Source organism: Artibeus jamaicensis, unplaced genomic scaffold, assembly GCF_021234435.1.
Source record: "Artibeus jamaicensis isolate MK-2021 breed Jamaican fruit bat unplaced genomic scaffold, CSHL_Jam_final contig_700, whole genome shotgun sequence".
In the NCBI taxonomy this organism is placed as follows: domain Eukaryota; kingdom Metazoa; phylum Chordata; class Mammalia; order Chiroptera; family Phyllostomidae; genus Artibeus; species Artibeus jamaicensis.
Window position 1 is genome coordinate 10979298 of NW_026521930.1, and position 114197 is coordinate 11093494.

At 44.9% G+C, this 114197-nt stretch overlaps 2 protein-coding genes, 2 non-coding genes and 3 pseudogenes across 5 annotated transcripts; 1 reads left to right on the forward strand and 6 right to left on the reverse strand.

Annotated features, from left to right (window-relative positions):
• Positions 1–11516: 11516 nt before the first annotated feature.
• Positions 11517–11589, reverse strand: LOC128628358 (small nucleolar RNA SNORD78). The gene has a single exon (XR_008392742.1). It is a non-coding gene; the product is annotated as a small nucleolar RNA SNORD78 (small nucleolar RNA).
• Positions 11590–36297: 24708 nt separating this feature from the next.
• On the reverse strand, positions 36298–40429 carry LOC119056245 (GRAM domain-containing protein 2B-like; annotated as a pseudogene).
• Positions 39214–39810, reverse strand: LOC119056246 (myosin regulatory light polypeptide 9-like; annotated as a pseudogene).
• Positions 40430–60984: 20555 nt separating the features above from the next.
• On the reverse strand, positions 60985–75204 carry ZNF200 (zinc finger protein 200). The gene is made up of 5 exons (XM_037154673.2): positions 75088–75204; positions 74056–74380; positions 73348–73439; positions 72896–73019; positions 60985–63050 (listed from the first exon to the last, which is right to left on the reverse strand). The coding sequence occupies exons 2-5, from the start codon at positions 74300–74302 to the stop codon at positions 62359–62361; spliced, it is 1155 nt and encodes a 384-aa protein (XP_037010568.2). The 5' UTR covers positions 74303–74380; positions 75088–75204; the 3' UTR covers positions 60985–62358.
• Positions 65056–67825, reverse strand: LOC128628347 (ras-related protein Rab-11B-like; annotated as a pseudogene).
• Positions 75205–80860: 5656 nt separating the features above from the next.
• Positions 80861–93700, reverse strand: MEFV (MEFV innate immunity regulator, pyrin). Of its 2 annotated transcripts, XM_053671807.1 has the most exons (10): positions 93399–93700; positions 89330–90145; positions 87295–87674; positions 86776–86871; positions 84227–84457; positions 83801–83823; positions 81693–81808; positions 81484–81516; positions 81089–81139; positions 80861–80946 (listed from the first exon to the last, which is right to left on the reverse strand). In XM_053671807.1, the coding sequence occupies exons 1-10, from the start codon at positions 93673–93675 to the stop codon at positions 80861–80863; spliced, it is 2109 nt and encodes a 702-aa protein (XP_053527782.1). In that variant the 5' UTR covers positions 93676–93700. The 2 variants fall into 2 exon arrangements, with proteins under 2 accessions (XP_053527782.1, XP_053527781.1); XM_053671806.1 differs by having other exon boundaries at positions 80943–81139.
• LOC119056287 (U2 spliceosomal RNA) lies at positions 90911–91101 on the forward strand. Its single transcript, XR_005083855.2, has one exon. It is a non-coding gene; the product is annotated as a U2 spliceosomal RNA (small nuclear RNA).
• Positions 93701–114197: the final 20497 nt, after the last annotated feature.

Consider the following 114197-nt stretch of genomic DNA (forward strand, 5'->3'; position numbering starts at 1 on the left):
AACTTGCAATTCTTTTGGTGTGTAACCTATTTTCTCTTGGGTTAGCATTTGTACTCACTGCCTGCTGCACACTGATCTGACCGTTATGAGGGAAGTGGGAACTGGGGTGGTTGGTGTGGGCTTTCAGGAGAACTGAAAGGTATTCCCTTGCAAGACACCTGCTCCAGGTGAGATTATTGTAGGATATGCAAACACGGGAAAGCTACTCTCTTCAGATGGCAGAGGACGGGCTGCTTTAGAAGTTTAAAACCATGATTAAAGATTCTCAACTTTGTCTGAGCTCACCCAGCTGTCCCCAAGACTTTGGCTCTACGCCTCCATAATCTGTGTCATTTCTTCCACATGAAAGCCTTCCTGAGGCTGTGCACTCCACTTACATTGTCATTCTGTAACATGCATCATTCAATTCTGTATTGAATATTTAACAATATTAGCCCTGCAGCTTACGGATTAGCCCTCATAGCTATAAGATTATTATATGACTGCCATAAAATGTCCCTGTATCTGAACGTGACTTAGGCTGGAAGTTTAAAGACCTGGTCTTGTCATTTTCTTTCTGTAAGCAAGCCAGTACACTCAGAAAACTTTCTGTGCCAGTCCTTGTAGTCACCTTTACTGCCGTACCGGTCAAGTGCGGCAGCCACGTGGTCCCCCAGGGTACTCGTTTCCGTCAGACTTCATCATCATCTGCCAGGCGATAAATGGCTTGATCATGATGCCACTGTGCACCGTGACTGCCAGTGTCCCATTTCATGTTGGCAAGGAGCTCAGTACTACGTTCAAGTCCAAGTTCATTATTGAGCCAGAGTCCATCAGTAGCCAGAATACCATCCATTGGGGGGTGAGGGAAGTGGGGAAAGGTTGGTAAAAGGTATAAACTTTTAGTTACAAGTCGTGGGGATCTAATGTATAGAATGGCGACTACAGTTAGAATTACATATTGTGCACATGAGATTTTCTAAGAGAGGAGGTCTTGTGTTCTCAGCACACAGACAGTAACCATGTGAGGTGATGAATGTTTTGATCAGCTTGGTTGTCATAATTATTTCACAATGTATAGTTGTATCAAGTCATCATAGTGTGTATCTTCAATATATATGATTTTTGTTTGTCAGTTACATCTCAAGAAAGCTAGGGGAAAAAGAAAACCCACTCATTATTTTAACAGATTATTAATAAAAAATGATTAACTAGGTGTGAAGAGTTGTTAATGAGGCAGTTGAGGCAGAAAGGGGACTTAGAGAAAGCAGCTACCACCTACAGGGCTGGGGGACCAAGGGAAGAGGTAAGATTTTTTTCTTTAACTTTAGAGAGAGGCAAGGAGAGAGAGAGGCGTTAACCAGTTGCTTCCCCACCTATGCATCCATTGCCTCTTGCCTGTGCCCTGACCTGGGATCAAACCGCAACCTTGGCGCCTTGGGACCACACTCACCAACTGAACTACCTGGCCAGGGTGAGGTGAGATTATTAGAAGTTAGAAGTTTGGAGAGGATAGTCAAGTTAGGGAGCTTGAAAGCAGATCTCCAAAAAAGAGATGCCACTCGACTAGCATGGGTGTCTTTGGGCTCAGAAAGGAGCTGGAATGCAGACCTCCGAGGAGGGGACCTCCGTGAGCTTGCGCTGGTGTCAGCAATGAGCTGTGATGAGGCCGATTCTGTGAGTGCTGGGATAACCTTAAACTGGATTCAGCTGCGGTTTCTGGAATGCATTGTTGCTGCATGGGTAAAAAAAGCGGGGGCCAATGGGAACAGGAAAGAGGAGGTAGTGAGTCCTTTCTTCCTCCTCCAGCCTTTCAGTCTCTCTAGCTCCTCCCCTTGGAAAACCTACAAAGACCAGCTGGCGACGCAGAGTCTCCTAAAGAGAGTCTAGAAGGGTGAGTTTGAAGTGGAGAGGTCAGAGGGGAATGACCGGCGTACCTGCCCTATCCTGCTTCTCCCACATCCTTACAGGTGTGTCCTGTGTCCCCTTCATGCACTGACTACACAAAAGTCCCTATCGCAGGCTTGCTTCCAGGAAACTTGTCCTTAAACAGTTGGAGCCAGACTCTAAGAATGAGTTTCTGAAGCTGGATCACCTGCGGAGTGCCTGGCGCCGAGGACCACATCACTGACGGTGGGTAGAGTTTAGAGGGACCCTGGCATGCCGGAGCTGTGCAATTATTAAGGCCGTTGCCCGTGTCTGACTAGGATGGAGTGACGTTTCAGTGATACAGTAGAAATGGTAACTGTAAGGACTGGAATTGTGTGGCTGTTGGTGAGTGTCTTCAGTGAACTGAAACAAAGGAATAACAGGCTCAGGTTGACTAATCACCACCTCAAAGCAGTGTGAAAATCTGAGGCCACTTTGGCAGCATTAAAGTTCACCCACTTCCCTTATATCTGAAAGGCCAGTAAAGCCAAAAACCAGGCTCAATGCCTCAGCGTGAAAGTAGAACTCGAGAAGAAGTAGAATTCTCAACCTCAGTGAGTCTCTTACGCCCATGCTGGGGTGTCAGTAATGACCAAGTGACCCTCAGACTTGGAATGGGCCTATCTGGGGAAATGCGTCGAGAACCTTGAACTCTCGGGGCCTGCTAAAGTAGCCCAGGCCTCCAACCTCTTGTCTGAAGACTATGAAGAACCTCAAACAAGGCAGGCCTTACAGGACAATGCTGGCTTTCTTTGGGGCCTGCTCCTACTTCCCCTCCAGGTCACGGGACCAAATACTAGGGTCACGTCCCAGCATGACTCAGTTGGAAAAATCCTGGGCCTGCAAAAGATCTGGAGGATCTGGATAACATGTCAGAGACAATGAGGAGAGTTTGCCCGGAGTGGATCCTCGGGGTTCTGGATTGGGGTGGCGAGAACACAAAGCCGGAAAAGGGAGAGATTATCAGTATGAGACACTCTTCCATGGCACAAGACTTAACATCCTGCAAAGTCCCTCAAACTGGTTGCGATACATGGCTGGCATGGTTTTCAGAGAAGTGGAAAAAGCAAAGCCTACACTGCATGAAGGAGAGGGGTCAGAAATCCCACGGCAAACCGTGAAGGAAGGATTCAGAGGAGACAGCGCTACAGGCACCTAGAATGCCTACAGCGTCGGAGCACAAACCCACCCGCTGAGTGCGGGCATTGGCTGTGCCGGGAGGAAACGCCATTTACCAAGGTGAGAAATCATGCACAGGTGACGGGGGCCCCAGCATCTTTGAGGAGCTTTAGGAGTGACTGTTTTCTGGTCCGGCACATACTGGGACACGTCATAGTAGAAGGTATGCTTTCGTCCCTTGCATCTCCCATGATTAAGAAAGAAGCCCAGCACTCGACAGTACCCAGTGATAGTTCATTTTCTATGTCAATTTGGCCAGGCTGTGGTGCCCAGATGTTTAGTCAAACACCAGCCTAGATGTTGCTGTGAAGGTATTTTTTAGATGCGATTAACATTTAAATCAGTAGACTTGAGTGAAAAGCAGATTACCTTCCATTGGTGGGTAGGCCTTGTCCAATCAGTTGAGGGTCTTAAGAAAAAAGACTGAGGATCCCATGGAGATGAAGGAATTTTGCCTCCGACTACCTTCCAACTGGACATGGGAAGCAAGACTGCTGTGTGTGTCTAATCTCTATTCTCCTTCCTGAGAAATCAGATAAATACGGTCTATTTGGGGGACGTGTAGGATGCCTTAGACCAGACACCAAGGACCCGGCAGGGACCGCTCCACTCCCCAGCCCTCCCCTCCCCCCACCCCGTCGCATCCCCAGGATATGAAAGCCTCGTTTTTCTGGCATAGAGCCAGGACAGAGAGTTGGCGGGGTGCCAGAGGTGCAGGGGAAGTAGGAGGAATGGTCCTCTAGGAACCCAATACCCAGACGAAGACCTGACATCTGACTCACTGACTCGGAGCAGCAGGTCCAGCGCCGCTAACCCTGTAGCCCCCACCCCATCCTCAGAAAGGCGCCCACACTTTCCTCGCTGCTTGCTTCTCGCGGGAGCAGCGCCACCTAACTTCTGCTCCGAGTATCCCACGATGTCCCATTTTCTTTCTACTTTAGAAGGGAAGAGGGGCTGGGACAGGGCTATAGAAGCCTGTGAAGGACTGACTCCCTTCACAGCCGCATCTCTGTCCTGCAAGGGAAGAAAACCGAGGCAGCTGCGGGGGGAAGGGGGACAACACGCAGAATGGTGGAGGCGGCGAGAGTTCTGGGTCAGGGGGCACCTGTCGAGGGGGATGGCACCCCACTAGGTAACGGCTCAGGCCCCGAGTTAGTGAGGTTCTACCTTTAGCTGAAAGTTCACCCCCAAGTCCTTTAATGTCGTTCTCGCTCAGCTGTAGGGCTGAGACTCAACCTCATAAGTGAGCTCAAGTCCAAGTACTTGGGCAGTAATTCTTGGCCTGGTTAGCTCCTGCCAGGACAGTGGGAATTTCAAAGTTCCTCGAAGGAAAACCCTTCAGAGGGGCTCCCAGCCACTTTTGGGTCAAGTCCACTTTTTAAATTATAAAAAAATGCATAACAAAACATTAATGATTCAAAAGCAAGTTGTCCTGGTGAGAGTGGAGGTCGCTCCCACATGTGGGCCTCCAGGTTTTTCTTTGGAAGAAGTTTAGTTTCTAGACACCCAGTCATCTCTGCTCAGTTGTAAAACCATCAGGGCAAAAGTCACACCCAGTGCAGGGCTCAAACCCACACCCCGGAACTTAAGGTTCTCGTGCTTTACTAAGGAAGCTGGGCAGGTAGTTGTGAGGGTTCACCACCCGTAAGCTAGTTGAAGCTGCCTAGAACCTCGCTGTCCTAAGGATTCCGCGCACGCTGCACTGGGGCCTTGCAGCGCTGAATTTGCTGGGGCTTCCAGCAGGAAGCCAGGGACCTGTCAGGCCTGTCTGCTGTCCCCTGTGGGTCTTTGTGCCCCAGGACCTCCAGACAGCCAGAGAGTGGGGAAAGTGGAGGAGGGCAGGAAAGGGACCCGAGATGAGTGCCACTAAATATGGCCAGTAAGGAACGCTGGGGGGGGGGGGGTCTTCACTTACTCAGGGTGTGGGAACTACCTGATGCCAATCACCGACTCTCATTTTCACACTCTTGCCCTTTTTAGGGTGTGGAGGGTGGAGCAAATCAGGAAGGCTCAGGGCTTCTCCATGGGAAAAAGCCAGGAGGACCTTCCACCCTGGGTGGACACTGGGTCCCTTGCTAGTGCGAGAGGAAAGATAAGTTGGGGGCGATGGAGCAGCTGCCCTTGGGGGAAGCAGTGTGCCCCAACCTCATCTCTGACCCCTGCATGGGGGTCCCACACAGACTGCTGAGCCTCGAGGGTCTTCTGAGGCTGAGGCAAGGCCAAGAGGGGGTTCAGCTGAGGACAGGAGCCCTGGGGTCTGTGTGGGACCCCAAGATGATGATCGCCTGGGCAGACCATTTTGGGGGGCAACAGAGAATTATTTTCAGGGTCCTGACATTGTGTCCTATGTTGAATGAAATTTCTCGGCTGGGGTCCATCGTGAGAGACCCCCATGCTCACCCAGGCCACAGGACCTCCTTCATCACTTGCCCCCTCCTCTAGTTACTTGGAGCTGGTGGCCGTGGAGAGGTTCCCAGGGCAGTCAGGTCCGCGGGCCTGGGCGCAAGGATGTGCCTCAGGTCTCCATCCGGGCAGGTTCCGGTTCCGGCCCCAACGCACCTCCTCCTCCTCCTTGCTTCTGGAATGGAAACCGAGCCCTGGCCTGTCAGTTCCCGTTCCTCACTTCTGCAACTGGGAAACCAGGAGGGCGGAGCTCGGGGCTTAGGTTTCCAATAACAAGTGTCAGGACCACTTTTTCTTTTCTTTTTTACGTTGGGTTCTTGGTCTAGGGGGATGATTTTTTGCTTTGCATGTGAGAAATCCCAAGTTCAAATCTCAGAGAAACCCGTCTTACATTTTTTAATGTATTTTACTTTTAGAGAGAGGGGGACGGAGGGAGGAAAAGCAATGTGTAGGAGCTACATCAACTGGTTACGTCTTACACGCTCCAACTGGGACCTGACCTTTCGGTTCCTTTAGTTCTCTGCGGGAACTCAGTCCACTGAGCCACAAATCAGCCAGGGCTGATTTCTTTTCTCACCACCCCCCTCCCCCCACCGAGCGAGGGAAGGGAAACTTGGTCCCTGCCACCAGCGCCCTGGCCGGGCTTCCAACAGTTTCCTGCTCCTCTTGGGTCAGCTGCAGGACCCTGCTTCCAGGGACCAAGAGGCGGGCAAAGCCCTCGCAGCCACGCCTTTCTCCGCGAGAGGGAGACCCTGTCAGTGTCTCAGGATCCAGGGTGACCGAGGAACTTGGCCTGGGAATACGTTTGTGCTTTGGATGTGAAAGTGAGGCAGGAGACAACATGGGAAGGACTCTGAGACTGAAATACTGTTACTGGCCAGCATTTAGCACCCTGGTTACCAGGAAATGCCTTTTACCAATTAAGGTAGAATAAATAGTAAACGAAGGCAGGGAGGAGGAAGGAGACAGGTCTCATACGTGAACTGAGCAGTCCTGAGCCTGGCCTGATAATGTTGCCAGGTGTTCCAACATCACAAGAAACACTATGTTAGCAAGAAAGAAGGGAAGTCTTTGAAATTCTATGTAGCATTTCCACTGTCTGGGAAAGAAAGCCTTGAAACTGCGCTTTTATTCCAGGGCCTGGAATGTGGGAGAGGGTCCTGGTACCCAAAGAAGAGCCCATAAAACCACTTTGGTTAATTGCCTACCTCTGGTCACTATCTGTGTTATGAGGGAGTCCCTGATGCTTACAGAAAGAGCCCATAAATAACTTTAGAAAGTGCCCCAATTTTAATTAACTGCCTCCTGTCACATATTTGTTTTACAACAAGAAGAACAAATGGGATCTGGGGCAAGATAAAGATTCCGGCTAACACACCCCAACACATACCTAAGTTTGGGTAGTCACATTCCCCCAGGAAAGCTGGTGTTACAGAACACAGGGGCCAAGGGCCAAAAAACTGTTACACAACACCCCCCCACAGAACCAAGGGGGAACGATATATTATTACCAAAGGGACCCCCCACTAGGTTTGATTGTCTGTTGCCATAGGAAAGACGTCTCTCAATGCCAGAGATTTGTGAAAAGGAAAGGAAATGTTTATTTAATGCTATACAGACTTAAAGTAGTGACCTAATGTCTTCATTAAGATATCAATGATAGACAAAAGGAACATAATTATGTTTCTCTTCCTCTCTCCTTCCCTTCCCCTCTAAAGACAAATAAATAAATCTTAAAAAAAAAAAAAAGATATCAAAGTCCTTTTTGGATACCTAAAGACACCCACAGTGCTTCCTTCTCCCCCCACAGTGCTTCCTTCTCCCCCTGTCCTAATTCGGGGTACTGTATCTCAGGAAAAGAAGCACATGTCCTTGATTCAGGCTCCCGGCACCGTCAGCTGTGTCGCAGTCCAGTCAGGATCTCTGATTAATCCAAAGCCACGTGGCACCTTCTCATGGCCTACTGGCAAGAGCTCTTTCACCCTCTTCCAGGCAAAGTCTCTCCTGCTTCCAGGTCACGTGACCAAAGGGAGCACCCCAAAGCCATGTGGTCCTCTTCTACAAAAGCTGCAGGGGTCCCCACTCTGGCCCAAACCAGTCGCCACTCTGGGGGGCAGTTGCCACTTTGCCAAAGCTGAGTGGCAGTTTTCTGCTAAAGCTGCATGGTGATTCTCTCCACCCAAGCTGCGGGGGTCCCCACTCTGGCAAAGCCTCGTGGCTCTCTCCTCTCAGTGGCTGCTGTGTCTGGGTTTAAATCCCCACGCCAATCTTCCTCTCTACCCCCATTTCTGACTCTTCCTGCAATCAGTTACACCTGCCAGCATTCCTGTATGATTCCAAGTTTACTGGGCTGCCATCGTGAGTCTGTGGCAGGTGTGGCCCCATGTCATGAAGCCAATCTTGTCCAAGCTCTCACGTAGGTGCTGTCACCTGGGGGACTTGCCCCCAGTTACATCTCAGGGGCGGGGGAGTCCCTTTCCATCCCCCTGGCTCAGAGCATGGCCACAGCTATTTAACATATCTATGCAACCAGTTAAAGGTTATAGATATGTTAAATGACCAGGCCATGCATTAGCTGCAAAGCTGTGGCTGTACAAAACAGCTCTGCATGTTCCTGCTCCATGTGTCCCCTTACCCCACTCACACCTGAGGGGGGAAGGGGTGAGGACATCTTATATGTCTTTTTAATATTTCCTGGACACCTTTAGTTCTGGACCCCATTCCAAATCCCTATTTGGGGCCCCCCTCTTGGCTGTACCCTATATCATCACTGGTACTGCATTTACCCATTAGTCAATATGTAATTTTTTTTCCTCCTATCCCTCCAACTATATAAGTCCTCAGAACAAAGAACTCGCTCTCTCTCTTGGGGACTCTGGGTGCTCTCAGCTCCTGGGCCATCCTGAGGCTCCAGCCTCAGGCTGCCCAGGGGCTTGCCACCCTGGTCTTCAGCCTCTCTGTCTTTTCTCACCCTGCTTTGCCCTGAAACTTTGTCTTTTATCCCCTATTCTACCCAGTCCTGTTCTCATCCATGGGAACAGGCCACTAATAAACTGATTACATGCTATAGATTTGCCGATATGTAATTCTTTACATGAATCAGCAAGAAGAACCAGGTCTCCTTTGTCAGCAAAAGGTTATAAATTCAAATTCTGAAGGAGCCTATGTTTCCAAAAGTCTTTCTCCTTTTTGAGGGGCTGTCCGAAGGGCCTTCCACAACCAGGGGAAAGGAGAAAACTGCAGCAGGAGACTGGGCATGGGGGGGGGGGCTGTGCCTCAGTGTTGGGGCCACCAAGGGACTGGGGTCCCCACGATGCTCCTGAAGCTGCACTGCAGACACGGAGCTTTTCTTTGCACTGGAAGAACTGCAGCGCCTTGTCATTATCCAGGTGTGGTGAGACCGACAGTCCCAGCCATTGAAAAGATGGCTTGTTACTCTCGGGTCCCAGGAGGAGGGGAAGGATGGCCTCACCAGGGAGCCGCAGAAGCACCAACATTGGTCAAGGAGCAGAGGGAGTGAGGGGAAAACCTGGGCCAGAGCCTTTATTGTGGTTCCACAGAAGGCGAAATAGGTGAAGCAGGTTAAACAGGTTTAGATGGGCTAGTTTCATGATGTCCGCAGGCTGTGGGGCACAGATTTGTCCTGGGCTGAATGCTTCCCCACCTCCGGTTCTTCTGGAAGGTGCACAGTGGCCCCGAGTGTGAGAGCCAGCTAGAGGAGCTGGTTGGGGCTGTGGATTGGTTGGTTTGCATTCAAAATGCCTGCTCATGGAGGAGTTGTTTGCTATCTCCGAGAATTAGCTAACTCTGGGAATGGCAGTCAGAGCATCAGAGTGCAGAAAATAAAAGATATGGCTAATACAGGCGGGGACTGAGGAAATTTCTGGGGGTTTCCAATCTGGGAAGAATTTCCAGATCCCAATCACAGAGTTGAGCCTGGCCCAGGATCACCTCCAAGGCACCCAGCCCCCTGCCCTGCAGGCTGCTTCAGGGCCAGAGTTCCCCCACTCCCCTCCCTCCTGGAGCCTGTAGACTGGCAGTCAGGCCAGCGGGCCCATCTCTCTGATCTAAGCCTCCCTGGGCTTCTCTGCCTAGGCCTCAGGGTGTAGATCTGGGTGCCTCTTTCACGCCTTCTGACTGCTGTGTTCCTGAGTGAGTTCTCCCGCACAGAACCCAGGGCCCACGTGGGTGCGCAGGGAGGCCTCTCCCAACCCTGAGGTCCATGGCGTCAAGGGGAAAACCAGGCGCCCTGGCTAAGGCTTTCTTCTCTGGTGGCTAGAACCTTTTAAGCTTCGTAGTCCTGAAGGGGAAGTGACTGCCACCTCTGCAAGCAGGAGAGTTCCTCTCCAAAGTCCTCCTCTGTGTTGAGCCTCCCTCAGGGGCCCCTCTCACTTCTTCACTAGGGTCTGCTTCCCTCTACACCTAGCCTCAGTCCAGGGCCTGGCTTCAGCTGGGCTCAGCTGTCATTTGTCCAATGAATGGGGAGAGGACAGTCTAGGACAGCAAGTGCACGCTGCAAAGGAAGGTATCTGCACAGCAGGGATTCAGCTTCAAATTCCAGAGGAATCCATAGTTTGTTGTCGCTGGTTATTTTAGGGCATAAATGGAGCCCCTGGCAGACTGGAGTAGGGTCTGGGATTGTGGGGATAGATGGGAGACAGGCCGCGTGGTGGACGCAGATCCCAGCTGGACCCCAGTAGTCAGACTGGGCCTGGATATCTAGGTGTGCTCAGTGGACAAGGAGACACCTTGCCCCAGGTCAAGGGCACTGGTAATGTGGGATGTCTCCCCTGAGGGGTCTGTGAATTTCCTCAGCATCCTTGCTCATCCTTCTGCTCCCCACTTATACATCTCCCTGTCCTGTGTGCCTTCCTGGCTGTGGCTTGTGCTGGGAGGCTGGTCATGGACTCCAGAAGTCCGATTCCTGGTCAGGAGCAAGTGTGAATCTGGGGATCAGTGTGCAGTCCCTTCAGTGTCTGTGTCGTGGGAGGTGGTGTGGTGCTGGGAGCTTCTGGGAGCCTAGGGGTGTGGGTGTGGGGAGAGGGAGAAATTCGTTCCCAGCTTCACTCCACAGCCCATCCCTTAGTAGAACAAAGGAGGACCTCAGGCACTTTCCCAAACGGACAGTTTCAGTTTTCCATGGGTGGGGGGAGAACAGGGGAGCAGACTTGCCAACTTGGAGTCTCAGCCTGTGGCGATGCTGAACCTCGTTCGTTCCTCTCTTGTGCATGGGGACCTGAATCCGATCCTTCATGGACACCCACTGGAATGGAGAGGGGCAGTTTGTGGGCAAAGAAAGGAGTTTTAGATCTTCGAGGGCGCTGCTGGGTTGAGCTCACCAAGGAGGACGAGGATTAACCACAGGACCGTCTGTGGCTTATAACTCTAAGAATATGATTTTCACTTAGAGTGTGAGAGGCCCGGGGTTCAAAGCCCCACTTAGCCCCCCTTTGAAGAGTGGCTGGTGGTTGTTTGTTGGAACCTAGGGTCCCTGAGCTCTGCTGTTGGGTTTGTGTTTGCCACACGACATGCCCAGCCAGGGTGACCCCTTCATCCTTTCTGCTAGTGGTCTGCTCTGCCCTGAGGGGCCGCCCCATGTTGAGCAATGATTTAGTAAAAGTTAACGTTTTATAACTGTAGATGAGGAGATAATAGTAGTGGCTTGCTCTGTTGACTAAACTAAAGGAAAAACTGTGGGTGGCTTTTCTCTGGTAGCAAATTTCCAGTGGACTCGCTTTGCTCATAGAGGAAGTTGAGGAAGGAAGCAGGTTGTAGGAGACCTGGCACCGCCACCTGGGGCGTGGAGGGGCGGGGCGCAGCGGAGGGGCGGGGCGCAGCGGAGGGGCGGGGCGCACACTCCCTGCCTGCCTGACGACATGGGGTTGGTGCATTTAAGAGATTGTACCTAAACGCAGTATGCCAGGAATTACTCGGAGGTCCATGCAATTTGTGCGTTTTTTGCTGTCCAAAGGATATTACCCTCCCCCACCCCGCTATAATGTGCTGTATTTTGTTGGAATCTGAATTTGTTCAGTGAAAAATTTGTCTTCATGTTTGCTAATTGTTTCTTTTCACTGACATTTGAACACATTATTTTATAAATGATGGGATTCCGGGTAAGAATGGAATGCTTTTTTTCTTTGAATTTCATTTTTAAAAATTGTATCAGTTTAGAAAGTCCACCTAAATGTTGTGGTTCAGTGCACTGGTTTTGCTCCTGTGACTGGAGGAAAGAGTGTTAAATTTGGTATTTTATTTTATTTGTTTATCTTTTTAATCTTTTTTTAATTGTTGTTTGAATACAGTTGTCTCCATTTTCCCACCTCTTTCCCCCGTTCTACCCACCCCCACACCTCACCCAAATCTGGCATTTTATAACATGTTTCTCTAAGGTTAGATATGATTTCTAAATGTTACTTTTAGTTGTGTTTGCTTTTGGTACAGTAAAATATTGACCTTGTTTTTTTTTTTTCCAATAGTTCCTGATATTTATTTATTTGTTAATTAAATATTTTATTTATTTATTTAGAGAGATGGGAAAGGAGGGAGAAAGAGGAGAGAAACATCAATGTGTGATTGTCTCTCATTACTGGGGACCTAACCTGCAACCTAGGTGTGTTCCTTGACTGAGAATTGAACCCCCAACCTTTCGGTGTACAGGTCGACGTTCCAATCAACTGAGCCACACTGGCCAGGGCTGATAACAATTTATCTTTTAAAAAAATATATTATTTATTTATTTATTTTTAGAGAGAGGGGAAGGGAAGGAGAGTTAGAGAAACATCAATGTGTGGTTGCCTCCCATGTAGCCCCCACTGGGAACCTGGCCTGCAACCCAGGCATGTGCCCTGACTGGGAATCGAACCAGCGCGACTCTTTGGTTTGGAGCCTGAGCTCAATCCACTGAGCTACACCAGCCAGGGCTGATAACAATTTATCTTATTTAAAAAATTAAAAATTATTTTGCCCCAACTGTTCTTGGTCTGCCCTTTGGGTAGTTCTGAGCTGCTGGAACCTGCCACCTGGCCCTGACTGAGAGAAGGTTGGAGACTCCAGGGTGCCCACCAAGTTACCTGCCCCGGGGTCTCTGCCTTGGAATCTGTTTTTTTTGGGATACAGGGGCCAGAGTGAAGCAGCCCTGAGCAGCCCTGGAAGAAGCAGGTCGGTCCCTGCAGGGCAGGTGTGAGCAGCTGAAACTGGTACACAGACTGGGGATGAGAGAACACTCAAGTTAATGTTGCTGGATATGAGCATGGCATTGGGGATATTTAAAAACAGAAGGGCTTTAATTGTAGAGATATTTTTTTAAAAAAGCAAAATGCTTTGATGGGTAAAGCAATACTGTATGTTCTTTAAAATATGTTTAAAAATGTGAAGATGTGTTTTTTTAAAATTTATTGATTGTTGAGAGAGAGACAGATAGATAAACAGACATCGATTTGTTACTCCACTCACTCATACATTCATCTGTTGATTCCTACACGTGCCTGGGTGGGGGCATCTCACACACAACCCTGGCAAGCACTGGGACTCTGCTCCAGCTGAGTGCTACCCAGGCGGGGTAGACAGGGTTTCAGAATTTGCAGGTTCAGGGGAGGCTGTGCAGAGGGTTTATGAGAACTCTGTATTTATACTCAATTTTGCTGTGTACCTGCAAAACTTCTCTTAAAAAAAACAGAAAAAAATTTCAGCTACTATTTCTTCTAATACTATTAGCTCCATCTTTCTCCTCTCTTGGATCTCCAATGACTCAAACATGAGATACTTTGTTAAAGCCTCAAAATCCCTGAGGCTCTGCTTTTTAAAAGAAATCTATTTTCTTTTTTTCCCAGATCAGATAATTTCTATCGTTATATCTTTAAGCTCACTAATTCTTACTTCTTTGTTCATTCTTCTGTTGCCTATCCATTATTATTTTGTATTTTTGGTTATTGTATTTTTCGGTTCTAAGTTTTCCATTTGGTTATTCTTTATATCTAATATTTCTTTGAGACTTTCTATTTTTCAGTTTGTCTCAAGCCGCTTGTAATTGCTCATAGAAGCGTGTTTATGGTGGCTGCTTTACTGCCTGTCAGGCGGTTTCAGTTTCCGAGTTGATATTTCTTGATTATATTTTCTCCTTCGAGTTGATATTTTCCTGGTGCTTAGTATGACCAGTGATTTTTCATTGCATCTTGAATATTTTCAGCATTATGAAATAGATAATATTGTCTTCTGGTTTACCAGTCTCCTCTGACAAAGCGCCCTCTGGTGGGGAAAGAGGGAGCCGCCCCGTTGTTGCGGCCTCCTTCACTGCCGGCAACAAGGGAGTTGATGATCACTACTAGACCTCCACTGACACCTTCTGGCAGGAGAAGAGGATGATCGCTTCTTATTCTAAGCGGACAAACAGAAGGTTGGGTCAAGGACCACATTCATCATCAGAGGCCAGAGAAATGCGGGGCAGGATATGGAAGCTGCTGCCAGGACACTGGAAGCCCTGCAGCTTCTGCTCAGATCCTAGGAAGGGAAGGGGGAAAAGAGGAAAAACTGGGGACAGAGTGCAGGGGTGTATTTCGTGTAGTGTATGCTCAGGGCATCCTGACACCACACTGGTCATCGTTGACAAGAAGTAGTAGTGTAAGGCCACTGGCCAGAGCCTGGCTCACCGTGAACGTGGTTCAGGGCTTCCTGGACCAGGGCCCTGGCATTATCGGTCCAGTGTGGCTGGCTGGGTGCTCCCTCGGGGGGTTCAGGAGCTACAGAGGTATCCCAGATGGATACTTCGGGAAGGAGTAGAAAGGGTGAGGTGAGAACCTGAGACCTCTAGCACCTGAGGTTTGAATCACACACCTGAACTTGTCCTGCACCTGTCATTTCCTTGTCCCACCAAAACACTGGCCTTTCCTGCTCCCAAATGACCCCACAGGGGGTTGGGGTATGTTCATAGCCCTGAAGGGGAGGGTGGTTTAGTGTCTCCAGACCTGGTACCGACTGCAGCTCAGGGGGTCTGGAGCTCTGTTCTGCCTCCCCTAGTTCTGGGTTTGGTTGGCCTTTCCATGCCCAGCAAACCGAGACTTTCACCGCAGCTGAACTTGTGGGTCTTTTTCTCTCTCTATTGCCCAAGGTATAGGTTAGAGCCACGGTCCCCAGATCCTTCTGTCCAGAGGAGCCCTGTGCACTGCAGCTCCCACTCTGCTTGGCCTGGCAGCATATTTGGACGAGAAGTGTAGGTCTCTTTGAGGCTTAGGGGTAGGTGCACCGGTGACTCCAGAGTGGCCTGGGGCTTTCCTGGCCCTCCCTCAGGAGGCTCTGTTCCTGGGCTGATGTCCTCATCTGCCACCCCCACTTCTTTGGCCCTGAAGGTGGTGTCCCCCACAGAACTCTGGAGAGGGTCTCCCGCCTGCTCTTCCCTGTACATCCCAGTCCACATCCGAAAATATTCAAGACTTCAAGACTAGACTCCTCTGGGCTTTCTCATTCCCGAGATGAGAAGGAGGCCCATGAACCAATAACCACCCTCTTCTTCAAAGGTCTGGAGAAGAATCCTTCCTTGTCTTCTAGCTTCTGGTGGCTCCCAGCATTTTGGCCTCTAGACCCACCACTCCAGTCTCTTCCTCTATGAGCCTCTGTGTCTTCATATAACCTTTTTATAGAGACACCAGCTATTGGCAGTGGCTGGGTGGCTTGGTTTGTTGGAGCACTGTCCCATACACCAAAGAAAAAGGTTGTAGGTTCGATTCCCAGTCAGGGCACATACCTAGGGTGCAGGTCCAATCCCTCGTCAGGGTGTGTACAGGAGGCAACCGACCCGATGTTTCTCTCTCACACTGATATTTCTGTCTCTCTCTCGCTCTCCTTCCTCTCTCTAAAATCAATAAACATACAATAAAACATTGGATGAAGATTAAAAAAAAAAGGCACAAGTCATTGGATTAGGGCCCATCCTCCTCCTGTATGATCTCACTTTAGTCAATTATATGTGCAAAGGCCTTACCTTCTGAAGTTCCGGGTGGCCAGCAGTATTGGACGGACACCATCTAACCTAGTACAGTATCTGTCTGGGGAAAATTTTTATATTTCTTTAAAATAGCCATAATTATTTTCTGATGGGATTTGTGTACTTGATGGGCCCTGTAGAGCTTCTCCAACCTGGGAACCAGATTGGCTACTGCTGCTCTTAATGCCTGTTGCACATTGATTTTTCTGCACTGCTTGCTTTTAATTACAAACCTAGCTTTGCAAAAGTATAGCATAATCAAAAATTGGAACTAAACTGCCTCGAGTTAGTAGTTTCAGAGAGTGTGGTTAAACACTATGAAGGCACCTCCACACACGGTCTGTGAGCCACAAACCAGGTCCAAAGCATCACCCTGAGTGCAGCAGTCACGTGCTTGAGGAAGACAAGTAGCTGACATCAGAGGGAGCTCCTGCTGGTGGCTCCTTGGGAGGGGGCTGGAGGGCGATTGTTCTGGAGGCAGCTGCACCCTGAGCCCACTCTCCCCTGGAAGGCCCTGTCTATGTTTGAGTAGCACCCTGATCTAGCAGATCCAAGCTTTTAGCTATCCCCAACACTAAGGGCTCAAGACCCGGGCCTGCTGAAGTTGTCCCTCTCTTGGTTCCAAAGGACATCACAGCCAGGCCCCACACTGCCTGCTTTAGAACAGGAGACTTTGGGGATTGACTTCAGGACCTTTCATACCTAAAGCAAGAAAAATATTTGTGGTCAAAAGATTCCCTTTGGCTTGCGGTCCTCGGTGACTCTAACTTCTGCTCTCCCACTTGCCTGATGCGGTCTGGATTTCCCTTCGAGCGCGAGACAGGGATTGAACGGAGAGGTGGGGCCCCCACACGTGGGATTTGGGATGCCAACCGGGTCATGTCTAAAGTCTGGGCACCTGCTGCTTCCCTCTGCCCCGGAATACTGGGGTCTGCAGTTCAGGGAAACACCACGTGCCCTTGCTCCACCCCCTGCCAGAATGCCGGCAACTTCTGGCCAGCAGAAGTGAGCTCAGGTCCACGCTGGCCCTGAGTGGACCTTGGCCCTTTTTGGTTATGGCAACTGGGAAGAAGCATAGCTGAATTACAGAGCTCATATAGAACCTGAACCTGGGAGCACTTGTATTGAAAGCAAGAGTCACACCCCTCCACCAGCAAACCAAATTGTCCCTTGTAGGTGTCCTTGATTCTGTCTGTTTCTCCCCCTTGCTCACACTGGGCAATGTCCCAGATGCCTGCCTGGAGGGAAGAGGTATGTGGTGGGAGTATTTGGCTCAGCTTCTAGATAGGGGTGAGGTTCAGTAATGCAGGTCCCAAAGTTCCAGGGTCGGTTCCATCCACTGCTCGCCCCCCATCTGCCACCAGGACCTCCCTCCAGCACAGGCTGACCCAGGGCACTTGGGCTACTGCCGAGCTGGGTGCGGCTCCAAGACCACATACGAGTTCCCTGTGTGACCCAAACCTGGGACTAAGGCATCCCTGCTGTCCCAACGGGCGGGCTGGGGCCATGGGCCCGAGTCAAAGCTGCCTCACCCGTCTGTAGGAAGGTGACTGGGCTCTGGGCAGACCCAGGGGCTCCTGTCCTCAGCCACGCCGCCATCCCCGGGCTCAGCCCCCAAAGCCCCTGTGTGGATCTGGGTCCCTTGAAATTCCTGTCCTTGGCCAGCAGCCCTTTTCCCGCAGGGGCAGCCCTGGGTTGGACCAATGCCCAGGGCTGGGGCACTGTGCATGTCCTCCCTCGAATCCGTCAAAGGTTATAGGAATCTACCAGAAAGGAAGAAGGTGACCCTGGCCGTATCCCCAGGGTACAGGTCCCCCCTCCAGGCCTGTAGTGGGTCCCCTGTATCTTCCCCATTCATGTCAGGCTACCTGCCCAAAGCGGGGTGGGTTTGAGCTAGGGCTGGGTATGCGTGGTGGAGTGCGGGGGAGGACGTTGGAGTACGGAAGTGAGACTCATCAGGGATTTGGGCCCAGGAGCTGCTGCAGACCCAGGGAGACTCGCCCCCTAGGGGCCACTGTGGAGAAGGGCGCCTTGCTCCACCTGTCTCTTGTACCCTTGACTCCTGTGACTCTGCCCTCCATTCTCCAAGAGGGTCCCCAGCTCCCCTCCCTGGAGGCAGGAACAGGCAGGAGGAAGCTTCAGTTCCGGTACCAGAAATGGGAGGGAAGGAGGCAGTTTAGCGCTGCTGCCCCCGCCTGTGGACCAGGGACCTGAGTGTGGAGTTGGACAGTGCGGGTGGGGGATGGGGTGCTCGGTGCCATTAGGGACTGGCCTCCCACTGTTTGTCTGGTGAGCGTGCCTCCCCTGCCACGTCCCTGGATTTCAGACTAAGTGGTCTCCTCTTCTCTCTTCCCTCGCAACTTTCAGTATGAGGCTCCTGGGCAGCAATGGGGAGGGAGAGTGTAGTCAAGCTGGGGCCAGCACTGGCCTGGGGAGTGGGTGGGGTGGGGTGGGGCGAGGGTGGGCTTATTGTTCCCCACAATTACTTCCTTCTCCCCTTGAAAGAGAGCCAGCGACCAAGTCAGTTGGTAAGATGTGGACTTTCAGTCTCAGGGCCATAGTTTCAAGACCCCTGTTCGGAGAGAGCCTGTGAACAGGATTCTCTGGAAACGGGTTTACCCTGACTTACCACCTTCAGGACAGGGTTACAGGCAGCAGTAAACCAGGCCGGAGGGGGGGCCCTGCTGGAGAAGGGAAGGGCCTCCCTCCTCAGGGGGTTGGGTGGCCTCTGACAGGGTGAGGTGAGGTGGACAACGGACTAAAGTCCCAGGTCGCACTTATTTGCCTGTTGGGGTTTTAGGTGGCTTCCTGTCATCCGCGGCGGCCCAGAGTCGGGCCTGCGGTTGAGTGATCTCACACACCGGTGGGCGGGCAGCTCTCCAACCTGTTTTGAAGAGATTAGTTATCAGGACTCCTGGGGTGGAGATGGCCCTCAGATCTACCTCTCCAAACCTTCCTGGAGGGCATGCAGATGTGAATTAAATAAACGGGAGTGAGGTCCTCTGCTTCCTGATCCTGGACCTCTGAGTTCGTTGAGACCCAAGGCATATGATTGGACACCTCCCCTCTCATTCTCTCACAATTCAATCTTGTGACACTTTCCTCGAGTGACAATTATATCAATAGATGGAGGAGAGCCGGACATCAGGACCTTCCTTCCCAGCGGGGACCCAGGACAAGGCTCTGGAGTTTGCAGGACTCCGAGAACGAGAGGAGGGATAAAGGAGGGGCCGTGGGGTGGAGCAGACACACCAGCCCTCACACCCATGTCCTATTAATAGAACCAGAGCCCCCAGGAAAGGAACAGGAGCCTGCGCACCCAGGACAGTCTGTCTGCTCACCTCCGGACCGGGAGAAGAGCCCTCCACCCCCTTCTTTCAGCAGCAGAACGTCTTACCCTTCCCCAGGAGACCTGGTTCCGGGGCTTTTCCCACAACTGTCCCCATCGCCCCACAACTCAGGTTCATTCCAAAGAGGGCCGGGTCCCTACTCTCAACCCCAGGCCCAGCGCCCAGCGTGGGGAGACCTGGGCAACTCAGGTGGGGGGCTCATTGCCCCAGGGTTATGATTCTCGGATTTGAGTGTAGGAGATCCCAGGTTTAAGTTGACGTCTGAGCCCAAGTCATGGGCCTTTGCTTTCCCTTACTTTACGTGGGGATGATAACAAGCCCCAAGCTGTAGCTGAAGCTGGAGCTACACTAGGCAAAAGTCTGTGTGACTCCGGCCTAGGGCTGCACTGTCCAGTGCAGTAGCTGAGAGCCACACGCAGCCCCGGAGCCCTTGAATACGGTCATTCTGATCGAGACAGTGCTGCTCTAGGTATAACATATGCACAGGATTTTGAAGACTTGGCACAAAAACAGTAAGATCTTATTATGTCTTGGAATGTCTTGGATATATTGGATTAAGTAAAATATATTATCACAATTAATTTTACCTGTTTCTTTTTATTTTTTTTTTAATGTGCTACCAGAAAATATTTAAGTGGATTTGAGGGAAGACACGCACAGTGCCCCAGCCCTGTGCATTGGTCCAGCCCAGGGCTGCCCCCGTGGGAAAAGGGCTGCGGGGCCAAGGACAGGAACTTTGAAGGACCCAGATCCACTCCGGGGCTTTGGGCGCTGAGCCCAGGGATGGCGGCGTGGCTGAGGACAGGAGCCCCTGGGTCTGCCCAGAGCCCAGTCACCTTCCTACAGACGGGTGGGGCAGCTTTGACTCGGGCCCATGGCCCCAGCCCACCAGCTGGGACAGCAGGGATGCCTTAGTCCCAGGTTTGGGTCACACAGGGAACTCGTGTGTGGTCTTGGAGCCGCACCCAGCTCAGCAGTAGCCCAAGTGCCCTGGGTCAGCCTGTGCCGGAGGGAGGTCCTGGTGGCAGATGGGGCGTGGTCCATGTCTGTGGCCGCAGGAAAGGACTGAGCTGGGCCAGAGGCTTGACTTTCACTGGTGGGGCACAGGTCCTGGGACCACAGGCTGATGCAGATCCTAACTGTAAAAGCTCTCCCTTCTGGTTCAGGCGCGCAGTGGGGGGTGTCTCATTTCTCCCACTCCAGTCTCTGGATGAGAGGTTTGGCCATCTAGGCCTTATTTATTTTCATCATCTGTTAAACGAGGGTGATAACAGCACAGACAACAAACATTTATGAGTTAGGTTTGAAAAAAAAGCTTAACGCTGCATCCTGGCACATAGTAGGTGCTCATGAGTATTTGGTAAAAATTCCGGCCATTTCAGAGAAGGGCAGTTCTAATGTGGTTGGGGATGTTGAACAGCATGGGTCACTCTCGCGGGGACGAGTTTCTTTTCTCACCTTCACTGTTGTTAAGAAACACCTTCGGGCTCATGAAGTGCAGCTTTCAGCGGTAGCTGACAGTCTTTGGCAGGGGAACCGCCCCAGCACGAGGCTGCCCCAACGTTCTGTACCTGGATGGGTCCCACAATTCCTGGTTTAGGAGGCCAATGCCTCCTGCTTTAGGCCACCGGGTGCCAGCTTCCTTTCCAGGAACCCCCCACCCTTTCCACACTGGCGGCGCCCAGAGCTGGTGGGTACCTCGAGGTGTAGCGCCCGTGGTGTTGAAGGGGCCCGCGTTCACGGCAACGACCGTTCCCGCGTTTTGCTGTGCTAGTTCCTGTGTTCAGGGCTCAGCGCCGGCGAGTACCGGCATCGCCCCCCACCCCCTGCCGTGCCCTGTCGGGTCAGATCCCTCCCTGAGCTCAAACCCAGCTCCACCTGGCGCCTTGCCCCGGCAAGATGCCCTTGGGGCTGGGGCCCAGGACCACGCCGAGGAAGAGACAGGCAGCCGCACTCCAGGCGCCGGGGCTGCGCACTCAGCGACCCCAGACCTTGAACCATCCCAACCGAACGCACAGCGTGGAGGCCTGTTCGCAACAGAAAGAAAAGTGGACTGGTCTCCACGGCTGCGGCTGCTCTGGTCAGTCAGCCACTATCTCGGGATTGAAGCCCCGGCTACATCCTCTGCGTTTTCTCTCATCGCAGCCTTGGACTGGCAGCAACCAAGTCACCTGAGGTCTCAGATCGAAGGTCAGAGATTCTTTTAATATGACACATGGGTTTGTCCCTGCCTCGGGCTTTCTCAGGCTCTTCAACAACTAATTCTGTTTAGAGATCTTCCAGAGAGAAACTTCTGGGCTCTTCCCTCGATGAGGAGGAGGCAATAGTGTATTCGGATAGGATTCCCTCCCTGTGTTTGGAGGGTTAATTTGGGGGCAGGTGGTTTAAACACAGAAAGGCAGAGTCAGACCTGGAGCGCAGGGCCCTATGTATGGGGAAGGGGCCTGCTGAGCTGAGGGAGGCTCTTATTTCCGGGTCTCGGCCTGCGTCCTGCCTTGGGCCGCCTTCTATGGCCCTAGACCTGTGGCTTTAACTGAGGCTTCCATCCACTCTGAGTCCCCCCCTTGAACAGATCTTACCATCGCATTGCAGGGCACAGACCAAACTGGATCCCACAAAATTAAAGGACCCAAATGGCACCCCCGGAGGTGGCCTCTGAGCCTTTCCCAGACATGCTGTGTTCAGACCCACGGAAGCAGTGCACCTCCTCCCTGCACTCTGGGGGGGGAGGTCAGGAGCCCCAGGGACTGTGAGGGGAGTGCAGGGAATAAGAAAAAAGTGCCTAAAATTAAACCTGACTCCAACTTCTGGGGCCTTCTTCTATTTTTGCTTTTAAATTTTATTTATTTATTTTTAGAGAGAGGGGAAGAGAAGGAGAAAGAGAGGGACAGAAACATCTGTGTGTCCTTGCCTCTCACACGCCCTCTACTGGGCACCCGGCCTGCAACCCAAACACATGCCCTGACTGGGAATCAAACCTGCAGACCTTTGGTTCACGGGCCAGCCCTCTATCCACTGAGCCACGCCAGCCAGGGTCAGTGGCTGGGGCCTTCTGTCCTCCCTTCCCAAATGCAGGCAGTTCCACTCCCTCTGTGCTCACCTTCCCTGCTCCAGCCTGGCAGTGCTTCTTTCCAATGACCCCTTCCAGCACCTAGGAAGCTGTGTCCCTGATCACAGCTCCACTGTCCCTGCAGTCCCCTGGGCAGGTATAATACTCACTGTACCCCCAGCTCAAGGCCTGTCCCAGCCAGTAATTTACAGAAGAATGATGGCTGCAGGCCCCATAGAACCAGCAGGGCAAAACCACTTTCTTCAGTGAAAGGAAGAGAGGCAGGTACAGAGACTGACCTTGATGAACATGTTAATCTAGGGATACTCTATAGGGTCTGGGAGTGAGAAGCCCTGGATTCAAATATCTGACAAGCCCTTCCCTTGCACACAGAATATTTTTATAATATGGATAAAGTGGTGGATTGAAATCTAGGTCCTTTTACTTTATGGTAGGGGAGAACAAAGGGGTTGAGAGTGCAGAGAGGAGGAGGTTCCTGGAGGCTGAGACCCGCTCCCGTTGTTCAGATCCAACTTTGGGGCACTGTGGGCACAAAGAGTGGACTCCTATCACAGAGCCGTGCACCGGGACTTCCTTGCATGGACTCCACCCCTGAACCTCAGTCTCTGGAGAATGCTGTGCTTCCTTGAGAAATCTTGCATTGGCAAATTTTCATGGCCAATTGGCTGGTGGTCTGGGGTCTCGAGCCTCCCCCTAGGTGTGAAAGATCCAGGACACAAATCCTAGGCAGTTCTTTTAGGGGTCGGGGAGGGTTACAGGACCTGGCTCTTCAATCCCCATCTGGACTTTACAAATCTGGACCTATTGTTAGAGGAAATTGGCAGTTATTTTACAAGATAGCACAGTACCCAGGGAGTGACTTGTTTATGGCTTGTTTTTTTCCTGTGTTTCTTGCTTGCCCCTGTGCGCCAGAGATAACGATTGCCCCTGTGTGCTAGAGATAACGTTTCACTTCTTGCTTCTGTAAGCTGCTTCATGCTTTCATGCCAGAAGTATCGGTCTAAGTGACAGACCACCCCTCACCCTATGTAAGCAATTGCTCCCCACTGATGGGGGCCCAGAATTTGGAGACTGCCTCCTCTGGGTCCGCATACGCAATAAAGGTTCCACTTCGCTTCCTTGAGTGTTCGGTCTGAGTCTTTCCCGTAACACTATAATACTTGGGCTCTCAAGGGCCTCAGCTTACGCATCTGTATAATGAGGATAATAGCGCCTCATGCCTCAAAGATTTACTTGGGATATTAACACTTATTTTTTGCAAAACATTTCATAGGGTGCCTCAAGACTGTAACATTAACTCCTTTCTGAGTTTCTAGCCTGCTCCTCCACCCCAGCCCCACTCTTACAGCTGGTCTGGTGGAAGCCAGGTTTTCTCTCTGAGGCCCCTTTCAATTCCCTGAGCATCCCCCACCTCCCCACCTCACACTCCTCCTGACCCCTTCGGGAAGGAAACTGAACGGTCTGTTGTCCCACGACGTCAGATCCCGGCTCCATGCCACTCCTGCAGAAGGAGGATCCAGGATCCTTCCGCTGGGTCCTGAGGACCTGCTCCCGCTACATACCTCAGGTGAATTTCAGTCTGAGTTCAGCAAAATATTTCAAGGGAAGAAGGAATACACTTGCTTTCCATCACCCTGTGGAAGCTGTCCTAGATTCTCACATGCCTGGAGTGGCTTTAAGCTGACTCACCCACTTCTTGTGGCTGCATGGTGGTTCCAGAACCCAGGGACTCGGGGCACAGACAATGATCAGGACCCAACTTGGCACCCAGCACCATCGTGGGTCTCAGGCTATGTGTGACCTTTGTGGTCTGGGTTGAAGGCAATGTGTATGACTGACAACATTGTCCACAGCCTGGTTTTGACTCTGATGTCACACTGTTCTGAGACTTGGCTTTAACTGAAAGATTCAGTGAGATTTAGCTGTGTGGGTTCCCAACCAGCTCATTTGGGGGAGTATGAGACTTGTAATCTCAGGGCCATGGGTTCGAGCCCCAGTTTGGGCATTAAAAAAAAAATTCACCAGTTGTGGGCCATGATGGCATCTGTGTTCCTGGTCCCTCATAGGTTGTTTTCATGCTTGTAGGTTGTTTTTCTGCTCCGGATTTTCCACCTTGGCCTAAAAAGCTACCTGTTGGGCCACAATGAGAGTTAAAATAAAATCGGTTATAATGAAGAGTTATAATAAAAGCATATGCCCACTCACCCTCACACCTGGAGGGTCAAAGCTGTGCTGGGTTTCGAGGCTCCGAGATGTCTGCCACTTGAGCCAGGATCTGCCTTCCAGACATCCCCAGACTGAGTGGCAGTTCAGCCACCCAGTCCCAGGACAAAGCAAGGACCAATGAGCACTTTAAGGCCAACCAGAGGGCTTTCTCGCTCCTTGTTAGCAAAGGCCCTGGGAAGGAGTTCCACAAGGGTTTAACTCCACAGGGAGTTAAAAGACTAGACAGGCTGAAAATTGAACTCTCCTAGGATTTGACGCTCTCTGCACACTAAGCAGAATCATCCCGTGGACCCATGCAAACCCCTCTTGCTGTTAACCTCTTACTCAGCAACACTGTCTGGACTCATTTCCATGGTCTCCATGAGGTAATTTTGGGGGAGAGTCTGATTCAGATATCTGATCAGGTAGATGAGTATGGGGCTCTAGTGTTTAGTAGTTTGGGAATTCCAGTGTCCGTTTTGCCCCTCCCTCCCCGCTAAGAACTTGAGGCCTGAGGCCCAGAAGGGTGGATGCCCAGGACTGGAGACAGAGGATTAGCCCTGGTCTGGGAGCAGCCTGACTGTGTGCAATCCTCAGACTCTCCTGTCCCTACTAGAAGCCCAGGGGGAGGCCTCCACCCCTCAGGAGGCTTAAGAGGGTGGTTTCAGGGGGACGTCTGAGAGCTGCAGCTGCTCACCTGAGGAGGGAGCCGGTGGCTGTGAACCCGCGGTGCGCACCCCAGCAACTGAGCTAGCTGTCAGGCTGATCGCGGTACATGTTCCAGTGTCAGGAGGAGAAGGAGAAAGAAAAGAGGGGGCCGGGGGCGGGGCAAGGCCGGTGCGGCTTGTCGGTCTAGGGCAGCGATTTCTCACCCTCTCCATCTCCTGGCACACGTAAACTAATGGCTAGAATTCTTCGGCACACCCAAACATATTTTTCTGCCCATATGATAAAAAGTAGGTATAATTTTTGTTCATTCACACTGAACAGCTTTTGTGTTGGCTGTGGACATTTTTTAAAAATGTGACAGTCTAAGGGAACCGAGGTCAGTGCCCCTGACTCAGTAGGTGTTTCATGTTTTAAAAACCCTTGTGGCGCATCAGCGAGCCTGCTGTTGCTCAGCGGGTGGAGGTCCCTGGTCTGGGGGGTCTGGTTCGCTGTGGGTGCAAGAGGTCCCAGGTTCACCCCGAGTGAGCCCACAACAGGGGTGGGGGACCTGGTGAGCAGACAGCGTCCCTGCGGCGGGGACCCCCAGCTCGAGAGCAGACGATTCCGCGGAAACGGGAGGTTATCGTGAGTCAGGGGAAGTGCTTCGTGGATTGCTCTAGGAGCACAGATCTCTCAGAGTTGGAAATGATCGCCGCTCAAGTCCCGGGTTAAGCCCTATGAGTTGCGTTTTAGCTGGGGGTCGGGCTTCCAGCGGCAGAACTTCGGTGGCCCCTACGGCGCGCACTCGGGCAAAGGCCGGGAGAGGGAGGAAAATCAGCAGCTTGGATCCGGAGGCCGGTGGGACTTCGCGCTCCCCGCGGCGAGAGGCGGACGGCGCCACTGACCCGCCTCGGCCCCGGGGCTCCGAGGCCGTCCCGCCTCCCTCCCGGAGCCCCTCGGGACCGTTGTTGGCCGGCTGGTTTGGTCGGTAGAACAAAGCGACCCTCAGCGTCCGCCTCCAGCCTCCGGACTGGAGGCCCCGCAGCAGCATCTCATTTTCTTGGTTCGGATCTTGCCCGGGGCGGGAGCGGGGCCTGCGGAAGCCCACGCGGGGAAGAGCGGGGCGGCGGGGGCGCCCTCCGCGGGCTTGGGGTCCGGCCCACGGGGTGCCGCCCCCGGAGGTGCATCTTTCAAAGCGAGGGTCCAAGTGGCGGGGCTCCGGCACCTCCGCCTCCCCGAGCGCCCCCTGCCCCGCCCGAGCCAGCGCGCTGAGCACCCGGAGGGCGGCGAGGGACTCCCGGCTTCCTGGCCGGAGGGTCTCTGTTGTCCCAGCGCAGAGAAGAGTTGGCAGCCCGCGGAGAAGTGCGGGTGGCGCTGGACCTGCGGGGCGCGCAGGGGCTGTTCCCTACTTTGTGGGCCCCGGGACGCTGGGCCGCCTTCCAGCGGGTCTGAAATCCGGTCTCCTCGCGGTGCAGACCCACCGTCTCCGCGCGTCCGGCTCCAGACGCCACACCAGCCACAAAGGGCCACCGGGTGGTCGAGGGATGCGAGAGACCCCGGACCGCCCTCTTTAACGCTCCGGACGGAGACCAGAGATCTAGGATCGGTCTTGAGCTTGGCTCCCTGGGAGATAATTTATGTAAGTCTGACTAAGTGCCTCTCACTACCCTTAAAAAAATAAAATGAAAGTTCCAAAGTGCGAGACCTTGTCTCCCGACATTCTACGTAGTCCGAGTCGGGTGCGCCCTCCCCTGTGGGCCAGGAGCCCATTCTCCTCTAGCCAGACGCTGGGCTCCTTTTAAACGTCCAGCCTGGGGCTGGGCGCACGGGCCGAGCTCAAGAAGCCGGGGCCTGCGTGAACAAGTGGGAGTCTGGGAAGAAGAAATGGGCAGAAGAAATGGGCGGTGGGCTCCTTTGCAGCAGGCCTCTGAGGCAGCCCCCCCCCCCCCCGTCCCCCCAGGAGCCCGGTCCCCCCTGTTCTGGGGCTTCGACTGCGCGTGGGTGGGAGGAGCCCAGACACGAACACCTGGTGAACACCTGATTCCGCTAACGTGAAGAGTTAGAAAATCCAAGCATTCGAACAATAGTAGCCGGTGTTTTGTTTTTCCGAGTCTACATGATCCATGTGGTACAGCCCCGCTTCATGACCCACTAGTAAATAACTTCAAGCAACGGATTCACGAGACCACACACTTTGCCACACTATCTCCTACCTGTGACTAAGTTTAACAGACCACGTCCAAGAGCTCTACAGGGGTGAATATTTACTCTGCAGAACCCCGAGCAGGGATGCCTCCCGGTGCTAAATTCTCACAAAATACTCCCTCATTGGGAAGGCATGTTACCCCCCAGTACCTGGGGGTGGGAGGAAGGTGGAACTCGGGGGACAGGGATCAACTCCTCTCGCCTTTCCTGCCTCACTCAGGAAAAGTCCTCCATGAAGTCCCAAATGCGTGCTGGCTGATGCCTTTAGCATGTGATGGAGAAAATAGTGCCAGGGGTACAGAGAACGGCTGCCTCCCGCAGGACCGCGGCGAGGGGGGCGCTTACACTGGAGAGGACCATAAGGTTGGACAAATACCACTGGCAGGGTCTTCCTTTTGTTTGGGATGGTGAGTTTGAGAGTGTGCCGTGCACCAAATATCACGAACACCCACCCCAGTTCTATGTACCCATTGGGGTGGGGTGGGGGCTCAAAAAGATTTAGTTTAAACTGACCCATGATTGATAAATTCTTGGGCCTCTTCCTGATATAAACAATTTTCTGTGGTGAAAAACACTTTTGTTCTAGATTTCACAAAATTCCCCACATGAAAAATGTTTACAAGCAAAATGGGCAACTCAAGGCACTCTGGTGCAAACAAAGCACCATAAAAGAACCGACAATGGCAGTGGAAATAAAATTTCAAGGATTTCAGATGTCTAGATTACCAGACATAGACTAGAATACAACTATCTTTATTATGTATAAAAACATGAAAGACAATAATGAAAAAATATCTCTGAGAATAGGAACTATGTAAAATCCTCTAAAAATAAAAAAAAATATGGCCCTGGCTGGTGTAACTCGGTGGATTGAGCGCAGGCCTGCGAATCAGAGGATCTCGGTTCTATTCCCAGTTCAGGGCACATGCCTGGGTTGCAGGCCAGCTCCCAGCAGGGGACCCACGAGAGGCAACCATACATTGATATTCTCTCCCTCTCTCCTTTCCTTCCCCTCTCTCTAAAAATAAATAAATTTAAAAAAAAGGAGAGAGAAATAGTAAACTAAAAATAAGCCAAATTAAATGCAAAAATAAAGAAAAACCTAAAAAAATCCCAATATGATTGCAAATTAAACAGCACACTTCTAAAATTTCCGTGGGTTGAGAAGGAAATTGCAATGGGATTTAGAAAACACTTTGAACAACGCGGTACCACAGTCCACAGAAGATGCTCTTAAGTAGTCCAATCTTCATAGGGCTTGCCCAATTTACTTTGCTCTTGTATATTTAACAAAAACCATCTGAAATGTTAGAAAAGAAAACCCTGTGACAATGATGACAAAAACACTGCATATTGAAGACTGTTGGGCAGAGCCGAAGCAGCAGCGAGGGGAAACTGACGGCCTCAGGTACAAATGTTGAAAACTAGTTTCAGAAAGTTAGAAAAAGAACAGTAATAATAAATACAAAGAACTTAGAACAAGGGAAAAATAATGAAAAAGATGAAATTGGTGAAGTAGAAAACAAGCATACAATAGAGATTTGTGACGAATCCTGAAGACAGATCTTAGAGAAACGTAATGTTATTTTTTTTATATTATATTTATTTATTTTTAGAGAGAGTGGAAGGGAAGGAGAAAGAGTGGGAGAGAAACATCAGTGTGTGGTTGCCTCTCATGTGTCCCCTACAGGGGACCTGGCCAGCAACCCAGGCAAGTGCTCTGACTGGGAATCTAACCGGCCCCCCTTTGCTTCACAGGCCCACGCTCAATCCACTGAGCCACACCAGCCAGGGCGAGAAATGTAATATTATTGATAAAACCGCAAAAGCGGTCTTGGTGGGTATGTCTCAGTTGTTTGGGTAACGTCCTGCAAACTGAAAGGTCACGCGTTTGATTCCCGATTCTTGGTTCAGGGTGCATTGCCTGAACTGTGGATTCAGCCCCTAAAGAACTAAACACAAACACCATAAAAAAGAATTTAAAAATCACAATCTCGTGAAAATAGATGTAACTTCTAAACAAAATACTAACAAACCAAAAGAAAATGTAAAGATTTTATTTATTTATTTTTAGAGAGAGGGGAAGGGAGGGAGAGAGGGAGACATAGATATCCAAGAGAAACACCCACTCATTGTCTCTCACACCCACCCTCCACGGGCCCTGGCCCACAACCCAGGCTTGTGCCCTGAGCGGGAATCCAACCCACAACTTTTCAGTTTGCAGGCTTGTGCTCAGTCCACTGAGCCACACTGGCCAGGGCCAAAACCAAAACTTACACGTGGAAAAAGAACAATATACCATGGCCAAGTTGAGTTTATCCTGGGAAATACAGAGTTGATCTGACATTAGATCATTTAGTAATGTATTCAGTAAATTTAAGGGAACGTATTTGCTATAATCCAACTTTCACTCAGGATTTTAAAACTTCTTAGTCAACTAGAAAAAGGGGGTAATATTCATGAGTTGCCAAAATTATCTACAAAACACTATAGCAAGTTTCACACTTGATGCAACCTTGAAGACATTCTCTGAGGTCGGAAATGCAGCAAGGATGCTGACCCTCTCTTTCTACTGAACATTTTACTGGAGAAACTGGGTCACTCAAACACTGTTGGTGGGAATATAAAATGGTACAGGCACGTGGGTGTTTATGCCAGGTAAAATGAAGATTATCACTTATGCTCACGCACACACAGAACTGTACACAAATGTTTATAGCTGTAATATTGTAACAGTTGAAAAAATGGAAATAATCCAGATGTCCTTCAAGGGATCGATAATGCACCTGTGGTATATTTCAGCTTAACTTTTCACTTGCAGATCCCGTCTTCCCTCCTCTTGCTTCTCCCAGCTGCTGGGGCTGCTCCTCCCCATGCCTCATGTCAGCTCCACGGTGGTGGGCACGGGACCAGGCCAAGTTTCTCAGCTAGAGGCCACCGGGTGCTGAGTAAAGTCTTGGACTGGGGCACCCTTGTTGTAGTGGGGGAAGCTTTAGCTGTTGACCTGCCCTGGGTCCAATTCATTACCTAACCTAGTTCCCACCACCTTCAAGCACTTGGAAAAATTTAGATAGGACAATACATCCCTAGGGAATTTGGGCTAGCCCAGTTGGTAGAGCATGAGACTGTTCATCTCAGGGTCATGAGTTTGAGTCCCACTTTAGGTGGTTCTTTTCCTCGGCTTGGACCTTGAAGTCCTGAGAAACTCCGCCAGGGCATTTAGTGAGGATCCATAGGGGTGCAGCCTTTTCAAGGCCTTGCAGGGACTGAAGTTCAAAAGACACTCAACCCTGCCCCTTGGAACCAGAGCTGCTGCTGGCTATTGCCTCACTGAGCCCCCAGCGCCCTTGCGTCTGACCCAAGGGCATGGGGATGCATAGATCACCAACCCAGTTGGCTGTCCATCCTAGCTGGGGGTGGGGGCAAGGGTTCGTTGTTGCCTGCGCTGGAGTCCCCAGATTGGGCGGGGTGGGGGGGCTGGGGGTGGACATGTGGAAGGGTCCCTGGGCCCCAGAATGGAACCCTTTCCGGTGGGTGTGAAATCGAAGTCTCCAGGCCACTGGCCTCGCCCATCACATCCCTAGGAAGCCATGTAATTATCAAGTAGAACATTGGGTAGCTTGGTGGTCTGGAATAAATGTCTTGATTAGGGTGTAAAAGGTCCTAGATTCATATTCTGGAATTCCCCCTTTTAAAACAAAATCCTTCCTCTTAGAGATTTGGGAACTGCCCAGAGGCCTCAGCCATTTAGCACCAAACCCAATGCTGCAAGGAGGAATTAAAAGAAAATCTTTAAAAGTATCAAGGTGGTTCCTAATGGTTATACGCTTTAATTGGAGTATTGGGGGTCCAGAGGCTGTGGACATCATGGGACAGGGTGCTCTGCCCCCAGCTATGGCCAGTTTAAGGCCTGAAGGGGAGAAAATTCGTGAGGGGAAATGCTGTCTGCCAGTCACACACCTTTGAGGGCTCAAGGCCATCAACTATGTACTTCAGAGAGACTCACAGTCCCCTTGCTAAGTGTCCAGTAATTTACATGCCTTGATTACCCAGCTGAGATGGGGAGACAGCACTTAGAGTTGGTGTCACCTCCCTTTTCTGTCTTCCTTTTTTCTTCTTCCTTCTCCTCTCTCCGTTTTCTTGCAATCCCTCACCTAGATGCTTTCAGGTCTGCCCAGGTCCCACTGCCCCAGACAGGGAAAAGTTTCCCAGAGCAAGGGCAGGGACCTCGTCCTGGGATCCACGCCAGTGGAAGAGGGGTCCTGTGCCCCCTCTGGATGTCTGGTTGTGAGAGGCCCCTTTTTGGTTGGCTGACTTTGACCCTTAAGGAGTTTCTACCACAGAGAGCTGCTTTCCACAGAAGGAGAAAGTTTCCTGCTTTCCAAGCATCCACAGGCCAGGGTCACCGCCCAGGATGAATCTTCTCTGTTCCAGAGACCACTGCAGATCCTGAGGCTGATTGTCAAGTTACATTTCCTTGAAGAAACTATCCCTGTCCTAACGTTATTTTGGTAAACTTGTATTTATTTGTTTGCACCTTAACAAGCAGTTATTGATGAAGTCCCACTGATCTGACCCAGGAAGAATGGAAATCTTTACGGTCCTGAGGAGTCCCAGGCTTGCTTCATTTTTCTAGACCTGGCCAGAGATGATTGGTCTGAGGAAGAGGGACTCTCCCTGGGCTTTCAGGCCAAGTCTGCATGAACAAGAGGTTGCAGTGCATGGACTCAGCACTCAGTGCAGGAAGGATGTTTGGGGGAATCACAGGTCCAGTGCTTCACAGGAATCCTGTAGCCACTAGGGCCTCATTAGAGATAAGCAGAGAGTAATTGTCCCTTCTCCTTGGGCAATTTTGGATCCAACACTGATAATAAAGAGCCTGCCATCAGAATTATGGAATTGCTTTTTCAGGACTTGACAACTGTGGAAATGATGCAAGGATAACTATTACCAGCAACCCATCTGTTAGAGAAAACTCACAATCCTGTATATTACCCACCGGAGCTAGGATGGTGTCCTAGCTGGAAAATATACATGATGCTGTATAGGGATTAAGAGAATAACCTTTGGATTCTCACAGATCTGTACACAATTCCCCAATCCACCACTGAGAATTGCGTGATCTTGAGAAAGCTACCAACCTTCACAGAATCACAGACTTTCACCATCTGTAAAGTGGAGAAATAATATTCACCTTGTAGAGTTGTGCAGATTAAATAAGGTAATTTGTGTTGAAAACCTTGTGATCCCTAACCTCATTAATGCACTGGACTAGGACCATGTCCACTGCATGGGAGCTAAAGGTATTAAATGATATTTACATCCTTTACTCTCTGCTGAATCATCTGTGTTCTGAATAGCAACCACTTGTTAACTATATGTTTATTGTAGTGTTATTTACAATAGCCAAGATTCAGAAAAAGCCCAAGTGTTCATCAGTAAATGAGTAGATAAAACAGGTATGGTACATTTACATAATGGAATACTACTTGGACTTGAAAAAAAAGGAAAGAAGGAAATTTTACCCCTTGGTACAGCATGGATGGACCTGGAGAACATTATGCTAAGTGAAATAAGGCAGTCAGAGAAGGACAAGTACCATATGATTTTTCTTAGATGTGGAATCTAATGAACAAAATGAACTAACAGGTAGAGAGACAGATTCATAAACAGAGCAGGCTGACAGCTGTGGGAGGCCTGGGGGGGAGTTGAGGGCTAAAATAGAAACGAGAAAGAACTCATGGACATGGACAACAGTGTGGTGATTGCCCAGGTGGAGAGTGGGTGGTGGGTAGGTGGAGGAGGGTCCGGGGGGATAAATGGTGATGGATGGAGACTTGACTTTGGGTGGTGAACACACAATACAGTGTACAGATGATGTGTTGTAGGACTCTGGACCTGAAATCTGTATAATTTTTTTAACCAGTGTCACCCGAATAAGTTAAAAAAATAACCCAACAGATAACAACATTGAAGTCCTCTAGGCCTTGAAAAAATATCATTTGGTAATACTGTCACATGTTTATATGTCAACAGTGATTTTTTAAAATACTTTTTAAAATTGTTGTTCAGGTATAGTTGTCTCCACCCCCCCACCAACACCCTTCCCCACCCCATCCATTCCCACCTCCCACCCTCGAACCTAACCCCTTAGGCTTTGTCCATGTGTCATTGTTACTCGTTCCTTGACAACCCTTCCCCTATTTTCTCCCACTATCCCTCTACCTCCTCCCCTCTGGTCACTGTCAGTTTGTTCTTTATTTCAGTTGGTTATATTTTGCTTCCTTGTTTGTTTTGTTGATTAGTTTCCACTTATAGGTGAGACCATATGGTATTTGTCTTTCACTGCCTGGCTTATTTCACTTGTCATAATGCTCTTCAGTTCCATCCATGCTGTCAAGAAGGGTAGGAGCTCCTTTCTTTCCGCTACATAGTATTCCATTGTGTAAATACACCATAGTTTTTTTTCATCCACTCATTTACTGACGGGCATTTAGGTTGCTTCCAGCACTTGGCTATTGCAAATTGTGCTGCTATGAACTTTGGGGTGCATAGGTTCTGTTGAATTGGTGTTTCAGGGTTCTTAGGATATAATCTCAGCAGTGGAATTGCTGGGTCAAAAGGCAGTTCCATTTTTAGTTTTTTAGTTTTCTGAGGAAATTCCATATTTCAATAGTGATTTTGCAAGAAGCCAATTGGCAAGTCTTTTTTTAAACCAATGAGTATTTTTTATGTATAATTGCCATTTTTATTCATATTTTCATGTTAATATTTTTACTGATTTGAAAGAGAGGAATTTATAGAACCACATAAAGAGAGAAAGAACCATCTATGTGTTGTTTCACTCTTTTTTCCAAATTTATTTATTTATTTATTTTTCCAATGAGTATTTTTTAAAATATATTTTATTAATTATGCCATTACAGTTGTCCCATTCCCCCCTTCATTCCCTTGCACCCGGTACACCCCCTCACCCCACATTTCCCCCTTTAGTTCATGTTCATGTGTCATAAGTTCTTTAGCTACTACATTTCCCACACTACTCTTGCCTTCCCCGTCTATTTTCTCCCCACCGTCTATGCCACTTATTTTCTGTACCTTCTCCTCTTCCCACTGCCCTGTTGCTAACCCTCCATTTGATCTCCATTTCTGTGGCTCTGCTCCTGATCTAGTTTTCCACTTAGTTTGCTTTTGTTTTAGGTGTGGTTGTTAATAACTGTGAGTTTGTTGTCCTTTCACTGTTCATGCTTCTTTAACTCCTTTTTCTTAGATAAGTCCCTTTAACATTTCATATAATAGGGGCTTGGTGATGATGAACTCCTTGAAGTTGACCTTATCTGAGAAGCACTTTATCCACACTTCCATTCTAAATGAAAGCTTCGCTGGATAGAGCAATCTTGGATGTAGGCCTTTGGATTTCATGACTTGGAATACTTCTTTCCAGCCCCTTCTTGCCTGTAAGGTCTCTTTTGAGAAATCAGCTGACAGTCTGATGGGAACTTCTTTGTAGGTGACTGTCCCCTTATCTCTTGCTGCTTGTAGAATTCTCTCCTTCATTTTAATCCTGGGTAATGTAATTATGATGTTCCTCCTTGGGTCCACCTTCTTTGAGACTCTCTGAGTTTCCCGGACTTCCCGGAAGTCTATTTCCTTTGCCAGATTGGGGAAGTTCTCCTTTATTATTTGGTCAGATAACTTTTCCACTTGTTGCTCTTCCTCTTCCCCTTCTAGTACCCCTATAATTTGGATGTTGGAATGTTTAAAGATGTCTTGGAGGTTCCTAAACCTGTCATTTTTTTTGAATTCTTGTTTCTTCATTCTTTTCTGTTTGGTTGTTTCTTTCTTCCTTCTGGTCTACTCCCTTGATTTGAGTCCCAGTTTTCTTTCCATTACTATTGGTTCCCTGTGCATTTCCCTTCATTTCACTTAGTGTAGCCTTCATTTTTTCATCTAATTTGTGACCAAAATCAACCAGTTCTTTGAGCATCCTAATCACTAGTGCTTTGAACTGTGCATCTGATAAGTTGGCTATCTCTTGGTCTCTTAAAAGTATTGGCTCTGGGGCTTTGATTTGTTCTTGTGTTCGAGCCATAATTTTTTGGTCAGGTTGCACCTGTTATGTATGAAGGGCGGGGCCTTAGGTGTTCACCAGGGCGGGGTGACCCAGTTGCTGGGTTGTGAGGCTGTATGTGGGGGCAGGGTCAGAGAGGGAGCAATGGTGCTTGTTCTCTCTCTCTCTCTCTCTCTCTCTCTCTCTCTCAGATTTTGGTCCACTCTGCCGCTTCCCACAAGCAAATTGGGCTCCTCTGGTGCTGGTTCCCAGGTGGGTGGGCTTGTGTATGTTCTAGGACCCTATGGGTCTCTCCACTGAACTCTAGTGTGAGGCTGGGAGCCTTTCCCAGCATCCCAACCCCCGAAAGTTTTTTCAATCGGTGCTTTTAGGCTTTATTTCCTGTCACTGGGGCCTTGGGTTGCATGGTCTGTCTCACCGCCCATTTTTCTGCCTGGTTTATCTGCATGCCAATGTGTGTTCACAGTCAGCCAACCGCCTTGTGAGTTTCACTGGGTTTGCTCATTTTCTCCCCGCACCTGGTTTTGCTAACCACCACCTCTTCCTACCATGACCCCTTTCCGCCGGCCACCGACTCTGCCCCTCTGACCAGTCTGGGTGAATGGTTCATTGTTATCGAACTTCGGTACAGTTCAATTTTCTGAATGTTCTGGTTGTATTTTTGTTTCTAAATCTTTGTTGTCCTTAAATTTGGTTGTGCGAGGAAGTACAGTGTTTTCACCTATGCCTCCATCTTGGTCAGAAGTCTAACCAATGAGTATTTATTAAAAGCTAGGTATATCAGGCACAATTCTTGTCCAGTAGGCTAACAGATACAAATGATGTAACCAATTTAGTTATTAGCTTATCTAATTAAGCAAAATACATTTCATAGAAATGAATATAAAATGTGTCCTGGCTGGTGTGGCTCAGTGGATTGAGTGCCTGCCTGTGAAGCGAAAGGTCACAGGTTCAGTTCCTGGTCAGGGCATGTGCCGGTGTTGTGAGCCAGGTCCCCAGTCGGGGGTGTGTGAGAGGCAACTGATTGATATATCTCTTACACGTCGATTTCTCTCTCTCTCTCTTCCTCCCTTCCCCTGTTTATGAAAATAAATAAATACAATCTTTAAAAAAAGAAATTATAAAATGCATTGCAGATAAAAACAGAATATCTTTTATATTACAGAACTTATGGTACCTAAATAATCATTAATAAAAACCAGGCAACCCATATGGCAAACAGAAGTTAGAAACCACCAGTTATTTCTTTATTTTAGTCAGCAAAAGATAAAAAGCATGCTATCATCATGCTGCAATGGGTTTCAACATTTAATACAGACACCCTTTTTCAAAAGTAACATAATCCACCTGTAATCTTTAAAAATTCAGTGTTTTTCATCTTGTATCAAATCACATTATACTTTTGGTTTAAAGATTAGTTTTGGTTTCAGAATAAGTTTATTTAGTGCTTCAGTCCCATATCTCACAGATTCTTGACTTGGGGTGGGTGAGAATCAGCTCAGTTAAGTATTAGTTTGAGGAACAAAACAAAACAATACAGTGAATGGGATGATTTATCTGCTTTGCCCAATATTATTGCCAATATTCAATTGAGAAGTTAACATACAAAATGATTTAAACTAGAGCATAATAGTAGAAGGGAAAAAAAGAGAGGCAAAATGCTGGCGTTATTCCTTTGCGGCAAGCCTGTCCCTTAGGGCTCTTTATTGCCTTTGGAGAGTTATGGCTAATTCTTTAAAGGATCATATCAGGTTTGTTGGTACATGATACATGCCTTCGTCTGAGGGCTGGGCCGTGAGGGACTAAAAGGCATGCTGTGGAGGGTGTTTGCTGACGCACTTATGACCACTGAACCATAGTCATCCAAGGGAATGTCCACCACAGGTTCTTCCTGAGACCTCCCGAGATGGGTCAGTTTTCTTCAGGCAGCAAAACTGAAAACTTCCTCAGAGAGTCAAGGTCAACTTTTATTGCGCAGGAACCAAAATTATCCCCTTCCCCCTTTCCTAAGCTGGAGACCACCAAGTGCAAACACGGCTGGGGATGCCTCGCAGCTCATTCCTCCAGCCAGCAGGGAGCGCTCCATCAGAACGCTGCCTCCCACAGCACCTACAGAGGGAAGAGTGAGGTTTCATGTTGGCCCAGCCAATCAGTTGGGTCAGTCACCATTCTCAAGCAACTTTTGTAAGTTGTTTTGTATCTTTTCTAATTTTATTATGTTAGCTGTAAACTCTCAGCAGAGGGCCTCCACATTTAATGGTTCTTGTGACCCCAGGCTGCATGGTGCTGCCTGTTCAGCATGATGGATGTCCGCAGTGGAGATTAGTGACTGCAGCTGCTCTGCCAGAGTATTAATTCTGTATCTCATGGAGAAGTTTGAGGTGACTAATGCATGTTACATCCCGAAATCGCGAGAGAAAGGATGGAGACCTTCAGAGGTTCAAAGATGTTACTTTAATGGCCAAAGTTTTACCTGCGCAGGGGCAAACTCTCGGGGTGCCTCCGGAGGCACCAGTGCCAAGATGGCTGCAGATGAGAGTCGCGCCTAATGCTTACAGGCTAGGGTTATAGAGGCGAGCAAGCAAGCAACTTCCAGAAGCAGAAGGTGGCAGTTAGCTATTGGCTCAGGGGGTTTATGCTAGGGCTCGTGATCTTGCTGATGATTGGCTGGCAGGACTCATGAACAGCTCGTGCTCAGGTTAGCCATTGGCCTAGGGGCTCATGCTAGGGGTAAAGATTTTCCCCCCTAACGGATGTTCCAAGAAGCTATCTGCTTGATCAATGTTCCAAGAAGCTATCTGCTTAACTTCCTGGAACATTTGCCCAGGGGTGGGTGCGGTCCCCCCACCCAAGCTTGAGCAAGCAGCTAAGGTTGAACAAACAACTTAGTTTTCTTAAGACTATTTCCTTTAGCCCCTAACATTGCACAGATGACATTTGTGTAGAATATAAGAATATGGCTGAGAGTCAGACATTTCTGAGACTATGTAAGATTCTAGTGGTTTCTGACTGGCCACGTGCAGGGAGACTCTTGGCTTTTCCTTCAGGTATTCTGTTCACATGGGAATCTTCTCTAGTTGGTTTTTCTTCTCCTTTGGAGACATTCAGAACTGTCTGGGACTTTATCACATGGAAATCTCTACAGTTCTTGGATTTGGGAGTCTGAGAACCAGAACTATCCTGCCTACTTTGCTGAACCACTCCATCCTGACCTAAGAGTTCATAGTTGAAATCCAGAGGCGGAAATGAAGGGCAGAAGCAGACTTCCCAGAACTGGAAACTGTTTTCAAGAGAAGATGGATAGGAATGGTTACCAACACTTGTATTTTCTAGGTGTCCACATATAGATTTTAATAGTTTATAAGATGAATCTCTGGATAGTAAGGAAACAAATATGTATCTGTCTATGAATGTCACTATAATCAGGACATTTGGCACCAGAAGGGCAGATTTGCTTTTTAAAAAACCCATAATCCTGAGGATATGTTTATTGATTTTGGAGAGAGAAGAAGGTACAGAGAGAGAGAGAGAGGGAAGCATTAGTTGGTTGCCTTCTTTACGTGCCCTGACCTGGGATCAAACTGCCACCCAGGTATGTGCCCTGACTGGAAATTGAACCCAAAACCTTTTGGTGTATGCTGATGCTTCAACCAACTGAGCCACTGGCCAGGAGTGATTTTTTTCTTTTCTTTTTTTTCTTTCCAGTGCTCAGCCTTCTATTAGAGACTCCGCCTCCCCTGGGACAAGCTCCACCCTCCAGCACCTTCTGGAGCACACTCCCAGTGGTGTGTGACAGGGCCAAGGGGAAGGTCTGTCATCCTGTCCTCTGAGAGGAAACTGTGGTGAGGTTTGTGGATTTGTGGGAGTGACTGGGAAAGGGCTTTCATGCCCTGCATGGGGTTCATATGAAGTGATGCCTCAGGGCAGTACACAGGGCCCTTTCTGTGGGGACAGCCCATTCCAGGCAGGCAACAGCTGAGGCCTGGGCTCTCCTGTGGGGCCTTCCCTTTGACCCCCAGGCCTAGCCCTCTGGCCCAGCTCCCTAGATGATTCTTTCTTGGAGGATCATAATGGGCACACCTGCCTCACATTGGCTGTGTGACCTGTGCCTGGCACTGCTCTCTCTTGGCCCTTTTCCTCTACTGGGAGCCAAGCCCTTAACCCTTCAGAAGGAGGCTCCCCTGAGGGAGTCCCATGGGCATGTAGCAGGTGCAGACTGCATGTGGGGGGAGCAGGTGACTGGGATAGGGGCCTGGGCATGGGGGCCGGGAGCCTAGTTGTCTTTGTCCTTGGCAACACGTTTGAGGATGTAGGTGAACTCCACATTTGATGTTGCCTTTCTTGTCAATGGGTGCCTCAAGTACATCTCATCCACTTCCTCATCTGTGAAGTGGTTACCCATAGTGGTGAGCAGCTCTGGAAGGTGGTCCTTGTGAATAAAGCCTGAGGCCTCCTCGTCAAAGCAGGTGAAGACATTGTGGATCACATCTTTGGGGTCTTTGCCATTCGTCTTCTCCCCAAACATGGTCAGAATCATGGTGAAGTTGATGGACCCAGGGCCTCACCCATCATGACCTCCATGTACTCCTTCCTCTGTGGGGTTCTCCCCCAGTGAGGCCACCATTTCATGCAAGTCCTTCTTGTCAACGAAGCTGTCTTGGCTCTGGTCCATCACGATGAAGGCCTCCTTAAACTTCTGGATTTGGGATTGGTCAGACATCACAAAGACATTGAATGTGGCCCACTGTGGCCACTTATTGGTAATCTTGGCCTTGGCCCACTTACTGAACATCTTGGCTTCAGGTGGGTGGGCTTTCCTGGGGTGGAGAAGGCACTCTCTTAGGGACCTGGTGCACAGTTGGATGCGGAACCCTGTTTCCAGTTGGGGCTGGGCTGAGCCTGATTTTCTTTATTAGGGTTGTAGAGAAAGCTGGAATAGAGATCTTAGTATCATTTTCAAAGACCTTGAAATGAAAACAAATCCAGTATTCTGATGCAAAGAGCTTCCCTTCGTATAATAATTCTTTCCGAAGAGCATAGGTAAAACTTTGCTTCAGTTATTTCTCAGTTGGGACATCAAGAGACAACTTGTGAAAGTGCTATTTGCCTTGTACTGGCTGGAAGATAAACATGTTTTCAGTGTTAGAGTCATTTTTACTGTCTGTTTTAAAGCTATTCTTATACCATCGAAACTGGATTTTGACCTCAGGCAGATGATTAATTCTCTTCTGGTCTGGGGACTGGGCCTTGCTGGACGGGGTGGAAGACTGGGCTGTTGGTGACCTGCAGACTTTCTTTTTCTCCTCCCCACCATTCTCAGCCTCTGAGTGGGCTATGCCCACTTTGCTTTCTCTCTTCCTGAGCACTTTGGCAGGCTATGTGTGCTCCACATCTTGCTGTAGTTCACTCATCAGGGCCGTGTCTGCTGGGCACCTTCGGACTTCCACGTGTCTGCAAACTGCTGCTGCCAATCTAGATACGTTAGAGCGGCAATGATTGGTCAGAGCAAGTGTGGAGGAGCCACGAAGGAGAGAGGGAGAGGGGACAAGTGTTTTATTCAATATTATAATTTGAAGGTAAATGGGTTATAGGAACCATTGCTGAGTCCCTTTATAAATTGGTAGAACACGGATGCCCATGAGGAACAGAGAATTCGTGAATCTAATGTGTATAACTCTACAGTTGTTCTGAACACAAAATCTGGCTTTAAGGTGTCCAAATAGCTTTTGATATTATGCATTGAAATACTTAGTTTTCTGAGTTGATAACATTTAAGAGTTATTAATAAAAACTATACAGCAGAGCCAGAAGTGGCAACTAAATTGTGATCTCCATCCTCTGGGAACCAGAACATTCCTCTAACTAATCTTTCACTTTGGGTTAATTCATAAATAATAATTTCCATGCCTGACTACAGCATCTTTTTTCTTAAAGATTTTATTTATTTATTTATTTTTAGAAAGGGGAAGGGAGGGATAAAGAGAGGGAGAAAAACATCAGTGTGTGGTTGCCTCTCACATGCCCCCTACTGGGGACCTGGCCCACAACCCAGGCATGCGCCCTGACTGGGAATCAAACTGGGACCCTTTGGTTTGCTAGCTCGTGCTCAATCCACTGAGCCACATCGGCCAGGGCCTGACTACAGCATCTTAATAAATACAATATTATTTACCTGACTACTCCAGTAACTCAGGATAGGAACCTCAGGGCTATAATGAGCCCTCTTGTCTCTATCACATACATGTTATCAGACATCAGTCTCTGTCCATTCTATCTCTAAAAATAGTCCATCTCCCTCTCACATAGATCTGGGGAGGAGGGGGAGAATAGTCACAGGATTAGTAAAAACATTGTTTGCATATGACAAAAAGCCAACTCCAGTCAGCTTAAGGAGAAATGGAATCTATTGGTTGATGTAATCACAAAGTTCAAATTTCTTCTTGCAAAGCCTCTGCGTTTCAGGCAAGGATAGTTTATGGACCCAAATAATGACATTAAGACCTTTAGTTATCTTTCTACTTTGTTTGCTTCTGTTTGACTTCATTCTGAAAACTGTATCTCTCCATGTGGCAGGCAAGATGGCCACCAGTAATTTTAAACTGACATTCTTCCAGACTAGCTATCACAGGGCCCATAGAACTTCTCTCTCTAACTCCAGGCAATGCTGCAATCATCCTTTCTTCTTCTCCTTCTTTTTTAAGATTTTATTTTTTTATTTTTAGAGGGGAAGGGAAGAAGAGAGGGAAAGAAATGTCAATGTATGGTTGCCTCTCATGCGTCCCCTACTGGGAACTGGCCTGCAACCCAGGCATGTGCCCTGACTGGGTATCAAACCACGATTGTTTGGTTCACAGGCCCGCTCTCAATGAACTGAGCTACACCAGCCAGGGCTCATCCCTTCTTCAATCATATGCTCAAATATGAACTAATCATTCTGGATAAAAGAGGAGAGTATTCTAGTCATCCTGGGTCATAAACCCAATCCCTTCCATTTGGGAACAGAGTGATGAACATTATCACCAGGATGAAATGGAGGAGGGGAGGAGTTTCCCAAATAGATCAAAGAATGGAAATGGAAAGGAATATTCTTGAATGAAAAATATCTAGTTACCATGATCCATTAGAGTTACTCCATCAGTAACTCTAAGGATTGAGCAAAGGATTGTGAAGGCACGCTTAGTGCACAAGGATACATTAGTAAGCTGCTTCAAAAGTTAAGGCGAACAACAATAAAAACAAACCTGTAATCAGTGACAGCCCAGTACCAATTAGCACCCAGATCTTGGTTTCTAAATACTATTTCCTACTAAAAGAAAATTCAGCTCCTTAGAGAAAGGGATGGTTGGAGGTCTGGGACGGAAAAAGACAAGATGGTTGGAGTTTTGGATATTATGTATATGTCAGATAATGAATTTCACTTTAAAAATTTTCATGGGGCTATTAGAAAAATTTACTAACAGATGTGATGTTTATTGCCTCTAGCATGTCATCAGGAGATACATTATATCTGGTTGTCCCTATTTTTAAAATGATATACTACTATGGATATCTTTCTAAGTCTTGCTGACTTAAAAAACTTTCATTCAAAGACATCTGGGCATGTATTTAAGGAGCGTCCTGGTTTTCTGACCCTTCTCTTTAGTCTAGGGTGCAAGAGAAAAGGAAGTACACACCCAACCTTGAGATTAAGGATCTCATGCTGTACCAGTGTAGCTAGCTGGACATGTGATATTCTGATTCATCAGAGAAGGATATCTCTGATAAGGAGAAGAGTGTGTACACACCAGTTGGTATGACAATGAGAAAAAACTGGGAGTGTCATGCACTGCTGGCAGAAGTGCAAGGCAGCCGAGTGGCATTTGACCCAGGTCTTCTGATTAGCAAATGGTACAGGTACCAGCTCTGGAAAAATGAAGCAAGTCTTGGATTTCTAGTGACCACGAAGATTGCTGTTCTTCTTAGGTAAGGGTTAGATTAATAGGACTTCATCAGTAATGACTTGTTAAGGTGTAAAGCTGTTTGGGGGCACTCTTCACTATACCCTTTTAAGTACAGCCACAGAAGCAGTTCTGAGATTATCAAGCAGTTCCTTGTAATCACCTAGTCATGATCAGTATTTGTCTCGTCTGTTTATGAGACTCTGAACTGTGATGAACACAAATTGGCTGAGTTTCTGCTCATACTTCTGGATCATTTCCATTTTAATTTTACAAGTTAGAGAGCTCAGTGGGCATAACCAGGCAGGGCTGGCTTGGAGCTCTAGAAAGTGCTCTGAAAGTGTGAGCCAAGGAAACAGCAGCAGCAATATTACCATTACCTCTCAAGGAGCAGTTACTGACTGATCACTGATAACGTCCTCAGAGCAAACATGTAAAGAATGTGTAACCTGTCCAGCCCTGGCCAGGTGGCTCAGCTGGTTGGAGCATCATTCCGTACAACAAAGGTTGGAGGTTTGATCTCTGGTCAGGGAAGTAAGTGCCTAGGTTGAGGGTTTGATCCTTGGTCAGGGGGTCTGGGCATGTACAGGAGACAATTGATCTATATTTTTCACATTGATATTTCTCTTTCTCCGCACCCCCATTTCTTCTCTCTCTAACAAATCAAGGATATCTCTAAACATATCCTTGAGTAAGGATTAAAAAAATGTATAATATGTCCAGATTGGAGATAATGAATTAAAAAAATATTCTCTAAGGCAACATCACCTATGATATTGATAATATCTGTATCCCATATTAGGGTATTTGCTTAATGCACATCAGTCTCTATGGTACTCATCATAGCTATTGGTCTCTATTAATTTTATTATATCTATAGTGTTTTGTGACTCTTTAAAAAATGCATGTTATGGTAGAAGGTTCAAGCACATGAACAATTTACCCATAAAACATAAATCTGTGTCTGTGCTTGCATGAGCACAACACCCTCATTTTGCTAACAAAGTAATGCAGGCACAGAAAGGGCTATCAGTAGCCAAAACACACAGGGAGCAAGGTTCTAATATCTTACCTATGTCACTTGGCCTTTCTCCTTGTAATTTTCTTTTTTAAATAAATTTTCTTTTTTATATGAGTTTATTTGGTGACATATGCTGGGGAGCAAGATCTAAAATTCCCCCAAGAATAACAGTTTTGCAGCTTCTTCTATGCATTTGAAATTAAGGAGGGATCCTTGCAATCTTCTTAGCTTCTCCATCTTAACCATTATATTCTAGGATTTAAAAATTTTTTCTGCTTTGTCTGTCTCTGCACTCAGGCTCCCAGCGTCATGAGGAGCAAACCAGTAAAATATCTCCGAGTTACTTCTCCAGGGGCTCTCCAGCCAGCAGCCCCTCTTTGTCTTCTTCCTGAGTATGTACCGGGCTATGGTCCTAGGAAATCTGCTTGTCCTCCTGGCCATAAGGTGGACTACTGCCTGCACACTCCCATGTGCTTCTTCCTCAGCAATCTGTCCTTAGTGGACATCTGCTTCTCCTCCAACACCATCCCCAAGAAGCTGGCCAACCATATACTCAATAGTCAGACCATCTTCTCTGGGTGTCACACAGATGTATCTTCTCTTTGAGCTTACCAACATGGACCATTTCCTTCTGGCTGTCATGGCCTGTGACTGCTTTGTCACCATATGCCACACCCTACACTACTCAGCAAAGATGATCCAGCAGCTCCGTGCTCTGTTGGTCACTGGTTTACGGGTCATTGCCAGCCTGAATGCTCTGTTGCATACTTTGCTTATGGCTTGACTCCCATTCTGTGCAAACAGGGTCATCCTCTATTTCTTCTATGATGTGACTCCCTTTCTGGAACACTCCTCCTCTGACACACACCTCAACAAGATGATGGCTCTGACTGAGGGTGCCCTGATCGTGATTACCCCATTTGTTTGCATCCTGCCTTTGTATATCCATATCACCTGTGCTGTCCTGAGAGTCCCATCCAAAAAGGGAAGATGGAAAGTCTTCTCCATCCGTGCCTCCCACCTGGCTGTGGTTTTCCTCTTCTCTAGTACCATCGTTGCTGTGTATTTCAGCCCTTCATCCTTGCACTCATCTGAGGACACCACAGCTACTGTGATGTAAATGCATGATGTACATCATGATCCTCATGATGAACCCTTTCATCTATAGCCTGAGGAACAGGGACTTGAAAGGGGACCTGCAAAAAGTAACTGGCAGGAAGGGATGCTCTTACTGATGAAAGTACCATGGATTTATCATTCCCATGTATATGAATCTTTGCCAATTTCACTGAAATGTAGCAATCTGTTAGTCAAAGTGTCTTTACGGAACTGGGCCTCACACAGAATTCAAAGAACACTTCAATGTTTTTAGTGCCTGTCCTAGTCCATTCAGGCTGCTATAACAAAAAATACCATAGACTGGGTTGCTTAAATAGCAAACATTATTTTTCACAATTCAGAAGGCTCCCAGTCCAAGGTAAAATTGCTGACAGATTCAGCTTTTGGTGAGAACTTGCTTCCTGGTTCATAGATGGCATCTTCTCATTTTATCCTCATATAGTGGAAGGGGAGAGAGAACTCTCTGGGGTCTCTTTTATGAGGACACGACCCATTCATAAGGGCTCCCTCTTCCTGACCTAATTTTCTCCCAAAGTTCCTGTCTCCACATACCATCACCTAAGGGGTTAGGATTCTAACATAAGAATTTGAGTGTCATTATCCAATTTGACTGTCTTATCTTACAGGGGCATATTTATTAATTTATTTATTTATTTATTTATTTATTATTTTTAATTTTATTGATTATGCCATTACAGTTCTATTCCCCCCTTCATTCCCCTCTACCCTGCACTCCCCCACCCCCACCATTCCCCCCTTTAGTTTACGACCATGTGTCTCAAGTTCTTTAGATTCTATATTTCCCATACTATTCTTGCCCTGCCCCTGTCTATTTTCTACCTACCGTCTATGCTACTTATTTTCTGTACCTTCTCCCCCCTTCTCTTCCTCCTACTCCCCTGTTGCTAACCCTCCATGAGATCTTCATTTCTATGGTTCCGCTCCTGATCTAGCTGTCCTCTTAGTTTGCTTTTGTTTTAGGTGTGGTTGTTAATAACTGTGAGTTTGCTGTCCTTTCACTGTTCATATTTTTTATCTTCTTTTTCTTAGATAAGTCCCTTTAACATTTCATATAATAAGGGCTTGGTGATGATGAACTCCTTGAATTTGATCTTATCTGAGAAGCACTTTATCTGTCCTTCCATTCTAAATGAAAGTTTTGCTGGATAGAGTAATCTTGGTTGCAGGTCTTTGGATTTCATGACTTGGAATACCTCTTTCCAGCCCCTTCTTGCCTGTAAGGTCTCTTTTGAGAAATCCGCTGACAGTATGATGGGACCTCCTTTGTAGGTGACTGTCCCCTTAGCTCTTGCTGCTTCTAGGATTCTCTCCATTTTAATCTTGGCTAATGTAATTATGATGTGCCTTGGCGTGTTCCTTCTTGGGTCCAACTTCTTTGGAACTCTCTGAGCTTCCTGGATTTCCTAGAAGTCTATTTCCTTTGCCAGATTGGGGAAGTTCTCCTTTATTATTTGTTCAAATAAGTTTTCCACTGGTGGCTGTTCCTCCCCCCTTCTGGTACCCCTATAATTCAGATGTTGGAGCATTTAAAGATGTCCTGGAGGTTCCTAAGACTCTCCTCATTTTTTTGAATTCTTGCTTCTTCATATTTTCCTGTTTGGCCATTATTTTCTTCCTTCTGTTTTACTCTCTTGATTTGAGTCCCAGTTTCCTCTTCGTCACTATTAGTTTCCTGTGCAATTCCCTTCATTTCAATTAGTTTAGCCTTCATATGTTCCTCTAATTTGTGACTAAAATCAACCAGTTCTGTGAGCATCCTGATCACCAGTGTTTTGAACTGTGCATCTGAAAGTTTTGCTATTTCTTTGTCACTTAGATTTATGGGCTCTGGGGCTTTGAGATCTTCTTGAGCCATTTTTGGTCTGTTTGTGCCCATTAAGTATGAGGAGCGGATCCTTAGGTATTCACCAGGGTAGGGCCACTCAGGTCGCTGGATTGTGACCCTGTATGTGGGGGCGGGGTCAGAGTGGGAAAATGGCGGCCCCCTCTGCTGCCTCTCACCACTGGGGCCTGCTTGGTCCCGTCTCACCGCCCACTCCCTCGCTGGTCTATCTGCGCATGAATGCGGGACCACAGTCAACCCACCGCCTTGCGCCCTCACTGGGTCCACGGATCACTCACTGGGTCTGCCCATTGCAACCCCACGCCTGGGATCTGCGCGCCTGAGTCTGCGTTTTGATCTGACCGAATTTTCCTGTGCAACCCCGCTCCGCCAGCTGTTGGCTTTGCTCCTCTTACCGGTCAGGCTGAAGAATTTGTTATCAGCCTTCCGAAAAGTTCAATTTTCTGTGTTCTGGCTGTGATTTCTGTTGCTAATATTTTGTTGTCTCTAAACTTGGTTGTGTGAGAAAGCACAGCGTCTCCACCTATGCCTCCATCTTGGTGGAAGTTACAGGGGCATATTTAGAATAAAGGTACTTATGAATTTGGAGAAAGGTCAACTTTTGTATTCAGTCTGACCAGGAGACCTGGTCCTTCTCCTTGAGGAGAAAACCTCTGAGTCTTCAAGAGCTGAAGTCCATGTCTCCTCTATGAAGCCTTTGCTGAATCATTTAGGCTGAGACTCTCATTGCCTGTCCTGAGTTCCCACAGAAAACTCCTCTTTGAGTTCTTGTCCATGTGATACTGTTAATCTGCTTATAGCTGCTTCTTCTTCCCCTTCCTCTTCCCTCAAGGCCCTCTACAGACTGTGAGAGTTCATTACTCACACACATATACTTTGAATGCCCTGTTAAAGGCTTGATTCCTGAAAAATTATAAATACAACCCACTAATACCGAATAAGTGAATGAAAGGCATGTGGATCTGGAGAAACCAATCTGAGACACGTTTTACCAGTAGCAATAATAGCATGGAAGCAACAACAGCAAAGAATCGATAAACCATGTTACCTAACTAAAGTTAAGTGCTAAGGTCTAGTCCATTTGCCATATTACCAACTATTCTTTAAAAACAACACTTAGTATTTTATTTAAATAAAAAAAAAAAAAAGAAAAAAAGATAAATAAATAAAATATTTTAAAAATTAAAAAAAAAAAAAGAAAACATAATTTTGCAAAACACAATATTGCTATCCAGTATTTTTGGTGATTTCCCAGTGCACTTGGCATTGTTTTTCATTAATTTCTATAAAAATTCACAACTTCATTAAACACCCTTCTCTGCTTGCTTCCTGTCTCTTTGCTCCATTTATTTTGTCAGCTGTTCCTTTTCTATCATCCCCAATATGTTTGTTTTCCTCTTGGGTTTTATTCTTGGATTTCTTTGCACTCTATACTCTCCCCTAGGCAATTACACCCACTTTCTTGTCTTTAACCACACCTATGTTCTGGTGAGTTCTGAATCTGTATTTGGCATGTTTGATCAATCACAGCACCTTCTCCATGGACTGCACAATTTTTTTTTTGCGTTTCAGTTGCATTTTTATCTTTCTTGAAATAGTAACACACAATATGCCAAAATATTGCATATTTTCTTCCATCTTCAATATTAAATGGCTGTACAAAAATTTACCAATTTTGATTTTTTAAAAAAATGCGCACTGATATGACAGGTGTCATAATACAATCTAATAAAATTGTTCTGAATGAAGTTAGACAACTAGAGCCATCATGGGGAAAAACCAAATAAACTTTTTGGCCAATCAAATAGAAATAAATTAATCAAAATCTACTTCTTGGCCTATCTCAGTTTCAACTCAGACAATTGCCATATTTGACAATTTCTCTCAACAAAATGAAAGTCTTCAACAATATTAAATTGACTTCAATCTTACTTATCTTGTCTTTAAAAATTTGATATTTTGTTCAAAGACTTTCGCACTAACTTTGGTTTTTATAATTCAGTGTATTGAAATATTTATGTTGATTACTACGTTTTTGGGGACCCCCTTAAGTTTTGCACTTCACCACTACCACCCCGTCCCCCCAGGTTTGTCTAGGTGAGTCTACCACACACAAGAGGACCGCCATGAACTATGACATTTATGCTCGGAGGCAGCAGGAACCACTGGTATGCTAGTAAAACCAGTTCTGTGGCATGCTTTGGGCCATTATAGCTTGTGTGTGACCTTCTGAGTCTGGTTCTTCAGCTGCTTAGTGTTTTTGAAAGGCATCCATTATCATTTTCAAGAAATAATTCTCTTGCATAGCTCTGCAAAATGTGCTTTTTGTTATTTTCGACTAAGAACTGTGAGTGAGGCCAATCATCAGAAAAGGACTTGGAAAACTATCGTAAGAAAAACTTTTGCATCTCCATTTATGAGGCACTCTGGAGGGTTTGTAAACTCCTACATATCCAGACCAAGTCATACTGAGAATGACCTGCATGCCTCAGCCTCAGTTCCCAGTTCCCCCCTCCAATCATGGGTCCTCACTGGGCAGGAGGTGGTGCAGTATAAATTGTGTTACTGGACCCCACAGCCCTGTGACTCTGGATTAGAGGATCATTCTCAGAAAAAGGTGACTCACTGTGAGCTGGGAAGACATCCTAAAAGAAGTCTATCCCAGGATCCTGGAGTTTCTCAGTAATGGCATGCTGTACTCTCTCTGATAGAGCTCTCCCTGCGATCATAAATAGGTTATCTTTCACACCAAATGCTTTAAATGATAAAGTCTGTAATGTTAAGTCCCCAGCTCAGCATTCCTATCTGCAAACACATCATTAACTTTACACAGTAAATGACCACATATGAGAAAAAAAATGAGATTCACTCAGATTATACTATAGTAACCCCAGTTTCTGAAAGAAGAAAATAAGAAGAAAAACATTTAATAATGGAATTTTCAAATCCATAAGCATAAGCCTAGATTCACAAGGTGATTCAATGAGGTCTCAGAAATTTTCTGTAGGACCTGTTTTTACCTAGATTGCTTTATCTCCAAGTTCTGACTTAGGACTCAATAATATACTTTGTGGTCATTGTTGGGTCTCCAGAGACCAACAGATAGGTGGGGCAGTTCTTTTTGCTTGTCTCTGATGAGGTTCTCAGGGAATTTGGTCCCAGCAGCCATGGAAACTACTGTAAATGCCCACCTCTAATTTCCCCAAGAAGTCTTCCTGCACAGAGGGCTAAGGTCATGAATCCCTGGTTCTCACCCACTCAGGAACTACCTGTATTTCCAAGACTTTCCAAACCTTATAATAAAGAGAAGCATTGGCCAGTTCCTCAAAGGTGAACACTTGACAGCAACAGCAACAGCTTCTCCCAGGTAAGATTATATCAGTGATGTCAATATTTCTAATTAATGAGTGAAATTCTTTGAAGAACTTCCTTCCAGATCCAGGGAATAAGAGTCCTGAATCCATCGGTTGGAGCTTGAGATGAACTCAGTAATAACTTGTTTCTCTTGTCTCTATGAGCTACTGAAAGAGACCTATATAATGACAGATAAAGGATCTGTATGTGCCTGTGTTTTATGTTATATTTGATAAAAATTTAAAACTGATTCCAGTGGGACCAGCATCATGTAGGACTGGGAGTTGGAAGTTGAGGGTGTAGGGACGAGAGGAAGATCCTGATGGAGCAACTCAAATACAGGTGTCACTAACATGACCATCACCGGAGCTTGGGTTGTTGCATCCAAACCCTTACCTTCTTGGTTTGTGACCCCTACCTCTCTGCCAGCTCCATGAGAGGGCAAACCAGTCAAGTGTATCCTAGTTTCTCCTTCTGGAGCTCTAGGAAGTCCCAGCAGCAGCTTCTCCTTCTCTTCCTCTTCCTGAGCATATCCCTAGTCACAGTCCTAGGAAACCTACTTATCCTATGGGCCATCAGCATGGACTCCCACCTGTATACTACCATGTACTTCTTCCTCAGCAGTCTGTCCTTCATGAACATCTGCATCTCTTCCACTGTCCCCAAGATGCTGTCCGATCACGTACTCAGGATTCAGAACATTTTTTTCTGGGTGCCTCATGCAGATTTATTTTCTTTTCATGTTTGTGGATATGGACAATTTCTTTCTGGCTGTAATGGTCTATGACTGCTTTGTCACCATATGCTACCCCTTACTCTACTTAGCAAAGACGATCCATCAGCTTTGTGTTCTGGTCCTCTGGGTCATGGGTCATCGCCAACCTGGATGTCCTTTTGCACACCCTGCTGGTGACTCAAGTCTCATTCTGTGTAGACGACACCATCCCCCACTTCTTCTGTGACTCAATTCCTTTTCTGAAACTCTCCTATTCTGACACACACACCTCAATGATCTGATCTTTTTTTTTTTTTTTCAAATTATAAGAGAAAGTTTATTTAGGAAGTTACAGAGGTAGTAGAAATGAACCACCTGGGCAGTGTAGGCTCAGGAAACAAGTTACAGAAGCAAAGAAGGGCCCTTAAAGCATAGGAGAGGGAAAGGCAAAGGTAATACTCTTGGGGGGAAGACGAAGGGGACAGGAAAATGCATACGCATGCTCCCTAGAGGGAGAGCCCTGAGGTGATGATTCTTACTGAAGTAAGGCTGACAATGATCATTCCCTTCATTTGCATCCTATTACCATATATCCTTATTGACTGTGCATCCTCAGAGGAGTGTCCCACCCACAAAGGGAAGATGAAGAGCCTTCTCCACCTGTGGTTCCCACCTGGCTGTAGTTTTCTTTGTTTTTATATTTTTAAATATATTTTATTGATTATGCTATTACAGTTATCCTATTTCTCCCCTTTATTCCTTTGCCCCCTGCATCCCCCTCCCCCCCTTAGTTCATGTCCATGGATTGTATATTTACGTTCTTTGGCTTCTACATTTCCCATATATTCTTAACCTCCCCCTGTCTATTTTGTACCTACCTTTATGCTACCTATTCTCTGCACCTTTCCCCCATTCCTACTCTGCCTCCCCACTGATAACCCTCCATGGGATCTCCATTTATGTGATTCTGTTCCTGTTCTGGTTGTTTCCGTACTTCGTTTTTTGTTTTTTTTTTTTTGAGTGGGAAAAGCTGCTTTATTAAAGGGTCTCTGTCACAAGCCCCCCATTTCTGCACCTGTGGGATTGGCTTGGGGTAGGCAGTACTGGTTGTCTTTCCATGGCTTCCTGAGATTCGGCGTCCTCACTGGCCGCCGGGGGCGGGAGGGCAGGCAGCTGGCAGGGAGCCAGGGAGTGGTCAGCCCCGCGGCCCACGGGGCGCACCGATGACGACCGCAGAGCCTGCACGGGCTTCGGGGCCCAGACCCGGGCTTCGCTGCCATCGCTGCACACGCCGCGCTCGTTCCAGCCCCCGGGGCAGCGCACCGCGCCTGCGGAGGGAGGAGAGAGGCTGCTGCAGGAGTGGTCTGGGTCTGGATAAGGGGCTGAGTCGCGCACCCTGGAAGCACAGGCATAGTCACAAACCCCAAGAGAAACCGAAGCTCAGTGACGCCAGGGGCTGCTCGCCGTCCCGTTTCCGCGCCTGCCCTCGCGAGTCTGCTCTCGGTCCACTGCCCCCCTGTCCCACCGACCCGGACTTTGCCGCCGCCCTGGACCTGGCTCCCCCCTCGGCATCTCCCCCAGTGACTGCCCCCGACACATGACCTAAGGCCTGAAACCCCATCTCCCCAAATATCTCACATCCTCCCACATCTCTCCGTCTCCACTGCCTCCTCCGCCCGGATCCCGTGCCATTTTCTCTCCAATGGGGCTGCTCAGCACCCACTCGGGTCTTCAAAGAGCGGCATCGGGACTCCGAGAAGCCAGTCTAATCCTGTCACCGCCCAGCTTAAACCCTCCAACGACTTCCACGCCCCTGCCCCCGTTCCAGCTCCTCCACTGCGCCCTGCGGGCCTTCCTTCCTCTGCACGTCCCTGCTGTACTGGGCCCTAGGCCTGCTCCTCGTTCTCTGGGTTCCAGTTGAGTGTTGCCCGGAGGCCAGATTCCCCAGGGGCCCAGTCCACCTTCGGGTCCTCTCATGGCCCTGGGACTAAGCCAGCATGGGCGGTGGAGAGGTGACCTGCGTGGTGACGTGCTCTCCATCCCCTCCACACCAGACCTTCCTCTCTACGGTGAGGCAAGAATCTGCACGTTGTGTTCGCTGCCACACCCCAGCACCCGCCTGTGCGCAGCTGGGACTCCCAACGGGTGCGCTGGCCCGGTGGGAGAGTGAGGAGCTCAGAAGCGGCTTTGCAGCACGGCCTCTCCTGCAGCCAACACGCGGCACCTCTCCTGAGGTTTTGGACCCTTTCCTAGGATCGAGACTCACATCTTCTACAGTTGTTTAAGAATTCCTTCTGGATATAAATGTAATACATTTTCATGGCAAAAGAGGAATAAGTGGGAAATATGGATAAGTGTGAGGACAAGCAGACTTCCAGAATTTTGCCCACTACTATAAATATTTTAAATATCTCTCTCAAAAATTTAAACAATGGGCGAGAACAGACCAAAAATGGCTCAAGAAGATCTCAAAGCCCCAGAGCCTATAAATCTAAGCGATGAAGAAATAGCAAAACTCTCAGACGCACAGTTTAAAACACTGGTGATCAGGATCCTCACAGAACTGGTTGATTATAGCCACAAATTAGACAAACATATGAAGGCGAAACTAATTGAAATGAATGGAATTGCACAGGACACCAATAGTGATCAAAAGGAAACTGGGACTCAAATCAATGGATTAGACCAGAAGAAAGCAAATAATGGCCAAACAGAAAAGAGTGAAGAAGCAAGAATTCAAAAAAATGAGGAGAGTCTTAGGAACCTCCAGGACATCTCTAAACGCTCCAACATCCGAATTATAGGGGTACCAGAAGGGGGAAGAAGAACAGCCATGAGTGGAAAACTTATCTGAACAAATAATAAAGGAGAATTTCCCCAATCTGGCAAAGGAAATAGACTTCCAGGAAATCCAGGAAGCTCAGAGAGTCCCAAAGAAGTTGGACCCAAGAAGAAACACACCAAGGCACATCATCATTACATTAGCCAAGATTAAAATGAAGGAGAGAGTCCTAGAAGCAGCAAGAGATAAGGGGACAGTCACCTACAAAGGAGTTCCTATCAGACTGTCAGCGGATTTCTCAAAAGAGACCTTACAGGCAAGAAGGGGCTGGAAAGAGGTATTCCAAGTCATGAAATCCAAAGACCTACAACCAAGATTACTCTATCCAGCAAAACTTTCATTTAGAATGGAAGGGCAGATAAAGTGCTTCTCAGATAAGATCAAATTCAAGGAGTTCATCATCCCCAAGGCCTTATTATATGAAATGTTAAAGGGACTTATCTAAGAAAAAGAAGTTAAAAAAACATGAACAGTGAAAGGACAGCAAACTCACAGTTATTAACAACCACACCTAAAACAAAAGCAAACTAAGAGGACAGCTAGATCAGGAGCGGAACCATAGAAATGAAGATCACATGGAGGGTTAGCAATAGAGGAGTGGGAGGAGGAGAAGGGGGGAGAAGGTACAGAAAATAAGTAGCATAGACGGTAGGTAGAAAATAGACAGGGGCAGGGCAAGAATAGTATGGGAAATATAGAATCTAAAGGACTTGAGACATATGGTCATAAACTAAAGGGGGGGTAACGGTGGGGATGGGGGGTAGGGTGGAGGGGAATGAAGGGGGGAATAGAACAACTGTAATGGCATAATCAATAAAAAATAAATTTAAAAAATTTAATCTGTAAAATTTGTCTATATTTGTGTATATTTGTCCTGCTTTTATACCTTAACACTGTAACACAAACATTTCTCCATGGAATTGCAAATTATTCAAAAAGTAAATTGTAAATAATAGCTCAATGTGCAGAAAGGTCTGAAAAACAACTTAATAGGAAGACACAATATCCTCGTTCAGATTTAGAATATTAGTTAACATTTTGCCATTTTTGCTTCAACACTTCCTTTAACAAAGAAAAATCAACCAAGCTGGTACACAATATCTGTGTGCTTGTTTAATATCTTCCCACATGTCCTTAAGTACTATGTAATAGTTTTGGTTTTAAAGATGTATATAAATAGTATCATTCAAATAGGTATCATTCTTATGACTTGTTGTTTTCACAGCATTGGTTTTGAAATTTACCTGAGCTGACAGTTACATTCCCAGTTCATTTATTTTAACTGTGTATAGTATCCAATTATGTATAAATCATATTAATCATATTTTACTTAGCCATTTCCAGGCCTTTAATGATAATAATTGTTGCTATTTTTCAGACAATATACAATATACAATATTACAGTGCAACAATACTAACATCGTTGCTATTATAAACAGCACACTGCAAGGAACTTCCTGGAACATGTCTCCTCGTACAAACTGGTGTTTGTGTAGGGCTGGTCCCCACAAGCGAGTGGAGTGGGGCTGCATTTAATGGTACTGGGTATGACCAAACAGCTCTCCCCAGAGGCTGCAGTCCAGTCCCATCAGCAACGGATATCAATTTGTTTTCCCTCTGTCTCTGCCTTTAGACTCTTGCTATTCTGGTAAATACAGTTCATTCATGTGCTTTGTCTGACTACTAGTAAGATGGGCATTTCTTCCTGTTCATTGGCCCTCGGGTGCCTCTCCTATGAATTGCTGACGTCCATTCTTTCCCTGTTTTACCCTTTGGTTATCTGCCTTTTTCTTATTGCTCTGTAAGTTTTCTTTGTGTATCTTTTGTTTACAGAACTCTTTGTTGTTATGTGTGTTGTGTTTCCCCCCAGAAGTGTGTGCTGTGTCTCTTCATTTTGTTCACATCGTTTTGGGTTTTATTTTAGGTTCAGATATTGATAGTTGTGAGTTTGTTGTCATTTTACTGTTCATATTTTTTATCTTCTTTTTCTTGGATAAGTCCCTTTAACATTTCATATAATAAGGGCTTGGTGAGGATGAACTACTTTAACTTGACCTCATCTGGGAAGTACTTTATCTGCCCTTCCATTTCAAATGATACCTTTGTTCAAAAGAGTAATCTTGGACGCAGGTCCTTGCCTTTCATGACTTTCAGTACTTCTCTCCAGCCCCTTCTTGCCTGCGAGTTTTCTGTTGAGAAATCGACTGATAGTCTTTGGAAACTCCTTTGTAGGTAACTGTCTCCTTTTCTCTTGCTGCTTTTAAGATTCTCTTCTTATCTTTAATCTTGGGTAGTAAAATTATGATGTGCCTTGGTGTGTGCTTCCTTGGGTCCAACTTCCTTAGGACTCTCTGAGCTTCCTGGACTTCCTGGAAGTCTATTCACTTTGCCAGATTGGGAAACTTCTTCTTCATTACGTTTTCAAATAAGTTTTCAACTTCTTGCTCTTCCTTTTCTCCTTCTGGCAGCCCTATGATTTGGATGTTGGAATGGTCCAAGTTGTCCCAGAGGGTCCTAAGCCTCTCCTCATTTTTCTGAATTCTTATTTTTTCATTCTGTTCTGGTTGACTGCTTATTTTTCCTTCTCTTTAAAATTTTTAAATTCTATGTATGTATGTATTTATTTATTTAAATTATTGTTCAAGTACAGTTTTCTGTCTTTTACTCCCATCCCAGCTCACCCCCAGCCCTCCCTACCTCCCTCCCATCTCCATCCCCCCCCCCCCCGTTTTTGTCCATGTGTTCTTTATACTTGTTCCTGCAAACCCTTCCCCTTTTCCCCTGAAATTCCCTCCCTTCTCCCTTCTGGTCACTGTCAGCCTGTCTCTATTTCAGTGTCTTTGGTTATATTTTGTTTGTTTGTTTTGTTGGTTAGGTTCCTGTTAAAAGTGAGATCATATGGTATTTGTCTTTTACCACCTGGCTTATTTCGCTTAGCATAATGCTTTCCAGTTCCATCCATGCTGTTGCAAGGGGTAGGAGCTCCTTCTTTCTTTCTGCTGTATAAAATTCCATTACAACAGGAATCTAATCAACAAGACAAACAAACAAGCAAAATATAACCAAAGACACTGAAATTGAGAATAGGCTGACAGTGACCAGAGGGGTGAGGGGAGGAAATTTCAGGGGAAGGGGGGAAGGGTTTGAAGGAAGTAGTATAGAGGACACATGGACAATAACAAGGGGGGGTGGAAATGGGAGGGAGGCGGGGAGGGCTGGGGAGGTGGGCTGGAATGGGGGGAAAGGGCAGAAAACTATACTTGAAAAACAATTAAAATAAATGTAATTTGGATCTAGAGGCTTGGTCAGATTCAAGTTCAACTCTTTAGCAAGACTACATAATAGTGGTGGTGTGTTCTTCAATAAAATGGCATGTCTGGTTGTTTTTTAATATATTTTATTTATTTATTTTTAGAGAGAGGGGAAGGGAAGGAGAAAGAGTGAGAGAGAAACATCAATGTGTGGTTGCTTCTCATGTGTCCCTTACTGGGGACCTGGCCTGCAACCCAGACATGTGCCCTGACTAGGAATCGAACCGGCGACCCTTTGCTTCACAGGCCCGTCTGTGCTCAATCCACCGAGCTACACCAGTCAGGGCGTCTTTTTTTTTTTCCCTGATGTTAACAGACAGGCATTGGTACTCAAAGCTAAGATCCATGAAGTCTTTATAAGTTGTAAAATTGTGAATATTTCATTGTATTATTCCTTTTTCATTCACTGTCAAAAATATTTTTATAAAGAGAAACTATTACAAAACACAGCATACACATGGGCGGGGGGGGGTCACGATACACTATTACTGAAAGGACCCCCTATCAGGTTCATTATGTCCACCGCCAGATAGGAAAGATGTCTCTCAATGCCAGAGATTTGTGAAAAGGAAAGGAAATGTTTATTTAATGCTATACAGACTTAAAATAGTGACCCAATGTCTTCATTAAGATATCAAAGTCCTTTTTGGATACCTAAAGACACCCACAGTGCTCCCTTCTCCCCCTGCCCTAATTCGGGGTACTGTATCTCAGGAAAAGAAGCAAACATCGGTGATTCAGGCTCCTGACACCTGTCAGCTGTGTCACCATCCAGGCAGGATCTCTAATTACTCCAAAGCCATGTGGCACCTTCTCATGGCCTACTGGCAAGAGTTCTTTCACCCTCTTCCAAGCAAAGTCTCTCCTGCTTCCCGGGTCATGTGACCAAAGGGAGCACCCCCCCCCCCAAAGCCACATGGTCCTGCCACCTGGTCCTACGAAAGCTGCAGGGGTCCCCATTCTGGCCAAAACCACATGGTTCTTCTTTCCACCAGAGCTGCGGGGGTCTGCACTCTGGCCAAAAGTGTGTGGCTCTCTCTCAATGGCTGCTGTGTCTGGGTTTAAATCCCCATGCCGATCTTCCTCTGTACCCCCATTTTTAACTCATCCTACAGTCACGTGCACCTGCCAGCATTCCTGTATGATTCCAAGTTTACTGGGCTGCCATCATGAGTCTGGGCATATATGGCCCATGTCATGGAGCCAATCTTGTCCAAGCTCTCACTCAGGTGCTGTCACCTGGGGTACTTGCCCCCAGTTAGATCTTGGGGGGAAGTCACTTCCATCACCCTGGCTCAGAGCATGGCTACAGCTATTTAACATATCTATGCAGTCAGTTAAAGGTTATAGGTATGTTAAATGACCATGCCAGAGGTTAGCTGTAAAGCTGAGGCTGTACAAAACAACTTTGCATGTTCCTGCTCCATGTGTCCCTTCCCCCAACTCACACCTGAGGGGTGATAGGGTAAGGACATCTTATATGTCTTTCTAATATTCCCTGGACACTCTGAGTTCTGGGCCCCATTCCAAATCCCTTTTTGGGCCTCGTCTCTTGGCTGCACCCTGTATCAAAACTTCCTCTCACCTGTTATTTTGTTCCCCAAACATCTCTATAAAAACGAAAGTATGAATGCTAGACTCTTTTCTTTGTTTGTAAGTGTTCAAAAGAATGAGCTGGCCCTGGTGGCTCAGTGGACTGCCAGCCTGCGAAGAAAGGGTCACTTGTTTGATTCCCAGTCAGGGCACAGGCCTGGGTAGTGGGCCAGGTCTTTAGTAGGGGGTGCATGAGAGGCAACCACACATTGATGTTTCTCTTCCTGTCTTTCTCCCTCCCTTCTTCTCTCTAAAAGTAAATAAAATCTTTAAAAAAAAAAAAAAGGAATGAGCTGGCTCAATATTAATACTCCAATGATAACCAAGTAGTTTGTTTTAAATTTCTATACCCCACCCATCCCTCCTTTGGCAACCATTAGCTTGTTCTCTATATGTATGGGTTTGTTTCTATTTTGTTTCATTTATTTTTTAGATTCCACATATGAGTGAAGTCATATGTTTTTTCTTTGACTTATTCCACTTAACACAGTACATTCTAGGTCCATAACACACTCTCATCACAAATGGCAAGATTTAATTCTTTCTGTTGGTGAATAATATTCCATTGCACATATATACACCTGCTTTATCCATTCACCTATTGATAGACAGCTGGGTTGCTTCCATATCTTAGCCATTAATAGCAATGCTGTAATGAACATAGGTGTGCATGTCTCTTTTGAATTAGTGTTTTTGTTTTCTTCAGATAAATACCCAGAGGTGGAATTGCTGGGCTGTATGACAGGTGTATTTTTCATTTTTAAATATGTTTATATTTAAATATAAGCTCAAAGATTTAAACATTTTGACATTTTTCAATAATTGCAGTTATTATGCATAATGATTCTCAGATTGTCCTATATGGCCAGCTGGAACCTCTGTAAGTTGCTTCTGACTTCTTTTGACAGAATTTGGGTAGTCTTTTGATAGCATCCTTGCTATCTGGTAAGAAAAGGCATTCTAGATTCATTCTGTGTTTTTTGTTTTTTGCTGCTGCCCTAGAATTCGCCAATTTTCTAATGTTCCCTGTTCCTTTTAATAGGAAATTATGCTCATGACTAGTGAGCTAATCATGTTTCCCTGGCTTTTTCAGTGGATAGTTAGAAACATTTTCTTAAGATAGAAATACACTGTAAGTTCACACTGATACTTCTAATTCAAATTAAGGACTAAAGTATTTTCTTCTAACCTCTTTGGTAATACATTCATATCTTATATCTCTCATGCTGAGACACTGAGCTCAGTGCCACCAACAATAACAGAATGTGACAAAAACCTTTGCTTTCTTTCATAGCTAACAATCTCAAAACAATGGTGGAGAAAATAAAAATTTGTTATGACTCTGAAGTGGCAAGAAAGCCAGTGATTCCACCAGCATCCTGCTCCAAAGTTCCTGTCAGGCAAGGGTCCTGTTAAGGGGACGCAGGTGCCACGTGGACTTTCAGTTTTTCTTCTCTTGCCCACCTGTGGTTCTGGTTCAGGAACTTACAGTAGGGAACACACCTAAGAGCTTTCTGGTGCTCTCTGCATTAGGCAGTATCCTGGCCCTGTGCTCCTGGGAGCGGGAGAAGGCACAGGAAAAGCCAAGCTGGCCCAGGCACTGCCCTCCAGAACAGCAGGCATTCATGACCTTGACTGTACTGGCCCTTGTGCATACTGAGACTCAGCATAGAGGGAACCTCCCAGATGCAGGGAGGTTCTTTAGGTCATGAGAACATCACCCACCCACAAGCCTTGGGGACCATGTGGCCTGACCCTTGGGCAGGGGCCAGGACCATCCAGTCACTGCCCCACAGCACACAGCCTTTAAGTACTCTAGGTGTGTGAGCTAGTCTTCTGTGCAATAACTGATGAACCCTGACAAGACTTCTGGAGGAATGAGAATAACATTAGCAGCCAGTTTTGTCCCTGGTTTTAAAGGGCACTGTAAGCTTGAAATACGAAGTTGATAAAGGACAATTTTTCGTGATCTTTAAGTATTGGTTTTTGTTATTGTTTTTAAATTAGAAGTGAGGACTGTACCATATCATAAAATGTTTTGTACCAAAACAAAGCTTAGAGCAACCTGTTTTAAAATAACAAAAAATAGGCAAAAAGAAACAAAACTATTATTTGAAGATGGTATAATTTTTTCAACAGTATAATTTTCAACCACAAATTACAATAAACTGAAATTATTGAAAATTAAGAACATTCAATGAGGTGGCTAGTTTCACAAATACATAATTAAAATAACTTTCCTATATAATAGCAATAATTATAAAAATATAATAAAAACTATTTACAATAAAAAATGAGAAGAATTTACTCAGGAATTAATAAATGAAAAGATATAGTTCTGAATGGGAGACAAAATTTATAAAGTTAACAAGTTTTTATTCAAATAGTTTAGAGGGCCAACTTATTCCAATCAAAATACCAATGTAAAAACTTGGGAAACCTAGAAAGTATAAAACTGATCAACAATCCTTAAACTCACATACCACAGAATTGGTCCCAGGAAGATACCACTGACCTTGACTCTGGGAGAGTCAAGGTCAAAGAAAGACAGGTCAGGAAAGTCTAGATTATCAGGAGGCCAAAGAGAACAAATATCTACTACAATGAAGACACTGGGATCCTGTTTCTTGAGGGGCTATGTGAGCTAGTCACTGGAAACAATTTCTAAAAATAAAACTTTGCTTGTGAGGTAGCGACCACCTATTGCCAAAGGTCTAAAAACTGCGCTTAGAGAGGAATTAAGCTTATGGTCAAGATATTGAGCAACTCTGGTTCCAAGCCAATGTGCTCTTCCTCCTTTTGTGGCTCTTGGAGTTTTCTTCCTAGTAAGTCTTGGCTCAGCAGAGGGACAAGATTCTCAAGAGCTTTTTCAGTAGTGGGGTTGGGTGGCTGGACCTGAGCAATCTAAACTTCTTTTGTGGCAAGGGAAAGGCATCAGAGAGCTGTTTAAGCAATTACTAGCTGAACAAGGCATAGTAAGAATGTAGACATTTTAAAATTATGTTGTGAAAAGGATTTTTGTAAGTCACTTTTCACAAGTTGCAAATGTTACTGAAATTGATAGTTTAGATTATAAATGACAGAGTAAGCCTTTGATATTCAATTAGTATATTTTCCTATATTCCAAAGCAAACAATCCCTTTCAAAACTCAAGCTTTTAACAGGGTATTCTTAAGAGGGTTAACACATTAATAGAAGCTATTGGTTTAACAAATCAGTAGTCTGGGTCTTCCAGGAACATACCAGTCCAGAAAAACACTTTCCACTATTCATCTTTTCTCAAGCGTGAATCCCTATGTGGTGGGAAAAGGATCTGTGACCTGTATGTACATTGCTGTATAAGTTCACAAAGGCAAGCTCCTTAGTCCAAAAAGCCTGGATGCTAACTGAGGTATAGACTTTGAGGATATTTTCTTCCCTGTGAATTTCCTAAAAATCTGAGGCTTCAGGCAAGATGCATATTTATCCAATTTGGGCTATTATGAAGTTTTCACATATCTGTTTTTTTTTCAGACAGCCCAAAAATTCAGAATTCCTTATGAACCATTTCAAGTTGAGACAGGACCACATGACCTTTCCCGATCCTACTTCTGCTTTTGCGTCTTACATGCTGAGTGGGTTTTTTCATGGCGAGTGCAGTTTGACAGCCGACCAAATCTTCTCCCACATTTTTTGCAACTGTATGGCCTCTCAGCCACGTGACTTTGCAGATGAAGCACAAATTCTTTGTTCTCTGGGAAGGTTTTCCCACATTCCGGACACTTAAATACATTATTCCTTATATGGATTCCTTCATGGCGACTACGATGAGAATTTTGACGAAAATTTTTCCCACACTTTGAACAGGAATAAGGTTTCTCTCCTGTATGGATACGCTCATGTTTATTAAGGTTGGTTTTATGATTGAAGCTTTTCCCACAGTGACTACAGTCATAGGGTTTTTCTCCAGTGTGAGTCCTCTGGTGGGAAATAAGGTAAGAACTCTCATTAAACTGTTTCCCACACAGTGGACAAGTGTACCATCTTCTTGTTCTCCGATTTCGGGTAAGTTCAATAATATTGATATCCACAAATTTTGAGAGCTCCTCTAGTGGAGTATCATTTTCAATGGTAACTAAAAGATTTCTCATTTTCCTTTCAGCTGGAATAGATGTATTTAGTCTTTTTTCTTTATGGCAATCTGGAGGTTGCTCAGAGACCATGGAATAATCAATTTCATCACAATCTGAAGACTTTTCTCTATGATCTTCATTCTCAGGATTATCGTCATCATTAACTGTTGGGGGGAAAAAAGAACTTAGTAACTTTTGAGGGATATGACACCAGGAGGGGAAAAGAAAATGAGTCTGATTTCTCATGAAATAACCTTGAAAATCACAAATCTGGAAACTGGCAGATAATCTCACCACCAACACTCCCTTTCTACTCTTACTGACTGACTAATAAATCTTTCTATACCCCCAATGCAAGCACATGAAAAAAATGGAACAACTGAGGCCATACTGAAAGACTTCGTATGTTTGTTTATTCATTAAGTTCACATTGAGCTTATATTCTGTGTGGAGCACTGAGCTAAGTACCAGGGGATGAAGGACATAAACACAAAACCGTAACACTCATAATCTTTAGACTAGTTAGTGAATGGTAAGATGAGTTACTTCTAGGTTCTCACTACATTAAATATTGCAATATTGTAATATTACACAATATCCTATACATAGTGAAAAACTACAAACAATTAAAAAGCCCTAAAATAGAAAAGCTGTAACATATTCACACAGATGATTATTCGGGCATTGAAGTGAACACTATGACCAATGTAACAAAACTATGGTCAAAGTCATTAGCAGTCTTTTGAGGGTCGGAAGGGAAGTAGTAACTGGGCAGGGGCCACAAGAGGAATTTCTGTGGTGCTAGGAACAGTTAATTTTGGGTGGTAGTCTGACAAATGTGTACATTTTGTGAAAATCTGAGTTTTACACTTATAATTTGTACATTTTTCTGTATTTATATTATACATCATCCCAAAATGTATAAGATGATAAAGACTAGGTGACAACGTGGGGAAAAAAGTATGTTGTAAACAGGCAGGACCCCTAAACTTTGGGCAACTTACTAAAAATAAAGGGTTGTATCAGCCACTTAGGTATGTGGCTCATCCTGAGGCTGGAATGTGAATCTCTGCTGAATTTAGCAGTTTCCCACTAACACAATTTTTCTATTTATTTTAAAATTATTCTCTTAGGAAAATGAAAATGCTGGGTCAAAGCTTATGCCAATTTTCATCACAACTTTTTAAAATAAGATTTTATTTATTTATCTTTAGAGGGGAAAGGAAGGAGAGAGGGAGAGAAATACAATGCATGGTTGCCTCTCATGCATCCCCTGCTGGGGACTGGCCTGTAACCCAGGCATGTGCCCTGACTGGGAATCGAACCGCCATCTTTTGGTTTGCAGGCCCGTGCTCAGTCCACTGAGCTACACCAGCCGGGGCGATCACAACTCTTAATATGAATTGCCATAATGCTTTCCAAAGAAGCTATACCCATTTCAATACAACCATCTACATGGGGGTAATTCTTGCCAGCATTAAATATCATGTAAAAATATTTAATAGGAATAAAATGGCTTTTCACTGTAGTTCTATTTTGCACTTTACTGCAAACTATTGGACTGAAACTTTTATAAATTTAAAGAAATTTTATATATTACAAATTCTAAATCTTTGTCAATCATTACTCATTAAATATTTTTTAAAAGATTTATTTATTTACTTACTTACTTATTTACTTTTAGAGAGTGGAAAAAAGGGAGAAAGAGGGAGAGAAACATCAATATGTGGTTGCCTCCCACATGCCCTCTACTGGGGACCTGGCCCGCAACTCAGGCCTGTGATCTGACTGGGAATCAAACTAGTGACCCCTTGGTTCACAGGCCCATATTCAATCCACTGAGCTACACCAGCAAGGGCTTGTGAAATATTTTTTAATTGAAGTCTTCTTCTATAATTAAGCTCCACGACTTAAAACGAGAAAAAAAACCCCACTTTTTCAAAACCTGATCAACTTCTATTGTGTTTTCTGGCCATTTTTAATGATTTCTTTTTATAGTTAATTCATACATTCAGAGGTTTTTTTAAAAAAAATCAATGAATAAAAAATGTGGCCCTGGCTGGTGTAGCTCAGTGAATTGAGCATGGGCCTGTGAAGCAAACGATCACCGGTTCGATTCCCAGTCAGGGCACATGCCTGGGTTGCAGGCCAGTTCCCAGTGGGAGACACATGAGAGGCAACCACACATTGATATTTCTCTCCCTCTCTCCTTCCTTTCCCCTCTCTCTGAAAATAAAGAAATAAAATATTAAAAAAAAATTTGTTTCTCTGCAATCACAAAAAACAAACACTACAGGAGCACGTAACAGAAAACACTGAGATATTGTTTCACTTTCAAACATGTTCTTGACTAGACAGAGAAAAGGGCATAGGGAGAGGTGTAGAATACACTGAACAGAGAAAGGAAAGGGGTTGTTTTCTCCAGAATAAATCTATAGGCAGGAGCTGGACTCACGCATGCTTGGGAGAAGCCAGTGTGCCAATGCTGGCCGTGCATGAGGAGTAGGGTGCTAGGGCCTCTGTCTGTCCTGCCCCACGTTACCTGCTTTTCAGGCTTGAGCCCACACGGGAGTTCTAGGTAGGGGCCAGGGCCAGCTGAGACAACTTGCCAGAGAGGAAGGGAGGTAATCGCTCCTTGTAGTCTGCTGTGGAAAACTAAAGAGGCTTGCTACATGTGCCCATCCTCTTGCCTCTGGCTGGCCCTGTCCATCCTGCCACCCTCCCTGCCCCCTGGCCAGAGGCCCACTGGCACCCAAGGGCAGTGTAGCAGCAGGGCTTCGAACTTTCCTGGGGAGTACAGGAGGTACTGCTTTACTTTTGTTCTTCCTAAGCCTCAGCTGACTGTGCACAGCTCAATGGAAGGGTGGGAGCCAGTTAGAGGGACAGAGAAGGTTGGGTCATGGAGGATATCATGGTGAGGGGTAGGAAAAGGATGAAGATGTGCACGCACATTTGGACAAGGTAGGGGTAGTTATAGGTTCTGGCAGTGCTGTAGACTCTTCAGTTTCTGTCTGCTGGTAGTGGCAGTACAGTCTGCAATCTGCTTCTATGACACAGTGTGGTAGATCTCTGTGAGGATGTTCTTCAAAGCCTTCTTTATGTTAATGGCGTCCAAGACTGAGGTCTCCATAAAGGACAAGTTATTCTCTGTGAAGGCACAAGCCTCATCAGAAGACACAGGCCACAGGTGGTGCAAGTTGCTCTTGTTGCCCACCAACGAGATGACATCTCTGTCAGCATGGTCCCACACCTCCTTCAGGCAGTGCTCCATGTTCTCCTGTCACGTGCTTGGTGATGTCATACACCAGCAGCACACCCAATGGGCCATGGCAGTAAGCAGAGGTGATGGCACAGCTGTGCCGATTTGGCAGTGTTCCAGATCTGCCCCTTAACCATCTTGCCATCCACCTACATGCTGTGGGTGGCAAACTCCATGCCAGTGGTGCTCTTGCTCTCCAGGCTGAGCTTCTTGTGGGTGAAATAGGACAGTAGGTTGCTCTTTTCCACACCTGAGTCCCAGATGAGCATTGTTTTGAATTGACAGTCATACTTGTTCCCAGTCCCCACTGCCTTGGCACTTCCGGCAAGATCTGTGACTCCACAGATCCACCACAGATACCCCCATTTGGAATTTAATATCACACTTTTGTTTGTAACATGTCTAATATTGGTAAAAGCAGCAATAACATCCACTTCTACCTTTTAAAAAATTTTGACTCTGACTCTAAATACAGTATAGACAAATTTGGAAGGCAGTTATCTTTACATGATTTTAGTTTTCCCATTTAGATTCATGTCTCTCCAATATTGAACAATCTTACATTTACCAATAAACATCTCTAGTTTATTCCTATTTTATACACACTCTGAATTGAGAGCTTTCATTGATTTTAGAATGCTATCCAATAGTCATATATTCATCTACTATCTACTTACTTTGAAACTATCAGATGTAATTTTTAGTTGATCCTTTCAGGTTTTCTAAGTGCAAATCAAAGTTTGTACTAAGTATAAAAAGGGTTCCCTCCCTTTCCAGTATTTTTTTTCCTTCTTTTTTGAAAAGGTTTTACTTATTTTTAGAGGGAGAAGAAAGGGAGAAAGGGAGAGAAACATGTATGGGAGAGAGAAACATCCATTGGTTGCCTCTTGTACACACCCCAATCAGGGACTGAACTGGTGACCTTGCATTTTGCAGTGTGACACCCAACTAAGTGAGCCACACCTGTGAGGGCTCCTGTTTTTTCTTAATTCTTTTTTCTTATCTTCTTGTTTTAGAAAACCTAGATAACGGTATTATCTAGGTTTTAGAAAGTTTCTTTATTTTGTTCTCAGTTTTAAGGTATTACCATCAGTGTTTTATGAATGATTATAAGTATTTGGTTATATATAAAGAGCTAAATATGTTTTGAAGGCAATTTATTGATATTTATATGACTTTTCTTTAATGTATTAACATTTACATTGCTCAAAAATCAAAACATATGAAAAGGTACACAATGAGAAGTACTAATCTAATCCCTGTGCCTGTCCATTCTACTCATCCCCAAGACAGGTATCAGTTTTTATCAGTTTCTTAGTATTCCATTGTTTCTTTAGGCAACACATTTTTTTCTACTTTTCTTATATAAGAGGTAGTATATTATGTATATTTCTGCTTGTTTTATCTCAATCACTATATGCCAGTGCATAGAGATTATCCTGGTATGATGTGTAGACATACCATATTCAAACCTACAGAGATACCTGAATTGTTTTCAGTCCTGTGTTTTCATAAGCAGTACCACAATGAATAACTGTTTGTACATTATTTTGAGTGTGTGCTGTTCCAATTGCCTGTAGGTCAGATTCCCAGAAGTAGGAATGCTGAATCAAAGGGCTAATGCCTCTGTAATATGAGTAATTACAGATCCCCATACATGGGGACTGTACTATTCTGCATGTCTACTAGCAATACAGGCATCTCCCAATAACCTCACTATCAAGGTGTTGTTATGGTACTGATTTATATACATATGATTTTAAAAAATGGTAACTCAGCCCTGGCTGGTGTGGTTTAATGGACTGAGTGCCAGACTGCAAACCAAAGGGTTACTAGTTTGACTCCCAGTGAGGATGCGCAGGCCTGGGTTGTAGGCCAGGTCCCCAGTAGAGAGCATGAGAGACAACCACACACTGATGTTTCTCTCCCTCTCCTTCTCCCTCTAAAAATAACTAAATAAAATCTTTAAAAAAAATGGTAATTCAGTAGAGGTTAATTTGAATTTCTAATTATGATTAGGGCTACACATACTTTCATGTTATTAAGAGTAATTTGTATTTCTAAGTAAATCTTTTGGGCTTTCTTTTCTTTACTTCTAGAAGTTCTTTATGAATTAGAATTAGGAAGAGTAGGCTTTTGTCTATTAAAAGGTATAAATATCCCAATGTTATTATTTTAACATAATTATTTATTTATAATAATGTTAAATATGTTATGTTAATGTTATTACTTTAACATATTTATTTACTTATGTATTTAATTTATTAATCTTTTCTTTCAACACTTCTGAATTTTTGAGCCTTAACTAGAAAAGCCTTCCTATCCCATGGTTATAAAAGGAACTCATCCATGTCTTCTAATTATGCTTTTAAGGTTTTCTTTTAAACACTTAATATCTGCTATCCATTTGGACTTTTTCTTGGTGTGCAAAGTAATATATGATTCACCAAACCGCTACTAAGTTGTGCCACGACCTTTTATCAAAAAATCCCTCTTGCCCTGGCTGGTGTAGCTCAGTGGATTGAGTGCAGGCCGGTGAACCACACGATCGAGGTTCGATTCCCAGTCAGGGCACATGCCTAGGCTGCAAGCCAGTCCCCAGCAGAGGACTCATGAGAGGCAACCATACACTGATATTTCTCTCCTTCTCTCCTTCCCTTCCCCAAGATAAATAAATAAAATCTTAAAAAAAAAAAAGTCCCTCTTTACCTCGTTGTCTGAAGATTTTGCCTTTACTACAAACTATACCCCCAGTGTATTTGAGGATATAGCCGAACCCTTTATTCCACTCCACTCGTCTCTCTAGTCAAATGTCAATACTACACTATTTTTATTACACAGGATTTAAATTTAGAGGCTGCTTTAACACCTGACAGGGCCAGAACCCTTCCTATCCCACTCTTCTTCTTTTCAACTTTCCTGGTTACTTGACTTATTTTTCCATTTCAATTTAGTATCAGATTGTCTGATTCCAGGGGGCAAATCCTATTGGTATTGTTGAAAATATTACATTGAATTCATGAATCAACTTGGGGAGAACTGACCCTTTTTTTTAAAAGATTTTATTTATTTAAGAGAGAGGGAAAGGGAGGGAGAAAGAGAGGGAGAGAAACATCAGTGTGTGGTTGCCTCTTGAGTGCCCCGCACTTGGGACCTGGCCTGCAACCCAGGCATGTACCCTGACTGGGAATCAAACTGGTGACCCTTTGGTTCCCAGTCTGCGCTCAGTCTACTGAGCTACGCCAACCAGAGCCTGACCTTGTTATTTTAAATCTCCCTAGCCAAGAACATGGTGTTTCTTTTCATTCATTTAAGTCTACTTCTGTGTTCTTCAGAAGTGTTTTAAGGTTTTTCTCATAATTTTTGCACATTTCTAAAGTTTATTTCTAGGTGTTTAATCTTTTTTGTTCTGATATATTCTAAATGATTGTTTGCATATATGAAAGCTAATGATTTCCATATACTGTAAAAGGTGAAAGATCTATACAATCTGAAGAGAAACTAGAGTACACATATACTGTACTATTTAACATCCCATTGCCATACTAAATGCTTATTATTTGTTGTAAGTTTTCAGATATTCTCTATGTTTTTCCAGCTATACAATTACATCACATGCAAGTAGATACACTTTTTCCTTTCTCTTAAATTCTTATTCTTATCTAATTTCTTTTTCATTTAACTGTACTGGTTAATACCCAAAATACAATATTAAATACTGAAGTTATGATAGTGGGCTTTATTGTTTTATCTCCTCATTTTACTGGGAATACCTCACAGTATTTCCCATGAAGATGATGCTGACAGCCTTGGCTTGGCTGGTTGGGTATTGTCCTGCAAACTGAAACGTTGTGTATTCAATTCCCAGTCACAGCGCATGCAAGAGGCAACTAACTGATGTTTCTCTCTCACATTGATGTTTTTCTCCCTCTTTCCCCTCTCTCTGGAACCAACAAAAGAAAAAAAAAAAAAAGATGATGCTGACTGAATATATAAGTACCCCAGTAAGGAAATATTCTCTAATTACTATTTTGTTAAGTGTTCTTATGAAGAAGGGGTTTGTATTTTGTCAAATACCTTTTCAGTAACTATGAAAATGATCTTAGATATTAATTTTTATTAAACAATAGATTTTATTAACAGACTTTTTAGCATTAGGTCAATTTTGCATTTCTGGAATAAATCTTCTTTGGTCACATTTTTATCAGGTTGTGTATCTTTGTAACACTAAATTCATTAAATAATTTGGAAGTTCTTTATTTCTGTACTCTGAAATTCTTCATAGCATTTCAATTGTCTAATTTTTAAGGATTTACAAGAATTTTCTGTGACGCTGAGGCTGGTCCTTTTTCTTGAATGGGGAGCTAGTTTTTGAATCTTTCAATTTGCTCGGTAGAAATTGATTTGTTTTAAAATCTATTTATTAGTTCCTCTTTTAACTTATTATCTTTTCTAATTTATTACTTTCTTTTCCTTTATCTTGTTTTCCTAACTTCAAGTTAGAGGCTTAATTAATTTCATTTTTCTATGTTAATATACATGTTTTACAGCTATAAACTGTCTTTGAGTATTACTTTAGGTTATAACATAGATTGTGATACACAGTGTTTCTGGAAAAATTGTGTAATTTTAATTGTATTTCCCCTTTGACTCAAAGTTACTTGTTTTTAAAATTTCCAGTTAGGACCCCCCCCCCCGATTTTATTATTAACTTTCAGTTGTACTAGATAGATTCTATTCTGTTATTTCTATTCTTTGGAATCCACTGAGTCTTTCTTTGTTGCAAGGCATATAGTTGATGTGCATCAATCTTGTAAAGATATATTCTCTTACCACAGTAGAGGTAGATAAAACCGTAAGAACCATCTTATTGAAAATTTAAGTGTTCTACATTTCCACGTTACTCACTTGAGCGGAGACACACATTCTGTCCTCCTCTAACAAGAGCTTTTTTGATCTGTCTCCACGAAGTTCAGTCTCTTACATTTTTTCCCTTTGCAAACCGACCAAGAATTACTATTTCAACATCAGCCGTATACTGATGACTCCCAAATCTTTATGTCCTTACACCTGACTTCCAATCCTCAATGTCCAAGTACACAGAGGATAATCTCATTTTACTTCCTACTACTGAAATAAAATCCAACTTCTTCTAAACTCTGTTCTTGGTCCAAATCCTGCCTCAGCCCCATCATATATCTTTATAACAGTTTCACACTGTTTATCTTTTTATGTGAATGACTTACAAAACAAACCATAAACACCTAGAGGGCAGTAATGGAGCAGTACATATCTTTTTAATCAACTCTAGAACCCAACTTTGCATGAGCAAAACAGGTGGAGTTTACTAAATATTGGTGAATGACTCTTAGTGCTTTTAAAAATTGTTCATACTTTGCTATTTATTGTTTGACTCTAACTCATTAGTTTCAGGATATGAGTGAGGAAAGGGAGGGTGAGCTTTGTGTCTCCAGGTCTCAAGGTTCATGGTCAAAGTGCTGCTGGTGTTGGCAACATACCCACCAACCAGTCACCCAAAATGAATGTTAGCTTTGCCCAACACTCAGGCAAAACTTGTGTAGTAAATCTTATTTCTTTATATTTTTCCCTAAAATAAAGAAAATATAACAGGACAACTGTGGGAAATTAACCTGGCCCATTAAGTAGTACTACCCTGATCATCATACTGTGTAAGAAAACTGAAGAGTTCAATAGTTATTATAGATTTTTGTCACCCCAGGCCATTCACAAAGCCCACTTTCTCCTCAAAGCCTGCCCCAGAAGCAAACAGCCTTGAAATCAAGGTAAAAAGTATTAGGCACTCATCAAAACAATTTCTGAAGGCTCCTGACTGTACAGTAACAGTGTACTTCTGGAGAAAAGCTGAAGCATCTCCAAGATTAAGCTGCTGCCAGATGAGTTCATATGTAGCACTGAAGATACTTGTTAACCATAGTAGGAAATAAGCACAAATGAAGACTCCTCCCTTCACCAACCATATAGAAAATTCATTGACAAAATTATAACAAATTCAGCAAGGAGGCAGGAAAACTCTAAGCCCAGACTACAAGATGTGATGTAAGATTCCCAGAGTCCAAATCCCTGCTCCACTACCTACTGCTGTGTGACCTTTAGAAAATACCTTAACTTTTCTCTGCCACAGTTTCATCATCTGTAAAATAGTAACAACTCTTATACCCCAAAGTACAATTATGAGAATTATGAGATTATAAATGCATGCAAAGTACTTAGATTTAGTGTTTGGCACATAAAGACATAAAAGTGCTTAATAAGTACTAGACGTTATGTCCATCAATAGTTGGATATATTTTCATTTATACTAGCAGGCTTCATGGCTATTGAACATCAAGGGGAGAGAAAGACTTAAAGTTTGTCATGTGTCCAATAAAAACATTAATTTAAAATATACCTAATGAGAAAATAGTACTGGACCCAGAAAATGGATTCAGAAATAGTCTGCCTGCATTTTCTATCTGTCTGAATGTTTGATATTAGGCTATAGTTCTTGCATACCAAGAGAAATTCCCTCTGCCCTTGCTGCCCCCAAGATTCAGGGAAAATGGTCATCCACAGGTGGAGCAGACTCTGCTACATAGGATAAAATAAAAATTAAACGTGTATGTAAACATCTGCTTAGCTGTGAATAGTGTCTCAAGTCTGAGATGAAGTAGTAAAATATGCTTTTCCCATAACATTCAATCTGAACACACAAGAGACTTAATTTCTTACCCATTAACATCATCTCCCCAACATTGTCTTCTTCCTTCTCTGAGGTGGGCTGTTGAGTAGGACCCAGGCTCACACATTCTTCTTGGGAGTAAAATATATTCAAATCCTCAAAGACCATCAGCTCCTGAAAGATCAATAGGCCCCTCTTCCTCTTAGTAACAAAACTTCTTTGACACCCTGTTGATAAGACTGAGACCCAAAGATAAAGGAAGGAATGGTAAAAGGAATCTGTAAATCCCACACAGATGCAGCCAGACAGGAAAGCCAGGCTCACAGAAAAGCCAGGCTCAGAGGAAAAGCAGAAGAAAAACATCTAATAAGGCAGTGAAACACAAGCCCCACTCTTTCCCGACTCCCAAGAGTATGATTTTATGCAAAGATTGGCTAAACAGGGAGGGACAACAAGAACACAGAAGGTGATGCACTCAGTGAATGGGAAAATCAAACCCCACCTTAGGCTCAGATTTCAAACACAGAGATACTGTCTCCTGTTTCTGCCGGATTCCTTCTCTGGTCAGCAGCTTCACTAAGGGAAGAGGTTGCACTGGGGAAAGAGGAAGCTGTAGTTACTGGAAAAGTCAGTGACTCTAATATGGAGACTCTACCCATACCCTGAAGCCCAGTTGCCCTCATGCCTTCAGCAGGCACCTCATGGCTTTTTCTGCTCCTGTGAGCCCAGTTAGAGATCAAGCCATAAACCACAATATCTTGAATCTATATAAGGTCTTCTCACTATGAAAAAAATGTTTCCTTAAGTACCTTTGAAAATTCCCATAACTATTAAAGGGGAGGTGGGGGGAGGTAAAAATCTGAGGATCCCCACAGCAAGTACAAAATTTTCAAAATGCCACATAAACTGAAATCACTTCAATAATTCACCCACATATTATTTATCCTAAAATGATATCCCCTACCCCCCAGCATGTCTCTGGAAAATTGACACTAAAGACACACACTCTTTATTCTAAGGCCTTACTCATACTCAGCAAACTACTCAAGCTCCAGCTTGAAAAAAAAGTACTCCCTCTTCCCAACATGTTTACTTACTAGAATCAACTTTTCTCAAAACCCAACATTCTAACTGGAATTTGTTACTAGCACAGAACTCTATCTCAGCCCCAGTACCAGCCTCTACTAGTGAAACAGAAACGCGTTCTTACCTCGGTTCTGAAAGTCTGAGCTCACATCCTTCATAATAACCAAGGTCTCTTTGATTTTCTGACTGGGCTGGGCTAGTCCTGGCTTGGGCAAAAAGGTGAGGAAGTGCTCCAGAACCAGCTGGTGGATGGTCTTGGGCCCATTACTAGCATCTCGAAGTAGGTCTTGGCCTAGCTTGGAGTTTGGAGGAACTCTCAGTATAAAAGACTGCTTTGGCTTTGGGGGCATAGGGAACACTTTCGCCGCCATCGTGCCTTTAAATCACACACCACACTCGTATCTGCAGTTTCAAAAGCCACCTCTTACTGAAGGAAATCCGCCAGAAAGCTGCAGACAAGAGAATAATGCGTTACCCACAAAGTCAGGCAGGGCATGCCTACACTTCAAAATGTAGCTTGGATAGTTACACCACATGAGCTACAAGTCAGAAAGCAAAGATAAGCTGGGGTAGAGAACTCGTAACGGAAATGAATAATCTTAGCAAGGCCTGAAAGAAGATCTTGAGAATGAGAGCCAAAGGATGTCCAAACCGCAAGGACCACATGGAAGGGAGAAAAGGCAACCGGCAAAATATCAAGGGCCATTCGCCTAAGAAATATAAAGTGCAAACTCCACTGGGAAGAGCTGTAACTCATGGTGGTAGAGCAGTGGCTAAAAGACTCCAAGAAAATCTGGGGGCCAATACCAAGGGCATCAGTCAGCTTGGCCACTGAATCTGTCCCCTCGGGGAACAGCTGATGGATCAAAGAGCGAACTCAAGATCGTATTAAGTGTCCACACATGGCCCGCTTACTCCTTTACTCTGAGAAAACTGTGGTGAAAGCGGAAGGGGACAGCCTAGTAGGACCCACCGGTCCTGGCACTCAGAACCTCTCCCACCGGTCAAGGGCTGCCTTCAGCGCAAAGCCCAGACTGGGCGTTGCCTGGGGCTCGCTCCTAGCTCCCTATCCGGTCAGGCTCCTCGAACAACGGACCACGCTCCTCTCCCCAGAGACCGCCTCAAGCCTGGTTCCCGCCTTTACCGAGCACCTCACCTTCCTGAAGCTCTGCCACCCTCACCGTTTGCTGAGAACAACCCAGACACCCAAGGTCTAGGAGAGACCGGGAAACTAGGCGCGAGAGATCGAACCCTCCCTCGCCCTTGGGAGTGTCCTGACAGGCCGCCGAACACTATTGGTGGACCAAGCCGTCAGTTATGGAAGACGGCAGGGACGCGGTGTCTTCTGGGAGGCCCCACCCACACCGGCACCCGTGACGTCACACCCGGTGACTCGTTTCCGGTGCGATAACCGGGTCTCCCTGCTAGGAGCAGGCAGTGTGTAGTTGAAACAAGCCTTGAGGCCGACCAGCGGAACTCTCAGGACCAAAGGGAGGCGAGGCTGGAGGCAACCGCTCTCTCTTTGGTTCTACTTGGAAGACAGAAAGCAGAGGGCTGGCTCGAGTCAGCCACGACGGTCTGGCACCACTCCAGGTACGGGCTGACTCTAGGTCTTGCTGGGAATTGTAGTTCAGCTTCAACCAGCCAATGGGAGGGCGCCGGGCACAACCGTTGGTGCTGGGTCGAGTGGTAGCTTGACCGGAAGCGGGTTGTAAGTGGGGACCGGAAGGTTTGCGCGTGCCCGCCGCAGGTGCTGTTCCAGCATCCGGGGTGGGTCCAAGCATGCTGGTGGGTCCAGCATCCGGGGTGGGTCTCTTTACGGAGACTGGAAGTGGGTAGTGTTTCAGGGCCTCGGGCTCTGGCGCTTGTTACAGTTGTCACCGCCTGCCATGTTCAACACTGTTCTGGCCATCTTTCTAAGAAATCATAGTAGTTTTTGGACCGTTGCTGTTTCCATCCTCAATTTCAGCCTCTTACGCCTAACAGCGTCTTTTCTCTTTGCATAGTTCCCATAGGCGGTTCCCATACATTGATCAGGGTTGGGATAGCCCCAAATATTGCCGTACTTCTTTGCGTAACATCAGTATCAGCTGGATGACAAAAGTCAGAATGTAAATGAATTTCTTTTCTTAACCCTAACAACAGGTGACGCACTTAACCATAGTTTAAAATAAGTTATAGAGAGACTAGTATCAAAACTGTGTGGTACCAAAAAAAAATTTTTTTTTTTAAGAATACCTTTCAAGACATCAGAATTACTAAAAAAAGGGAAAACAAAAAACAACAGCAACCTCCCCTCCTTTAGTCAAAGCAGTATAGTTTTAGCCCTGGCTGGTGTGACTCAGTGGATTGGGTGCCGGCCTGCAAAACGAAAGGTCACCACCAGTTGGATTCCCAGTCAGGTCACATGCCTAGGTTACTAGCCAGGTCCGCAGTTGGTGGAATGTGAGAGGCTACCGATGGATGTATCTCTTGCACATCATTCCCCTCCCCCTTTCTCCCTCCCTTCCCCTCTTTAAAAATAAAGTCTTTTTAAAAAAGCAATACAGTTCGAACTAAGAGTGAGTAAATAGAATAGTAGAGAAGAGTAGTAAGTGCCAAAATTGATCTGAATATATGAGGACCTATATGAAAGGGCAGCATTTCAACATAGTGTGAAATAGATGGTGCTAGCAATAACTGTTTTTTGGGGGGGAAAAAAGTAAGACTCCTGTCCTTAGACTACACACAAAAAATGGTATTTAATAACAAATGAAAGTACACTTAAGAGAACATTAAGTTTAATATTGAAGCAAAATGAAAAACTGAGATGTCTTAAAGTATATATCAGTGTTAACTTTAAAAACAGTATTAATGAAAATCACTAAAAAATTTTCATCCAGTTGTTGGAATCAAAGAAGTGTTTAGGAGAGTGGTAGAAAAGGGTAAAGGAGGGATAAATGGTGATGGAAGGAGACTTGACTTAGGGTGGTAAACACACTATGTAGTATACAGATGATGTATTGTAGAATTGTATACCCAAAACATACATAATTTTATTAATTAATGTCACTTCAATAAAAGCAACAAAGAGTTTACCATATTTTGCCATATATAATATGCACCCATGTTTTTGGCTCAAATTTTCAGGAAAAAAATCTTTTGTTTTAATTTTTAAAATTCAATTATTTATTTATTTATAGATATTTGTTTTTGTATTATAAGGGAATTTTAGCATTTATTTTTGAACATATGGTATGAGAAAATTTTTTGTAACAAATAATTATAAGACATGAGAACAGGTACAAGGTACAAGAAATTTTATTTACTGGTAACAAATTAGTACTACCCATGTATAATGCGCATCCTTATTTTTCCCTAAAAAATTTGGGCAAAAAAGTGCACATTACATGCAGCAAAATACGTAGTTCATTTTGCAAAATGGAGCAGCTGACGTGTATCTTATTGTAAAATTTGAAAGTTCAACATGAGATAAAATGTCTGAGCTGGGTTTTCTGGGGTGTCCCTGGTGTCAGTTTTGTGTGTTCTCCTATTGTTGAATCTTGATTGCTGCTGGCAAGCCAGTGGGTGGGATTGACCCTCAGGCTGAGTGACTGAAGGTACTGGATGTGATTACAGTGGATGAGCTGTGGTGCAGAGATTGACCCCATAGAGTGTTATACACTATACTGGGACTGTGGTGCCTTCTGAGTCAACAGCTTGGGTATGTTATTTGTGGAACTAATTGGGTAGTGCTCTGGTGTAATCCGAAGCCAGCCACCAGATGTGTTGGTTCTAGGGCCTTTTGGGTGGGGGGCTTCTCTGTAGGCCCAGGTCAGCCACTACCTGTGCCTGGTCTGGGGACAAGTGGTAGGAGTGACAATGTGATCTGCATTAGATAGTTTCCTGTGCTGGACTCTCTCTCACCTGAGAGAGTCTGTGGTGCAAACCAAGGCCTACTGCTGCTGGTCCCAGGACCATTTAGCAAGAGGTAGAGGGCATGCTGAGGCCAGCTGCTGCTTGTCTGGGTTTGTGGACCTTTTAGAGATTTTAGGAGAGTCCCCAGTATGAGTCAAGATTGGCATCTTGTTAGGAATAGCCACTGAGAGAGGTTTGGGTTAGTGTTTGAGTTAGGTTGGGTGGGTTTTAGGGAATCACCAGAGTGGGATGATATTGATGGATACTGAGATTTGGTACCAGTCTGCTCCTGCTGGCTATGTGGGGAGAGGGCTCAACAAAGGAACAAACTTGCCAGCAGTATGGTCCCAGAGGGAGCTGCTCTTCCCATCCTTGCCCTGAAGCCAGACAATTCAGTTTTGCCCTGTTTCTCCCTGGCACTTTTTGAGCTGCTTCCCTGGAGCTGGAGTCAGAGCAAGTTGAGTATGTCAGTGAGTAAGTCTGTGAACAAGCCTTTGAAGAGGAACACCTGAGACAACAGCAGCCCTGCATGTCACCCAGACAGAATCCCTACTCATTTCCACAGCCAGGTGTTTTGGAGAATTTTTTTCTTAGCACTGGTGGTCTGGGCTGGGGAGCCTGGTATAGGGCTGGATTTCCTGGATCCTCAGCAGGCACCTCCACAGCCCATTTTGTATCTTTGCCCCTCCTACCAATCTTGGTGTGGCTTCTTTTTTTATATCCTTAGTTTAGGAGTTTCATTTAGCTAGTTTTCAGATGGTTCTCAACGGTGGTGGTTCTATAATTTAGTTGTAGTTTTGATGTAGTTGTGGGAAAAGGCAAGCACAGCCTTCACCTACTTTGCCAATCTTGCGGAAGTCCTATACACTTTCAAAGGGTGCATCTTATGGTATGTGAAATATATCACAATTAAAAAACACCAGACAGGGAAAATTTCATCTTACGGATACAAATATTTAGTATGTAAAATATTTATGAAGAACATACTACCAACAAAAAAGTTCAATATTTAGATTCTACAAGTAAATAGCCAAAGGACCTGTACCATTTCTTTTAAAAATATTTTATTTATTTATCTTTAGAGAGGAAGGGAAGGAGAGAGGGGCAGAAACATCAATGTATGGTTGCTTCTCATGTGTTCCCTGCTGGGAACTGGCCTGCAACCCAGGCATGTGCCCTGACTGGGAATCGAACCATGATTGTCTGGTTCTCGGGCCTGTGCTCAATCCACTGAGCTACACCAGCCAGGAGGAGCTGTACCATTTCTACAGAATGAAGTAAAAAGTAGAAATTCACTTGGAAAAATTCACTGCCTCATAAATGGTAATGAAATAAAACATAGGTAAAACCTTATCATATCTCTATTAAACCAGCAAAAAAATAATGTCAGACATTGCTTTGGGCATGAAATGTTTTAAATCTTTCTGGAGGATTATATGGCCATTGTAGCAAATGTTATCAAACAGTTCACATTCTAGAACTATTTTTAAGAATAACAGGAGAAAAAGAAATAAGTGTATAGTGAGGTGATGGAAAATAAACACGAAGCTGATCTTGAAAAGGGCAGGAATAATTGGAAGTAACAAATGACCAACCATAGGGAACAGCTGAGCAAATAGGGCACATGAATTGTGTCAGCATGTGGATTATTCACATAGACCAAAGCACCACAAAGACAGCAAAACATGTGTTTTGTGCTCTGGTCAGACCATGGAGAACTGGAGTCCAATCTAGGCTCTAGTGTGAAGATACAGAAAGAGGAGTTGGTGTAGGAAGAGTTTAGAGTTTAATCTTAATTATTTTTTTTCTTACATCCTTTCTCTTTGTATCTATCTAATGGGGGATGATAGAGGGGACATCTGAGAACTAGAGCACCTAATATTCCACAGGCCCACAGAGTTTCAGGTATAGATCAGGACAGAATAACTGGACATTTGGAATGTATGTCAAATGTTTTCCCACCACAGTAGCCCCATCTCTCTCTCAGTGTTCAGTAGGGAAGTGGAATCTCACAGTGATCATTGAGTGACAACAAATGGAATTATTATAAAATTTTCTAATCAGTTTATCAGGTCTAACCAGTGCTCTTTAAGAACCATAGTTTACTATTCCAAGTACAAAAAACAAGTTATAGCAAGATACTCTGCTTTTTTTTAAAATCTAGAATTCCCAAATCCTCAAAACGGGAGAATAAACTGAGGGGGCATGTCCTTGCCATGGGGTCCTGGGGGAAATGAGAGTGGGATCTCTGTCTCAGGAACCTCTTAGGGTATTAATGCATAGAAGGATTTATTGAGCAATAGCCATGCACTTTGTACTCTGAAGAAAAAATGGCATGTCATCATTACACGTGTTTTCTTTTTTCACCCTTGGTTTACTTCTATTTAAGCACCTAGCTTACTTTGACTACTACTCCATTAGCTCCTGGGGCACACAGACTATTTTCTGATTTATTATATTTCCCAAAGCACCCAGAACCCAGTATATGTACAATAATAACTGTTGAGTGTATGAGTTCAAGATACAAGGTTGGGAGTTGGAAGAAAGACAAAAAGTATAGGGCATTCAGTGAGGCACCTGGCTACCCACTGGACAGATGGTGAGAGGACCCATGTTCTTCCCTCCATCATGTGTTCCGGGGCTGAAGATAGGTTGAAGGGGCCCAGAGGAAGAGAAGCTGGTGAATGTGTAGATGTGAGATTTGGCTGCCACATTGTAAAAGGAAATGTCTCCAGCCAAGTAGCCCAGGAGGATGCTCACATGCCTGGGGGGTTCCTTATCTGCAGGTGGATTGGGGGAAAGGTGGACACCTGGTACTCATTTTGCTTCATCATCATCACCACCCAGTAGCCATTCTCCAGTGACAAAGTCATGCTCCCCTTTCTGCGTATGAATGTCTTGCAGATGCCCAGGGCCCACGCTGTCTCGTCTTCCACCTCCACTTCCCAGTAATGGTGGCCAGAGAGGAAACTCGGAGAGCCCAAGTCGATGATGCAGCTAGCAAATCTTTCTGGATTGTCAGGCATATGGTTTTACTTGTTTCCAAGTCTAATACTCTTCAGGTCATCAGAGACGATGAGGTTGGAGTGGGCAGTTTCTTCATTCAGAAGTACATTAACTGCAGAGATAATGAGAATACCTAGCAAGGGGTTCATGGGCAACATCCCCACAGGTTCTCCCCACCTCCAGGAAACATGGGCAGGGCTGCTCTTCTGGAACGCAGGGGCAGCACAGGGACCCATCAGGCCAAGGCCACTCACCTTGAACTGGGCACTTACCAGCATGTACCTGAGCACCAATCAGTTCTGGAACTACAGAGAAAAAGGAGATGAGGGGGGTGTGGGGAAATCCTGAGTATTCCCATTCTGAGAGTTAAATCTACCTTGGTTCTCACAACAAGGAAAGACAAGGACCCCGATGTTCAGGAACCTGATTCCTCTGCTTGGATATAACCCCATTCCATTTAGGCTCCTGGGCCTGCTTTGGAGGCTTTTGTGGTCTGATGAGTTGACCCCCCTCTAAAGGAATCTTGCACAGAGCCTATGAGGGCCTGTTGTGACCTTTCTCTTGCCTTTGTTACAGGTGCTTTGCTCCCTTCTAAATAATGCCCAGAAATAAACAGTATAACAGCACATATTACCACCACCATACTTACCATTGAAGGTTTCCATTCCTGAACGCAGGGTTTCTAAAGGAGAAAGGGAGACAGAGTTAAGTTTGCCAGCTAGAGACAGATTGGGGGAGGCTGAAGGCAGAGTCAGAAAGCTGTGAGAGGTGGAGAAGGGATGCCCAGGGACTCCTGGATACATGGATCTCAGGGAGGAAGTGAGCAGGTACCTCCTATTTTCCCACAAGCCCACCTACCCAAGAAATGCTTTACGCTCTTCTCCACAAACTCTGATTTCTGGTGGAGGAGGTGGATCTTTTCTTTTACCTCTAGAGGAGTGGTCCATGGCTCAGGGATAGTCACTGTCTTGGCTCTAGAAACAAAAACTGTTGTCCAGAGAGGGCTGGAGCATGGGAGTAGCCCAAGTTCTCATAAAATGGGAGGTGCAACCTCCACAGGCTATACCTAGCCCAGCCTGGGCTTTGCAAAGAAAGTCCTCCCTGGACTTCAAGTTCTAAATCATGGTCTTCAAGTTTGGCCATGGATTTGCATCATGTAGAGAGTTTTAAAAACCACTGATATTAACTTCTCAGTGAGTTTTAAGAATTGCCTTAAAATGCTTCTGATTTGAAATGTTCAGCCCAGAATTATCTATGTCAAATTAATTATACTTCCCTAGTCTTTTTCTTTCTATGGAAATAACATGATAGTTGATGAGGAAAAAACACAATGATATACTACTTCACACCCATTGGGATGGCTATTAAGAAAAAAATAAAGCCCTGGCTGGTATAGCTCAGTGGATTGAGTGCGGGCCTGCGAACCACACAATCGCGGTTCGATTCCCAGTCAGGGCACATGCCTGGGTTGCAGGCCAGTTCCCGGCAGGGGACTCACAAGAGGCAACCACACATCGATGTTTCTCTCCTCTCCTTCCCTTCCTCTCTAAAGATAAATAAATAAAATCTAAAAAAAAAAATTTAAAAAAGAAAAAAACAGACATGTAGCTCATTGGTAAGAGTATCATCCCAATACCGCAAGATTGTGGGTTCGATCCCAAGTCAGGGCATGTACAAGAGTCAATCAGTGAATGCATAAATAAGTGGAACAACAATGTTTCTCTTTCTTTCTCTCTTTCCTTCCTCTTTCTCTAAAATCAATCAAATAAAAATAAAAAAAATGAGTGTTAGCAAGGATGTAGAGAGATTTGAATCCTTATGCATTGCTGTGGGAATGTAAAATGGTACAGACACTGTGGGAAATATTATGATGCTTCCTCAAAAAACAAAAGAACTAAACATATAATTAGTATATGATAGAAAAATTCCACTTCTGGGTGTATATACCCAAAAGAATTGAAAGCAGAGACTCAAACACATATATCTGTACCAGTATCCATAGCAGCATTATTCACAATAGCCAAAAGGTGGAAACAATCTAATTGTCCTTTGATGGAAGGAAGGATAAACAAAATTTGATATATACATGCAGTGGGATATTAGTCAGTCTGAAACAGGAATGAAATTCTGACACATGCTGCTATAGCATGGATTAACCTTGAAGACATTATGCTAAATGAAATAAGCCAAATATCGAAGTACAAGTATTTTATGATTCCACTTATATGAGGTCATTAGAGTAGTCAAATTCACAAAGACAGAAAGTAGAGTGGTGGTTGCTGGGGGTTCAGGGTGGGAGGGGTTAATGGTGTGGAGTTCCATTTGGAAAGATGAAAACGTTCTGGAGATGGATGGTGGTGTTGGTTGTATAATAATATGAATGTATTTAATGCCACTGAGCGTACATTTAAAAGTGGTTAAAGTGGTGAATTTTATGTTATGTATATTTTGCCACAAAAAAAGATTTAAAAATTGATTTCTGGGTTGCACCCCTGAAGATTCAGCTTTAATTCATCTGCTAGGGCCTGGATGTCAGGATTTTGTAAGGCTTCTGGGGTGATTGTAATGTCCAGCCTCCTCACTCTGATATCCTCCCTTGCCTGCTGGGCTTAGCAGCTCCACTCCTGGAACGTGGTTTCCTCCATGAGGCCACAAGCACTTTGCAGGAACAGTTTTCATGAGGCGAATTGCATAGGACACAATCTATTAGGAAGTTGTCTTAGGTAGCCACCATCAGCATGGCAAGCTGTGTTTATTCTTTCCAGTCTTTGAGCTCATGTTCTCCCTCCTGATCATACACCTGTTTTCCCTACACAAATCCAGAAAGGCCTTAGGTAGCTGCAGGAAATGGGAGGAACCTGGGGAGGAATCCCAAACTCAGGGTTGGGAACATCTCCATTCTAGGACTTCCTCACCAAATGCTTCCTGCAGGATACCCAAGGGATCATCAAGGGACCTCTCGATACCTGTGCAGGATGACTCCGATGTCCTAGGAGAGAAAAGAGGGAAGCTCTCCATTACTGTACTCCTATGGGATGCACTGACCACTGGCCTCTCTGGCCCCAGGACATCAGCAAAACTGGGGTACCTCTCCCAATTCTAATTCTAATTCCCCGAGGTGGCAACCTAGCTGTGGCCTGCAACATAACTGCACCCAAGTCCTGCTGATCTCCTCTGGGAGATGCCAGGAGAACCCCTGGATTCTGGGCCGCTCTGGGATCCTAAGAGCTTATCAGATAGATGGGTCTGGGCATAAGAGGCATTGCAGGTCACCAAGACCAAGTCCCACCATTGGCCCCAAGGACCCGGACAGAGCTGATGTCAGTACTGGGTGTCCATGTCATCCTACTGGGCATGGTGTACAGGTCAATGCCTGGTCCAGTCATACTCACCTGCATAAGCTCCCATTCTGGCTGACACTGCTTGGCTTCCAGCTCCTCAATTAGCTTGTTGAGATCGGCAATATCCCTCGACACTTGGCTGTCATACGTCTCCCTGACCTGGCCAATGGTCTGGCCTAGTTCCTCTAGCCAGGCCATAAAGAGCTGCTCTTGCTGCTCCAGAAAGCGGTGTAACTTCTCCAGCTGGTACCTGACTCTTTGCTTCTGGATTTCAGTTTGTTTCTGGGAACAGGAAACAGGGAGGTGTGGGTGTCTGTGCTGTAGGATGGATGTGTGCTTCAGGAATCACCAGAAGCCCACCTCCTGGAGGCAGATAAGAGGCAGGCTCCCTTGGCCTCTTAGAGGCTTGCATTCCAGAGCAGGAGGCAAAATGGACCAGAATCTTTCACAACAGACTGAGGGCAAAAGGGACTGGCTCTTGGAAAATGCCCTAAAACCTATTATAGGTTAAATTAGGTTTTCTCTAAAATTCATATATCAAATTTCTAATCCCTAGTACCTGAGAATATAGTCTTATTTGGAAGCAAGGATTTTGCAGATGTAATTAGTTAAGATGAGGGCACACTGGAGTGGGGAAATTAGGGAAAACACACACACACACACACACACACACGGCAAACATCATGTGAAGAGAGACAGGGAAAAGACAGGTGTCTACAAGTTGAGGAGAGAGGCCTGGAATATGCCCTTCCCTCAGGACCCTCAGAAGGAACCAGCCCTGCCAAGATATTCATTTTGGGCTTCTAGCCTCTGGAACTGCCAGAGAATAAATTTCTGTGGTTTAAGCCACCCAGTTGGTGGTATTTTGTTACTGCAGCCACAGAACATAGATACCTGATGTCCCCTTCTTCCTTCCTGAAAAGCTAGTGTGAGGATGGCATATACTTGGGGTCATAAATGGACAAGATCATGACCACCAAACTCTCCAGAAGGGAAACTTCTCTCCACTCCCTGTCCCCTGCCCCAAGTGATGGCATGCAGAAGTTTCTCAGTATGGCTCTGAATGGGGTCGTCAGTCCATTTATTTGAATGTAAGTGAACTTGACTTCCACTACCATCGCACACTGGTCAACCAGTAGCTCTGTTGCCTTATTTCTCATCATCACTAGGAAGCATCTGTGGAGAGGTGACGTGGCTCTAGAGCACCTTTTCCTTCTCCCAAGAAGGGCAAGGGCCCTTCAGATCCACTAAGACTGGACTTAAGAAATCTCTTCATTATTGGCTCAAGAGAACAGGACTCACTCCTGTTCTTTTGAACCAAACACTCCTCCTCACTTTTTGGTGTTGTTGTTGGCCGTAATGTTGACTTTTTTTAAAGGACAGGTCATTTGTTTTGTTTAGTGGCCTATATCCTAAAATTGTCTGATAATTTTGCTTATGATTAAATCCAGGTTAAGCACTATGGACCAGAGTACCACATATTTAATGCTGTGGTCTTCCTAGCATATCTCATGGGGAGGCAAAGAATTTCTAGTTTGCCCATTACCATTATTGCAATACTGGGATCAGTTACCTGATTAAGGAAGTGTCTCTCTGCACTGTAATATACATTATTTCCTTTATAGTTATTAAATAATTTGGGGAATATGCTTTGAGAGTGTGTAAATATCCTGTACTCTAATGATCTAAAAATTTAAGCATTCATTGAGAATTCCTGTTGGTGTCAATTTTTATATTGGTGGTTATATAATGAAAATTTCTAATTCAGTTATTCTTCTATACTTGTTTTAGCTGGCATGATGCTATAAAGAAGAGCTTTTTTTCCCCCTTTCTTATGAGTAAATTTTTTTTTTTGATGATTGAAAAAAGGAGAAGTTCTGAAAATAGCATGTTGTTTCCACAGTGGCCTGTGTCACTGTGTCCTCTTTGCCTGTTTCCCATTATGATGTGATGGGTCCCAACCAAAGTTTGGAACCTGGAGGAGGAGATGGGATCCAGCCAACAGAAGTGAATCAGACAGATCACGGCTCTGTAAGTAGGTGCCTTCACTTGCAGGTGAAATGGAAGCAATTTACACATTCGAAAGGCTGTACATCTCCACAGAGGAAGGCCAATAATTTGTGGCATTGCAAAACTGTGGTTTTATAGAAAATGTGTACTTTAACCATCTGAGTTTTAAAAATCAACACTGTTTTTGTAAAAAATTAAAACAGACAACAACCATGATAAAAGCAATAAAGAAAAGTATTCAAGTTGAAAAGTCCTTCCTTTTTGTCAGTCTCATCCCTGAACCACAGCCTCTGGTATTAGTTTCTCTAAACCGTTTCATGATGAGTATGAGAAATTGTAAGAGCATCCTTGGAGATGCCCCTCCCTGTGGTGGTCAGTTCCCCTCTGCAGGGATGAGCTCATCCTTGGACACCTGTTACCTTCCTGCCCTTTGCCCCTCAAGAGCAGGTAATTCTAAATATGTGATCAGCTCTGCTTCCCTATGAACCAGAGAAGAACCCTGGGGACCCTCGTTTATGCTCTGTCCCTTCCCTCTTTCTGCAGAGGTGAACCCGGGTAAAGACTGGCCATAGAAATGTCCTCGGCCTTACCAGGTAGTTTGCTATGTTCTTATCCCCCTGAGATCTTTGCTCTTCTCCAGATTTTCTCAGCTCCTTCAGATGCTCCAGCTGCTTCTGAATTTGCTCCTAGACAAAGAGTACTTGTTGAAGCTTAAACTTGTCTCCTGCTATGTTTAGTTGGTGCCAGCTCTAGAGGGGAAAATCTGCTTTGGGGAATAAAGCCGAGGGTGTGCAGCCAAGAGCAAGTGGAGGGGTGCCCAGGAAAGAATGAATCCATCACACCAAGGGAAGCAGAAGCAAGAAAAAGAAATTCCCAATGACCTTGTGAGCACCTGGATTCAGCTATACCTGAAGTGAGGCCTTGGACCTCTGAGCTACATGAAGTGGTAAATTCTCTCTTTGCTATCCTGGTTTGTATTATGTTTTTGCCATTTACAGCTTAAGAATGGTGACTAACATATCAACCTCCTAGAGTCATTGGGAAAATGAAGCAAGCCCCCGCATATCCAAGTGCTCAGCAGAGAAGGGCCCACAGGCAGGAAGTCCTACCTTGTATTCCAGAGCAGCTTCCTCGATGGGGCGTACCCAGTGGCCTCGGTGCTCCTGACTCAGGCTGCAGATGAGGCAGATAGTTTCCCCATGGTCCTCACAGAAGAGCAACTGGGCCTGCTTCATGTGACGCTCACATTGTGGCAGGGGCTTAGGGCTCAGGCAGGCCATCAGTAGGCCCTCCTGTCGCTCAGGGTCTCCAGAGCTCTCTGTTGGGAGTGAGGCCTGGTACCTGGGGCAGCTGGGCAAGCAACCACCCGAGGTCTTGGGATCCCTAGAATCAATGGAGCAGCTGCAAGAATTGTGCACACAAGTGCCACCAACCGGGTCTCCTTCCTGGGCACGGCAAAGGGGACACACAACTTCATCCTGCGGCCTCCCTAGGGACATGGCAGTGGAAAAATCTCCTGAGTGACAAACCCAAGATGTTACAAAGCGGTAATGCAAAAGCACAGGAGAGAAAGAGCCCACGCCTAAGACACACAAACTCTCTGTTAGACTGTGGCCACTTCCTAGCTTGTCCTCCTCTGATTTCCCTCCAGCAAGGCAACAGACAAGTCCCTGGTATTGAGAGCTAAGGGCTAGATCTCATGACAGTCCTGAGACCTGGAATTCTTGGGTACTTATCCTAAAGAAAGGCCTTTTGCTTTAATTCTATGCCTTCCCACACATCTACTGATCTAACTGATAATATAAAGACAGCAAGACATTTTGACCAGCGTTGGCTTTACCACTTAAAACCACCCAGGCTACTCATGACTTGAGTGGGTACTCCTGGGGGACACCGACTGGCTCATAGCCAGACCTCCAGATCCTGGCAGCGTCCCCGTGACATGGTCAGTCTTTTGGAAGTTTGCGTTGAATGAGGAAACAAATGGACCACCTTTCACACCCACGTTCAGGAAGTATTAAATGAAAGTAAAGAAGGGAACTTTCTTTAGGCTAAGGCTAAAGGGTGTCGCCTGCCGTGATGACATACAGCTGTGATTAGCTCTACCCTGAGGCCATAGCACAACTTGATGAAGCAGAAATGACAGGAGCTCCAAGAAGAAGTAGAAACACAACCCATTAATGCCCTTCCACCTCTTCCTCACAGGGTTCCAGAAATTTATAAAATATCTGTGAGACTGCAAGAGGCCACATAATAACTGTTCTCCCCTCCTTCCCTTGTGGTAGAATTGATTGCTGTCCATATGGCTGCTCCCCCCGACTCAACCCTACCCCAAATAAAACTACATTTCTCAGCTTCCTTTGCAGTTAGTTGTGGCCATTTGGTTACATTGTGGCTAAAGGGATGTAAATGGAAGTGTCATGACCAACTTCTAGAAACTTCTGGAAACCTTCCCTAAGTGCCACTATTCTCCTTCGTCTCTCTACCTTGCTCCCTGGAATGAGGATGCCACCATTTGAGACCATGAGCTTGAAAGCAAATTTGATGAGCAGAAGAGCAGCAGGACCCTGGATTCCTGGCCCACGGAGTACCACATCTGCCCTGGACGACCTGTGTATCATTTGTGTGAAAGAGGAACAAACTTCTTTCTTGTTTCAGTTACTGTTATGGTGTTTCTGTCATTCAAAACCCAGCATAATTCTAATTTCTGCCACGTTTGTATAAAAGAGACCTGGGGTTTTGGCCAACAGCTCTCCTCCCTGAGAGGCAAATGGTGGATTCTTGGTTCCGTGACATATGGCCATAGGGCTATTGAGAAAAGGGGACATTTTTACCCAGTCTTTTCCAGGTGCTCAACCTGGGATCCATGAAGACCTTAGAATTCTAAAGCAGGACTTCAGAGTGTGTAAGAAATAACTAACTGAAATTTAAGGCATCATTTTGTGAAGATGTGCATTTATAGGTTTTTTTCAGGATTCACAGCCTCCAACAGATTCTCAAAGGGTTGGGGACCTCACGGGGGCACCCAGGGGGATCCAGTAACATTAGTACAATGGGGATAAAAGAAGGTTTGTGGAGGAATATCTGCACAGGTCACCACCCCTAAGGATGTCAAGTCATCTGGATTCTGGGGTCCTTTCTTACCTGAAGATGGAGGGACTCCTGGATTTAAAGGCTCACTGCCTACTGCCTCCCCCGCGGTCCCAGGGGTCTCTGGTTCCTCATTTTTGTTTTTCTCTGAAGGTGTGGATTTTGGATGCTCCCAGGTCTTCTCCTCTCCAGCCAATGACATATTGGAAAGCACATTCCTGAATGCTTCCCCATCCAGGGTTGCAGAATGTTCTGGATTTCTGGAGCATTTCTTCAGAGCTACGGTAGCCCCTACAGTCAGAGTGGCCACTTTGCGGAGGATAGCTGGTGAGTTAGGATTCTCACTTATGATTTTCTCTTGAGGCAGAAGAGTTCCTAGATTGGGCAGTTCTCTCTCTCCTGAAGAAATGGTAAATTCAAGACTTCTGGGTCGATTCTTTTTTGAAGGTACATATGGTTCAGATATCTTGCATTCTTTCCTGCCCGGGGACCCAGCAGGTGACCCACTGGAAAGTCCTTGGAGTCTTCCTGCAGAGCTGGCATTCCTGCGTAGTCTGACACTTGAATTGCTCCCCTTCTCCCCTTGTGGCTTGCCTGGGAATGGACTTCTCTTGGAAGACAGATTTACACTCCTAGGGCCTGGCTTGCCCTGGACATCCAGGCCCTCTGAGCCCTTCTGATCTCTCCGTTTACCCTGAGGCTTCTTCTGGGGCCCCTTACCAGCCTCGGGCTGGCTGGTTGTCCCATCACCACTTGGCTGCTGCCTGTCACCTTCCAGGCCATCTGGTATCCTTAGGTTTTTGGGCTTATTCTCCCCAGATAAACAAGACATTGCCAAACAGTCAGTGCCACTTTCTTGTATCGGATATTCTGAAAAGACAAGGTGATGCAAAGGCATGAAAATGTTGGGTACTTAGGCCAAGGGCTGGGAGAAGAGACAGAAGAGAGAATCCACACAGAAATTAGAAAAGGTCTGGCTCTCGCTGGTGTGGCTCAGTGGATTGAGTGCCAGCCTGCAAATCAAAGGGTCGCCGGTTCGATTCCCATTCAGGGCACATGCCTGGGTTGTGGGCCAGGTCCCCATTAGGAGGTGTGTGAGAGGCAACCACACATTAATGTTTCTCTCCCTCTCTTCCACCCTTCCCTTCTGTCTAAAAATAAGTAAAATCTTGAAAAAAGAGAAAAGTTCTGAATATTCTAGACAATAGCAGTCACCATTAAATGAAAACATACTATTTGCTATATATTTTTTGAATAGTATCTTTAAACTTTTTAGGCAGAAGAATTTATTTCCAATATGAGAATTCAAAAAACAGAATTCTTTTTTTTTAAGATTTTATTTATTTGTCTTTAAAGGAGAGAGGGAGAGAAACATCAATGTGTGGTTGCCTCTCATGCACCCCCTGCTGGGAACTGGACTGCAACCCAGGCATGTGCCCTGACTGGGAATTGAACCCCAATCCTTTGGTTCACAGGCCTGTGCTCAATCCACTGAGCTAAGCCAGACAGGCCTAAAAACAGAATTCTTCATACATAAAATAAATGAACCGTAGCTATTGGTATGAATTTGTGTGTGATTATAAAATCAATAAATAAAGAATTCACTTATAAAATCAATGAAGAATTAACAGGTATATTGCTTCTCAGCCTTTTGGCTAAGATCAGATGTAGCACCTGTTCCTATCAGTTTAATATCTGGTACATTTTCTACCCAAGGACAAGATATTAAGTGGGTTTTTGGAATTAGGAGGTGAGATAATGGCTTGCTCCATCTACTTCATGCATCCATCTGGTATTGCAATACTTCCAGGAATGGTGCACCCTCTCTGGGGGAAATTTTCAGTGTTTCAAAGTAAGGTTCATCTAGGTGGACATACAAATAAGTTTTCTGGAAATGTAAAAAAAAAAAAAAAGAATTAGGTGTAAACTAGACTTTTGGTGGTGAGCATGCTGTAGTGCATTGAATTATAATGTACACTTGAAACATGTTATCAACCAATGCTACTGCAGTTACAAATAAATAATGTCTCAGAAAAACAAAACTCAATTACAATAGTAATTGTAATTGAGCAATAGTAAGCAAGGGAAGAACAGCTGTATTCGGAATGGTCAGATAGTGGTAATCATTGAAGTGGGTGATGGGTACAAAGAGGCTTCATCATAGTACCTGCTACCCCTGAGTATGTTTGAAAATCTATATTTAAAAGTTTTAAAGGAAAAAAAGAAAACCTTCCACACACAAGAGGATAGCACGAAGGTGTACCTATAGATCTTGACATTAGATACAGCAGAGAAGGAAAATCTCTTCTGAAGATTTGTAAACACCAGCGGTCTCTTTTAGGCCTCTGCTCCAATTCCCATTAGTCATGCAGTCCGAAAAACCTCAAGACAGCAATTTTATTTGAAGAGGGTGCTAGGTGGTATTGCCCCTAGACGATTAGGGGGAGCAGAATTTCCACACCGCTGTATGATACATTGGAAAGTTGTTAAGAGAGTAAATCCTAAAAGTTCCCACTTACTGTATGAGAACATGGGTGTTAGCTGAAACTATGTGGTAATCATTTCACAATATATGTAAATCAGACCAGCATGCTGTATGTATGCCTTAAACTTATACAGTAATATATGTCAATTATTTCTCGATAAAAAGTGTTTTGCATAAAAATTTGAAATGAGGTTATGAAAGACAGTTAAAACTTCATAAAGTAATTTCTATCTGTATTTCCCTTTGGTTTCATGAGGTGAAGAAAATCCTGACTCCCACAGATAAGTGAGTGTAAATGGTAATTCTTTTAAATAAACAGCTTACCCTGAAATTTCAGGTTACTGTTTAATAAAACAGAAATGACAGGAAAGGCTTAGTCCCAAGATTTACACAAAGAGGAGTTCAAGTCACAGTGTGAGCTATCACACTGGTAGCCTTCAGCATTTTAAAATTTTATTACTGATACATTTTAATATGAATTTGTTAGTTGTTTTAAGTTAAAAATTAATAAAATTTGAATCAAGTATTTGCTAATATTCTAAATAATCCCTGAAATTCCATCCTGGGATATAACTTGAAAACTACTACTCTAGTAAAGAAATGAAGATAACCTGTGATTAGCCCTTAATATTTGGTTTGAGGAAGCTCATTAAAGTTATTTTAAAATTGTTTAAAGCACTTTGCTGTTGGCTTTGTAGGAAAACATAAGTTACCAAAGATGGCTTAAGAACTGGTGAGAAACCCTGAACTTGCTAATAACCAGATTTTAAAACATAAAAAAGTAATTCTATTCATCAAATTAATCCAGATTCAGATTACAGTTGGTTTAGTTCTATCATTAGTTCAAAGAGCAGAGAATTTTTAAGTTACTTAAACTTTTCTACCACAAAGAAACATTAAAAGTACTTCTAATGCACTCTCAAAGTGTAGAAATCGAAGAAAAATTAAAACACCAAAGCATATTCTTAAAAACTGACCATGTGTTAGCCACCCCCAAATCTTTAAAATGTCTTTGAAAGCAGAAATCAAATAGGCCACATTATTTGATTACAATATAACGGAATTGGAAAGTACAGCAAGAGGGTAGCAGAGGAAGGAGAAGGAAGAGAGAGGAAAAGAGAAAAGGGAAGGCAGGGAGGGAGGGAGGGAAGGAAGAAACAAGAAAGAAAAGAAAAAGGAGAAAGTCCCCTTGACGATTTTAAAGTGGCCTTTGTAAAACATGTTAAAGAAGAACTCATAACTGAAATTAGATGGTTAACAATGCAAAGATCACCTATAAACCCTGTTAATATGATCAGTTAGCAAGCCATTTTTGTTCACCGGGATAGTTGTCTGTGCACAGGTGTTGATCACAAACAACATGAGGAATTCTTTGAAATCAGGTGTCTGGCTCCTACCTCTCCTGATCCTTCCGAGTCAGAATCTCCAGCTGCCCACTTCCCGCCCCTGCCCTTTTTAAGCCATTGGGAGCCTTCGCTTTGCTAATCCAGCTCCAGAGACAAAGGGCTTTACTTAGCAAAGGCACTAGCATCATGGTGGACCTGGGACTCTTAGCCCCTAAGTTGGAGTGCTAGTTCTTGTCTCTTCCACTCCACCTCAAGAACAGCTAGCAGAGGAGGGGACATGGGGTCTGCTTACCTGGACCAATCGCCCTGTGGAGCTCCTCTGCCAGGAGGTGCTGGTTGATGGCCCTCAGGACCTGCAGTGTCAGCCGCACGGCACACTTCTCCCCATAGTGGGTGAGCATCAGAGTGGCCAGCTTCACTGGCTTAGCTGTCTGGAGCTGGCCTCGGGGTATCCGAGGATGCTCCTTCTCCAGGCTGGTGTTTTGCAGCTTGAACTTGAACTTTTCAAAGTCATAGGGCACCAGCTCCTCCAGGGAGTACAAGAGATGGTCACTAGGGGTCTTGGCCATAGTATTGACCAGGAGAGGTTAGAGCCAGCTGTCTGGCTTCTGGGAGGAGAAAAGGTCCTCTGTCCTGGAGCCCAGGGTGTAAGCGAGAACTTGTGAAATAACGGAAAAGGCACAGGAAATGCTTTGTGCTTTGGTGGGAACTGAGACTATAAGAGGTCATTGGTGGCTTGTGTTCTCTTTCTCCCAGATTCAGACACTTTTCCAGCTGGAGGACTTGATGCCGGCCCCACACGTGGTCTTCCAGTGCCCCAGCTCTCATCCCCAAAGGCTAGACTGTTGGGTGGTGGGAAAGTCTGTGAGGGAGGGTCTGGAATTGGATTCCAGCCTCTTGGTCTTTGGGCAGGCACTCGAATGCTTCCCTCTTTCCTACTTTCAGGGTTCAGGGGTGGGAACAGAGTCCCTGGTCCCTTGCTGGAGACAACCATGATGAGGATCAGCCCCTCTGGCCAACTCTTCTCTAGACTCTTGGGTTTTATTGACCACCCAGAGCCAATAGCTGGGGGAATAGGGAGCAGTAAATACAGTCCTGCAAGCTTTGTGGTTCTCTCCCCAAGAAGGCAGGCAAGGCCAGAGGGCACTGCCAGGAGGCAAGCCCTGGTGTCACCCCTGTTAATATAATTCCAGCTGTTCGGTACCACCAGCAACATGAGGTCCTCCTAGTGCCATGCTCGGGACCACCACCTTCATTTGTTTGTTCCCAGGGCTGACTCTGCTCTGGCTTCCTGGGAGCATACCCGAGAGAGAACACTCATCTGTGCACATTCACAGGATGGATATTCTGAACACCATGTCAGGATGCCAGAGAAACAAGGTGTAAAAAGGCACAGGTGTCCTTTGGGACTCACAGCCCATTGCCCCAGGGGGGCTCATGGTGGCTGTACCAAGGGTGAACTGACCTCTCCCTTAGTTAACTGCTTCTGTCTTTCTGCATAACGTGATTTTTATCCCTAGCGTTTTGTTTTGAAATTTTTCAAACCTACAGAAAAGTTGAGAGCATAAGTACAATGAACTCACATAAATCCTTTACTTGGATTCACAAACTGTTAATATTTTATAGTATTTGGTGATACTATACTCTCTTTTCTCTTTCTCTCTCATATTCACTTCTTTTTTTGAACCATTTGATAATAAATTTAAAGCATTATTAGATATCACTCAAGTACTCTAGATATCCTAAATACTATGAACAGGGATATAAATCTATTATCTCAAATAATCAGAATACAGTCATTACACGCAGGAAATAAAATGTCGTTAAATCAAATTCTCCCAATTATCTTGATAATGTCCTGGACAGCTTTTTCCTTCAGCCCAGGCCCAATGAGCAGTGCTTTTAGTTGTCATGTCTCTATGGTCTCCTTTCATCTAGAGCACTTTCACACTTCCCTGCTCTTTTTTAAAAAATTATTTATTTCCAGAGAGAGGGAAAGAGAGGGAAACGTCAGTGTGTGGTTGACTTTCACACCCCCTACTGGGGACCTGGCTCACAACCCGGGCATGTGCCCTGACTGGGAATCGAACCGGCAATCAGTCCACTGAGCCACACCAGCCAGGGCCCTGCTCTTTGATTCTTTCAAAACATTAATGTTTTTAAAAGGTTCTATCCCAAACAGAATGTTTCTCAGTTTAGATTTGTGTGATTGTTTTCTCATTATTAGACTCAGGGTCCATTCGGGCATCCTTGAGATCTCTCCATTGTAAAGGGACATTTTTCTTTGTAATTAATTAGCAATCTGTGCAGAAATGTCTGGTTCTCCCACCATTTTTCATCCCATGGTTTTAGCATTCATTGATGATCCTTTCCTAAATCATTTGCTACAATGGTGGTTGCAAAATGGTGACATTTCTACCACTTAGATTATGACTTATAGTCCATATTCTGGTTTAATCTTTGTCTTTCTCATGACATTTTTGGTTTACAGATGTTTCACTGGTAATGTAGTTACTTTCTAACAGTTCTTACTCTATAAAGCACAGCTTGCTTTATATCCATCCTCTCCCAGAATTTCTGCAGCTTCCCTTCATGGCAGGATTCATCACCCCATTTACAGACAAAATTAGTGGCTTAGTAACTTGCCTTCAGCCAGGATTCAAACCCACTCTAATAGTCACTTTGCAATATTGTCTCCCTGTATGATAATTTTACTATGCATCTCTAAATGTCACCTTTTTTAGCTGACCACTGAAGCTCAAAATGGGCATTACTGACCACTCCCACAGGTCAGTGACAACATTCTGATGCCTGGCTGAACAAACAACCCTGTGTGTGACCAGCCTGAGATCAAAGGCTTCACTGAGTTCTGGTTGATTGAATTTATCTTATTGTCCAATTGGCTATGTGCTTTGTATTTTACAGTAATCAGTAAATCAGTGCTGAAGAAGAGTAATCAGGGCTTTTGGTTTGACAGCTGACAACATCATGTCCTCTAGATCCTGCTGAAAAGATAACCACCGACTCAACATTTTCCCTAAAATGCACATTTCTGGTACAAATGTCAGATTGTGAAATTGTCACGTTGGTCAGCAGGGTGTTGACTGGGGTGTTTCTAGGACCAGGATCAGTACAAGATTATGGAAAACAGCAACGCGTTTTCTGTATGTCATCACTGCTGACGCGGAATGATGACATTATGTGATGATTGCAGAATCCTTTGTGTTTCTTGGGTCTCTGACCCTGTCTTGACTGGCCAGGAAACTCTTCTAAGCTGCCACTATAACAGACTGGATAGGAAGCTGGGCTTTCCAGTCTCTTTTGCAATTGCAGTGACATCTTCTGCAATGGGCAATTCTGAGGAAGGGACTTCTTGAAAAGTGATGTTTTGATGTCACTGTGGAGTTTCTAGGTAGAGAGGCTCATGAAGCTTTCATTTTTTAGGCTCCAGTGAGTTTTTACAATGAAGAAATGTGAAAATAGGATTATAGTTCTTGGGGTGCATTTTAAATCTTTGATTTTCCAGTTAGAGTGGAGTGTTGAATTCTTATTTATTGTACCTCTGGGACTTATTATGTGTGCCCTTTTTAGGGACAACATGACAAATCTACATCCAAGGCAGCTGCTGCAAAGGGTCCAAACTCTGCTCTTATTTCTAAGTAATGCACAGCTGAGGTATCCCAGCCTTTATTCCATTCCTGGTTGTTAGTGGTTTTACTTTCTACTGTGGCAGGATAGTAAGAAGCCAGGGAAATTCCTTGACAAATGGAATAAGGGAAACTGGACAAAATAATTAAACAAGGACAAAGGATTTGAGCAATTTACAGTCAGCTAATGAATCACAAGATTTTATCTTCCCTAACCAAGTACACTTAGGAGTAAATATTTTACACATTCCAAACTTTCCTGGGACAGAACAGCTTAGGGCCCAGTCCCTCTTCAATGATGTTCTTGATAATGTTCTTTAAAAATGAATCTAACCTGAAAATAACCCCTGACCCCTCTATATGCACATTTGGATGGATTAACATATTGAAGGACACACCTGAAAACCTAATGAATATTCTGTTAAGACCCTAGACCTCCCCTTGGATTCCAGCCAGCCAAAGAAGATAAATCTCAAGACAAAGGACACATGGTGTGCTCTCTCACCCATGCCTTGTATCTCTGCTGTTTTCCTCTTAAACTCTTAGGGCCCCCACGAGACTTGCTGTCAGAGGATCAGCAAGCAGCGGCTTACCCCTTGAACCTGTATGCAAGGGTCTCTTTGTCTCTGACTTCCCAGAGAGCTCACTTCTGTCACTATGACTTTTATTTCTCAGTGAGCCAAAGCAGCCCACATAGGTTCTCCTGCTGCTGCTTCCACCTTAAGCCCTTCCTTTGTTTCACTGTCCCTTGCTTTAATAAACATACCTTCAAAACCACCTGGACTCGTGTTGTGAAATCTTTCCTACACAAAGTGAAGAACTGCCAGTAGAAGGTCCAAGGTGGAGCTCCTCCTGGCCCAGACCCTGTCCACTAAGACCTCTGCATTTATTTTTTTGCATCATTTTGTGATTTTTAAATCAATATGTATTTTTATAATAAGAAGGAGATAGTTTTTAAAAAGTATTTTATAATTACCTTAGCCTCTAAAGTGCTATCAATCCTGTTCCCCCAACCATCATGCTAAAGGATGTCTACGAAGTATTTAAATACGATACATATCTGCTATTGAGGACATGGAAACAACCGCTAGGAAGATCATGGGATAGTTCCTGTGTTAATAATGGATCCCATTGTGACATGAACTCTCCGTTGCCCCCAGTATATTGAATTTTAAGGAAGCTATCTGAGACTTGGAGGGGCTAACCAAGTTCCAAGTGAATTTTAGGCAAGGACTCTACCACTGAGAAACATACTTGTAACTGTGCTTAAGGGCAAACTGGGGCTTAAGGATTTCTGGGGCAACCTACAAACTCCTGAGCAGGATGGAAACCAAGGGAGAGGAAGCCAGCTTCCCAAAGTGAGGTTCCGTGGGTGACTGTGACCTGTCGAGGTGGTGAAGTAATGGGATCTGAACAGGTCTACCAGCTCACCAATGAGAGCTTCATTTGCAATTTGGTCACTTAAGCAAGAGGCTTTATAAGCTATAAAGTGTTATACACATTACTTATTCTGGTTGTCAAATCTAGATGGTCAATGGGTGTTCATTTAAGTCTTTAAATTTTTCTATGTACTTAAACATTTTATAATTTTTAAAAATTGAATCTCTCCCACTTTAAGGACTCTGCTAGGAGGCTGGCTTTGGGCACCCAGTCCTTGAACGAAAAAGTTTACAGGTCAGTGAAGGAGGACAACACAGTCACCCAGAAGGTGACTGGTCTCCCTTTGCCACACCTTTTCAAGTTCGGTTTATATAATCTGTCCACACTCACCTAGCCATTCTGTCACTGCTGGCAGAGCTGACCCCTCTTGCCCGGTGCTTCTGTCATTCCCGCTCACCACCTCATACTGAAACTGTTAATGAGTTTGGAAGCTTCACGAAGTATTGGGGAAATATGGGACTCCAAGGTCTAGGACCTGTGTGACCTGGCAAGTTACTGGACTTACCTGAGTTCGTTCCCTGTCAAATGGGTAATGTCATGAATTCAATGAGATAAAGTGTGCAAAAGTGCCTGGCACCGCGGGTAAGTGTCAACCTCATTCTTTGGTGTTCCAGTGCCAGGGACATCGTGGGCTGTGTCCCTGAGGGTGCACAGGAGATCCCTGCGCCTAGTACACTGTCACCTCCGGGACGCCCTCCACACATCCGGTTCCTGGCATGAGGGATGGGAAGGCGCCCTCTAGGTTGGCGTGAAGCTCAGCAGCACCTTCCTGGGGCCACAGCTCCGAGGGGAAGCGGCTTGAGGTAAGAGGGGCGTTGCTAACGGGAAGAGCGCCCGCCAGAAGATAAAAGGGGAAGTGTCTGCTTACGGCAGAGCTCCAGGAGGCAGGCAGGCGCCGGAGCCGAGGCCCGCCCCGCGCACTTCTTCTGCTTGGCCCTGCGGCGTCTCCTCGAGGTAGGGGAAGCTGCCGCCGCGCCTCTGCTTCGGTCTTCCACACTGCGAATGCAGATGCTCCAGTGACTCCCAAGGGGCCCAGGGAGTGTACGGGACAAATCGGAGGGTCGGAGGGTGCGCTCACACGGGCCTGCGTCTCCTAGACGGCGCTAGGCCGCCTCCTTGTGGAGGGGCTTGGCAGTCCCAACAACTTAGCGCGGTTTCTCATCAGAGCGGCCTCGCGCTGGGTGCGAAGGGGGAGCCGTTGTTGCGGCTGGTACCCAGAACAGCCCCGGGGAGTGGATCCGGCTGGTCCTTGGCGCCTCCGACCTGAGTGGAGGCGGTGATCCTTAGATCCCTCCGACCTTTAGGAACCTGTAGACTCTTTTACCGAGTGTAGCATGTAATGGCTTACCACTGTGCTAGGGGTGAGGGTGGTCATGTCAGGTAAGATTACTGCCCCAGGGGGCTCATCTCGGGAGAGAGGGGAGTAAACGATAATTTCCAGTCATGATAAGAGCTGTGAAAGAACTGGGTCCTCTGTGCCAGTGGTCCCTAACTTTTGACTGGTTTCATGGAAGACAAGTTTTCGGGTGGGTGGTAGGTGGGGGAAGGCTATGATTTTGGGGTGATTGAAGTGCATTACATTTATTGTGCATTTTATGTCTATTATTATTACATTGTAATGTATAATGAAATAATTACACAACCCACAACATGCTAGGCTTAGGACTGGGTTTACCAAAACTGTAGCTGAGCCAAGTACATAGTGCAGGAAAGAGGCACCTACCGAAATGGTAAATAAAATAATGGGTGAGCCACTTCGGACTAAACTAAGTGTCAGATTCTGATTTAAAGCCTGGCACCAGATAGGTACAGTTTGTCGCTTGGCACTCACTGATAGAGTTTTGACGTGAGTCTGCGAGCAATTGATTTATTATGGTCTCCGTGCAGTCACACTGCTAAATGTGAGTGGTAAATGGTAAATGGTAATCTGTATTTGCAGTCGCTCCAGTGCTGGCATCGCCGCCTCAGCTCCACCTCAGATCATCAGGCATCAGATCCTCTTTAGGAGCAGCAACCTAGATGCCTCACATGCGCAGTTCACAGTAGGATTTGTGTTCTTATGAGAATCTAATGCTGCTGCTGACTTGATAGAAGGTGAAGCTCAGGCAGTAATGCCAGTGATGGGGAGTGGCTGTCTGTACAGATGACACTTGGCTTGCTTGAGGGTTGTGTAGGTCATTCACCTCTGGCTGTGTGGCTGGGTTCCTAACAGGCCATGGACTGATACTAGTCCATGGCCCGGGGGCTGGGTACCCCTGCTTTATACCAACACCAGCTCTGCCATCTTCTCGGTTTTCAAACACTACCCCTAGGAACCCTAGAGTACAGTTTTTAAACTTCTCTGAATCATGATTCCTTTGGGAAAATCTAGTAAAATGCTATGTTCCTTATGGATAATGGTGGAAAAAGAGTATATGCACTTACAGTTTTGTTTATCATTTAAGGATCTTCATGGAAGTCCTAAAGTCCACCTGGGGGAACCTAGCAGGGGGAACTCTAGGCATAGACCCCCACATCAGCCAGAGCAGCCCCTACTTTTTCACTGTTTTGCATATCTCATCTTCAAGTAAGGTTTTCTTTGATTGAAATATACTGGGTGGGGGGCAAAGGTGGTGGAACACCCAGGTAGACGGTCTGTCTGTATTTTCAGTTACACATTCTATTTAAGTCCTTCCCACTGAAGCAGAAAAATTAAAATAGGGGACAAAGTCCTTAAGCTCTACCCCTCCCCTTTGTTGTCATGGCTGGAACATCACAGCTGTGACCTTCACTGGTCACCTGCTTCCTCTCTCCAATTTCCTGTAATTGAGAGGACCAATAGAAATTGCTGTCTGGAGAGGAAACAACTAAGTTAGTCACCCCACTAGTGTCAGAAGCAGAAGACCACCCTATCCCCCACTTGCCCACATTTAACAAAAACCTTCCACCCAGACCCCATCTGTATGTCTTATTCTCTGAGGTGGCCCACTCTCACTTCTCCAGTGTGTACTATCACTTTAATACATTTACTGTGCTTTGCTAAATCCTTCTGTCAAGCTCTTGAATCTTTTCTTGTTCCATGACAAGAACCTGGATGGGGTAAACCTGGATTGGGATGAGGCCTCCCTCGGCCTCCCGTGGTACTGCCTGGCATCACCAGCAAGACTACTTTCTAAGCTCAGATCAGCATAACTAGACTATATTCACCTGCATGGTAATGTGTGTGCCACCTTCTTCCTTAAATCCTTGTGTTTCACCTGGAGCATTCCCTTGCCTGCCACACTTGTCCAGTAGTCAGCAACTTAAACAAAATGGCAGTCAGCAGGGTGCTGGCTTAGTACATTTTGGTGAATCTGTCCCATCTGCACTACATCTGTTGAAAACAATGTGATGGTTTTCCATTTGCTAATGTGCAAAGATGGTCAAAGTATATTAAATGAAAAGACATGTTTACAGTATGGTAGTATAATCCCATGTTTGTAAATAATAGAAAAATATTTTAAAAATTAAGTATCTGAAAGGAGACTCAAGAAATAGAGAGTAGAATTGGGGGCAGGGGTTGTGCTTTACACTCAATGTCCTCTATATAATTTTGTTTTTCAATGAGTATTTAAACATTTTATGACACATGAAACATAGTCCATGAATATGTTCTCAGTGTAAAGTAATAAGGCAAAACAGAAAATATAGCAAGCTAAATGTGAGAGGAAGACTTTAATGTTTTGCTCACTATCTTTAGAAAAAAATGTAAGTAAAACCTCATTGAATATGTTTTTACTGGTGTGCAGAGGATTAGGAAAATAGCTTTTAAAAAGCAGATTGTACTCATAGAGAAACAAATATGTCAGGTTTTCAAACAGTATGTGAGGTTTTGCCAATACTGAAGGAAGCACAGCACAGACGTACTTTCAAAGTAAACACACACATAGATACACATACAAACCCGCCCCCCCCAACACTGCAGGCATCAAATTAATGTATACACAGACTCTAACAAAAGCATAAGGTCTCACGCTTTGAATCCCTTGGAGCTACAGAATGGAAGCTAAATAATTTAAAATATGAGATAAGCTGAAATGACTTAAAGGCCATTTGCCTAGGAAAGCCTTGGTTTTTGGACAGTGTCTTCTTCATCCACAGTACTTTGCCAATCCTCCCATCTCAGCTAAACTCAGGTGTTGCATCTCTCATAGCCTCCTGTAGAGGGCGCCCTCGCACTTGGTCTCTAAGGCTGCAGCTGGAAGCGCAATGAACATCCCCCATCCATCCCCAGCCACAAGGATTAATACTCTGCAGAAGTCACCTGCTGGGAAAATTAAAAAAAAATTTTTTTCACCTGAAGACACGTACCCATTGATTTTTAGAGAGAGAGGAAGGGGGAGAGAAGCATTGATGTGAGAGAGAGACATCAATCCGTTGCCTTCATATGCACCACAACCAGGGGCTGACCCCAAATTTAGGCATATGCCGTGCCCGGAATCAAACCGGCAAACTTTTGGTGTACCAGAGGAAGTTCCAACCAACTGAGCCACACGGCCAGGGCGGAAAACCATTCTTAATTGCTGCAGAAAGTAGGAAAAGGGGAATATATTAGTCAAAGCTGCAATTGGACATAAAAGACCGCAGAAAAAAATTTCCAAGGCAGATATGTTGATGGAGGTATCAAAATACCAAAAGTCACAGCTTTGAAACTAGAATGGATAGCAATGGCACTTCTCACTGAAGCTAACATGTATTGAATATATTTACCAAGTATTCTGTGAGGAATGTGCTATTATATGCCTTCCTAGCACAGGTTCTTGGGTCAGGCTGCCTGTGTGAGAATACTGTCCCTATAGTTGACCGGTTGTATGACACTAGCATGTGATGTACTGACCCACTTATTCGGCCTTCAAAAGGAAGAATCTACCACATGCTACAACACAAGTAAATAGACAAATCTGAAAACATTATGCTAAGTGAAATAAGCCAGGCACAAAAGGGCAAATGTTGTATGATCCCACTTATGAGATACCTAAAATAGCTTCATAGAGACAGAAAGTGGAATAGTTATTCCTAGTGGCTGGGAGGAGAGGGTAATGGTGAGTTATTAACTTAATGGGTAGAGTTTCCATTTGGGATGATGAAGAAGTTCTGGAGCCCTGGTCAGGTAGCTCAGGTGGTTGGAGTGTAGTCCTGATACAACAAAAATGTGGGTTCAATCCCCAGTCAAGGCACATACAAGAATCAACCAATGACTGCATATATAACTGGAACAACGAATTGATGTTTTTCTTTTTCCCTTCCTCTCTCTCTAAAAATCAGTAAATAAAATTAAAAAGAAAAGAATAAAGAAAAAGGTATGCTCTGACCAGTGTGGCTTAGTTGGTTGAGCATTGTCCCAGAAAGCAAAGGGTCACCAGTTCAATTCTTAGTCAGGGCACATGTCTAGGCTGCAGGTTTGGTCTCTGGTCAGGGCACATGTGAGAGGCAACCGACTGATGTTTCTCTCTCACTTCAATGTTTCTCTCCCTCTCTTTCTCCTTCCCTTCCCCCTCTCTAAAAAAAATTCTGGGGGTGAATGGTGGTGATGTGAATGCACTAAAATGGTAAGTTTGATGCAAATTTTATCACCTATCAATAACTTTAAAAATTCATGTCATTTTGCTTCAGTTATTCTATTTCTAGTACTCTAGTGTAAAGAAGTTATTGACTGTACACAAAATTGCATTAGATGTTTACTGTAGAATTGTTTGTTAAAGCAAGAGTTGCAAACAACCTTGATGTCATCAACAGAGGAGATAGTAAGTACTGTTCTGGTACACCCATACTATGGTACTATGGCATAGTGTTAAGAGAAAGAAAGACCAATGATCTTGATTCAGATAGGTTTAAACAGCACACTGTTCAGTTATTTTTAAAAAGGCCCTGGCCACTGTGGCTCAGTTGGTTGGAGCATCATAACAAAGCCAAAAGTTTGTAGGTTCAATTCCTGGTCAGAGCACATGCCTGGGTTGTGGGTGTGGTCTGCATGCATACGATGTCTGGTCCAGGTATGAACAGCAGGTGACCAGTTGATGTTTCTCTCTTACATCAATGTTTATCTCTCTCCCTTCTCTCTCTAAAAGCAATAAAAAATTAAACATTAAAAACCCTGGGAAATTATGTATATACATAGTATGACATATACACATCGTACTATGTATATAATGAATACACATACGTATGTAAACATATATCAGAAGGAACTGGTAGGATGGACAGCCAACTCTTGTCCATGAGAAGAGAGAAGTGAATTCAGTGAGGGGGTGATGGAGGAGTTCCTCCTTTTCTTTGTGTGCCTCTATATTCTTTGAATATTGTACAATGATTATTTATTCATATATTACTATTGTTCTGGTTATCTATTGATGCATAACAAACACCCCAAAATTCAGTCATGTAAAAACAATCTATTTAGTATGCTCAGGATTTTGAGCAATTTATAGCAGGAACAACTCATGTTTGCTCCAGAGTGGAGATTCAGCTGGGATGGCTCAAGTGTCTGGAGATTGCTGGAATGTCTATATTCGACTGGGGTTGTGTGTCTGGGGCCTCAGTACTGGCTGTATGCTGGTGGTTCCTTGGTTCTTCTTCCCTTTGGGTCCGCTAGGACTGGAGTGTCCAAAACAGTTTCTCCCATGAGTTGTGTGTCTGGTGCCTGGGCTGGGATGGCTGGAACAGCTGGAGATGACTGAGCATGTTTCTCCACATGCTATAGTTTGGGCTTCCTCACAGCACGGCAGACTCAAGGTAATCCTACTTTTTAAGTGGTGGCTGGTGTTCTGAGAGCTAGCATTCTGAGAGGCCCAGGTGAAAGAGTCAAGACTTCATATGAAGTCCTAGAAAGTTACTTCCAGTTCATTCTAGTGCCTAAGCAGGTCACGAAGGCCAGCCTACATTCAGGGGAAGAGGATCAGACACCCCCTCTCAACAAAAGAAGTAATGAGGCACTGTAGCCATTTTCAACATTATTTAAGCCACACTCAGATACTAAAAATAAAGATTTTTAAAAAGGAGATTCAACCTGACCTACCATTTATAGTAACCTTCATCGAAACAGAGCACACTACCTCTTTCATTTCTTTCAGCAATTGTTACAAATGTACAACCTTTTTGAAATTCTCTACCAGGCCTGTTGCTTCCAAGTTTCTTATTCTGTTCCTCAAATTAATGTCTAGATTAGTGGTTCTCAATTTGGGTTGCACATTAGAAACATCTGAGGAGCTTTGCAAAATCCTGATGCCCAGACCAAATACATCAGAATCCCTAGGGGGTGGTACCTAGGTGCTATGGTCTGAATGTTTGTGTCCCCTCAAAAGTCATAGGTTGAAATACTAATTCCTGAAGTGATGGTATTAGGAGGTGGAGACTTTGAGAATTGCTTTGTCATGAGGGTGGAGCCCTCATTAATGGTATTAATCCTCTTATAAGAGACACCACAGAGCTCCCTAGACCTTTCCACTGTGTGAGGACACAGAGATGGGCAGCCTGCATCCTCCTGTAAGAGGGAGCTTTCCTAGCCATACTGGCACTCTGATCTGGGCATTCCAGTAACCAGAACTGTGCAAAACAAATATTTGTTGTTTCTAAGCTACTAAGGCAGTGGTGTTTTGTTATAGCGGCCCTAATAGACTAAGACACTAGGAATGAGCATATTTTAAAGCTCCCGACGTGATTCCAGTGTGCACAAGCCTGAGGACCAATTGTTTAGTTTGTTGAGTAAACTGTTCTAGCACCAGTTCTCATTATAGGGAGGAAAAAACCCCATCTCAGTTGTTAAAACAATCAGATTTTAGGGCTGATAAAATTGACTGTAAGTGCTCAGAAAATGCAAGAGGTCAGCTCTCCTTCCCACCCCATTCCACATCTTTATGGGGAACTTGAGAGAGTAAGCAGGAAGTCAGGCTAGAAGGCTTACACTGAGCATTAGTCAATTGTGAGATTGTCCAGCCCAGATCACTAGGGTACGAATGAGAGTGGATTTCAGGACAGGCCCTCCTTTCATAATTAAAGATCATAAAGTTTCCTGAAGAATGCTTAGGATGGTTTTTAAAGAATGTGAAGGTGACTGCAGGTGCAGGAGAAAAAAGCATAAGTCTCTCAATCCCCACCGTACTGTGAGCCCCTTAGTATGAGATTCACCAGTCTATTCCCTGATTTCAGTCTAGACAAAATCCTCACCACACTGTGAAAGAATCCAGGGCTAGTGTGGCTTAGTTGGTTGGAACATCATCCCATAACCAAAGAGTTCTGGGTTCGATTGCTGGTCTGGGCATGTACCTAGGTTGTGAGTTTGGTTCTCCATCTGGGTGCATACGAAAAGCAACCAATAAATGTTTCCCTCTTGTATTGAAGTTTCTCTCTCCCTTCCTCTCCTTCTTTCTTTTTATTGATTATGCCATTACAGTTGTTCTATTCCCCCCTTCATTTCCCTCCACCCTGCACATCCCCTCCCCCACCATTCCCCCCTTCAGTTTATGACCACGTGTCTCAAGTTTTTTTTAAAGGTTAATTAATTTATTTTTTATTTTTTATTGATTATGCTGTTACAGTTGTTCTATTCCCCCCTTCATTCCCCCCACCCTACTCCCCGTCCCCACCATTACCCCCCCTTTAGTTTATGACCATGTGTCTCAAGTTCTTTAGATTCTATATTTCCCATACTATTCTTGCCCTCCCCCCATCTATTTTCTACCTACCATCTATGCTACTTATTTTCTGTACTTTCTCCCCCCTTCTCCTTCACCCACTCCCCTGTTGCTAATCCTCCATGTGATCTTCATTTCTATGGTCTGCTCCTGATCTAGCTGTCCTCTTAGTTTGCTTTTGTTTTAGGTGTGGTTCTTAATAACTGTGAGTTTGCTGCCCTTTCACTGTTCATCTTTTTTTATCTTCTTTTTCTTAGGTAAGTCCCTTTAACATTTCATATAATAAGGGCTTGGTGATGATGAACTTCTTGAATTTGATCTTATCTGAGAAGCACTTTATCTGTCCTTCCATTCTAAATGAAAGTTTTGCTGGATAGAGCAATCTTGGTTGTAGGTCTTTGGATTTCATGACTTGGAGTACCTCTTACCAGCCCCTTCTTGCCTGTAGGGTCTCTTTTGAGAAACCTGCTGACAGTCTGATGGGAACTCCTTTGTAGGTGACTGTCCCCTTATCTTTTGCTGCTTCTAGGATACTCTCCTTCATTTTAATCTTAGCTAATGTAATTATGATGTACCTTGGTGTGTTTCTTCTTGGGTCCAACTTCTTTGGGACTCTCTGAGCTTCCTGGATTTCCTGGAAGTCTATTGCCTTTGCCAGAATAGGGAAATTCTCCTTTATTATTTGTTTAAATAAGGTTTTCACTTGTGACTGTTCCTCTTCTCCTTCTGGTACCCCTATAATTCGGATGTTGGAGTGTTTAAAGATGTCCTGGAGGTTCCTAAGCCTCTCCTCATTTTTTTGAATTCTTGCTTCTTCACTCTTGTCTGTTTGGCCATTATTTTCTTTCTTCTGGTCCACTCCGTTGATTTGAGTCCCAGTTTCCTTTTGATCGCTATTGGTTTCCCGTGCAATTCCCTTCATTTCAATTAGTTTAGCCTTCATATGTTCCTCTAATTTGTGACTAAAATCAACCAGTTCTGTGAGCATCCTGATCACCAGTGTTTTGAACTGTGTATCTGAAAGTTTGGCTATTTCTTCATCGCTTAGATTTATGGGCTCTGGGGCTTTGAGATCTTCTTGAGCCATTTTTGATCTGTTCGTGCCCGTTAATTATGAGGAGCGGAGCCTTAGATGTTTACTGGGGCGGGGCCGCCCAGGTTGCTGGTTTGTGATGCCGTATGTGGGGGCAGGGTCAGAGTGGGGAAATGGCGGCCCCCTCTGCTATTTCCCTGCCACTGGGTGAGGAGCGGTGCCTTAGGTGTTCACCAGGGCAGGGCCGCTGAGGTCACTGAGTTGTGATGCTGTATGTGGTGGTGGGGTCAGAGCAGGGAAATGGCGGCCTCCTCTGCCGCCTCTCACCACTGGGGCCTGCTCGGTCCTGTCATCTCACCGTCCACTCCCTAGCTGGGTATGCAGGTCGCTCACTGAGTTGCTCAGTGGGTCTGCCTGTTGCAACCCCACACCTGGGATCCGTGCGCCTGAGTCCGTGTGACCGAGTTTTCCTGTGCAACCCTGCTCCGCCAGCTGCTGGCTTTGCCCCTCTTACCGGTCAGGCTGAAGAATTTGTTGTTATCAGACTTCCAAAAAGTTCAATTTTCTGTGTTCTGGCTGTGTTTTCTGTTGCTAATATTTTGTTGTCTCTCAACTTGGTTGTGTAAGAAAGCAAGGCATCTCCACCTATGCCTCCATCTTGGCAGATGTCTTTTTTAAAACTTTTAACAGATAAGAGGAAATAAAAAATAAAGCCCAGGGAGGCAGAATGGGAAGCAACCCAAACTCCTCTATCTTACTTTCTTTTCACACAAGCATGAAGGATGCTTCAAAACATATAAAAGTACTTAAAGAACTTATATGTATGACCCATGGACATGAACTAATGGGGAGGGAAACTGGTGGGAGTGGAGGTGCAGCATGGAGGGGAATAAAAGGGAGAAAATAATGGGACAATTGCCATGGCATAATCAATAAAATATACTTAAAAACTATTCTATATAAAATTAGGGAATATAATCAAAGCTCTACTTACAGGAAATCTCATAGCCTTAAGTGCTTTTATCATTTAAAAAGAAATACTAGAAATAAAATACACTGATATTTATTGAAAGTTTATTTTGTATAGAACCTGTATTTTAATAGATTTCACTTAATCTTTATAATACTTAGGAGGGGAGCACTTTTTTTTTTGCCTGTAAAAGACTGAGTATCTTTCCAAAATACTCAGTCTAACTAGGCATATCCTTTGCAATGTTCTATGTCCTTAGTTTCCAAGAGCTGGTTTACATTTCTTTTTAAAAAAGATTTTATTTATTAGTAGAAGGGAAGGGAGGGAGTACAAGAGGGAGAGAAACATGAATGCATGGCTATCTCCCGGGCATCGCCCAACTGGGGACCTGGCCTGCAGCCCTGGCATGTGCCTTGACTGGGAATTGAACCAGTGACCCCTTGCTTCACAGGCTGGCATTCAATCTACTGAGCCACACCAGCCAGGGTTATTTTATATTTCTTGATTCAATGCTACAAACACTTATCAATGTTTAAAATGTACAGGGCACTTTGAAGAATGAAGATATTTCTGATGTTACAGAACAGACAGGGGGGCAGGGGCTGAATGATATAAAAGACCCCCCTTTTTCTCCAGGAGTTCCTCCCCACCTACTGGGTTTGCTTTTCCCGCCACCGGAGGAAAGACTTCTCTTAATGACAGAGATCAGTGAAAAGGAAAGGTATTTATTATTTATTTGAAATAATACAATCTAAAGTTCTCCACAAACGTGCACACAGTCCTCCCGCCACACTTCACATGGCAAATGAGAGCATTTTCAAAGCCTCGTGTTCCTGACTCTCACCCAAGCCACGTGGTCCCAATCAGACACAAAAGCCATGTGATCCTAAACAGACTCGTGATCCCAAAAAGAGAGACAGCAAATGGCTGCCGAGCCCCGGTTTATTTTATTTTATTATTTATTTAAACTTTTTTTTGATTGATTATGCCATTACATTTGTTCTATCCCCCCATTCCCCTCCACCCTGCACACCCCTCCCCCACCATTCCCCCCCTTTAGTTCATGAACACGTGTCTCAAGTTCTTTAGATTCTGTGTTTCCCCTACTATTCTTACCCTCCCCCCTATCTATTTTCTATCTACAATCTATGCTACTTATTTTCTGTTCCTTCTCCCCCCTTCTCCTTCATCCACTCCCCTGTTGCTAATCCTCCATGTGATCTTCATTTCTATGGTTCACTCCTGATCTAGCTGTCCTCTTAGTTTGCTTTTGTTTTAGGTGTGGTTGTTGATAACTGTGAGTTTGCTGCCCTTTCACTGTTCATCTTTTTTATCTTTTTTTTCTTAGGTAAGTCCCTTTAACATTTCATATAATAAGGGCTTGGTGATGATGAACTCCTTGAATTTGATCTTATTATCTGAGAAGCACTTTATCTGTCCTTCCATTCTAAATGAAAGTTTTGCTGGATAGGGCAATCTTGGTTGTAGGTCTTTGGTTTTCATGACTTGGAATACCTCTTTCCAGCCCCTTCTTGCCTATAAGGTCTCTTTTGAGAAATCTGCTGACAGTCTGATGGGAACTCCTTTGTAAGTGACTGTCCCCTTATCTCTTGCTGCTTCTAGGATTCTCTCCTTCATTTTAATCTTGGCTAATGTAATGATGATGTGCCTTGGTGTGTTCCTTCTTGGGTCCAACTTCTTTGGGACTCTCTGAGCTTCCTGGATTTCCTGGAAGTCTATTGCCTTTGCCAGAATGGGGAAGTTCTCCTTTATTATTTGTTCAAATAAGGTTTCCACTTGTGACTGTTCCTCTTCCCCTTCTGGTACCCCTATAATTCGGATGTTGGAGCATTTAAAGATGTCCTGGAGGTTCCTAAGCCTCTCCTCATTTTTTTGAATTCTTGTTTCTTCGTTCTTTTCTGTTTGGTCATTTTTTCCTTCCTTCTGGTCTACTCCCTTGATTTGAGTCTCAGTTTTCTTTCCATTACTGTTGGTTTCCTGTGCATTACCATTCATTTCAATTAGTTTAGCTTTCATATGTTTCTCTAATTTGTGCCTAAAATCAACCAGTTCTGTGAGGATCCTGATCGCCAGTGTTTTGAACTGTGCATCTGAAAGTTTGGCTATTTCTTCATCACTTAGATTTATCGGCTCTGGGGCTCTGAGTTGTTCTTGAGCCATTTTTGGTCTGTTTGCGCCCGTTAAGTATGAGGAGAGGAGCCTCAGTTGTTTACCAGGGCGGGGCCGCCCAGGTTGCTGGTTTGTGATGCTGTATGTGGGGGTGGGGTCATAGAGGGAGCAATGGCGGTCCTCTCTGCTTGCCCAGTCCCTCCTACCACTTGCCCCGGCCTATTTATCTGAGCAAAAATGTGCGAGCCTGCCGCCCTACGCCATGCAGTCTCAATCTGAGCCCTGGTTTAAATCCCAGCACCAGTCTTCATCTGCAGCCTCATTTCCGGCTCCTCCCACAATTGGCCACAGCTGCTAGCATTTATGGCAGGTGTGGCCCTGTGGTGTGGAGCCAATTATCTCCAAGCTCTTTTGGACCCCATTACAAATCCCTATTTGGGGTTCCCCTCTTGGCTGCACCCTGTTACAGTGATAGATGTTCTCTACTTTGTAAAACTCATCATGTGTGATGTTGATGTATGCATATTGGAAAGGCAGAGGTGGCCACAGGTCATTGTATGATTGCAACCAAAGCTCCTAGCTAAGGTGAACTGTTAAGTGCTAAAAATGAACTCTAAACAAAGCACCTGGAGGCCCAGAAGAAAGTGATTCTGATTTGGGTTGGCGGAGGAATTGATCACAGTGCTTGTTGCCACAGTTCAGGGCTTCCATCATGAAGGTCTTTGGTTGCTATTTTGTTTTGCTTTGATTTCTCCTCTAAGAATAGTTTTTCAGAGGTGGAACTGTTTGATCAAAGAGGAGACACATTTTAGGATTCTTCAAACAAAGTCAAATTGTTTTTCATAAAATGTAATGCATTCATAGGGTCTCTCCCCTGTATGGAGGCAGTGATGTCTGTCAAGGTCTGAGAAGGAAGCTTTTCCCAAAGCCAGGCCCCTCAAAAGTTCCCTTTTCTGAATGAACCCTCTGGTGCTCAGCAAGTGTAACATAGACAGGTCCTTGGAGTTTCCTCTATTCTCTTTCTATAGATGGTTATGATGATCTATTAGATTTGCTAAATCTGGGAATTTCCACATTGATTTTCTAAACATTTTTAGTGTTTGCTTGTTTTTGGTAAAACAGAACCATGGAGAATGTTCCCTCTAAAGGAACAATGAGTATATGAAGAGTTCCCAGAAGTAGAAGTTTTTTTTCTATGTCTGTTTTATCTCCTGATCTCAAAACTTGAGAGAAGAAATACAAACTGAACATGTTACCTTGTTCCAAGGAGAAAAAAAAAAAAGAGTTGTATTAAATCAGTAATGGGATACTAGAAACACCTATGTAGATTCCCAAGATTTTCCTCCAATTAAGGCTGAATTTTTGTTTTTTCTTTCTTCATATCGAATGGATACTCACCCATTTTGAAGTAAAATATTTGTTTCATTTCTTTTGAGTCCTGCAAACCCTTCACCCATGTCCTATCTCTATGCTTCACAGGGAAGTCAGGCCAGACTGTAATACCGGATATCCTGGTCATAAAAAAGACTGGAAGCATGATATTTGGGTCACTGCTGGTTTTTCCTGAATTAAGGCTGATTTCTGAGGCAGACAACCCCTGTATTTCCTTCTCAGGATTATTTCACCTGGAGCCTCTGTCAGGCAATTTTTCAATATTAGAACAAAACTAAAATGAGGGGAAAGTTCCTTTTGTGCTCAATTCAAAGCTCTTGTCCTCCTATAGGAAAGGAGTAAATTAATTATGTTAAAGTAATGCAATAAATTAGTTTTACATTTTTTAACATTTTGATAAAAGAATTATCTGTTAGGTTATTGAGTTCCAAGAGAAGAGAGAGAGGTAAAAGTGGGAGTTTTGGAACTATGTCCTGGATTGATTTCAGTTAAGAGATTTTCAAAGAAAAATTGATATCCGAACTAGGTTGGTTGGTGACCAGGAAAATCCATCTTTATATTTTCTTTTAGTCGAAGTCTAGGAGTGGATTATCTTGAAATTAACCCAAACAACTACCTAACACTGTTTCTAGCAATCTAAAGACAACTAGTAAAATTTTCTCCAGCTGAATTTCCCTCCATGTCCTACTATTCTTTCCCTCACTGAGACCAGTTATGGTTTGCACTCCTTTTTTTTTAATCCTCACCAGAGGACTTTTTATTTTTCGGGGTGGGGGAGTGGAGAGAGAGATTGACAGATAGATGGATAGATATTGTTGTCATGAGAGAAACACTGATCAGTTGCCCTCTCTTATGTGCCTGGACCAGGGACTGAACTCTGACTCAGAACCTGGGTAAATGCTCCAACCAGGGGTTGAACCCACGACCCTTCCGTTAGGGGATGATGCTCCAATCAACTGAGCCACACCAATCAGGGCAGGTTTACACCCTTTTTATGTGTCCCTTCTTTTCCCTCCTCTCCTCTGACAAGTTTAGTGGTCTGCAGAAACATGTGGGTTTTTAAATAGTGACTTAAGATCCAAATAGAGAAAAATGGTTAAGTATCAATATTGACAGACACTATTAGCAAGTTAGTGTGGTTAATGTTAATGTGAAGGAAAATTTAAATTCCAAAACATCAAAAAGTAGGAAGTAGAGCAAAATGCCTTATTTTATGTTTTCATAGAGGAAAGGCAATAATTTCAGATTAGCAAAAATAAAGTTCATTTCAAAGGAAATGCCACTTACAGTCACTATCTTGTTTATGATTGGATTTGAAAGCTAAGAGTGGGATCAAAGAGTAATGTGGTGCACTTACAAATAAACCCTTAGCCAAAGATCACAGGAAAGCTGTAGTCAAAGTGGGAAGAAACCAAAACTGACGAAAGAAGCAAATAGCAAAGGTTTAGGTTGGCAGAAACCTAGAGGCCAGAATATCCTAAGGTGAGCAACTTTTCAGAAAGACAGGAACTGCTTATTTGTCTGCTCCTATGCCAAAGAGAATAGACGTCAAAGTCTTAACACTAGATGTCATCAAATGTCAATCTGAAAATCCCCGAGTGCAAGGGAATATATAAGACCCAGGTTAAGGATTCAAAGCAGCTCTAGAGACAGAATCTAATACTTGTGAGAACTAAGACCAGGAGTAACAGGGATCTTTATCTGAGATTCAAATTTGTTTTCCTCTGAGATTCAAATTTGTAACAGTCAAGGAGCCACCTACAACTGAGGACAGGAAAGTAAAAGAAAGTAGATCAACAGTGGTTACAAGGCATACTCAAGTCCCTTTAAC

Bases quoted from the DNA above. Each gene is read 5' to 3' on its own strand.
- ZNF200 (XM_037154673.2), bottom strand. From the start codon at position 74,302: ATGGCGGCGAAAGTGTTCCCTATGCCCCCAAAGCCAAAGCAGTCTTTT. The intron at 73,020-73,347 runs GTGGGGTTTGAT...TTGATCTTTCAG, and splicing joins GTTTGAAATCTGAGCCTAAG to GAGCTGATGGTCTTTGAGGA. The intron at 63,051-72,895 runs GTAAGAAATTAA...TCCCCCCAACAG, and splicing joins TGGGGAGATGATGTTAATGG to TTAATGATGACGATAATCCT.
- MEFV (XM_053671806.1), bottom strand. From the start codon at position 93,675: ATGGCCAAGACCCCTAGTGACCATCTCTTGTACTCCCTGGAGGAGCTG. The intron at 83,824-84,226 runs GTGAGTATGACT...TTTCTCTCCTAG, and splicing joins CAGAATGGGAGCTTATGCAG to GACATCGGAGTCATCCTGCA. The intron at 81,140-81,483 runs GTAAGTATGGTG...TTTTCTCTGTAG, and splicing joins AGGAATGGAAACCTTCAATG to TTCCAGAACTGATTGGTGCT.